This window comes from Sinohyriopsis cumingii, chromosome 2 (assembly GCF_028554795.1).
Source record: "Sinohyriopsis cumingii isolate HCF-2022 chromosome 2, ASM2855479v2, whole genome shotgun sequence".
NCBI classification, from domain to species: Eukaryota; Metazoa; Mollusca; class Bivalvia; order Unionida; family Unionidae; genus Sinohyriopsis; species Sinohyriopsis cumingii.
In genome coordinates this window covers 112,103,263-112,247,441 of record NC_142962.1, presented here as the reverse complement: position 1 = coordinate 112,247,441, position 144,179 = coordinate 112,103,263, and the positions used below count along the sequence as shown (strand labels likewise).

The following is a 144,179-nucleotide window of genomic DNA, read 5'->3' as shown; positions in this document are numbered from 1 at the left end:
TTGATTTGTTCTACTTGGTATGACCCAGTTGGTATTGTAACCTCCTTCCAGTCTGGGGTCCCATCGGGTTTATTTGTCCATGCAAAAACCAGCGAGTTATTAGGTTGTTGTCCGTTAAATGCTTCCGCTCGGATATTAGGCCAACTGTGATATACTCGCAATTTTGCCAGCGCTATTTCCTTCACTGGAATCGGAGAAGGGAAGTTTACACTGAATTCTGGCTTCGTTGATGTTATCGATATCATACTTGTTTGTACCGGAGTGGTGTTCTCCGCGATCCGTTGAAGTAATTGAAACCCTTCGGGGTTCAGCGACATTATTATTATTCGCTGTTTCTAGTGTTTAATTTCAACACCGAATATTAACAACCTGCTTGTTTTCAGGAGAATGTTTTGAGCCCATTGAAGTGGTTTCAGCACGTGGTTTCCAGCTTCCAGTTGAAAATCCTCGATTTTTGATATCGCGGAGTCATACAACTGGACCATCGTGGAGAATTCAACATCGGATATAAACGAATTATCTATCGCCAACGAGATCAACCCGGATAATTTCGAGTACGCGTCGGATACTATTTGATGTTTTACTGTATACTCGTTGAGTTTTTTCTGAGAACACGATGATATCTTTCTAGTGATTGCGTTGGCGACTCCAGCAATTGTTGTCGCCGCGGAGATAGCGATTGGAACAGCGATCGGGGCCATCATGGTCACCATGGATAAAATAACAACGGTACCGGCTACTATACCTGACACCGAGTACACGACCGCGTCGATGGCGGTTATTTTTCGACGGTATTTTTTTATTTTTACACGGTATTGTTCGGAAAGCGTTTTCAAATTCGCGGAGAATTCTTTTACGGTATTGAATCGATATTGATGTGACGTCGTTGATACCTCTGATTCAATTACCTTGGTGGTCATTTTTATTTTAAAAGAGCTAGTGTTTTTAATTACTTAGATCCGCTACAAATTCCACATGCCATGTAATGTTTGCCCTGGTTAAAATTCTATCAACGGCTCTAATTGTAAACGGTTCAGTTGCGTCCTTGTCTATAATTGTTGATATTGTATTGTTAAACCCGAATGAACTCGACGATGATATATTAAACTGCATCATTGAAACCAGTGTCAATCGATAAATGCCCTTAACAGTTGCGGTAATATTTACTATATTCTGTGTAGGAGTCCAGATAAATGATCCATGCCGAATCGTGTATACTGTGTTGATGGTGTTCTCATGAGGGATTTTTATTTTTGTCATTTCCGGTAGTCTGTCTTTGATATATGTAACATCAGCTCTGATTTTTCCTATTTCCTGTGTATGCGCGTCTATATTCCCCTTAATCGCTGCAACATTAGTTTTGATTGTTTCTATTTCCCGTGTATTCTCGGTCATACTTTTTTTGTTCGCTGCAACATCAAGTTTGATTGTTCCTATTTCATATGTATGCACGTCTATACCTTTTTTGTTCGCTGCAACATCAGTTTTGATTATTCCTATTCCCCGCCAATACGCGTCTACATTTTTTTTGTTCGCTTCAATATCAGTTTTGATTGTTCCTATTTCCTGTGTATGCGCGTCTACACTCCTTTTGTTTGCTGCAATATCAGTTTTGATTATTTCTATTTCCTGTGTATGCGCGTCTACATTATTTGTGATCGTTGCAACATTAGCGCCGATTATTTCTATTTCCCGTTCATGCACGTCTACACTCCTTTTGTTCGTTGCAACATCAGTTTTGATTGTTTCTGTTTCCTGTCCATACGCAGTGATATCATTTATAGTTATTGTAATTTCATCCGGTTTGACATTTTTTCTACCAAAGAATTTATCAACGGCGTCATCAACCCTGTTAACATTTTTTCGTAACGAGGTAAATTGGCCCGACAGCGTTGTAAACTCCAAAATACTATTTTTTATCCCTACAAGATTCGGTTCGGTCACCGTCGGGGTCCCAAAAAAACTAGCAGTAGTGAGTTGTATACCGGTGACAGACTTTTGTATCCCCTCGAACTGATTTGCTTGCGCGTTAAATTTATCATAGAAATTTTTTTAACGAATTCGACATGGATATATAATTGTCGCCCAGTGTATTTATTTTTCCATTTATCGTCAAGATGGATTCACCTGATTTAAGTCGTCCGTCGCTGGTATACAGCGCGATAGTGTTCTCGGCGGCATTACGCTGTCGTGTTAAAACGTCATCCAGCGACACATTACTGGATTTCAATTTACCCTGGCGGTCTTGAAATACAACTATTTCGCCCGCTCAACACTGGTTAGATTTAACGTATCAGCGATTTCATCCTCGATTAGTTTTTTTATGTAATCGGTGGCGAGCGTTTCCGTGGATTTTTTCAGCGCCGAAACCGGTCGTCCCCAGATATCAATCATTATTATTGTAAAAAAACACAGTGTTTTTAATTAACCCGCCGGGCCTCTACGACCCCACTAGTGTATTCGTTTACAACCACATGAGGTGGTTTCCGCGATGATGAAATCGCCGCGAGTACGTTCAATACCTCACGGCCGCATATCGGTGGGTCACTTAATTGTTGTGTTGGCAGCGTGGAATAAAAAACCGGGTCTGAACACGCCCGGATATACCGCATGAACTCGTTTGGCGGGGCTAACCCGTATGAATCAAAATAGACGATCGCACGCGGATCAATCGCGTATGCAACCCAATGAGTTCCCGCTCCGGAGGATTTATCGAGGTTAATTATACCGGTTTCAATATTCCTTGGTTTTGTCGGTAATTGATCCCTCATAAAAACACCTCTGAAGTTTTTTATCGCTAACGCGTTTGCGGCATCTATTAAATCAAAATTAGACATATGAGTCATTGACTTTTGCGTTAATAAACGGTTCCCGGTAGTCTTAGACCCTTCCCCGAGTACCATGAATACGGGGTTCCCGGTAGTCTTAGACCCTTTCCGGCTACGGGTCGTCCTCGTTTCTTTTTTTATAGCCTTTCCCGGTTGCCTTCTTCAATGCCATTCCCGCCGCGGTACCAACGGCTCCTAACGCCGCCGCCTTCGCCACTGCTGGGGCCGCCGCGACAATCAACGCTGGAATCGCAGCTAACAGCGGAAATATCCCACCGGTCTTTTCCATGTTTTTAATCGCTGCGGAAGAAAAATCTATTTGAACACCCTTTTTATTCCTCATCGCATCATTGAAATGTTTTATTTGACGCGCCGTTAACGATATCTTATGATTACCACCTGCCATCTGTGACGGCTTCAGCGTTATTGTGGTTCGACATTGTTTAGCCGACTTTGATCGTAATTTCTTGACTTGACCATCGGTCAACTCTACACCGACAACACTATACGACATTTTTATTGTAAACGCGTTTATGTTTTCAATTACATGTTTTCCACTGGTGCATCAACGATTCTCATTCGTCCACCAACACCTTCCAACAGCATTGATTTATCGCTGAGAATGACAGCAACCGCTCTATAATCAACACCACCCGGGGCTATACGAGCTCGGAAGTGTATATCAACGACGGACTGTCTCGTTAAAGCAAGATGTTCCAGCGAAAAGTAATAAATCGGATACAGGTTTTTAAAATCAAGTTGTGATATTTGCAAACCGGTGTCGACGTTTTGATCACGACCCATATATGACAGCAATCGATGGTACACACGTGCGACATGGTTGTTGTCGTAATTAAGCTGTATATCCTCGGATGGTTCCTGTTGTCCGTTTATTCTCAGCGAAACCTCCCTGACTCCTAATCGATCAAATATCATATGGCTGCGTTCTTGATTACCCAATCGATCCCTATTCTGTAGCGCTATAAATATATGACGCGGGGCTGAAACGCCTTGTTTTGATGCCAGGTGCCATGTAAATGTATCAGCGACATTATCCTCTTTAGCATCAGTTGTTACCGCTAGCCAACTCAACAACGATTTCCCTCCCTGTTCCATAAATGATAACAATCGTGCTTCCGTGGTAACTGATGGAGTCAACACCGGCATCCACAATGCTATTTTAGTTAAAACGACTTTACCGTTAGTGACGCCAGCAGCACGCCATATTGCATTGTTATCATCGCCCCTTCGCGATAGCGCAATTGTATGCTTAGCCCCATAGATAACTTTTCTGACATTTCTACAAAATCCGAATATGTGATGGAGTGGAATCGCGCATGAAAACTGTCGGCGTTGTCCTTGTAATGTTGCTACTCGTGTTGCAAACCCTAGATTAAAATTATCGTTAGTACTTTTTATAACAGTGAAATCAGCGCCTGGTTTTGCTCTGCGGTCTGGATTGGCTGCTTCAGCCTGTGGGTCAACTGCGGTATTTTCTTTCATCAGCACGTTAATGTACTGAATATGATCAGCGTTATTAGTGGTATCCTTTGCGAACATCATAGATGGGCCCGCCGATCTTGTATAATCATCCGAGTATCTCGCTAACCCAATTATCGTTGTTGCAACATCAACCTCGCTTTCTATTGATTCAATTTCTCGCCCGTCAATAAGATATCTGGCACTCTCAAATAACGCCATGATACCGTTGTTGACGAAGCCAACTCGAACACGAGGGTCATCTGCGTATGGTGTATTAGCGGCAACATTTGTTACGAATTCTCCCTCAATTTCGATAAACGCTTCACACGGCAAAAAGTATTTACTGGTATCTTGGACTTGAAGTTCAATTCGCGATCGTAGGTCGGCTTGTGGTGGTTGATAGGAATAAAATTGATAATCACGGACAGAATCATCCCTGCGCACTGGGGCGTCCATATCAAACGCGGGATCAGCGGTTCGCGCAAACATTTTATTATTTATCATGTTGATGTTTTCAATTGCAATTCATCAACGTCGTTTTCGTCGTAAATTCTTTGAATCCTGTTTAAGACCACTTCACGCTATCGCGTTCATGAGCGCGTTGGTTGTTGCATCAGTGGACGGCGAAGCCAATGGCGAAGCCATCGACGACGGCGGGGTCGTTGCCGAAGCCATCGACGCTAGTTTTTTTTTTCCACCGCGTTATTTATTACCCTGCTGACATTTGCAGGCATCACTGTTGTAGAACGCAGCGGCGTTTGTTTTTTTCTTCTCACCAACGACATTAGTTTGTCCTTTGCCGCAGAAAACGCCTTTCCGGCAACATCGATTCCCTTATCACGAATAACATCAATGGCCTTCATAGATAATTGTTTAGCTAAGGGCGCCACTTTTGGAGCCATTCTTGTAAATAACCCCGCAATGGTGCATCAGAAACCGTCTCCGTACCACGCGCGGTATACAGGCAATCGTGAGTTTACCACGTAGACGCTGACTGGTTTATCATGGTTGTAGTGTATAATCATCTTTATTATAAAAACACCAGTGTTTTCGAATTAGTGATTGGTCAATCGCTGTAATGACCGTGGTCATCAAAACCGTCCACGAGTTCGTCTATGAGCGTTCGATATACATTAATGTCCATGATACCACCGGCAAATAACCGCCTGCAAATATCAGCGGCCTCATTGATTATTTCCGGAGAGCTATTTCCGGCTCGTTTTCCTCCGATTAATACCTCCAGCCGTGATATATCACTGAGAACATTACCAGGAAATGAAACGCTAGCGTTGAAACCAGAAGAGTTTCCAACGGAGTATCCTTTTCCGTGCTTTGGTCTTTTACTTTTTACTTTCTCGTGGAATATTATATAATTATTATCACGCGGTGGTAATACATTTTTATATTTACTTGCCAAATACACTATTCTTGTCCAATCCTTTAACGACTTTATATTTTTCTCGTAATCGCTATTGATATACATCTCTCGTGAATCCTTATCAAAATTTATGGCAGTGAAATTAACTAATTCTTCATCGTCAAGATTTCTGATTGTGTTTATTGTGCTCTTTTTAAGTACACTACGGGGTATATTCCCCTCTTTCTCTATTTCTTCCGGTATTTCTTCCGGTATTTCTTCTTCTGGTTCTCTTGCGGTGGCGCCTAGTTCTTCTTCATCGGCCATTGTAACATAAGGTTCTTGTGGGTCCGTTATAGCGAGTGGTGGCGGCCTCTCCCTCCGTTGGTGTGTTGTAGCAACCGCTATTTTCGCAAGAAGTGTTTCCAGAGACTCTTTTGTTTGCTCGGTCTGAGCCGCTATCTTTTCAAGCGCACCGAGGACGGGCACAGTTGCACTCGTTATCGGAGCAAAGAGTTGTTCACTTCCAACAGCAAAATCAGTTTGTAGTTGTTGCCGCGTTTGAAGTTGTTTTCGGACCCTGTCTCGTAACGGTATGAACTTTTTAAGCGCTGCTAGCCGCTCTCTGGCTAGCCGAGTAGTAAGTGATTCGCCTACCATTATTGCAAATTGCTCCGTAATTTCTAATTTCCCTGTGGCAGCGTCAGACGCACGTTACCACGACCTATCAGGGGAAAAAAAAATGTATACAACGTAAAAATTCACGTAAAAACTTCCGTACGCTACATGCCATTAAATTGGGGGCTCCTCGGAGTTTTCGTCTATAATCCTTCTAATGTTTTTGATCTTACTAGAAATCTCCCGCCGTCGTTCATAAACACGTCCGAGTTTTTGTCGTATTTTTTCAACGGTAGTAAACAATCCAATAAATGCATTTACGTCATTGCCATACAGGTTTTCATTGATAGTATATTGTAATCGCTTTATAAAAGAATACTCACGTGGCAAGGTATATCGACCTTTCTTTGATTGCTCGTTAATAATTTCATAATCAGACAATATTTTTTGGTTATCAAGCTTATCAGATAATACAATTCCTTGATTTTTTAATTTTGAAATTTCAGTTGATGTTATTGATGTCTTCGATATTCATATTCTTATAAACATCTTTATTTCTAATATAAAAAAATGAACGGCACATCCGTTTGGCACCCCGCTGGCGCCCTATGACGTCAGAGAGGCCCATCGGTTACATTCACATCTTGGAACCCCTTGGGTGCCTTCGCATCCATCTGAGCCCAAGGGAACCCCGAAACATACATCTCCGGGAGGGAGGCCTAGGGTGACAAACGTCATCGTAGACCGCCCAGAAGATATGCTTGGGGGGGACGTACGGATATATATGATGGGACAGCACAAACATAAAACGGCGGGGCGGAACTCTACGGCCGATTCGACCAATCAAAAGCAACCCAATTAAATTAACCCGGTTGCATGATTGTGAACAAAAGACAACCACACGCCCGGGTCAAGTGCGTGGGTTAGTTTTGATTGATCGAATCGGCTTTCGAAAGCCCCAGGCTTATAACGAGTCGTCTTATATATAAGGTGACTAATACAACCGCGTCAGTCACAAGGTGTGTGTTAATAATCCTTGAATACTTATTAATGGTGTTTCACAGCATTAAAATGAAACCAAATATTTGAATAAAACATTAAAAAAAAGAATACAGCTGTTAGATAACAGCGTGTATTTCATTAGTTTTCATCGTAAAATGATTAATTAATCGTAACATTAATTGGACTTCAAGGGACGTAACTCTTGGCATGCGACGCTATCACAAAACGAGTTATCTTCCTTTGATGTTATATATGAAAATCGAATTCTGTGACCCGTCTTTTTTGAGATCGCTGTTTGATATACTCGTTCTGCTAGTTTTCGTACTGAGGCTCTACAAATATCGAAATATTTTCCTGCCTCATTCATCGACTGAAATATTTTTTCCTCGTGCGTTGATGTATCAAACGATTTGACCCCCCTTGCTTGCTTTGAAAACTTACCAGTTTGGCCTTTTTTATTATTTTCACTCTGAGAGATGGCTTGCAGATTACACAGTCTGTTATTTTGAGGACATCCATCAATGTGATCAATAACAAGACCGTCGTTGATCAATCCGTTAAACGCTTCATGGATTATTCTATGAACGTAATAGCTTTTTTTCCCAGCACCAAACATCAAATACCCCTGATTATTTACGGTACCAACCGGCTTCTTCAGTCTGCGGTTTCGACCAACGCCGTCGCGAGATGCCTCGTAATTAACGAGCACAGGATGCGGCTGAAATTCTTGGTTCATTTGTATAATAATACTACTTGTCTAATTCATTATTTGGTTTAATTATAAACCTTGCAATGTAGTCTTGAGGAGTTTTGATGATTTTGTCCTTGACGGAGTCAAGGACGGAGTCAATGACGGAGTTTTTAATTCGTTTATCATAATAACGTTTTAGTTCCCTATATCGTTTGCCGCCACAATTGATACACAACTGTGATTTTCCTCTTACACCAACGTGGCAAACCAAGCACGGTAGGGGGCCAAGAGAACCATTACGAACGCTTTGTAAATGATACCCGCAGAATTCACCTCTACATGATTTATTGCACGGGGTTGTCGACCCAATCATCAACCATTTGCAGTGATTCATTATACTATATTCTTTTATTTAAATACTTGTTTTAATTATATGGAGGAGTTCGAGAGATTAGCAGCAATTAAGCCCTGGAAAAATATTAGGTTTAATCTCGATAGAGTCCTCAAGGACGCACCAAAAGCGTTAATAAACGATAGAACCCTGTTGAATAAAATACGCGATTGTATCAATGAATTCAAGCGTGATGGTGCATCTCATAGTTGGTCAACATTTCGAATTGATGGTGTTGTTGATGCTACCATGAACGACAACCGCGCAGCAACGATAATATCACAACTTGACGGTAAAAAGTATTTCTTCAGAGTAAAATTCATTGTCCGGGTGGAATCAGGTAATTGGATCATACGTGATAAATTTGAACCGGTTCTCAGCGACAAGAAATCAGTCATTGTTAGCCGCTACTCCAAGCCAGGGCTGCTAACCGGAATTGACAGACCATACTATGAACGAGCGTATCCTGAAACAGCAGTTGTCTATGGAATATACCCGTTAAATAAGAAACCTGATATCGGAAAACTAGCGCCGATGAAACAGTCAACGGGGATAAATTGTGTAGCAGAACGAGTAATAGAGCATTTTACAAATGCGTGTCGAGGAAATAAACTGACCGATTTACGACGTAGCAAAATAAACCAATGGGAGGAGACAGTACGCGAGCGAGGAGCAACCATCAGCGACATAGCAAGATTAGAAACGTCGTTGAGATTTCCAATAACCGTTACAACAATAACCGGTGAAGTATTATACGAATCAAAGTATAAATCAAAGGGAGCCCCAATCAAAATTATTGATCATAACGAACACGCGTGGACGCCCGCGGTCACAATATTTCCACGGGATAGAACAGTAAAGTATATCCCGGGGAAATTCCTGGGAGAGGATGGTTTTCTCGCGGAGAGGAAACTATTTGATGCTATTGCCTGCTTGTGTAAAAACGACCCTGTATCAGTGTGGTTACTTCGCAGCGCTGAAAACGATGTGGATACCTTTGATCAGTTTGTAAGACCAAACGGTGAATTATATCGCACTGAAGCGTTTCACAACAAGATGAAAAAACCGCCATGGAATTTGAAGAGCATGATGAACAACTGCTAACAAATTGTTTTACGATTCCATCGGTTGCGGCTCATGTTGCAGACCAACGCGCAAGGAATTTCTACCGGATGTACAATCCAGTTGTTTGGAATACTATCACGGTGGACTATGGAACACTGAATACAACCGCGACGCTATGATTTCCGTTGATATGGTTGCCTGTTATCCAGCGAGTTTTCTCGGGTATGGATCCGCCGCTGAGTACTTTAAACGATTTGGACACCCCAGACATGAAATGACTCGTGTTGCTATTAATGGACCACTGCCTGATTTTGATTTAACCGGATTCGCTCGCATAGTATCATTTGAATTCGCAGCAGGACTTCATCGCTGTTGTTATATTTGGATCGGTAGACACATGGCTGAAAAGAGATGGCTTCCAATAGCGCTGCTACGGTTTATGATTGATTGTAGCATGCTTGTATCGTTGATTGTCAGCGACGCAATAATATCATATCGGGCGCAGACTGAAGTCTGGTTACCAGAACCAGAGCGTCTAGATAGCATAATTGACGAATCCAGAAAACACATTGATGCCGACGAGGAATATATCATCGAATGGTCCAAAAAGATATTCAACCAACGAAACCGCGAGGCAAAAGATCTCGGTAGAAGAATAATTGGTAAGTTCACACAAGGTGGAAAAAACTGCGACTACAAACGATATTGCTCACGGCTGATTATAGATGACGCAGAATATGATTTCGCAATCAAGGACGCAGTGGCAAAAAATAGATACGTGAACTGCAAAACAGCTTTCTTGTCCAATGGAACAAGGTTGGGTACAGTTGTTACCTACAGCGATGGAGACAGCCCGGCATATCCACATTTGAGGGCGTCTATGCTGGGTTACGCCGCTATCAATTTATTCTCGATGATAAATAGATTTCCCGACACCGCGGTTAGAGTTGCGATTGATTCATTTTACATAGACGTAAAGTATAAGGGAAACATAGCCGAGTTTACTAGTCCGGACGAGAGTTGGGGTATATGGAGAATTAAAAATGAAATACGACGCGATTATTCCCAATCAGCAGATGTCACCGTTGAAAATAATTACTTACGCGGTGATAATCTATCAGAATGGTCTAATGCACCACCGTGTTCTGATCCAATTTGTAGATATAAAACAGTTTATTTAAGCGGCTGTGGCGGGTCAGGAAAGACGACTCGGGCAATTGAATTATTTCGAACGCCGGCAAGTATAATCGTGCTTACACCGACCCATAGACTAGCGCGAGAGATAAAACAACGAAATGTTGACGCCGTTACTTATCACAGCTTTTTTCGATACAGCGGCGGTGAGTGGACTCCTGATCGAATGGGGGAAAAATTTATTCCTGAGGTTATCATCTGGGATGAGATATGTACTGTTTCGTTAGATGTTTTACAAATGTTTCTTGAGTTGTTGCTGCGCGCGAATACAGCGGTGATAATGTGCGGAGATCATGGCCAACCACCACCATTTGTCGGCGAGGGTCCACATGATTGGTTAAAGGGTTTTGTGGACTATTATGAAGAAACCGATACTGATTACCGAGCACTTGATGAACAACTGCGCGAGGTTAAAAAATGAATCAGATTACAGCCGGATAGAGTTCAATGTGAAATAATCCGCGAGGTGATTCCGGAAACGCCGCTAAATGAATTCTGGGAAACATGGAGACCAAACGATTTGATTGTAGCGAGTAGAAAGATAGTCAGAGACACACTTCAGCGGAAGTTGTTTGCGTTGCATAAGGAAAAGTTTCCAACGCGCCCAGTGCCGTTATGTTATAGACCCGCGGACACACGGCGGCAGAACATTGAAGTTGAAATCCCGGGCCCGACAGCGTCAGGGACAAAAAAAACAAATTCTTGTGCTGAATGATATTGTGCTCGTTGATATCAGCGTCGTCGAGGACGCGCTACGTGCTGATAAATCCCCGTGGACGCTAGGATACGCAACGACAATACGTTCCTCGCAGAGATTGACTATCACGGATACAATTGTTTGGATGGTTGATAATCGCATCGAATGGTCAAATCTAGTCTATCTTGCAGTGTCCCGAGTACGGAGGATAAATCAGCTTCGAAGAATTGTTATTGACGAAGCCAGTGACAACGATGACATCATCGATGTAAGCGTCATTGACAGAAAACTCTCGGCTTACCGCCAACAGGATAAAAAAAACAGCGGCGTTTTGATATTGATGCCGAATTAATAATTGCGTTACGACAACAACAGAATAATCAATGCGCGAGTTGCAATTGTGTAATGCGCTGGCGTTATTCGGATAAAGACGCTCGCCAATTTACCGTGGACAGGATCGATAACAGTCTCGGTCATGTCAAAAACAATGTAAGGTTGACCTGTCTTGAGTGCAATAGACGCAACGGTGCTAGTTAAGACCACGCGGGGGCAATTGAGTATCATCAGGTATCACTTGTAGTTGCTCGCGTGTAAACCCCCGCTGTGGGGCAGTTGAATCCAGTCTATAGATCGGTGGTCTACCAGTTGATCGTGTTATCGTTGATATGTTATGTGTGGTAACACTCCAAATAGGATCAGTAGCTCTTTTTTTACCGCCTTCAAGCTCTCCTGGTTCATACAGATATCTAACAGTGACATCGCCGAGAATCGGCTTGGAAACGCTATCTATTTTTGATCTTCCGGGTATATACTTTTTTTTAATCGCGTCGCTGGGCTTCATGTTGATTGCTCGGGTAATCTCGTTATTTAACGCTGCAATTACGCCTGGCAACCTTTTGACCCATTCACGAGATCGTTTTTCTTCGATGAATTCCTTCGCGTATTGATACCCAAATAACTGTTCAGCAAGAGTCCGATTGAATCGTTCAACAATTGCCTGATCACGATGTAGCGCAGTATGACCTCGTCGTATCGCGACGCTATGATGTTTCAGCGTTGATAAAACAGCGCCGCGAAATTCACTACCAGGATCAACTTGTAATAGATTTGGCCAGCGCAGAGGACCCCTTCGGTAAATCCGCTCAAACGCACCGGCTACTTCAGTTGCTGACTTTGTTTTTAACGGCTCCGCTTGTTTGTATCGACTCGCAACATCAACTACGGTTAGCGCGTATTTGTAACCGTTGTCATGCGGCAGAAATAATATGTCAGCTTGATGAACTTCATTGGGTACGGTAACATCAAAGTGCGAGAAGTTGATTTGTTTAGGTGGTGGTAGATAAATTTGCCATATAGCCTGTTTGGATAACCAATTAGCCGCAGTGGCCTTTGTTACTTTTGCAGCGCTTGCGAGTTTATCAATTGCGGCCTTCCCCTTCCAGTATCCTCTCGGAGAACAATAGATGGATTCCATGTTGTTATTATAAACGCTAGCGTTTTCAATTACCAGCGCGAGAAGCTCCGCTTCCAATCATTAATTTACCTTTCATAGCCGATTTTACCAACCATGAAGCCAATTTTTCTTTGAATGATTTATCAGGAATAGCATTTGACGCGTAAATTAATTTTACATCCGCGATATGACGCTGTTGCAGATTGCTACTTTTGTAGTAAGCAACATCATGAGCATGACACGCCTTATCGATAGCGTTTATTGGATACTCACCGGGTTTGGGCTGATTTTGATCATCGAGTCTGATATCTAATCGTGTTCCGGGGCCACAGTAGCTATATCCTGGGAGGTGCTTTTCTCCTGGATACTTTGCCCACGGTGTTCCGGGGAGTTTTGATAACTTGGCTGCAATATCACCTCCTCGCTTTTTTTTTAAAACATCCCCGGGTCTAATAGAAATAAATCTAAATTTCTTTGTACCGCATCGTGCACACTTACCAGTAAGTGCCGATCTGTTATTTCTTGTTGTAACGGTTGTCATATCATTTGTGCAAGTACGCACTCTACACTTCACACAATATAAATCCATAATTTATGTATAGAGATATGAATATAATTGATTTTTCGGCGACTAAAACAAGCGAACCAGTTAAGCATGTTGCAGCGTTACCAAACTCGATCCGGATGATTATCATCGGACCATCTGGATCCGGCAAGACGCAATTGTTACTCAATTTAATAATGAGATGGATGAAGTGGGATAAGTTGTATTTAATCGCCCCTAGCGTGGATGATCAACGATGCTACGAGGTGTTGAAAGATTTTAACGAGAATGCATCAGCGATCGCTGAAAAAAATGTTATTGAGTTTATTACAGATATCAATGATGCACCAGGTATTGATGATATTGATGGCGACGTTAACAATCTAGTCGTGTACGATGATGTTATGTTAGACAATCAAAAAAACCCAGCTAGGATATTTTCCAGAGGCAGGCATAAAAACACCGACGTGATATATGTCACTCAACGATACACTCAGATTCCAAAAGTAATCAGAGACAACTGTAATATTCTTGCTGTATTCAACGGCGTTGATACACACACGCTACGAAATATTTGGCAGACATGGTGCGGCGGCGACATGGACTTTAATGGTTTTCGAAACTTTTTTAGTCATGCTCAGTCGACCCCACATGGATTTGTAACGATAAATTTACATGATCCTCGGACACGATATCGTATCGGACTTGACCAAATATTCGGTTAGTTGTAAATAATTTTCATTGTAAATAGCCCCTTAGCAGCGGGGGGGGGGGGCAATGACATCGACGCGGTGGTCGCGCTTTTTTACCGGACGCTGACGACGCTGGGATCGGCGCGCAGAAAGTATTAATTAAACCAAATGACGATTGGACGACCCCCCGACGACGACGTCGTTTTTGTTTTACCGGGCGCTGACGACACCGGATCCGCTGAGTGCAGAAAGTATTAATTAAGCCAAATGACGATTGGACAAAATGTCCGATTCGCCCCCCCCCCCCCTGCTGCTGCCTTTGGGTTTATGTTAATATTAATATTAATATAGATGGCATCTGTCACATCTTCTTCTTCTTCTTAAACCCCTTCTAACTGCAGGTCCATACACAAGTACCCTCTTGAGACATCCTTGTCTTTCTATGTAAACTCTTCTCATCAATAGACTAGTATCTGTCCTATCAACAATAGTCCACTTGGACCGGACATACATGAGCATGTCCGTCCTAAACATCATTGAAGACACAAGGGTGGATGATTCAACTGTGGTCCACATCGTGAGGCGACGAGAACAGGTGAATCAATGCAGTGAACTGCGCTTATTTATAGGTAGAGGAAGGATTGAAACGGATTGAGTTCATTCACCAATCCGAACACGCGTTACAAAATTCAGTCAGCCCGCATCCAATCCGAAGAGAGCAGTCTGTGACGTCAGTTGGTCTATATAGATTCGCTAGCGCTTGTGTGCAGTCAATCTATGCGACAGTGATTCAACATGACGGAAACTCAGAAAACGATCCATTTGGGTGCACCAGCAGTGGAGACCGCCCAAGGGAACCCGGACTTACTTTCAGAAGAGGTAAATTGGGATTTTGTGGATTTTCTTACCTCGCAAGAATTTGTTCCGGAACCTTTGTTACCTTCTTCATTACCGTAAGTGGAGAATTTTAGACAGAGACAGAAAGAAGAATTGGAGAAATTTATACAACAACAAAAGGAAGCGGAACAAGATTTCTCCTACAGCAACAGCAGCAAGAAGAAGAGGTAAGAAAAAAACAAGTAGAAGAAGTAGCAGCAAAGAAACAAGAGGGTGAAAATCAAACGGTCAAGGTACTGTTGGACATTTTAGCGGAGTTAAGGAGTCTGAAACAAATGTATCAGACTTCTTTATTACGACCGAAGAGAATACGACATTACGGAGCTAAACACGTCAACCCTGTGACTAAGCCTACCGTACCACCCTTAGTGATTTCAACCCAATTATCATCATCATCAACATTACGCAGTCCAGAAGTAGGCCTTGGCCGTGGCAAAGGCTTAAGGCAGTTAAAGTTGATTGCTTAAACTCACCCCTACACCAAAAAAGGCCCTTTTGAGGGCCACCCACTTCTCTCGAAAAGAGATAGCCTTTCAATTTGCCAATAACTAAAAAAAAACCAAAAACAAAACAACCCATTTTACCCCTATAGTACGTGTCTTTGTATGAGTGCGTGAGTGTACGTTCTTATTTTAAAATCAAAACTCAAAGACACTTACCTTATATAATTAATTTATTCTTTTATCCATAGTTACAATCCAATTCACAATTCACAACAGATCACTTTAAAAAGTTCATTGACTTCTTCTGTCTCCTTGTTTAGTCTCTCTGTTTTTTTAAATTTCTTCACCCTCACTGTCTTTTTCTCTTCTTCCTCCTCACTTTCTTCCCTTCTTCTTTTCTTCTCCTCTTTCTTTTTCTTCACCTGTCTGCTTTCTTCCCCTGAAGAATCCCTCTCTTCTTCTGAAGAATCCCTCTCTTCTTCTGAAGAATCCCTTTTTTCATCTGACTCCTCTTGTTTCTTTTTTGGGCAATCTGGAGACCAATGTCCTTTTTCTTGACAATGACAACAGGTATCTTGACTTTTGTCTTTTCTAGCCCCTTTTCTTCTTTTTTGACGGTCTGGACACTCTGAAGACCAATGCCCTTTCTTATGACAGATATAGCAAGTATCTTTACTTTTATCTCGAAAGGAAGGAGAGTAGTAGTAGAATTTTCTAATGACCCATCGCAAAGCTCTGATGAAACATTCGATTTGGCTAGTCTCTTCCATCGTTGTGCTCGGTTTGAGGGTGTAATGAATAGTGAAAGGACAAGACACGCACCCTTTTATATACGCTACTCTGCCATGACTATTAATTAGTCTATGGTGTTTAAACTTGAGTCATTTGACGTTTTGCACTCAAGATGAAACGATCCTATTCATTCGAGAAGAAAGAAGAAGAAGAAAGTAAGAGGCAGAAACGTGATCTATCGCCTAGTACCAGAGCTGAAGTCTTGGCACAAATTCATGCCAGTGATTTTGAAGAGGACATTATTGAACCAGAATTTGAACCCTCTAAACCAAGTTCGCCACCCTTAGTCAACCCTGAAAAATACTATTCCATTCGAGAGACGGAAAAGCGTTCCTCTAGAAAATTTAGAACCACGGCTTACAAATACACGGTGAAGTTTAAAGATTTCAAGGCTGAAGTACCGTTAGAGAAAGCAGAAGTGTTCATCACTGGGGTGTGGGATTCTTTGCTCACCGCACTCAAGCGACAATGTCAACCCAAAGAAGACGATCGCTTGAGACTTTCCATACAACACGACGGTTTGAAATCCCCTGTTTGGATCGAGTTTAGCACCCCTGAAGAATTGACCGCTTCCAAAGTCATGGACAAGATTCAACACGTGCAACAATCTAATGACCAGTTTGACATCACCGATGGAAAAGCCACACTGGACATGACCCATGTCTCTCCTCCTCAAGGGACTGGACGCAAAAAGATGTTATTGGTGGACGACCTTCGCAACACCAAAACAAGTCTCGTCCGAATTAACAACCCTCAAGACCAGATGTGTTTAGCCCGTGCCATCGTGGTGGGACGAACCTATGCCAACAAGAACGACACGGTAGAATGGAAAAGAACCTGGAAAACTATTCAACGATCCGATCGAGCCAAACAACGAAATGAAGCAGAACTCCTGTTACAACAAGCCGTACTATCCAAAGACACACATTGTGGCATTCCTGAGATGCAAAAATTGCAAGATTCCCTAGCTCCACGATACACCTTGAAAGTGTACCCTCAAGAAATGCGTGGGCCTCTGTTGTTTCGAGGCCAAGATTTTAAGGACGGAAAATACATTCATGTCTATTATCACGATGACCATTTCGATACCATTACCAGTATCACTGCATTCCTGGGATACGGTTACTACTGTGAGAAATGTGAGTATGGTTATAATAATCGAGAGCAACACAAGCATTGTGGATTGAAATGTTCAGGATGTTTGGCCTCTCCACCCTGTCTGAGCGAAGAACCAGTGCCTTGTTCAACTTGTCTGCGCACGTTTGTCAGCCCTACCTGTTACCAACAACATCTGAAGACGCAAGGTTCACAGCAGAAATGTGCTTGTCAACTCCTGAGATTGTGCCCTACGTGTGGACAAGGCATATGTACCAATACTGCCAAAGCACACGTATGTCGAGGAAAGAAAAAATGTCACATTTGTCACCACATCGTGGACTTGGAACACCAATGCTACGTGCAAAAATACCAACCTCCACCAGAGAAAGAGGACGGTCACAAGAAGAAAGGCAATTTCTTCTTTTTCGATTTTGAATGCATGCAAGAGACCGGTATTCACATTCCTAATTTCTGCGTGGCTCATCGAGCGTGCGGGAAGTGCATTCAAGAACCTATCTTCAATCATTGCCCTCACTGTAGCAAGATTCCCGGAGGGCGTGAAAAAATCTTTCGGGGACCGAACACGTTAGCCGATTTTGCCCAATGGGTTTTAGACCCCATCGACAAGACGTGGAGTCAAGAGGACATCGAACGTTACGGAGATTGTCATCGTCATGCCACGGTGATGGCTCACAATTTCTCCGGATACGATGGACAGTTTCTTTTGAGGTACTATACGGAACAAGGCACCGAGCGTCCTAAAGTCACTTTGAACGGAGCCAAAATCATTTTCATGCAAGTGGGACAAGTACAGTTTAAAGATTCGATGAGTTACTTGGCCATGCCTTTGAGCCGAATGCCTAAAACGTTTGGAATGACAGAAATGGCTAAAGGGTACTTTCCACACTTTTTCAATACGGAAGCCAATCAACACGCCGTTCTATCCCAGTTACCTGAGGTTCACTATTACGACCCCGACAACATGCGTACCGAACAACGAGAAGCTTTCTACGCTTGGTACCAGGCTCACGCCTCGGACCCTTTCGACTTTCAGGAAGAAATGCTAAAGTATTGTCGTTCCGACGTGGACATTTTACGACGTTGCTGTGGAAAATTTCGAGAACTGTTCATGGAACACGGAGGGGTCGATCCTTTGAAAGAAGCTTGCACCATTGCCAAAGCGTGTTCCTTAGTGTACAGACAACGATTCATGCCTGAAAACACCGTGGCTGTCATCAGCCCTCAAACGACCAACTATGTCAAACGTCAATACTCGGTCAAAGCCCTACGCTGGTTACATTACTTGTGCGACAAGGAAGACAAATGGATTCAGCATGCCCGCAACGGAGGGGGCGAAAAGACCATCGGAACGTATTCGGTCGATGGCTGGGACTTAGAAAACCCCAAGATCATGTACAAGTTTAACGGTTGCTTATTTCGCGGATGTCCCGTCTGTTACCCTGATCGTAGCACTAAAAATCGGTTTTTGCAACGAACCATGGAAGACTTGTACCAGGACACTTGTCAGCGACGCCTAAAGTTAGAACAGGAAGGATACCAATTGGTGGAAATGTGGGAACACAAGTACGATCACCGTTTGAAAACCGATCCCGAGTTTAAACGCCTCGTAGAAAGTTACAAGCTGATGGACCCCCTGAACCCGAGGGATAGTTTGTACGGAGGAAGGACCAATACCACCTGTTTGCTGTACCAAGCCGACGAAGAGAAAGGAGAAGAAATCAAATACTTGGACGTGTGTTCGCTGTATCCTTACGTGTGCAAATATTGTCGCTTTCCTCTAGGGCATCCACAATTGCTGTCGGAAAAACATTCGACAATACGAAGGTCTGATCAAGTGTAAAGTTTTGCCGCCCACGGACTTGTACCATCCCGTGTTACCTCACCATTGCCAAGGCAAACTAATGTTTCCTTTGTGCCGTACTTGTGCCGAAACGTGCAACCAAGACCAGCCTTGCCATCACACCTAGGAAGAACGGGCCTTGACGGGGACGTGGGTCAGCGTGGAATTGTTCAAAGCTCTGGACATGGGATACCAACTGTTAGAAGTGTACGAAATTTGTCACTTTCCCAAGACACAACAATACCACAAGGGTGACCCCAAGCAGAAAGACATTTTCGCTGAAATACGTGGATGCCCTTTTGAAACTGAAGCAAGAAGCCAGCGGCTATCCTTCCTGGTGTCACACTCCCGAAGACCAAATAAAATTCAAAGAGAAATACTAGGAACAAGAAGGCATCACTTTAGACCACATCGAGAAAAACGAAGGCAGGCGATCGTTTGCCAAAGTGATGTTAAATTGCTTGTGGGCTAAAATGGCACAACGACCGTGTTTACCCAAGACGGAATATTTGACAGAACCTTCCCGCTACTTCCAGATGATTCACGATAAAACCAAATACATGAAACACGTGGACGTCGTTCGCGAGGATTTGATCTTGGTCAATTACGAAGAAGATCTGGACTTTGTACAAGACGACCCCTTTGGAAATGTCATCATTGCAGCTAACGTGACAGCCTCATGCTCGCTTAAAATTGTACGAAGCTTTAGAACTGTTAGGGGATCGCGTCCTGTACTTTGACACGGACATTTGCATCTACATCGATCACCCGAGTCAACAGCACCCTGACATCGAAGGAGACCGTTTAGGAGCCTGGACAGACGAGCATCCCAACGACAAGATTCTAAGTTTCGTCAGTGGCGGTCCAAAAAATTACGGCTACGAATACCGGGACAAACAAGGAGAAGTGCACACGGCGTGCAAAGTGAAAGAATTGGCTCTGAATTATCGTACCAGTCTAGTGGTCATCTTTGGGGTGCTGAAAGAAGCCTTGCAATCGGGAGAGGATGAACATTTTAAAGTGACCACCTATCAACCGAACAAGATTGTACGTTTACCCACTCACCACATCGTCAGTCGACCCTTGGAAAAAGTCCATCAAATCGTGTACCAGAAGCGAGTGCGACTACCCAACCACTTTACTTTGCCGTATGGACACGTTGGTATAAAACATTGGTTGTAAGAGGATAGTCACCCACCAGAAAGATGACTTCGCCACAGCAAGAATCGAGTGAGAAACCCGATGAGAACTCCAAGTTCAAACCCTACCATTTTCCAGTCTTCTTACCTGACTATTGTGATTGTGCCCGTCGATTGGACACGTTTCAGAAATGGCCTACGGATAGGGAAGGATTACCTTCTTCGCATGTTTTAGCTAGAACAGGATTTGTCTACTTGGGACCTAAGTCAGGATTGGGATATGAAGTACAGTGTTTCGCTTGTGGCCTGAAGTTACGAATGGATATATGTATCTATAAAGATTCAGCTATTCTGGAACATACTCGCTGGTCTCCGCACTGCCGTTAACTTTCTATGGCCTTTCCACCCATGACATTACGGTACAATGATGACGGTACCTTATAGACGGTACCTTCCAAAACAAGACATAAAAGACATAAAAAGGGAAAGATGTACAAGCTGGAGACTGCATTGCGACTAGTATAAAAAGGGGCTATGGTCAAGATCGATAGTTCATTGGGACTACCAAGACCGAGCGAACAAGATGAATACTTTCAGAGAAACACAAAACAAGTTTAGAAAGGCACAATTCAAGTGTGGGGCTTCTGAAGTGGAATGTTATTGTGAGCCTTGCGATGGGTACGATGCTGTACGTTGTGACCTTAGCGATGCCGTAAAGCATCATGGGGACTTTAGTGTCACTACCCCTATCATGGAAAGTGATGCTGTGCGTGTCAAACCTGAGGGATGCGAAAGTGATGCCACTCGTCCTCTCGGACATTTTACTGGGTTTCGTTTTAAAGGGGAATGTTCCCCTTCACGTCTACCCCCTACGGATGTCATCCAGCCCTGAGCAAACTCCTGTTCATGTAACCCAACCCTCATCGAAACGAACCTGTGAAAGACGAATATTCGTTTCCTGTGCGTTTGTCGGAATACTGCGACTTTGAAAATCGTCTTCAATCGTTCAAAGGAAAATGGCCTAAGTATCTGGGAGGACCGACCCCCGAAGAATTAGCCAGAGCCGGATTTTTCTACTTGGGCGAAGGAGATAAAGTCAAGTGCTTCAGTTGCGGTGTGTCACTTCACCACTGGGAACCGCAAGATTCGGCCTACGTAGAACATGCTCGATGGTCACCGAATTGTCATTACTTAGCCTTAGTGGGACCGAGACATTAAAGTAACTTACCATGTCGTTGACGAAGAAAAAAACCAGTTTGGCTAGGAGTCAAATGTTGGACATCACTGAGACCAGTATTTAAACTTCATTTCAAAAACGATATTGAATCATTACCTAAAGAACTGCAAGAGAAGATTTACAAGACTTGCCAGAGTGAAATCTCAATGGGTGACTGTAGAACTTTTGTGCCGAGAAATTCACAAGAGGAAAGTGAAAAAGTCAACCAGTTTGTTAGATTTCTTTGGGTCAAGTGTGCATTCGTCCTATTGTATTACTCTAGACCGTTTACATCAAAAGAGTTCAGTGACATTCTTGGACGTTACCCTGAATGGCAGTGGTCAGAAATTACTCACTATGTGGATTACTTTTGCTCTAGGAGAAGATTGTGAATTGTACGGACTGACCTATTCATGGACACTTTACAAGAGAACATTCGTGCTTTGCCTGTGGAATTGAGAGAACGCATTTACCGAGAGCTGGTCAAAATACAAGTCAAACATGAAAAACAATTGCATCCGTTACGTCACCAGATCTTTAACCACTGGTACCTGAATGGTATAAGAGAACTGATTCGTCAGAAATTGTTTCACTGGTCAGACCTTGTTCAATACTTCCAGGCCCCCGATGATCCACGTGTTGACCATTTTGATTACTTCGAGATTCACCTAGTGCAACACATTGAGAAAGACAAGGTAAAGGATTACCAACATATTTTACGTCGAATCTACTTAGCGGAAGAGGAAATTTCTAAACGAAGTCTGACGTTTCGGTTACAGTATGCAACATTTAGATTCCCCACTGGAGAACGAAGATGTCTGACTAGAAAGTACGTGTATTGTTTCCGAAACAAAGAGACTATAAAAACAGGCTGCCATGCCACGACTTATGTCGTATGTAATCCAACAGATTCCGTGGAAGGAACTCAATGACCATATTCAAACCGTGGATCATTACCATCGATTATTACAATAACTGTATCTATTCAATTTGGGTCGACAAGTGGTGTGTGTCTTAGTGACTTGTTTTCTGGGATTTCGTTTACCAGCCGATTCCTTGTGGACTCTTTACGAACAGTACTTACCACCTCAATGGCCTTAAATGGTCACGAAAAACTCCTTTTGCTCAAAGCCTTGCGTTTTCATCTGGATACTTCTCGACCTCAACAGGAAGAAAAGATTCGTCAACTTTTAGCTACCCAAGACGTGTATGACGATGTGTGTGTAGCTTGTGACTTACATCCCCATTGGACAGATGTCCGTGCCTGGAAAGAATGGGATTTTGAGGCTTGGACCCAAGAAGTGGCCCAGTATGCACGAGAGTTGTTCAAGGAAAAAAGTTACTTTTCAACCTGTGTTAGTGACGGTGCCAGAAGAACCCGTCACCCAGGACGGGACTGTCGTGGACAGGCCTGAAAGACCCTTTCGGGAGGACATTTGTGTGACCTTACCCCCTACTATAGAACTGGTCAGAACATTACCCAAAACATGTTGTACAGACACTTGTTTTTATTCCACGTTAATGGTTATCATGTGCCTTTTATCCTTGTACTTAAGCCTTTGGCTTTTATGTATTTTTGTCTTTCGTATTCATGTTTCAAACATTCAATAAACGTGTTCTGAAAAAAGTATATGAACTCTTGTCTTGTTTGTTTTTTCGTGTCACAAGTGACATTTCTCACACTATGGCTACCTCTGCTGTCTCTGCTTCCTCTACTGTCAAAGTCATCGACGAACACTTAGATCGTGCCAGTTGGGATGCTTTGTATCTTCGCCATCCCTTTAACATTCTCATTGCTGGACCTAGCGGTTCAGGCAAAACCGAATTCGTCAAACGTTTGATCGAACATGAACATCATTTGATCGATCGGCCACCTCAATCGTGTGGTGTTACAAAGAGTGGCAATCGGCGTACAGCCTCTTGCGAGAAAGTCAAGGCGATTCCATCGTGTTTGTGGAAGGCATTCCTAAAGAAGACGACGGCATCGTTTCTGACTCCCGTCAAACCCATCTGGTCATTTTTGACGACATGTTAGGAGAAGACGAAGAAGAAATTAAACTGTGGTTCACGCGCAAAGAGCATCACCGTAATGCCAGTGTCGTTTACATCACCCAAAATTTGTTTCAACAAAGTAAAGCCCATCGCACCATCAGTCTCAATGCGCATTACGTGGTCTTGTTTAAAAGCCCTCGAGATAAATCGCAAGTGCAAGTCTTAGCCAAACAATTAGGAACGCCTTGGCTGACTCAGGCGTACGACGATGCCACTCAAACGCCACACGCCTATTTACTCGTCGATTTGAAACCTACGACCCCCGAGGATTTATTATTTCGTACCCACTTATTTCACCACTGGTGCCAAGACGGAGGGCCTGTCCTGTACACGTCTCCGTCCTCAACTTAATTTCACTCCACAAAAAAATCTATAAAAACCTCAGACCCTTTTCGTCTGTCTCACACAACGTCAACATGACGTCCCTTCAGTCGCATCTTCCGGTCAAATTGATTCGTGCCTTGTATGGCATCAGTCGAGAAAAAAAATCTACAAATACGAGCTCGTGTCTTTGAAGCCAGTCTCAAAGAAGTCTTACGATGGTTCACGGTGACGGCACGTCAATTACTCCAAGGAATCATTCAGATTCCTCATCAAACCAAACGCTTTTCGATCGAAACAAAGTCGCTTTGGTCCAAGTGGCCGATCCCCGCATCAACACTCAAACCAAAAATACAAATCATTTTGAAAGCTGGAGGGAGCGGTACTCTAGGAGGGGTCATCATTCGTTCTCTCTTAAGATGGGATCCTAATGCCCCCAAACTTCTCCCCAAGAAAAAAGTCAAACGAAGCTCCAAAAAGAAGAAAAAGACCAGGTCCCCAAGAAGAACTTCTCCAGTGGCGGGACCCTCCTCTTACCAGACACCACCCCGGAAAAAGAAAAGAAGTCCACAGAAAAAGAAACAGAGAAAAAGTCCCCAGAAAAAGAAAAGCCCACAGAAGAAAACTAGTCGCAAGAGAGGCACTTCTTCGGCCAGGACGCAATTTTACACTCGCAAACCACGACCTGCCACGGCGGTGACCGCGTCTCCGGCAGCCTCACGTTCATCCACTTCTCCGTTGATGACACCAAGAACTGAAGAGTACTTGGAGACGTTGATCACACCAAGAACTTCTCCGTTGATGACCCCCAAAAGAACTTCCCCAGTGGCAGGACCCTCCAATTTAGTGGCAGTGGCTGCTGCTCACAAAGTACCTTCTCCTGAAATCAAAGTCCAAGAAAGATCGGGCATGTTACAAAGTTTACTGGATTTGTCCAAGCAAGAACTGGCTCGATTTAGTCCGTTGCGTACCCCTGCACGACGTGCCATGCCTGTCCTCAGACTGATACGACGTAAAGACAATCAGTGGCGACGCGTTCCAGTATAAAAAAACCTGTGACCAAGTCGGGGGTATCAGTGTTTTTTTTGGTGTTCCTGAAGACTCAAAGATGTCACCCTCCAGAAAACCCCAAGGAAAGAAAAGGAAAGGACCACCACCTCGTTTAGTCAAACATGGGGACATGTTATCTGTCCTGTCCAAAGCTTCTCCACCTCTACGAAAAAAACTCGTTCAATCGGCCTCCAAAGAGGTCATCGATACCGTGTGCGAATGTTGTTTGAACGTCTTGAAAGGCACGATCCCTTTGTCCAAACACCAGAAACACTGCTTAGGCAAACATCGTCACGTTCTTCGCCAAATGGTTCAAAAGAAAATTCTCATTCGTCAAAAGAAGAAGATGTTGGTCCAACTTGGAGGCATTTTACCTCTCTTGTTAGGCCCCTTACTGAAAGGAGTCTTGGGAACCATGTTGGGAGGACTGGTGGGAGCAAGATAAAAAGGCCCTCGGAAGTCCTAAGATCTCAGAAACGACCCCCTGACAACCCAATGGAAGGACGAAAACTAGCTTTAGTGCCTTACAAACGATGGATGGAATACCATCGGTGGCAAGAAAGAACAACGCACCCGGCATTTACCTCCCAATCCCAATTTGAGCGAGATGTCCCAGTTACAACACGAATTGCAGTCCTTGATGGATCGCCAAGATTTGTCCGAAACGGAAAAATCGCAAAAGTACGGTCAACTTTTGCAACGACTGCAACTCTTTCACCAGAAAGCTTTAGACGAAACAGCTCTACCCACTCTGAAAGATTTTAAGACCTTGATGAAAAGTCCAGCACCATCACCAGTACCAGTACCAACACTACCAGCGACCAAGACAGAAAAAGGAAAAGAAGAAGAAGAAGGGTTTCAAACTCCACCAGAAAAAGTACGCAAGTTAACAACACCACCTACCTCCAGAATTGGATGGATTAAAAAGATGATGGCCATCCCTTCTTCATCACAAGAGAAAAAGAAAGTGAAGACAGAAGTGAAGACATAAGTGAAACAAGAACCGATATCCCCCGCTCAGACATCCTCCTCTTCAACACCTATTGCCGGTCGCACACGCAAAGCATTGCAATCCAAGAAAATACCCCAAGAGAAAAAGAGTAGCATCTTCCAAGAGTGGGTGCCTTATTAACACACAAACAAACACAAAAAAATGGAAAAAGTCTTAGCCAGCATTTAGTACGATCCCTCGCATCCTGCAGGTTACTCAGGAGTTCAAAAATTGTATCGTGCTGCCAAAACTCGACTGAAAAGTCTCCGTTTACCTCAAGTGCAACGATGGTTACAAGAACAAGCTACCTACACTTTACACAAACCCATTCGACGCAAGTTTTTCAGAAGTCGCACACGAGTGGAAGGCATCGATCATCAATGGCAAGCCGATTTAGCCGATGTCTCTCATTTGTCCAGCTACAATCGTGGCTACAAATATTTGTTTTGTGTCATCGACGTCTTTTCCAAATTTGCCTGGGTCGTGCCCTTGACTTCCAAATCGAGCAGCGAGTTAGTGCGAGCCCTGCAACGGGTGTTGAAAGAAAGCGGTCGTCACCCTCTTCGATGGCAAACGGACAAAGGCACCGAATTTCTGAACCAAGCTTTCCAAAAAGAATTAAAGAAACGTGACATTCATTTTTTTACCACCGAGAATCCCGAAACCAAAGCCAGCATCGTGGAACGTTTTCAACGCACTTTGAAAGAACGCATGTGGAAATTTTTTACGCATTACCACACTCTGAAGTACATCGACATCTTATCGCACCTGGTGCAAGCGTACAACCAATCTTACAATCGAAGCATCGGACGTGCCCCGCAAGACGTGACTCCCGACAACGAAGTGCTAGTGTTTGAGCGTCTGTTTGGTACGTCCCCGACGAGGGCTGTCCCCAAGAAAAGTGGAGAGTTGGCCGTAGGAGATTGGGTGCGCATTGGCAAAACCAAACGCACTTTCGACAAAGGTTACTTACCTAACTGGACGACCGAATTGTTTCGCGTCACTGGACGAGTGCATGGCCGTCATCCTACCGTCCATAAATTGGAAGACATGAACGGAAAAGTGCTCAAAGGAACGTTTTATTTGCCCGAGTTACAACGTGTGACCAAAAAAGAAGACGACGTGTACGACATCGAAAGCATTCTCGAACGCAGAACCCGTAAAGTGGGCAAACGACGTGTCAAAGAAGTCAAAGTTCGTTGGAAAGGATATCCGCCCAGTTTTGATTCTTGGATCGACGCTTCGCAAGTCATCGACTATAAAAAGAAGTGACCATCATGCCCTTTCACACAGACGCAGCTACGTCGACCACTCCTTCACCTAGTTCTTCTGTGCAAGATTTACAAAAACAACCTTTGTGGGTGTGGTGCGGAGAACGTGTGCCTAAAACGCAAATCGTCTTTGTCTGCCAAATCTTCGTGGTGTATTGTGTCATCGGGGCAGCCATCGCCAATTTGAGTTTTCAACAAGGAGACAAACAATTGTGGACCATTTTATTGAGCAGATGCATCGGTTACCTTCTTCCCAATCCCTCCCTGAAATTCTCCTCGAACGGTAACAACGGGAACCTTGTGTCCAGTGCCAGTGCCAGTCACCACTCTAATAACAACAACAACCAGAACCCCATTTTGAGCGGAGACACTCCTCTGACGTCCAGTATCGCCTTGGAGAGCCACAGAACTCTGGAATTATGAGTCACCAAAACCAATTTTACTTAACCTTACCCAGTGACAGTTCCATGGAGGTGTTTCCCAACAACACGTTGTGCTGTTACACGGCCAAATTACCTCAGGCCATCCCATTAGATCACGAAGCCCATTGGGAAGTGGCTTTCGTAGAAATCATTCACCCAACCCAAGTCCTCAATGTCCTTCCCAATCAAAATGTTTTTGATGTAGAAGTTCATGACGAGCAATTGCAATAGTACTTGGATACCTATGGCAAATATGACAAGAAAACCCCTGGCACAAAAAGTCAAAAGTACACCACCTATCACTTGTTCATTCCTCCAGGCTATTATTTTAGTGGTCAACATTTGGTCAACACCATAGCCTCCAGGTTTAATGTCGTGTTTCTTAAAGCTTTGGAAAGTGTCAAAAAAGTGTCACCATGGAATACCACAAAGCAGCTCGTCGCTTCTTGATGAAATGTGACGGGAGTAAAATCCTGTCCATTTTATTTTGTCCTGAATTGTTTGACATGTTGGGCGGAGACATGGACATGAGAATGACCATGATCAAGAAAAAGGAATTACCAATCGTTTACGACAACGAGTCTTTTAGCAAATTATTTCGTGCCCTGGTAGAACTGAACCAAGGACTGAATTTGATGTTCGTGTATTCCGATGTGGTGGAGTACAACGTGGTGGGACACACCTCTGTGCCGTTACTGCGTGTCATTCCTTTCAAAGTGGATTCTACAACGTCCGCTGACGAGGAAGGTGGAAACACTTATCACGTCCACCTAGAATTTGTACATTCTCACTATTTACCTGTCAGCAAGTCGTATTTGGACACGGTCAACATTGCTATAAAAGGAGATCTTGGACAAAATATTCCATTCACCAAAGGAAAAGTCACGGTGAAACTCCGTTTTCGAAAACGGTTCTCTCACGACTCGTAAGTCATGTATCCAGTGTACCGAGGGGTTGCTCGACAGCGAGGACACGGTTTAGGAGATATGTTAAAATCGGCCTTTCTTTCGGTGGCCCCGGTGTTGAAACCAATGGTGACACGCGGATTGCACGCCTTGAAAGATGCGGCACTGACGCAAGGCAAAGAATTTCTCCAAAATGTCATCATCGACAAACAAAACCCTAAAGAAGCCTTCATGAGGGCAGGCGAAAATGTCTTGCTGCAAACGGGCAAAGACCTTTTGGGCCGCCGAGAAACACCTATAAATGCCCTGCACGCTACCGAGTCAGGCATTCGGCAAGGACAAGGCAGAAAGAGACGACGAAAAAAACACCCTTTCACCAGACTTCACACTTCTAAAGCGAGAAAGGCCAAGAAAAGAAGAACCCTTCGAGATTTAGACGTTTTCGATTATTGAGACACAGAACAAAATGATGCACCGAGAATCTTGCGCTTATTCCAAGTCGGAACTGGATCTGTTTGCCATGCCCCCCACCATGATGACAATGCAAGAATCCCAGTGGGTGGAATTTCATCCCGTCTCCTCTTTGACCGATTCCGCTCCCATCGAGTTTGAAATCAAAGGACAGCCCGAAGATTACATCGATCTGAATAGCAGTTACTTGTACTTGAAAGTCAAAGTAACCGAAGTGGACGGTGACGCTCTCATTGATACGCCCAGAGTAGCTCCCGTCAACAATTTCATGCATTCCTTGTTCAGTGGAGTGGACTTGTATTTGAATAACAAACTGGTCAGCAGCAGCATGGATACTTACCCTTACCGAGCGTACCTGGAAAATCTCTTGACGTACGGAAAAGAAGCCAAAAACACTCATCTGGATGCTTGCGTGGTATGGAAGCCTGACGCATTATGTGCAAAGTTCGACAGCACTACAATTGCTGGGGATGATCAAAATACAACGGGATTTATAGAACGAAGAAAGAAAATTGCACTAAGTCGTAGTTTAGAACTGATGGATCGTTTACATTTGGACATGTGGTTGCAAGAAAAGTATTTGCTGAACGGAGTGGATGTCCGCTTGAGACTCAATCGCAGCAGTGCCGCTTTCCATCTGTTGTCTAATGCTAACGATTACAAAACTGTCATCCAAGAAGCCAGACTCTACGTGCGACGTGTGGAAGTGTTACCTACAGTAGGTAACTACATCAGTCAGACGTTGAGCAGAACGACCGCAAAGTATCCGATCCGACGAGTGGAAGTGAAAACCTTCACCATTCCTAGGGGACAGCGATCTATGATCGAAGATCATCTGTTCCAAGGACAGCTACCCAAACGTTTGATCGTTGGTATCGTCGAGAATACAGCCTTCAATGGAGCTATCGATAAAAATCCTTTCAACTTTCGACACTTTGGCGTGTCCAAGATTGAAGTCAGTCGCGATGGCAAGACCTTGTGTACCCGACCTTTCGAGCCGAACTTTGTTGACAGGAATTATTTGAGATCGTACTTGTCCTTGTACGAAGCCACCGGGCAGTTAGAAACCAACACCAGTCACGGAATTACGTACGAGGATTATGCAGGAGGCTATGCTTTGTGGGCTTTCGATTTCACTCCAGACCAAGGCAGCGACGAGGGACATTTCCACCCTATAAAATCCGGCCAAATTCGAGTGGAAATTCAGTTTGCAAACCGAGACCCTGATGTAACGGTGAACGTCATCCTGTATGCCGAATTCGATAATACCATAGAAATCAACAGTTTGAAAGAAGTCATTCTAGATTATTAGAAGCTATGGAAGACTGTTATCCCTCTTTACCTAGTGAAGAAACTTTGGACATGGAATGGGAAGAGACTGTGAAAGAAAAAGAAGTGATCATGATGAAGTCAAGATGGCCAGAACAAGAAGCCCATTTAGTCTCCTGTTTTGCCAAATACTTGGTCGAAAAAATGACGGAATTGATCAAGAAAAATTGCTTTGGATGTCAAAACGATCATCCCAGTCAAATTCAACACGACAAATGCCTGATGTTGACTCAAGAAGAAAAATTGGACGAGTATCTGGACGAAGCTTGGAGTCTCATCTCGGACGAAGTTGTGTGGCGTCAGTGGTGTAAAGACTTGCGTGAACATTCTTGTCCACCATTAGCCACTCAAGAGATCGATCGTATCGAAGTTCTCCTGAATCAAAGTGAGGAGTCGATTCGAAGAAACAGTTATTTGTCAGACATTTTCAAGCAAAATGTCAGGATCGAATTGATGACTTATTATTACCTGTGAAGAAGAAGAAGAAGAAAACACACAAAACAATGGATACCTGGGAACTTTATTACCTTTTGAACCACAGTTCGTATACGGCTTCTTGGAATCCTGTCGTCTGTGCTAAAGATGAACTCCCTCATCGCAAACCTCAAGACCATCTAGCTTACGTGATCAACACGGACGACAGTCATCTCCCAGGAACCCACTGGGTAGCCGTTTACTTTCCTCAAGAGGGGCCCCGAGTGGCCGAGTGGTCTAAAGCGCTCTTCGTTACGGATCACTGCCATCTCACCTCTGTCTGCGGCGGTTCGAGTCTAAGATTCAGCCAATGTGGGCATGTGAGAAAGCCTGCCAGTAGCTTCTCGTGGGTCGGTGGTTCTTTCCGGGGTTTTCCGGGTTCTTCCTCCACCATTAATACTGGCCGCCATGTATAGCCTATCGTGCTGAAAAATGGCGTTAAACCCCACAACAACAACAACAACAACTTTCCTCAAGAAGGATGTGTGGAATATTTTGATTCGTACAGATTGCCCCCTTTGGAAGACAATATCATTGACTTTATGAGAAGAAATGCTCAAACCACCCGATTCAATAATGTGAAATTACAAGGTACAGATTCCTTGGTGTGTGGACAGTACTGTGTGTATTTTCTGCATCATCGCAGCCTGGGTTATTCCTTAGAACATTTAGTGACTCATTTTGATCCTCGTTCTTCTTCAAGAAACGATGTGAAAGTAGATCGATGGTTTTGTGACCATTATGCTTATCTTTTATCTCAAGCTAGGAAACGTAGTGTCCATCAATGGCCTAATGACTTCCAACAGTGGAAATCACAATTTCATTCACAACGTTGTCAGCCCTGTTTAAAGTAGAGCATGGATTGAAAAAAATGTTTGTGATTTGAAAAAAATGTTTGATGTTATAGTGTTGGATTATTGTTAAAAAAATGTTAGAGTTGTTGGTTAGTTTTAAGTAATTTTGAATAAAAAATGTTGTGTTTTGAAAAAATGCCTTTGTCGTTTGTTTGGCTATAAGAATGTTTGATTGATGCTCTTTAACTTCTTACTATCCCTCTCATGACACTCATTGAATATTGCGGCTCGAAAACCGTGGAGGGCTGTTTTCCTTCACGTCCGCGCTTTGACTTTAAGAACCGGGGGGAGTTTCCAGTCTAACCATCCATTGTCGACTCATCCTCCTACGAAGATGTGCTCCAAACTAGCTAAGCTAAACGAAGCCTACGTGAATTTGCATAGGGTCAGACACAGTCTGATACTGAAAGCTGAAGAGATAGAGAATGTGAGAATGTTAAAAGTCACTGAAGACCTGATAGAAGAGCTCTTCAGAGAAGAAGTGAACAGGAAGAAAGAAGAATGGACAGAGAAGTACAGACTTCAGAGACAGCAGCAACAGCAACAACAACAGCAGCAGAAGCAGCAGGAACCTGAACCTGACAGAGGCTTTGTCAAATGTCGTATCGACACCAAAGAGTTCTTCTTCTCTTTCCGAGGAAGCAGACCTATCGTCAGAAAGTCTATCCTCAGAGGACGACGCATTCTTAGAAACTAAAAGATTGCCATAGCAAAAAAAAAAAAAAAAACAGCCCTTTTCAGGGCTACCCAATACTCTAGAAAAAAAATAACCATCGATTTGCCAATGTGTGTAGGTAGAGTAGTGTGAATATAAACACTGACTCTTTTTTCATAATATGAGGGTATGTGTTTGTGTATAAGATTGTGTGTTTGTAAGTGCTCACGTACATTGGTGTGAATAGTAGATTAAGATCATGTTTTTTTTTTCGGTGTTTGAGGTGTGGGGAGAGTAGATTAGGGGTTTGATTGCTTTGCGTATGTGAATAGTATATTGAAGTGATTAATGAAAAAAGAATTTTTAGAATAGGAATGGGTAGTATAAAAAAGAAGAGGAGGAGGAGAGAAGAAACAAAGAAGAGGAGGAAAAGGAGAGAAGAAATTTCAGAATCCCAGAGACAGAAAATTGGGATTCTGAAGCTATTTATCCTCCCTCTGCTCTCTCCCCAAAAAAAGTAAAAAGCAATTGGGAAACAAGATGTGTATGTGGCGCCAGGCCTGGAAGGTGCCATCATTAACCAGGTGTCCATGAAGTTCCAAAAAAAACAGCCCTTTTCAGGGCTACCCAATACTCTAGAAAAGAAATAACAATCAATTTGCCAGTGTGTGTAGGTAGAGTAGTGTGAATATAAACACTGACACTTTTTTTCATAATGTGAGTGTATGTGTTTGTGGGTTTGTGTTTGTAACTGCTCATGTAAGTTAGTGTGAATAGTAGATTATGGGTTTGTTTATTGTTTCTTAGCATATGTGGAGAGTATAGTTTGGGTTTTGTTATATGAAATGATAAAGTAGGGGGATGTTTTCCTTCACGTCCGTGCATTGTTCGGTCATGATCTAGGTAATATCAATTTTATGTCTTAGGGGGATGTTTTCCTTCACGTCCGCGCTTTTCGTATAAGAAACCAAAACGTTCGTCATTCGCACCATTCTACGGAATAACAGATACAAGATGGAAGTGTCGGCGTTGTTTAATGATTTAAGAAATGTTTACTTTTGGATGATGGATGGAGAATATACTATTGAAAGGATAGAAAGAGAATGGAGGTTGAGAAAAAGTCTTGACTATGTCAATGAACTAAAATTAGCGAGGAAGATGATAGAGGAGATGATAGAGGAAGAAGTTAAGAGATTGAGAGGATTGATTCAACCAGAGTATGTAAGAGTGGGGACTATAAAAGAGTCTATGGACAAGGTGAAAGCAGTGAGATGCTATTTAGAAGAGCTAGAGAAATGGTCAGAGTGGAAGTTTGTGAAAGGGGCAGTGAACAACTAAAGAAAGCGGAAGAAAAGATGAAAAAGATAATAGAGGAAGAAGTGCAGAAAATTAAGGATAGGTGGGCAAAAGTTAGAAAAGAACAAGAGAATAGAAAGAAAAAAGAAGAATATGAGAGACTGAACAATAACTGGATAAAAATCCAACAGAAGTTCCGAGCCATGGGTCACCCGGACTGGATGCCGGAAAATGAAAAGAAGAAGAAGAAAGGAATGATGGAAAAAATAAGGGAATGGATAAAGAAGTGGAGGAGTTAGAAGCAGAAGAAACCCAAAGGCCCTTTTCAGGGCCACCCACATTTCTTGAAAAGAGATAGACTTTCAATTGCCTACCCCTTTTTAAAAAAATTTAAAAAAAAAAAAAAAAAAAAAATCCCATGTTAATTTCCCTTGTCGCTCAACAGTCCCACGATTTTTCTCTATGTTAATTTCCCTTGTCGCCAGATTGTCCCATGATTTTTCTCCATGTTAATTTTCCATTGTCGCTAGATTGTCCCAGGAAGGGTCTGTAATGCTAATTCCCATTGTCGCTAGGGTATCCCTGTTCACTACTTATTACGCTGCACAATGGATTAGTCAATTTCTAGGAGTATCCGTCATAATGTTTGGTGTTGGGATATATTCCTCTGCATATGTGATTAGTCAGTTTCTAGGAGTATTCGTCATAATGTTTGGTGTTGGAAATATATTCCTCTGCATAAGTGATTAGTGTTTCAAGGAGCATCCATCATAATGTACAACAGTCACTAAACTTAGCTTTTTAAAATTGGGCCTCCCTAATTTCTTAACATCGGTAATTCTCTGTTTCATTTAGGCATATTTGTTTAGTAATTTGAGATAGGAATAATTGATTGTATTAGGTAATTTGGTCTTGTTTTGTATAGCGTTACGTACAATTATTATTCGACTCAAAAAGGATTTCTTGTGAATCATACTGATGTGAAGCAAGGAAAACCATGTGCGTGTAAAATGAGTCTCTTGGTTTGTGGTCGCTAGGTGACTGCAACAAATTATTTGTAGTATTTGCGCACTGAATAACTTTCAGCTGAAAACACCGTTTACTTGAAGACCTTGGAGATAAAGGGAAAATCTGGACTATCAAGCCATTTTCACACAACTGTTTGATTCTCTCAGTGTGATTTCCTTTACATGTAACCATCTACCCGCGAGGAAAAAATATAAATAAAAAACCATAATTTTCAGTCAAGACTCTACATTATTGCTTATCTCAATCAGTAGTAAGAACTCACAATATTAACTTACTTTTAGGACTACAGTTGTAAATAGAAGAGAAAATGTTTTATATTCTTTCAAATCTGGGGACTAATTTTGTCCTTATTTTTAACTCAGTTTAAAATCTACTTTATAAGCTTACTGAATCTACTTTATAAGCTTACTGCTTTAACAATACTAATCTATAACATACTCAAAAAGCTAACATGAAAACACACACACACACACACACACACACACACACACACACACACATATATATATATATATATATATATATATATATATATATATATATATATGCATTGAGAGAGAGAGAGAGACAATAGAGTAGTAGTAGTTGTAGAAAGCGTTGTATATTAATGTATTTGTATGCTGATTTAAAAAAATATCTTTTCCTGTCATAAATGCAGTTCGTTTCAGATAATGCCTAGAATGGTTAAAACAAAAGCTTTTTAAACAAAGGCTTACTATTTAAATACTGGCACAATGGATGCAATTAAATTTTCACATGACATTTTACCTATTCATTTAAAATAGAAGTAAACAACACCATATAGATACTTATTATAATAAATAAGTAAATAGTAATGCACATACACATACATTTATAGGAAACTCAGTCATAGGTTTGCCTGACTGGAATAAGAAAACGAAAGATTGGATCAGTGTGGAATATAAAGATGGTGGTTCTTTCTTTGATGATCTACCATTATCATACATGAGATTATCAAATATAATTTAGATTCATTAAAATGTTATTTATCAGTTGCTAAAAGTTATCATTTTGAAGCAAGTATTTACCTAACAGTGGATTTTTGCTTCTGTAACACTTTCACTGCATAACAATATTGTCAGGCAATAACTTATGGTATATCATATTACAGTGATATGACCAAAACTGAATGATTAGCTTTATATCTTTAATCACAGACCAATGCCAAAGCTTAATAACTTGTTTAATAGTTTAATTTATTGAACTATTAGAGCGGTGATTAATGTTTTATGTTAAACTGTGCTGATAAGGCATTTTGGTTCAAGTGAAATTTGTATGCGGACATGAACTGTGCCAGTTCAGTTTCAGGACTTCATAATGTAAGTCTGATTTCAATTCTTTTATTATATTGTAACTGGACATGAACTGTGCCTGTACAGTTTAAGGACTTCATACTGTAAGTATGATTTCTACCTTTTATTATATTGTATGTGGACATGAACTGTGCCTGTACAGTTTAAGGACTTCATACTGTATGATTTCTACCTTTTATTATATTGTATGTGGACATGAACTGTGCCTGTACAGTTTAAGGACTTCATAATGTAAGTCTGCTTTCAATCTTTTATTATATTGTAAGTGGACATGGACTGTGCCAGTACAGTTTAAGGACTTCATAATTTAAGAATGATTTCTACCTTTTATTATATTGTATGTGGACATGAACTGTGCCTGTACAGTTTAAGGACTTCATAATGTAAGTCTGCTTTCAATCTTTTATTATATTGTATGTGGACATGGACTGTGCCAGTACAGTTTAAGGACTTCATATTGTAAGAATGATTTCTACCTTTTATTATATAGCATGTGGACATGAACTGTGCCTGTACAGTTTCAGGACTTCATAATATAAGTCTAATTTCAACCTTTTAATACATTGTAAGTGGACATGAACTGTGCCAGTACAGTTTAAGGACTTCATATTGTAAGAATGATTTCTACCTTTTATTATATTGTATGTGGACATGAACTGTGCCTGTACAGTTTCAGGACTTCATAATATAAGTCTAATTTCAATCTTTTATTATATTGTAAGTGGACATGAACAGTGCCAGTACAGTTTAAGGACATAATGTAAAAGTAATTTCAACCTTTTATTATATTGCAAGTGGACACAAACTGTGCCTGAACAGTTTCAGGACTTCATAATGTAAGATTGATTTCAACCTTTTATTATATTGTAAGTGGACATGAACTGTGCCTGTACAGTTTAAAGACTTCATAATGTAAGATTGATTTCAATCTTTTATTATATTGCAAGTGGACATAAACTGTGCCTGTATAGTTTAAAGACTTCATAATGTAAGATTGATTTCAATCTTTTATTATATTGTAAGTGGACATAAACTGTGCCTTTACAGTTTAAAGACTTCATAATGTAATATTGATTTCAATCTTTTATTATATTGTAAGCTGACACGAACTGTGCCTGTACAGTTTCAGGACTTGATAATGTAAGATTGATTTCAATCTTTTATTATCTTGTAAGTGGACATGAACTGTCCCTGTACAGTTTCAGGACTTCATAATGTAAGTCTAATTTCAACCTTTTAATATATTGTAAGTGGACATGAACTGTGCCAGTACAGTTTAAGGACTTCATAATGTAAGATTGATTTCAACCTTTTATTATATTGTAAGTGGACACAAACTCTGCCTGTACAATTTTAGCACTTCATAATGTAGGTCTAATTTCAATCTTTTATTACATTGTATGTGGACATAAACTGTGCCTGTGCAGTTTAAGGACTTCATAATGTAAGATTGATTGGCATAGCAATGCTTTTTCCATGCTTTGACATAGCTTTAACCTTTTGCATGTATATCACAGACATAACATTTATACCTGACAATACTATAACTTCTCCACCTGGGTGTGTGTGGGGGTGTGTGTGTGTGCGATTTTGATTTTTAATGTAGCTTTAAAAAAATTTCCATCATATCACTATGATGTTTGCAGTGTGGCAGTTTATAGTGATGTCCAGGACTGGCACAAGATTCCACAGATATGTAGGATGACGTTCCACCCAGTCATGTTATCCTGACACAAGGATGACCAGTCCTAATACTAACCTATTAATGCTTTGCGCCAAGTGAGGCAGCTGTTAGTACCATTTTTAGAAGTCTTTGGCATGATATGGCTGGGGTTCTAACTCACTTCTCCACTTGTAATAAAACTATAATTATTCCACCTGTCACATAGATAAAACATTTCCACCTGACAAAATTGTAACTTTTCCACTTGCTACATAGCTATTACTTTTCACCTGTGACACACCTGTAACATTTCTACATGTGACACAGCCAGTACCTTTGCATCTGTGAAATAACTAAAACTTTACCACATGTGATGCATCTAGAATGTTACCAAATGTAACATAGCAATAAACTTTCCATGCTGTGACACAGCTATAACATTTGCATCCTGTGACACAGCAATAACTTTTCATGCTGTGACACAGCTATAACTTTTTAACCTGTGACAGTGGCAGTATTGCTATCATCATCAAGAACATTGCAATTCATATACCTGTTCTTACAACAACTTCTGTGATAATGTATGGATGAAACAAGGTGAGAGATCAAATGTAATGATACAAGTGAGACATCAATTTATAATGTAACAAAATAATGTATGAACGAGGGTGAGATATCTAATGTATGTGAGACATCAAATTATTGATTAAGTGAGATATAAACATCTTGATGAAGGTGAGACAAGAATGTACAGATGCATGTGAGAAATCAATAAATGGATGCTAGTGAGAAATAAACATATGGATGCAATGAGACATCAATGTTTGCTTGCAGATGAGACAAAAGAACAAGGATACTGGTGCGACATCAGCATATTGACACATACGATACATCAACACATACTGGTGGGACATCAGCATATTGACACATACGATACATCAACACATGATTGCAGGCATGACAAAAAACATGGATGCTTGTGAGGCATCAGCACATGGATACAATAAATACATCAAGATCTGTTCAAGTGAGACATCACTGCATACATGTAGGCAAGACATGGGGTTCTGCAGGACACTTGTGATTAGAAACTCTATCAGGGACCACAAACTTAGAACTACCTACATTACATTTTCCCTAAACCTACCATTTACCTTTAAAAACCTATACAAATGATTAATCTCTATGGGATGTCTACAGAACAATAAAGGTCATCAGAGAAATGTGAATGTTTATCACTGACAATGGACTACTTTAAAGCTTATGTTGATAAAGCATGGAAATATATACTCACATTAAATCCAGCAACCCAAATCATTAATAAGGTCAGAAAGAAGGCAATGCATATCCATATCAGGTCCTGTGACCCCAAAAAAATAATAAGGTCAGGGATAAGGAAATGCATATCTGCATCAATTCCAGTGATCTTAAACAATTAAAAAGGTCAGATATAAGGAAAAGCTTACTCATATCAAGTCAAGTGACCCAAAATGATTAATAAGGAAGGAAATGCTTACCGACATCAGGTCAGGTGACCCCAAACAATTAATAAAGTTAGATAGAAGGAAATGCTTACCCACATCAAGTCAAGTGACCCCAAACAATTAATAAGGTCAGACAGAAGGAAATGCTTACCCATATCAAGTTCAGTGACCCCAAACAATTAATAAGGTCAGACAGAATGAAATGCTTACCCACATCAAATCAAGTGACCCCAAACAACTAATAAGGTCAGACAGAAGGAAATGCTTACCAATATCAAGTCCAGTGACCCCAAATCATTAAAAAGGTCAGAGAGAAGGCAATGAATATCTGCATCAAGTCAAGTGACCCCAAACAACTAATAAGGTCAGATAGAAGGAAATGCTTACCGATATCAAGTCCAGTGACCCCAAAACATTAAAAAAGGTCAGAGAGAAGGCAATGAATATCTGCATCAAGTTCAGTGATGCAAATCATTAATATAGTTAGACAGGTGGAAATGCATACCCACATTAAGTCCAGTGACCCATAACATTCACAATGTTGCCAGATGTAAATGCATATCAATTGTCCAGTGACCCCAAACAGTGACATGGTCAGATAGAGGAAAATGAATACCCACAATAAATCCAGTGATCCAAACCATTAACATGGTCAGACAGATGTAAATACATATCCATTGTCCAGTGACCCAAACCATTAACAAGTTCAGACACATATGTATATCCGGTTTAGTTTATATTTATTTTAATTTTATTGTTTGCTTGTCAGCTTTAATTTTTTTTAATTGTATTACATGCTATTATAATTTTGTTTACATGATTTTAATTTTTTTCTTCAGAAAATGGTTTGACCTTGACAGTTTATTTGGTAAACACTTAAAACTGGCCTAGTTCCCAACCTTACTTCAAAATTAATAACAGCCATGTGAACAAGTTCTTTTTTTATTTATTTTTATTGTGGGAATAATAAATAGTTTTAGTAAAGTATATAAAAAAATTCTCTGAGTAAAATGACTGGTTCTTTTCAAGGACATATAGGGGCTACATGATTTTAAAAAAAAATGTAAACACAATCACGTGATCCTCTATTTTGCAATTAGGCATTTCTAAAATTGCAAAATACTTAGTATTAATATTGATGTTTAAAGAGAGAGCTCACAGTTTGGGCTTAAAAATGCTTCATGTTAAGTCATTTCCTTCTGTTGTAGCCAGTTTTCGAGTTATATGTTAATTTTTATTCAGATTATTTGGATTCTAAAAGATTAATTAATTTCTCTGGAAATATTTTTGTGCTCATACAGAATTCTTGAACAAAGACATTTCTTGAAAGCTTTATTTGGATTTCCAAAACTGGAGCACTATTTCTTATGTTTTTACAAGGAACTGTAGACAACAACATTAAACAGGATACAGCATACGTCATCGCCTTCCATCTTGGATTCTTTGTCGGGACTCAAACTTGATTTCATTAGAACATTTCAATATTAAGACTTCTAAAAAAAATTCTTGGATTATTTTTGGATTAGATTTTTAAAAACGCAAGTTATTATTTCATTTTTACAGTATTTATCCAGGGAAATAAATTATTTGTAAAATTTTCAAAGCTTGTTGTTTTCACTCTTTCTTGTGTTACTGTTTATTCGAGCCTAAACATGTAACACAGGACTAACCATTACCAAGGTCAGACGCATGTAAATACATATCCACATCAAGTCCAGTGAACCAAGCCATTAACAAAGTCAGACAGATGTAAATGCATACCCACATCAAGTCCAGTGAACCAAGCCATTAACAAGGTCAGACAGATGTAAATGCATACCCACATCAAGTCCAGTGAACCAAGCCATTAACAAGGTCAGACAGATGTAAATGCATACCCACATCAAGTCCAGTGAACCAAGCCATTAACAAGGTCAGACAGATGTAAATGCATACCCACATCAAGTCCAGTGAACCAAGCCATTAACAAGGTCAGACAGATGTAAATGCATACTCACATCAAGTCCAGTGAACCAAGCCATTAACAAGGTCAGACAGATGTAAATGCATACCCACATCAAGTCCAGTGAACCAAGCCATTAACAAGGTCAGACAGATGTAAATGCATACTCACATCAAGTCCAGTGAACCAAGCCATTAACAAGGTCAGACAGATGTAAATAAATACTCATATCAAGTCCAGTGAACCAAGCCATTAACAAGGTCAGACAGATGTAAATGCATACCCACATCAAGTCCAGTGAACCAAGCCATCAACAAGGTCAGACAGATGTAAATGCATACCCACATCAAGTCCAGTGAACCAAGCCATTAACAAGGTCAGACAGATGTAAATGCATACTCACATCAAGTCCAGTGAACCAAGCCATTAACAAGGTCAGACAGATGGAACAAGAATACCCACATCAAGTCCAGTGACCCAAACCATTAGCAAGGTCAGATAGATGTAAATAAATACCCATATCAAGTCCAGTGAACCAAGCCATTATCAAGGTCAGACAGATGAAAATGCATACCTACATCAAGTCCAGTGAACCAAGCCATTATCAAGGTCAGACAGATGAAAATGCATACCTACATCAAGTCCAGTGAACCAAGCCATTATCAAGGTCAGACAGATGAAAATGCATACCACATCAAGTCCAGTGACTCTAATCAATCATTTCCCTACAAATTATTCCTAGTTTAAATGTACAAGAGACTGGTCCAATTGAAAGTTTCTTGCACATAAATAACCATGTTCAGTAGAACAGAATAATATGTACTTTGACTATATTTGCTGTATTTCTATTGTATAATTCAAAATAGTTCAAATTAAAACACAGTTCACTGATAATAGTTAAGCTACTTTGACTATATTTGCTGTATTTCTATTGTATAATTCAAAATAGTTGGAATTAAAACTCAATTCACTGATAATAGTTAAGCTACTTTGACTATATTTGCTGTATTTCTATTGTATAATTCAAAATAGTTGGAATTAAAACACAATTCACTGATAATAGTTAAGCTACTTTGACTATATTTGCTGTATTTCTATTGTATAATTCAAAATAGTTGGAATTAAAACACAATTCACTGATAATAGTTAAGCTACTTTGACTATATTTGCTGTATTTCTATTGTATAATTCAAAATAGTTGGAATTAAAACACAATTCACTGATAATAGTTAAGCTACTTTGACTATATTTGCTGTATTTCTATTGTATAATTCAAAATAGTTGGAATTAAAACACAATTCACTGATAATAGTTAAGCTACTTTGACTATATTTGCTGTATTTCTATTGTATAATTCAAAATAGTTGGAATTAAAACACAATTCACTGATAATAGTTAAGCTACTTTGACTATATTTGCTGTATTTCTATTGTATAATTCAAAATAGTTGGAATTAAAACACAATTCACTGATAATAGTTAAGCTACTTTGACTATATTTGCTGTATTTCTATTGTATAATTCAAAATAGTTGGAATTAAAACACAATTCACTGATAATAGTTAAGCTACTTTGACTATATTTGCTGTATTTCTATTGTATAATTCAAAATAGTTGGAATTAAAACACAATTCACTGATAATAGTCCAGGGATCGTCCTGGGCTTCGCCAATGTCGCAAATTGCGATTTTTTTTCCTTATTGGCGACAAAAATATCCCATCTGGCGATTTTTTTGGCGACATACTTTTTGGTTATTTAATTTGTACATACAATCATGGATTTGGACTGGATAAATTAAAAGGCAGAACGAAAGGAAGCCACAAACTTGACTAAGCAATGCATTGGTATCAATCTGTTACACAAACGATCCTTTGTTCTTATTGACAACCCCATCTTTACAGTGCATTGTTACATCATAATCTGCTTATGCTGACATCTGGGCTAAGTAATGTATGCTGTGATACAGTCAGTCATGCTACCGAACTATACCTACAACTGACCGACTTCTGAAGACGCGAATAGAACAGATACAATTAATTGTATGGCTAATCCTTCTGTTTTTTTTATACATATACCAATACAATAGTTTTGCTGAACCTTCATAGAAAACTGATAAGCTTTGAAGTACCGACAACTGTGTATAAATACAAAGCAAATGGAAACAATCTAAATCACAATTACATCTGTCGCCAGTGCAGCATTTTACTCATTGATCTTTTCCTTTTGCCATCAGTCCTGTGTTACGGCTGCAGAGACTTAAACTCCGCAACAAGAAATAGCAAAAAAAAAAAAAAAAAAAAAAAGTTTTGCATAATTAATAATAATTATTTATTTCTCAAAATACAGGAGTGAAAGAATCCCTAAGTTGGGTGTGAATTTATGCTTATATATACGGTCCAATATTGCCAGGTGTTGACTCGTGTAAGTTTCATTCGTGGGAATGGAGATCCTATTTTTCTTGTCGAGAAAATTTATACAGCATTCAGTGATCATTCTTGGGATTTAGGAAGCCATTCGCTACAAGCTTTGTGAAGCTAGCCATAAGGGGGGGGGGGGCTGCTGAGAGACTACTGGTGTCACCTGTCAGCATTGTAGACTGTGAATGTGGATTCAGTAAGATGAACCTCATAAAAACTGACATCAGAAATAAGCTCTGCATCTCATCTCTCGAGAATTTAATGAGAATCAGCATGTACAGATGTGAAAACATAGACTTTGAAACTGCATTCAACAAGTGGGCAGCCCTAAAATCGCGACGGATCTTCATGTAACACTTTGTAACATTTTGTTAATGTAACACTTTGTAACATTTTGTTAATGCTTCTTGTAATTAAAGTATTAACTAATCCATCTTTTGTAATTTTCATTGCCTGTTACATTAATAGACTAAATTAACACTTGGAAAAATGTACACTACTTTTTTTGGCGACACTTTTTGAAAATTGGCGACAAAATATTGAGGTTGGCGATTTTTTTGGCGACAGCTTTTTAAAAGCCAGGACCATCCCTGATAGTTAAGCTACTTTGACTATATTTGCTGTATTTCTATTGTATAATTCAAAATAGTTGGAATTAAAACACAATTCACTGATAATAGTTAAGCTACTTTGACTATAATTTGCTGTATTTCTATTGTATAATTCAAAATAGTTGGAATTAAAACACAATTCACTGATAATAGTTAAGCTACTTTGACTATATTTGCTGTATTTCTATTGTATAATTCAAAATAGTTGGAATTAAAACACAGTTCACTGATAATAGTTAAGCTACTTTGACTATATTTGCTGTATTTCTATTGTATAATTCAAAATAGTTGGAATTAAAACACAATTCACTGATAATAGTTAAGCTACTTTGACCATATTTGCTGTATTTCTATTGTATAATTCAAAATAGTTGGAATTAAAACACAATTCACTGATTATAGTTAAGCTACTTTGACTATATTTGCTGTATTTCTATTGTATAATTCAAAATAGTTGGAATTAAAACCCAATTCACTGATTATAGTTAAGCTACTTTGACTGTATTTGCTGTATTTCTATTGTATAATTCAAATTAGTTCAAATTAAAACACAATTCACTGATAATAGTTAAGCTACTTTGACTATATTTGCTGTATTTCTATTGTATAATTCAAAATAGTTCAAATTAAAACACAATTCACTGATAATAGTAAAGCTTTATTTCACCTTTAATGCTCGTTCTTTTAATATTTATGTCATGCATACGTAATTTGTATACCTCTAGTTTTAATAAAAAGATAGCATTCCAAGAATGACATATTTATTAAATACAGTAAAACCATCCTAAACTGAACAGTCAGCAAGTGTCTCACTGTCCTCAAACAGGTCTCATCCCAAATGCTTAAATTGTCAATTTTGACACATCATAATTTTGAAGGTGTTCTGGGTATATCAGAGTTTCGATGGTGTTTTGGGGGAATCACTTTCCGTATTATCTTCACCAACATCTGTACTCCATTTATAAGCTGGCGTTTTGTTGTGATCTGAAAAACGAAGAAGAAAAAATCATTGGATGTTATTACCATTTTATCGAAACTTAATTTGCAATAACATGAAAAATAAGATTCACTCAGGAAGCAAGATTTATAATTAGAGTGGATTTGCTGTTTTATTGTAATAATAAAAACCCATGTACACAAGAGTGGCACATTCTATAGTCCAACATCCTAGATTATTCATTTTTGAGGTTGAGAAAGTAAAATTTTCCAGGAGCAAATAAACTGAGAGGGTCAAAATCAAGCATTCAGTATGCCTGGAGAGCATGAATGGCCACATAAAAGTAGATAAAATGATTATGGCATGGATGGCCATATAAAGGTGGCATTAATGGCCACATAAAGGTTGTTGTTGTTGTTGTTGTATGGTTTAATGCCATTTTTCAGCACAAGATAGGCTATACATGGTGGCCAGTATAACTGGTGGAGGAAGGATCCTGGAAAACCCAGGGAATAACTACCGACATGAGATAAAGGTAGATAAAGTAATTATGGCATGAATGGCAAGGTAAAGGTAGATAAAGAGATTATGGCATGAATGGCCAGATAAAAGTAGATAAAGAGATTATAGCATGAATGGCCAGATAAAAGTAGATATAAAGAGATTATAGCATGAATGGCCAGATAAAAGTAAATAAAATGATTATGGTATGAATGGCCAGATAAAAGTAGATTTAGTGATTATGGCATCAATGGCCAGATAAAGGTAGATAAAGTAATTATGGCATGAATGGCCAGCTAAAATTAGATAAAATGATTATGGCATGAATGGCCAGATAAAATTAGATTTAGTGATTATGGCATCAATGACCAGATAAAGGTAGATAAAGTAATTATGGCATGAATGGCCAGATAAAAGTAGATAAAATGATTATGGTATGAATGGCCAGATAAAGGTAGATAAAGTAAGTATGGTATGAATGGCCAGATAAAGGTAGATAAAGACATTATGGAATGAAAATAAGCACTTGTCCATTTTTTTTTTTAAATTAAGAAAAAAGCACAAGTCTTATGATATATACCATGTGGATAGAATTAATTTGTCAAAATTATTTTCACAAGGAAGTTAACAAGGAGCAGAAAACATCATATGACAGTGGAGGGGTAAAACACAAGACTGCCCCTGAGTGTGAGGCAACTGTTTTCCCCAAAAGACTTAAATCAAACTATGTAGTAGCAAAAAGTATCCAACATGAAACTATTAAAAACCTTAGAATCTCAGTCACATTGGTAATTATCCCTGGCTTGATAATTATCCCTGGCTTGAATTCATTGACTCCAATGGAAAAGTGTCCTGTAATTGTTGACAAATTTGGGATTGAACCAGTTAAATAACATGACAGTTCTGGATCTCTTTAGGTCTGTACAGCACAGTATATGCATGACACTAGCCAGCATGAACAACACAGTATATGCACGACACTAGCCAGCATGAACAACACAGTATATACATGACACTAGCCAGTACAAACAACACAGTATATGCACGACACTAGCCAGCATGAACAACACAGTATATGCACAACACTAGCCAGCATGAACGACACGGTATATGCACAACACTAGCTAGGATGAACAACACAGTATATGCATAACACTAGACAGCACAAACAACACAGTATATGCACGACACTAGCCAGCACGAACAACACAGTATATGCACGACACTAGCCAGCATGTGCAGATAATCTCTGATGTAGCAGAGTTGCAGATAATCCCTGATGTAGCAGAGTTGCAGATAATCCCTGATGTAGCAGAGTTGCAGATAATCCCTGATGTCAGAGTTGCAGATAATCCCTGATGTTAGAGTTGCAGATAATCCCTGATGTTAGAGTTGCTGATAATCCCTGATGTTAGAGTTGCAGATAATCCATGATATTAGAGTTGCAGATAATCCATGATGTTAGAGTTGCAAATGATCCTTGATGTTAGAGTTGCTGAAACTAGGCTAGGAAAAGACTAAACTCAAAACTAAATAAGACTGAAATGAAATAAATGAGAACTCTCTTTAACACAGGGTATAGCCTAGCCCATTAAAGAAAAAAAATGTTGGTTGTGCTCCAGGAGAAGAACAGTGAAATTTGGTGCTAATTATAAGAACAGATTTGTGGCAAGAGACTCTAGTCTATTAAGTCTTGAGAGAAGAGGCTGAATCAGAATTCCAGGAAATTCCTTTCAATTTTTGTCATCATTGCTACTGTATCAGGGCAAGAAATAAGACACCAGGACAATGGAAAACTGAAAACCTTTGATGGAAAAATGTATAATGTGTTTATGAAAAGAAAAACAAAGAAATAAATAGGGTACATTTTGTTTGTTCTTTGAATGGCTTAAAGTGTATATATCTCATCAAACCTTGGCAAGTGCTTTAAATAATTAAATATTGGGACAAGAGAAAAGGTGGGTGGGTCACTTGAATTTTCTGAAACCCCTTGTCCTGGACAAGTGGATGAACAACATATTTGCTTAGCCCTGCTTTGGCTCCAATTGGTAGTCTCACTTTAAGGTGATATACTCTATATTGGAAAACAGTTGAGCACTATATTCCACCAGACAACAATATTAGAAAACAGTTGAGCACTATATTCCATCAGACAACAATATTGGAAAACAGTTGCAAAGTGAGAAAGCAATACTTGATTAGTACATCACGTCATCTCACCAAACAATATCAATTGACATGCTCAGTCTTTAAAGGTGTTTGTTCCTCTTTAGGTTTTCCATTGTCTACATCTGAAGCTGTGAGATTATTATCCAAACAAAAAGTGCATCTACAAAAAGGGGCATAACTCTAAAGTGTCAATTCATGGCAAGTGTGGTGACTTTTGTTAGTACTTTATAACTGGGTCAAGTGAAAATATGTACTGTACTAAAATAAATCTCTGTAGTTAGTTGGTCAGAACTCAAGAATTAATTATATAATTTAATAAAGACCATTATAATTACCTGGTATTATCCATCGTGTGGAGTACAGACTGGCCCCAGCATCTACCCTCAGCGTCTCCCCTGAGATGAAAGCTGCAGCAGGAGACAACAGAAAACAAACAGCGGCTGATACCTGGGACAGTAAAATAACACCAGAATGACTTCACATTCACAGGGTTTTACAAGTCTTGTTCCCAGAATTATGGGTACTGGCTACTATATACTGAAGACAGGTAATCAAGAGACATGCTGACCTTGTACCTTATAACCAAAGGTTATGATAATGCTAGGTCTTTAGTCAGGTGACCCGGAGCCACACTGGTCTCATACCCAGTGATCTGAGGCTATCATAATGCTAGGTCTTTAGTCGGGTGACCTGGAGCCACACTGGTCTTGTACCAGTAATTTGAGGCTATCATAATGCTAGGTCTTTACTCAGGTGACCCGGAGCCACACTGGTCTTTTACCCAGTAATCTGAGGCTATCATTATGCTAGGTCTTTAGTCGGGTGACCCAGAGACACACTGACCTCATACCTAATGACCAAAGGCTATAAAAAAGCTGAATATATGCTAATATATACTGAAATCAGCTAGCCTGTTGGGCTACTATAAAATAAAAATTCAAAACATATGTTACATAAACTTTACTTGAAAATGTGTAACAACTGTTACCAACTGATAAGAATCCATATACATAATACATATTGCATGTAATGGCATGTCACCAAAAACCTGGAAATATAGTGCTGAGGTAATATTTAATCATACAAATATAAAGTGTCCAATTTTGAAGCACTTTATGAACTTCCTGAAATACAAATATGTACAGTCCTGACATACAAATATGTACACAAAAATGTACAGTTCTGAAATACAAAAGGCAAAGATCTTAAAGACGTTCTAAAAATACACAGGTTGAAAAGGGTTAAAATCTTCAGTAATATAATTTTTTATAATAAATGAAATTAGTTTATCTTCAAAGGTAAAATATAAAAGGTACAAGATGTCAGAGTTTTTGAAAGTATACAAAGTAAATGAAGCTATGTTTTTGATACCAACAGGTTCATATTTGTCTGTCTACTTCACATTTCAATTCATGAACCTTCAGATAGTTAATAAGCAGGCACCACAGACATGAAACTTGAGATAGTAATAAATAGGCAGTTCAAATCATAAACTTTGAGAGTAATAAACAGGCAGTTTAAAATCATGACAATATAAGAAGCAACTTCATTTCAACTCCTTGGAAAAGATGGAACTACAAGGTTTAGTAAAATACAATACAAAACGTAATGTTTACAGATATGAAAAACAAACAATCACTTTTTCCAATATGACAAAACTTTTTAATGCACTTTGTATATTTAGAACTGAAATCTGTATTAAGATCTTATATTGGTTCTTGAATACTGAATAAATGAAGAAAATGAATCATACCTCCTCTACAGTTCCAAGTCCCTAAATGAAGAAGATTTTTGATCATACCTTCTCTACAGTCCCAAGTCTCTAAATGAAAAGATTAATCATACCTCCTCTACAGTCCCAAACCTTTAAATGAAGAAGATTAATCATACCTCCTCTACAGTCCCAAGTCCCTAAATGAAGAAGATTAATCATATCTCCTCTACAGTCCCAAGCCTCTAAATGAAAATATTAATCATACCTCCTCTAATGTCTCAAGCCTCTATATGAAGTAGATTAATTCTACCGACTCTGGTGGCACTCTACAGTTTTGTATTTTGCAAAGGGTTAGGATTTTAAAGAAAAATAATTTCCCCGGCTTTCCTCACTGGTTATACTGGCTTTAAAAAAAAGAAATTGTATATCTTAGATACAATTCAAAGAAAATTTAATTCCCTTTATTTTGGTGTATGACTGATGGGTGTAATATGGGTTATAGAGTATACAGCTTGGCCTAAGTGCTTGCTCTACTTGGTCATTTTCACTTCCTGAACTTCAGAGGTAAATTGTATAAAAAAGAGCCGATAACTTTTTTTATATTTTATATATTTGGTAATTCATTCATCGCACTTTCAGAAACTGGTAATGTCTAGTCTGGCAAAACTAATTTTCCCTATTTTAATAGCTGCTATAGATATTGTACTTTAGACTAATTTTGGCTGATTTTTTAGCACAAGTGAGCAGTCATTTTAGTTAGCAGTGTGTTTAAATCATGTACAATTTCCAAAAGTACAATATCCAAAGAAATATCATCCAAATTACATTAATGTAGCATAGAGGTATGCCAACATTATCTCCATTGTGCATGTTTTAAATGCAAATAACTTCACCTTACATACATCACTCTTTCAAAAGTACATAATAACTGGTGAGCGCCCCATAAAGAGAATATGGGTAGTATTATTGTATGATTTAGTTATGATTTTATGGCTGAAACATTTAAGTCGCAAGCATCAAAACAGTCCTTCTGAATAATTCTCCTGCATTTCCCCCCACAGAACAGTATTTATGAGTGCCAGAGTCTAACAAGTCCAGCCCCCCACATGATAAAAAGTGAGCTAATTTAAGAATGCACATTACATTTTGTAAACATAGCAACCAATGTTATGCTGAATGACAGGAACATGAAACTAGCCAGAATTATTTCTGAGATATCAACAATGAATTTTACAGTTTGAAAAGGGATGGAGCACATCAGGTTCATAAAGGTCAAAGGTCAAAGTGTAAAATATTTGCCTATTGTTTAATATGGCAGAAGCGATTTCACGTTCTCATCATTTATTATTTTATTTCATTGCAAATAAATGAAAAGAAACATTTTCACTATATATTTCTTTTACTTATTACAAGTTTTAAATTTAAGTTGACTGTATTCCTATATTAAAAGACTTCTAATTTCCCTATAATTAAAGTCACTACTCACACAAACACGCCTCATGGCAAATTATGTAAGCATAATAATAATAACAATAATAATAATAATAATAATAATGACCTTATATAAAGAGGGTAACACAATTAGCTAAAAACTAATCTACCTTGAGGCCCTCATACAAAGGAATTTACTTATTTAAGCTGCATCTCTGAAGCCACTGGATATATTGGATTTGGAAGAAGGAAATAGAGTGGGCATTTCTAATCTCAACTGGAATACTATTCCAGAGCAGAGTTCCAGAGTATTGGAATTTTTTTTTAAATAACTTCTTATTTGGTTTGGGAATTTTATACTGTATGGTAGACATGGATCGCAGGTGGGGAGTATTATCAGGTAGCCTATACTGGAATAGTGATTGTAAATATTCAGGAGCACTATTATGAGATATCCTGTACATTAATTTGGCTTTTCTCAAACAGATTCGGTCTTTAAAAGGTAATATTTTTAACCTACCAGCTAAATTTTCCTTGCTTTCTTTCTGGATTGATATTAGCTCAAATGCTCTTTTCTGAAGATGTGCCAGCTTTGCTGTTTTTATCATTTGAATTACCCCATACTGTATTACAGTAGTCCAAAAAGGGTTGTATGTAACTATTATAAAATAGTTTTCTGTGCCTTTCAGGGAGAAAATGTCTTATCCTACTGAGAAGCCATAAACTTGAATTGACTTTTTTACTGATATGTTTGATGTGTTCAGTCCATGATAGGTTATTATCTACCAGAACACCAAGTAGTCTATCATGACAGACCATTTGCAGATTTGTATCCTTCCATGTCAGACATAGTTCATCACTATCAAGATTTGTCCTTCTTTGCCGTGTTGAGATAAGTAATATTTTAGTTTTACCAGTATTTACCACCATGCCATTACATGTGCACCAGTTTTCCAGTTTGTTTAGGGCATTCTGTAAAGAAATTTCGAGTTCATGCTTTGTGTTTTGGATGTCTGACAATGTTGTGTCATCTGCATAGAGATCTGTAGATGATATTGAGTTTTTTAGTAAAAGTGGTAGGTCATTAATAAATAAAATGAATAGTAATGGACCTAGAATTGAGCCTTGTGGTACTCCATATCTAGTTGTTTCAGGTTCAGACAGAACATTATTTATGTAAACATGTTGTGTTCTCTCATTTAAGTAAGAAGTAAACCATCTAATTGTTCTTTCATCAAACTGGTAGATTTTCAGTTTTTTAAAAGGATTTCATGATCCACCATGTCAAAAGCTTTCCTGAAATCTACAAATACAGTTCCTATTATTCTACCTTGGTCAAGTGCTTGAAGCCATTTATCAGTTAGGGAGATCAAGGCAGTCTCACAGGAATGGTTCTGTCTAAAGCCTGATTGATTAGGGTGTAACAGCAAGTGTTTGTTTAAATATGACATGAATGAGTCATGGACATGTTTTTCAATCAATTTTGACAAGTTTGGTAGTATTGAGATTGGTTGGTAGTTATCAGCATCGTCCTTAGAACCAGATTTGTGAATAGGAGTTACTTTTGCAGTTTTCCATATTTTGGGGACAGATGAGGTTGCAATACTTAAATTAATTAAGAATGTTATGCTATCTACAATAGCAAAGGCAGAAGATTTAATGAGTCGTGGACCAATCTGATCAAGTCCTGTAGCTTTCTTGGTATCATGTTCACTGAGACATTTTTTAACAAAGTTTTTGCTGCTGCAGAACTTTTTCAGTTCATTAAAGTTGTTTTCTATCACTGGTTCTTTTAACTTTGTGGTAATGTTGGTGAAAAAATCATTAAAAACATTTGCGATGTCAGTTTCATCAGTGACCATGGTGTCATTTACCAGAAGTGAGTGAATTTTATTTGTCTGTTTTTGTGCGTTCCTCCAGTGAGTTCATTGAAGACTTTCCAAATGGAGTTTGTGTTGCTCTTTTTGTTTTCAAGCAATGATTGATAATAAGTATATTTAGCTTTTTTAATCATACTTGTTATTTTATTTCTCCATACTTTATATTGTGCATGGTTTTCCATGGCCTTGAATTTGTCTCATGTTTTCATTGCAAGAGCAAAATGAACATAATTAGCTTATTTTCATGCTTAACATCAATATGAATGTATCATTTTATTCAGAACATCATACATACTTATATGAAAATAAAAGAAATAATTGGATACATTTTTGCATTTGCTTTAAGGTGGCACTCTACAGTTTCGTATTTTGCATAGGGATTTCCACGGCTTTAGTCACTGGTTATACTGGCTATTTAAAAAAGACCTTGTATATCTTAGGTATAATTCAAAGAACCTTTAATTCCCTTTATTTTGGTGTATGATTGATGGGTGTAATATGGGTTATAGAGTATACAGCTTGGCCTTACTTCAGATGTGCACCTTTCAAAAAAGTGCTACCTCCACTTGGTCATTTTTACTTCCTGAACTTCAGAGGTAAATTGAATACAAAAGAGCTGATAACTTTTTTTATATTTTATATATCTGGTAATTCATTCATTGCACTTTCAGAAGCTGGTATTGTCTAGTCTGGCAAAATTAATTTTCCCTATTTTAATAGCTGCTATGTATAGTGTAATTTAGACTAATTCAGGCTTATTTGTTAGCACAAGGGAGCAGTCATCTTAGTTAGCAGTGTGTTTAAATCATGTACAATTTCCAAAAGTACAATATCCATAGAAATATCATCCACATTACACTAATGTAGCATAGAGGTATGCCAACATTCTCTTCATTGTGCATGTTTTAAATGCAAACACCTTCACTTTACATACGTCACGCTCTCAAAAGTACATAATAACTGGTGAGCGCCTCCTCTACAGTTGCAAGTCACTAAATTAAGAAGATTAATCATACGTCCTTTACATTTGCAAGTCATTAAATGTAAAGATTAATCACACCTCCTCTACAGTCCCAAGTCTCTGGTTGCAGAAGATTAATCTTACCTCCTCTGCAGGCCCAAGCCTCTAAATGAAGAAGATTAATTCTACCTCTTCAACAGTTGCAAGTCTCTAAATGAAAAGATTATTCATACCTCATCTACAGTCCCAAGCCTCTAATGAGAAGTTTGATCATGCCTCCTCCACAGTCCCAAGCCTCTAAATGAAGAAGATTAATCATACCTCCTCTACAGTCCCAAGTCTCTAGATGAAGAAGATTAATCATACCTCCTCTACAGTCCCAAGTCTCTAGATGAAGAAGATTAATCTTACCTCCTCTACAGGCCCAAGCCTCTAAATGAAAAGATTAATCATACCTCTTCTACAGTCCCAAGCATCTAATGAGAAGTTTGATCATGCCTCCTCTACAGTCCCAGGCCTATAAATGAAAATATCAATCATACCTCCTCTACAGTCCCAAGTCTCTTTGCAGGAATTAGTGGAATTGTTGCTTCAAATATACTTGGATCACCATAATTGGCTGCTGCAGTCTCTGAGTAAATTGAACTTCCCTGCAAGGTTGAAACACAACTTAAGAATGAATGCTTGTGAAATATTTGACTATTTAACTAATTTACAATGGATAATTTTACATTGCTAAGGTTGCAAGTAATCCATAATCCTTCCCATAACAAAAAAAATTATTTCCAGGATGGTGTGCCTCTTGTTGAGTTATTTATTCATGAAGGTGCTGGACCTCTGTTACTGGATGTCCCCACACATTGTTTGCCCAAATTTTTCGCAAAGAAAGTCCTTAATTCTATCACTGGACTTCCAGTTTTGTACTTATATGCTTTTTTTCTTGGTCTAGCTGTGGGTTTAATGCCATTTTTCTGCACATAATAGGTTGTAAATGGCAGCCAGTATATTTGGTGGAAGAACAATCACCCAGCCATGGGAAATCACTGGCAAGCTTTCTCTCATAAAAATATCAGCTGAAGTCAAGACTTGAACCCACACAACCAGAGGTGGGAAGTCAGTGAACATATTAGACCACTCTGTGGTCTGCCACCCAGGGCCTCATACTTACATGCTCTGCAAAACTTTTTCCCATGTGTAGCTTACCTCTAACACTACAGTCAGTTAATTATACCCTTTCAAAGATTTTCAATATCCAATTAAGAAAATAATGCCGATTTATGATCCTACCTAGTCACACTTTGTACTTCAACCTTCTGCGAAAACTTGTATTGGAAAAACTGCATGTAAGGTGTAAGATGTTGATTTACACATATCATAGCAAACTTATCAATACAAAATTTAATGATATTTTATTCCCAGCCAGACTTTCTACGACCACACACAACCAAAAGGAATGTCCTACCAGCAACATTTTCTGGAGGTACACACACTGAACCTCAAAATTCAATATAACAGTATGTTGACCACTGAGCATAAGGAACTAAATACACTGCTCATTTATGGTAGTATGCTTAGATAACTCATTCAGTGTAGCAAACATGGATGGCTCACTAACTGTAGCATGTCTGGATAACTCACTCACTGTAGCATGTCTGGATAACTCACTCACTGTAGCATGTCTGGATAACTCACTCTCTGTAGCAAACTTGGATTACTCATTAAATGTAGCATGCCTGGAAAACTCATTCACCGTAGACTGCCTGGATAACTCATTCACTGTGATATGCCTGGATTACTCATTCACTGTAGCATATTTGGAGACTTGTTCACAGTGGCATGCCTGGAAAACTCATTCCTTGTGGTATGCATAGATTGCTCATTCACTGTAGCATGCCTGGATAACTCATTCACTGTTGCAGGCCTGGACTACTCATTCACAGTAGCATGCCTGGAAAACTCATTCACTGTCGACTGCCTGGATAACTCATTCACTGTGATATGCCTGGATTACTCATTCACTGTAGCATATTTGGAGACTTGTTCGCAGTGGCATGCCTGGAAAACTCATTCCTTGTGGTATGCATAGATTGCTCATTCACTGTAGCATGCCTGGATAACTCATTCACTGTTGCAGGCCTGGACTACTCATTCACAGTAGCATGCCTGGATAACTAATTCACTGTAGCATGCCTGGCTAATTCATTCAATGTAGCATGCCTAGACAATGCAACCACTGTTGCAGGCCTGGATAACTCATTCACTGTAGCATGCCTGGCTAATTCATTCAATGTAGCATGCCTGGACTACTCATTCACTGTAGCATATTTGGAGACTTGTTCACAGTGGCATGCCTGGAAAACTCATTTCTTGTAGTATGCATGGATTGCTCATTCACTGTAGCATGCCTGGATAACTCGGTCACTGTCACAGGCCTGGTTTACTCATTCACTGTAACAGGCCTGGATAACTAATTCACAGCAGCATGCCTGGATAACTATTTCACTGTAGCATGCCTGGCTAATTCATGCCTGGACAATGTAACCACTGTAGCATGCCTGGATTACTCATTCACTGTAGCATGCCTGAATAACTCATTCACTGTGATATGCCTGGATTACTCATTCACTGTAGCATGCCTGGATTACTCATTCACTGTATCATGCTTGGATTATTCATTCACTGTATCATGCTTGGATTATTCATTCACTGTGGCATGTTTTGATTATTCATTCACTGTAGCATGCCTGGATTACTCATTCACTGTAGCATACTTGGAGTATTCATTCAATGTAGCATGCCTGTGTTACTCATTCATGTAGCATGCTTGGATTATTCATTCACTGTAGCATGCCTCAATTACTCATTCACTTTAGCAGACCTGGATAATTAATTCACTGCAGCATGCCTGGATAACAAATTCACTGTAGCATGCCTGGCTAATTCATTCAATGCAGCATGCCTGGACAATGCAACCACTGTAGCATGCTTGGATTACTCATTCACTGTAGCATGCCTGGATTACTCATTCACTGTATCATGTTTGGATTACTCATTCACTATAGCATGCTTGGATTACTCATTCACTGTAGAATGCCTGGATTATTCATTCACTGTAGCATGCTTGGATTACTCATTCACTGTATCATGCTTGGATTACTCATTCACTGTAGCATGCTTGGAGTATTCATTCAATGTAGCATGCCTGGGTTACTCATTCATGTAGCATGCTTGGATTATTCATTCACTGTAGCATGCCTCAATTACTCATTCACTTTAGCAGACCTGGATAATTAATTCACTGCAGCATGCCTGGATAACAAATTCACTGTAGCATGCCTGGCTAATTCATTCAATGTAGCATGCCTGGACAATGCAACCACTGTAGCATGCTTGGATTACTCATTCACTGTAGCATGCCTGGATTACTCATTCACTGTATCATGTTTGGATTACTCATTCACTATAGCATGCTTGGATTACTCATTCACTGTAGAATGCCTCGATTATTCATTCACTGTAGCATGCTTGGATTACTCATTCACTGTATCATGCTTGGATTACTCATTCAATGTAGCATGCCTAGATTATTGGATCACTGTATCATGCTTGGATTACTCATTCATTGTAGCATGCCTAGATTATTCATTCACTGCAGCTTGCTTGGATTACTCATTCACTGTAGCATGCCTGGATTACTCATTCACTGTAGCATGCCTGGATTACTCATTCACTGTAGCATGCCTAGAGTGTTCATTCATTGTATCATGCTTGGATTACTCATTCACTGTAGCATGCCTAGATTATTCATTCACTGCAGCTTGCTTGGATAACTCATTCACTGTAGCATGCCTGGATTACTCATTCACTGTAGCATGCCTGGATTACTCAATCACTGTATCATGCTTGGATTACTCATTCACTGTAGCATGCCTAGATTATTCATTCACTGTATCATGCTTGGATTACTCATTCACTGTAGCATGCCTAGATTATTCATTCACTGCAGCTTGCTTGGATTACTCATTCACTGTAGCATGCCTGGATTACTCATTCACTGTAGGATGCCTGGATTACTCATTCGCTGTAGGATGCCTGGATTACTCATTCGCTGTAGCATGCCTGGATTACTCATTCACTGTATCATGCTTGGGTTATTCATTCACTGTATAATGCCTGGATTACTCATTCACTGTAGCATGCCTGGATTACTCATTCACTGTAGCATGCCTGGATTACTAATTCACTGTAGCATGCCTGGATTACTAATTCACTGTATCATGCTTGGGTTATTCATTCACTGTATAATGCCTGGATTACTCATTCACTGTAGCATGCCTGGATTACTCATTCACTGTAGCATGCCTGGATTACTAATTCACTGTATAATGCTTGGGTTATTCATTCACTATAGCATGCTTGGATTACTCATTCACTGTATCATGCCTGGATTACTCATTCACTGTAGGATGCCTGGATTACTCATTCGCTGTAGCATGCCTGGATTACTCATTCACTGTATCATGCTTGGGTTATTCATTCACTGTATAATGCCTGGATTACTCATTCACTGTAGCATGCCTGGATTACTCATTCACTGTAGCATGCCTGGATTACTAATTCACTGTAGCAGGCCTGGATTACTCATTCACTGTATCATGCTTGGGTTATTCATTCACTGTATAATGCCTGGATTACTCATTCACTGTAGCATGCCTGGATTACTCATTCACTGTAGCATGCCTGGATTACTAATTCACTGTATAATGCTTGAGTTATTCATTCACTATAGCATGCTTGGATTACTCATTCACTGTAGAATGCCTGGATTATTCATTCACTGTAGCATGCTTGGATTACTCATTCACTGTATCATGCTTGGATTACTCATTCACTGTAGCATGCCTAGATTATTGGATCACTGTATCATGCTTGGATTACTCATTCATTGTAGCATGCCTAGATTATTCATTCACTGCAGCTTGCTTGGATTACTCATTCACTGTAGCATGCCTGGATTACTCATTCACTGTAGCATGCCTGGATTACTCATTCACTGTAGCATGCCTAGAGTGTTCATTCATTGTATCATGCTTGGATTACTCATTCACTGTAGCATGCCTAGATTATTCATTCACTGCAGCTTGCTTGGATAACTCATTCACTGTAGCATGCCTGGATTACTCATTCACTGTAGCATGCCTGGATTACTCAATCACTGTATCATGCTTGGATTACTCATTCACTGTAGCATGCCTAGATTATTCATTCACTGTATCATGCTTGGATTACTCATTCAATGTAGCATGCCTAGATTATTCATTCACTGCAGCTTGCTTGGATTACTCATTCACTGTAGCATGCCTGGATTACTCATTCACTGTAGCATGCCTGGATTACTCATTCGCTGTAGCATGCCTGGATTACTCATTCACTGTATCATGCTTGGGTTATTCATTCACTGTATAATGCCTGGATTACTCATTCACTGTAGCATGCCTGGATTACTCATTCACTGTAGCATGCCTGGATTACTAATTCGCTGTAGCATGCCTGGATTACTAATTCACTGTATCATGCTTGGGTTATTCATTCACTGTATAATGCCTGGATTACTCATTCACTGTAGCATGCCTGGATTACTCATTCACTGTAGCATGCCTGGATTACTAATTCACTGTATAATGCTTGGGTTATTCATTCACTATAGCATGCTTGGATTACTCATTCACTGTAGCATGCCTGGATTACTCATTCACTGTAGGATGCCTGGATTACTCATTCGCTGTAGCATGCCTGGATTACTCATTCACTGTATCATGCTTGGGTTATTCATTCACTGTATAATGCCTGGATTACTCATTCACTGTAGCATGCCTGGATTACTCATTCACTGTAGCATGCCTGGATTACTAATTCACTGTAGCATGCCTGGATTACTTATTCACTGTATCATGCTTGGGTTATTCATTCACTGTATAATGCCTGGATTACTCATTCACTGTAGCATGCCTGGATTACTCATTCACTGTAGCATGCCTGGATTACTAATTCACTGTATAATGCTTGAGTTATTCATTCACTATAGCATGCTTGGATTACTCATTCACTGTAGAATGCCTGGATTATTCATTCACTGTAGCATGCTTGGATTACTCATTCACTGTATCATGCTTGGATTACTCATTCACTGTAGCATGCCTAGATTATTGGATCACTGTATCATGCTTGGATTACTCATTCATTGTAGCATGCCTAGATTATTCATTCACTGCAGCTTGCTTGGATTACTCATTCACTGTAGCATGCCTGGATTACTCATTCACTGTAGCATGCCTGGATTACTCATTCACTGTAGCATGCCTAGAGTATTCATTCATTGTATCATGCTTGGATTACTCATTCACTGTAGCATGCCTAGATTATTCATTCACTGCAGCTTGCTTGGATAACTCATTCACTGTAGCATGCCTGGATTACTCATTCACTGTAGCATGCCTGGTTTACTCAATCACTGTATCATGCTTGGATTACTCATTCACTGTAGCATGCCTAGATTATTCATTCACTGTATCATGCTTGGATTACTCATTCACTGTAGCATGCCTAGATTATTCATTCACTGCAGCTTGCTTGTATTACTCATTCACTGTAGCATGCCTGGATTACTCATTCACTGTAGGATGCCTGGATTACTCATTCACTGTAGCATGCCTGGATTACTCATTCACTGTATCATGCTTGGGTTAATCATTCACTGTATAATGCCTGGATTACTCATTCACTGTAGCATGCCTGGATTACTCATTCACTGTAGCATGCCTGGATTACTCATTCACTGTAGCATGCCTGGATTACTAATTCACTGTAGCTTGCTTGGATTATTCATTCACTGTAGCATGTCTGGATAATTCAAAAGCCTGCTCATAACATAACACTCATTTTGTCTTTAAAAATGGAGGTCATTATGCAGAAATTAGGAATCATTGTCATGAATTTTTACTGCCAACTCAAAAGTAAAATAGCTTGTATATCTGAATCAGGAATAAAACATTTTTAAAGGTTTCCAGAATAACGGTAAAAAACACAATATTTGTGAAAAAGGCAACCAATGAAAATATTAGTAAACAGCCCCTGGTGGCAACACAGTATGAAATAAATTACAATAAAAGAAGTATTGTCACACACAGTAGACAACTGAGGAAAATTAACACTACCCCTGATTAAAATCACACACAGCAGGCAATTGGGGAAAATTAACACTACTCCTGATTAAAATCACACTTTATCAACACAAATCAACTGTGCAAACATGAGTGTGTCCTTGTTATTGTCTTTGAATCAATCCATGTCATGGCTAAATTCATCCTAAAAAGAATTGGTCAATCAAAAGTTAGTATTATACCAGGATTAAGATAGTGAATAATACTAAAGGGAACTAACCAGAATGTTCAATTCAGCAGGTAGAATATGCTACACATTGATGGTGCTCTATGAACATTGCATACTTCAGAATGACAAATGTAGATATGTTTGCTGTATGTACAACTAATTAAATGCTCCATCAATGAGGAGTTTTGAAAATAGCTTTTGCTGGCCTTTCCTTGCCTTGCTGGTAGCGTATCACGTCCTGAATTGCACTTTTCAAAAATGAATCCCACTTGAACAATATTCCAACAACTGAAACAATCATGTTTTGCATTTTATATATGGAGCAAAAATCCAACTTCAAGAAAACATTACCAACAATCACAAACTTTATTAAAGTTAGCTTCAGTGTTCTCATTCAGTACAGTGATGTGTAATAACATTGGCTCTTCAGGAGACCTCATTGATGTAATTAACTTCAGATGACTTGGTTTGTTTAACTTTGTGTAACTTATCAATGCAAAACTAGTGCAACTTATTCTCCCTCAGCACAATTTGACTCAAGACATCACTGTGGCTATTGGCAGATTGTAAAGCATTTAAGTAATCTCTTGAAGGTAGTTGTTTATCTCAGACCACCTTACCTTTCAATTATCAGATGCATGCCCTGAGGACTGGTTTAGCTGAGCTTTCAGGAGGACTATATGTCCTGAGGACTGGTTTAGCTGAGCTTTGAGCAGGACTGTATGACCTGACCATAGGTTTAGCTGATCTTTGAGCAGGACTGTATGCCCTGAGGACTGGTTTAGCTGATCTTTGAGCAGGACTGTATGCCCTGAGGCCTGGTTTAGCTGAGCTTTGACCAGGACTGTATAACCTGACCATAGGTTTAGCTGAGCTTTGAGCAGGACTGTATGACCTGACCATAGGTCTAGCTGAGCTTTGAGCAGGACTGTATGACCTGAGGACTGGTTTAGCTGAACTCTGAGCATGACTGTATGACCTGACCTTGAGCATAATTGTATGCCCTGAGGACTGGTTTAGCTGAGCCTTGAGCAGGACTGTATGACCTGACCATAGGTCTAGCTGAGCTTTGAGCAGGACTGTATGCCTTGATGACTGGTTTAGCTGAGCTTTGAGCATGACTGTATGACCCAAGGACAGGTTTAACTGAGCTTTTATCAGGACTGTATGTCCCAAGGACAGGTTTAACTGAGCTTTGAGTAGGACTGTTTACTGGTCATACATACTGATTACAGGCATATCATGGTGGTCAAAAATGTTTTAAAAATGTTTTTGAAAAAAAAACTTTGCAGCTATCATTCCTGAAAATAATGTTTTTTTAAACACGACCATGTTGGGTGGGGGTGGGGGTGGGGTGGGATTGGGTGGCCAAAATTGTATTTTCATGTGACAAGATATGTTATGGCTTGCGTGCTACTATATGAGTCATTTTGTTTTCTGTATCTATGAAAGCTGGAGGACACACAGTACTAATTCAACTCCAATAGTAAACATATGGAAACACCATCATATTCAAAATTTAATAACTTAAAATTTCTGGGTGCTGATGATGAGACCTATAATTCTCCATGCACAACTAACCTTGGTGCAAGCTTATGTGTGGAGAACACCATATGACCCGCGGCATTTTGTTTACATACTTGTGCATGAAACACATGTTATTGATTCTGCACCAAATGAATTAGGTGTTACTTTCAGTACTGAGTACTCCTGAGTCAAGCCTGTAAAAATGCTAAAATTGCATCAGTAGAAATTTGTCTCTATTTTTTTAAAATTACATATAGGATAAGCTCTCAAAAGATATTTTTACTAAAATTTTAATTTTCATTATTAACCAATTATGGACCACCAAACCCGTAAATGCTGTATTATTTCTTCACCCATTTCTAGACTGGTTCACAGTTCTTCTGTATCATTAGTACCATGTATCCTGGAGGCACTGTCCACACCCAATCACCCATACTATCAATGTAAGCTGAAGGCACTGTCCACACCCAATCACATATATTATCACTGAAAGTTGGAAGCACTGTCCACACCAAAACACCCATACTATCAAAGGAAATTTCCTTCCCATACTGATTCCCACCATTACTTATGCTGCAGTCACTATTTATTTATGGACCATGTAGCTCACAAGCTATCAAGCAAGTATATGCATGGATATTACAAACACATCACAAATACGTGGCCATCAGAAAGTATATGCATGCATTTTACATACACATCACAAATACGTGGCCATCAGCAAGTATATGCATGGATATTACAAACACATCACAAAGACGTGGCCATCAGCAAGTATATGCATGGATATTAAAAACACATGACAAAGATGTGGCCATCAGCAAGTATATGCATGGATATTACAAACACATCACAAATACGTGGCCATCAGCAGGTATATGCATGGATATTAAAAACACATCACAAAGATGTGGCCATCAGCAAGTATATGCATGGATATTAAAAACACATCACAAAGATGTGGCCATCAGCAAGTATATGCATGGATATTAAAAACACATGACAAAGATGTGGCCATCAGCAAGTATATGCATGGATATTATAAACACATCACAAATACGTGGCCATCAGCAGGTATATGCATGGATATTAAAAACACATCACAAAGATGTGGCCATCAGCAAGTATATGCATGGATATTAAAAACACATGACAAAGATGTGGCCATCAGCAAGTATATGCATGGATATTACAAACACATCACAAATACGTGGCCATCAGCAAGTATATGCATGGATATTAAAAACACATCACAAAGACGTGGCCATCAGCAAGTATATGCATGGATATTAAAAACACATGACAAAGATGTGGCCATCAGCAAGTATATGCATGGATATTACAAACACATCACAAATACGTGGCCATCAGCAGGTATATGCATGGATATTACAAACACATCACAAAGACATGGCCATCAGCAAGTATATGCATGTATTTTACAAACACATCACAAATACGTGGCCATCAGCAAGTATATGCATGGATATTACAAACACATCACAAAGACGTGGCCATCAGCAAGTATATGCATGGATATTACAAACACATCACAAAGACATGGCCATCAGCAAGTATATGCATGTATATTAAAAACACATCACAAATACGTGGCCATCAGCAAGTATATGCATGGATATTACAAACACATTACAAAGACGTGGCCATCAGCAAGTATATGCATGGATATTACACACACATCACAAATACATGGCCATCAGCAAGTATATGCATGTATATTACACACACATCACAAATACATGGCCTTTAAGCAAGTAAGTGATAAAATACAGTCCTGCGGAGATATGCTTTTGTTACCTGTGTGGATGCAGATGTCTTTCCTCTGTGGGCAGACATAACATAGTCCTGTGTTGACACATATTTATTTACCTGTGTGGATATTCTGTGTGAGCAGATGTAACCTAGTCCTGTGTGGACACATATTTATTTACCTGTGTGGATGCAGATGTCTATCCTGTGTGGGCAGACATATTCCAGTCCTGTGTGGACATGTTATTGTTTCTGGTGTGGGTGCACATATTTAGCTTTTTGTTGGATTGCATAATTTCATCCTGTGTGGACCATTATTGTTCTGTGTGAGAACATGCATCTGCTTTGTGTAGATAATTATTATGAGACCATCCGCTGTAGACATTTATACTCCCTTTTTGTATACAGACTAGAATTTGAGATCTTTGTATAAATATGGGACTCTTGACATGTTTCCATTACAATTTAGCTTGAATATAGTGGTAATACTCTTTTACTTAATGAAGTGTTAATAATGTGAATCTGTACATGATTTGATATAAATAAAATGCTATTGTTAAGAACATGATATTGTGTGTAGTTGTTGCTTAATCCCTTCATACACAGACACATATATATATACTAGCCTATCATACATTTTAATATTTAAGTTGAGAAAAAGTTAATCATTGGTAATAACAAAATCATAAAGAGATTGTCTATTATTATGAATATGCTAAAAACAGCTTGGAAAAATATCCTGAGATAAATATATATTATTCAAGAAAATGATCCATGTGACAACATTACTGAAGGCTTGATTAATAAGGAACTTTATTAGATATTTTGCTTCGGGTTTTAAATTTGCAGGTTTATACATTATACAACTATGTAGGTCTTTGTAAAGTTAATAATCTTCATTTATATTCAGTGTTTACTGATAAAGTGCTATTCTATGTTTACATTAATCATAGGAAAAAGGTGCAAGTTGTAATGCTATGCAAGTAAATTTGGGATATGGTGTTCTGTCAACATAAAATTTAATTGATTTAATCAGTTTTTTTAAATAAGTGATATAAAGTTTTACATCTTGATTGATTTTACATTGTCAAACAAACATCATTTTTTAATCAACAATTTTTTCTTGATGGGCATTTCCTGCAGTTTTAAATATCTCTGATATATATATATATATATATATATATATATATATATATATATATATATATATATATATATATATATTGACTCAACATTGTTAAAGCAGTAAACTTTCACCTCAAAATAGAGTAATGTAAAATTAAAATATTTGCCATATAAAAGTCTGCTCTTTTAACAACCACATTAATTTATCTCAAATAACATACAAAGAAAATATTAGAATTTTAAAATTTTAAATGTTCAGATTTTACAAAATATTCTTGTCATGATTATTGAAAAAGAAATGATTTGCAGGATGGGAGATAACTCTATCCAATATTTAATACCTATGCTAACAAACTGATTTCCCTTTACATCTGATTTTTAGCTGTTAATAGCAAGGGTGTCATACACATGGCCCGCAAGACTCATCAGTTTAGCCTGCAGACTGGGTCTTGTGTCAGTGTCAAATTTGTAAGCTTATCATATTTCATGATATGTATGGCCTAAGTGAAGTACATATTTTATCAAATCTGGCACCTGCCATAGCAAATGAGGTTGATGCCCCTGGTTTACAGACCAGTTAATGAAATATGATATTTACCGGAGCGACAGAGTTGATTCTGACACCATGATGTGCCCATTCTATGGCCAAAGATTTGGTCAGATTGTCCACTCCTGCCCGTGCTGCACCTGTGTGACTGAAGAATGAAAATAAAAGAAAACATGTTTATCATTTGCAACAGTGTTTTTCAAATGTCAGTGCTGTCTGATATAAAAATTATTAAAAGAAATGGTCTATTGGAAATTTACTCAAAATGTTAAATAAAATTATATTTTTGTAAATAATGCCATAAATGGAAAAACCACAAAAAAACAAAACAATAAAAACCAAACCACAGTCAAACCTGGCCTAATGGCTATCTTTACTCAGTGGTCACCTGTTCACAACAGCCATTTTTGCTCTAAACAGATATCCTGGATGTAATAACCACATGTATTCTGCAGTCAGGTGTTTCCTAACCAGACATTGGCTTCTCCCTGCCGTAAGTGGTCCTTGTATCTTATCTACTGTCACCACTCAGTCTATGGAAACTGAATTTTCGTTCATGAGGAAAACATTGCTTAGATAAGCTATTTCGTGTGAATCGATGTGAAAACATTTCTTATCTTGCATATACTTATAACTCCAGTCATGTTGTCATTCTAACTCAATATGTAAAAATGAGGAAGATTTAATCATTACTGTAAAGGGTTGAATCAATATGTTTGCTAGAAGGTGGGAAAAGTAGTCATGTTATCACAGTAGAAATGGAATCTATTTACAAAGATGTTCATGACAGAAGTTAATTGTACTCAGTACTGTTAATAAATTTCAAAGTTTCTTCATACGAGTCTGATCATATGAGTTACAAAATTAGCATTTCTGGTCAGGCCTTGGGTAGATATGAAATATTTATGTACCAGTGGAATAAACATTAAGAACTAAATCAGAGAGAAACAAACTAAGTTTATTCTGCAACAAAAGTCAACCATTCATTTCTCTAATGACATAAAAAGATTAACACAATGTGCAAAGGATGTAACTGATGTGCTATGGTGAACTGAGGATGAGTTACATGACCTTGGCACAAACTAAATAAAGAAAGGATGCAACGAACATGCTACGAGAACTAAGGACAATATATATTACCTAGTAGGTACAAATTTCATGGAAAAAGGATGCAATCAACAAACTGTGGTGAACTTAGGAACAAATACAGGATCTTGGCACTAACTTGGTGGAAAATCATGTAACCAACATGTTAATGTAAACTGAGGCCAGTCCTTGGCATTAACTCAGTGGAGAAAGGGTGCAATGAACACATTGTGGTGAACTGAGGACAATAAAAATGACTTTGACACTGATGCAGTGGAGAAAGGGTGCAATAAACACACTGTGGCAAACTGAGGCCAAGATAAATTACCTTAGCACTAACACAGTGGAGAAAGGGTGCAATGAACATACTGTGGTGAACTGAAGACAATATAAATGACCTTGACACTAGCTCAGTATAAAATGATGAAATCAATGTGTTGTGCTTAACTGAGGGCAATATAAATGACCTTCACACTAACTCAGTGGAGAAAGGGTGCAATGAACACACCATGGCAAAAGGAAGACAAGATTTATGACCTTTACACTAACTCAGTGGAGAAAGGGTGCAATGAACACACCATGGCAAAATGAAGACAAGATATATGACCTATGCACTAACTCAGTAGAAAAAGGATTTAATCAAAACATCGTAGTGAACTGTTGGTAATATACATGACCTTGACACTAATTTGGTGGAAGAAAGATGACAACAACACAATGTTGTGAACTAAGGACAATATACATGGCCTAGGCACTATCTCTAGGCTTAGTGTGTGTTTAATGACTGTAATAAAAATAAAGCATGAAACAACATGATCCATAACAATAAGTATACAGTTCAGTTATCCAAATGTGAATGCTAACAAGGATTCAAAGACACAGACATTTCACATTAACTCCATAAACGATGCACTTAACACACTACATTGAAAAGCTGGATGAGAAAATCCCTCAATGCGACATTATCAGCTTTGTGAGGTGTTCACAACAGATCAAGAATCAAGGCATAACTTTGAACTGATGATATACATGGAAGTTCATGATGGCTTCAGTAAAAAGGAATGGTTATTGAATGGTGATTTACATGAGTTCAGCACTACACTGGTCATCAGTAACATGTACTTTAGTCTGGTTTACAATTTGTAACATACAACACTAAAGGCAGTTTATAGAAATCTGTCCTTCTTTATTTCATCTGGGTTCAGAACAATCCCCACTTTGCCTCCAGATCCTTCTCAGCATTCACGGTGACAATCAAATAAATACAGGACAGTTATTGTTCATATCTGGTGTTACAATATGGTTATTTAAAATAAATACAGGACAGGAAGTGTTCTTATCTGGTATTGCAATATGGTTATTCAAAATAAATACAGGACAGGAAGTGTTCTTATCTGGTATCGCAATATGGTTATTCAAAATAAATACAGGACAGGTAGTGTTCTTAGCTGGTATTGCAATATGGTTATTTAAAATAAATACAGGACAGGAAGTGTTCTTATCTGGTATTGCAATATGGTTATTCAAAATAAATACAGGACAGGTAGTGTTCTTAGCTGGTATTACAATATGGTTATTCAAAATAAATATAGGACAGGTAGTGTTCACCCCTGGTGTTGCAATATGGTTATTCAAAACTGTTTTGTATTCTTTATTTCCCTGATTTCTGACAAGACTTAATGTCAAGCTCATTTGAGTCTTAATTTAAGTCTTTTAAGGATTGACCTTCAGTACTAATTGTCATTTGGTAATTCAGCACTAATTGTCATCAGGTAATTCAGTACTAATTGTCATCAGGTAATTCAGTACATATTGTCATCAGGTAATTCAGTACATATTGTCATCAGGTAATTCAGTACCTATTGTCATCAGGTAATTCAGTACTAATTTTCATCTGGTAATTTAGTACTAACTGGCATCAGGTAATTCAGTACTAATTGTCATCTGATAATTCAGTACTAATTGTCATCTGATAATTCAGTACTAATTGTTATCTAGCTATTCAGTACTAATTGTCATCTGGTAATTCAGTACTAATTGTCATCTGGTAATTCAGTACTAATTGTCATCTGATAATTCAGTACTAATTGTCATCTAGTAATTCAGTACTAATTGTCATCTGGTAATTCGGTACTACTTGTCATCTGGTAATCAGTACTAATTCTCATCTAGTAATTCAGTACCAACTGTCTTCAGGTAATTCAGTACTAATTGTCATCTGGTAATTCAGTACTGTCATCAGATAATTCAGTACTAATTTTCATCAAGTAATTCAGTACTAATTGTCATCTAGTAATTCAGTATTAATTTTCATTAGGTAATTCAGTACTAACTGTCACCAGGAAATTCAGTACTAACTGTCATCAGGTAATTTAGTACTAACTGTCCACAGGTAATTCAGTACTAATTTTCATCAGGTAATTCAATACTAATTGTCATCTGGTAATTCAGTACTAATAGTCATCATGTAATTCAATACCAATTGTCATCTGGTAATTCAGCACTAATTTTCATCAGGTAATTCAATACTAATTGTCATCTGGTAATTCAATAATAATTGCCATCAGGTAATTCAGTACTAATAATCATCTGGTAATTCAGTAATAATTGTCATCTGGTAATTCAGTAATAATTGTCATCAAGTAATTCAGTACTAAATATCCACAGGTAATTCAGTACTAACTGTCATTAGGTAATTCAGTACTAACTGACATCAGGTAATTCAGTACTAACTGTCATCAGGTAATTCAGTACTAACTGTTATCAGGTAATTCAGTACTAATTGTCCACAGGTAATTCAGTACTAGTTGTCTTCTAGTAATTCAGTACTAATTTTCATCAGGTAATTCAGTACTAATTGTCATTAGGCAATTCAGTACTAACTGTCATCAGGCAATTCAGTACTGTTATCAGGTAATTTTAGTACTAATTGTCAACAGGTAATTCAGTACAAATTTCATCTGGTAATTCAGTACTAATTTTCATCAGGTAATTCAATACTAATTGTCATCTGGTAATTCAGTACTAGTTTTCATCAGGTAATTCAGTAATAACTGTCATCTGGTAATTCAGTACTAATTATCATCTGGTAATTCAGTACTAACTGTCATCAGGTAATTCAGTAATAATTATTATCTGGTAATTCTGTACTAATTGTCATCTGGTAATTCAGTACTAATGTTCATCAGGTAATTCAGTACTAACTGTCATCAGGTAATTCAGTGCCCTATGTAAGCCTCTTCCTTACAAAACAATATTGCTTCTGTTCACTAACGGAAATGACCTTTTACAATATGAGAAATTGTAATTGCATCAAAAACTAATTGTTTACTGTTGGATAAATATTTTAAATACTAATAAACAAATAGTTATTATTTGTTTCTTTTCAAAATGAGGTAAAACTGGAAGATAAAAATGGTTTTGTTTATTACCTGGATACGCAGAGTAGAGAACTGAGAAATTAACAGGGGAGCAATCACTCAAGGTTTACTGATCAAAATATATCTCTCTTGCTTAAAGTAAAGAATGTAAATATGAAAGCAACTCGTGAATAAAATTCAACTTTCATCTCTCATCACAATTTAATAAAAATGACAACAATCACATCTACAACTATCATTACAATAAAAAAATATGAAACCCTCCATCCGTTCTCAACTGTTGGTGACTAACTAGTTCTAAACCAAAATTTAGCCAATAGAAAATTTTACATTTGATCCAGCAATTTCCACTCAAGGGCGTAAAGTCTTCCATTCAGTGTTAAACCCCATTCTTTACTTCTTAATCTCTATCTTTGGGGAAACCATGATGATGCTACTGAAACAGGAATCACCGACGCTAATGCTGACATGAAACTTTGATCTACGTAACTAGGCCAACACGGAACTATCCAGGCACTGGATAATTACAGTCAAACCCACTTATCTCGACCTCGGTTATCTCGACAACCCGCTTATGTCAAGCGTTTTGGTCCGGTCCCGAAAAAATTCTTCTTTGTTATGCTATTTTTTACCCGCTTATCTCGACCTCTGTTAAGTCGATAACCCGGTTATGTCGGGCATAAGTTTCGGTCCGAAGTAACACGTGGACCCGCTTAATTCGACGAAATGCAACTTTTTAACGTCAATCTCCTGCCGGAAAGTTCAAAGAATTAGTTTACTGCTCGCTACCGGATGTGTTTATTCACCACCCGCGCATCTATTTATTTGCCATCTGGAATCATAATTGATACAAACTCGCATTGATGCCTGCGGGGTAAGTAGTCTACTCAACATTAACTTGCTTTAATAAATACTCTTTGTAACCCATGCTAGCGAAAGGAGTGTCATTTGCACTCACAGTCAATGTACATGTACATGTACATGTATTTTCAAAAACATTTATTGATCTTTATCTGTGAGATACTGTCATATATTAACCTGGATATAATACAATCTTGGTTATTTTGCACCTAACACCGCGTTATGCGTGAATGGCGGGTGCCTGAAAGCAATCGGTGGATGTTTCTCTCTCACTCTCTCGTTTGTGATTTTCTTTGATCGATTTTTCAATCTGATAACATATTCAAACCTCTGAGTACAACCAAACATGATTTGTTTTTCAATATTCACATCAATTATAAAAATGCGTCGTGTGTTATCTGACATAAGTGATGCACACTACAGTAATGGATGCATACGCTACATGTGATATAAGGAGTTCATAGATATATTTTTTCTTTAATAAATTACTTATGATGATAAAAAAGGAATAAATGATAACAACACCAGGTTAGTTCATTTCATTTTATTATCAATTAAGCGTTTTGTTTATTTTATTGTAACATGCAGTGGGAGGGGATTCCAGTAAACACCAGCAAGAGACAGGAGTAATGCTCAAGGACATTTTTAAAATTACCGGTTTTTATGAACCCGGATATCTTGGGACCCGGTTATGTCGACGATTTTTTTACACCCCCGACGTAATCAAGATAACCTGGTTTGACTGTACACTTGATTTTGAAGGTGGTGTGATAGTGGTGCAATAATGTTTCACAGGAATTTGTAATCTTTCAATATAATATGCATAAGCATTTTGGCCAATAGTGGAAATGATCAAAATATATAAACAGACCACTTGTGGCCTCCATCATTATTAGCCAATCAGGTGACTAAAGCAATGCAGATGAAACCACCATTGTAGGTTGCATACCCAGATTCTAGAGAGACAGGTACAAAAGATAATGGTTATGTGAATGAGTAATAATCCTGGATTATCCGGATTATCAGATACACAAAAAGATGCAAGAATGACATTTGAGGGTTTTGAAGTAGTTGACGGGATATTTATTAACCAGATTAATTTTATAAGGATGTGGGAAATATTAAATTGTAGTGGTGCAAGTGCATAATGTAGTGATGGGTTATAAAGCATCATGGGTTGAAATGATAAAAGGCCCTGGGGAGAACAGTGCTTATAGCAGATATTACTCAAATTCAGATTTCCTTGTATCCTTGTTACCTACAATGCAGGTAAATCTCAGTGTCTGACAATATTCAAAAGTTATTAAATACAATATATTATTGATTTCAAGTTTTAATGGTAGTCCCCCAAACATTTTCTGATCATGTTTAAAAAATCAGTAATTGTATTATGTTTACCTCATTCCTGGAAATCCCTTCCACATATCTGCTATGATGTTAACAATCACACCTCCATGATCTGCCATATATTGACTGAATGCTGAATAAAAAATGATGAATAATTAAGTTTCTCTGTTAGGTGTTTAATATTTTTGGTATAAAATGTGTCACAATATGTAATAAAAAAATAAAAAAAGAACATCATGAAAACTATAATAGCTACCATGTACTTTAATTGCAATTGATTGCCATTTTTTAAAATGATGGGACACATAATACAATGTCATTCTATCATAATATGAATGTATATTTATGTTAATAAACAAATATAATAATTTACATACATGTAATACATGTACTTATTCATTCTGTAAAATAATTTTCATACATGTAACACAGTTACTAATGCATTCTGTGTAATAATTGTCATACATGTAACACATGTACTATTGCATTATGTGTAATAATTTTCATGCATGTAACACATGTACTAATGCATTCTGTATAATAATTTTTATACATGAAACACATGTACTAATGCATTCTGTGTAATAATTTTCATGCATGTAACACATGTACTAATGCATTCTGTTTAATAATTGTCATACATGTAACACATGTACTAATGCATTCTGACATCACCAATGACATTGGTATGCCATGAAAAGAACAGGTACAATGACTGAGTCATCCAAATGTATTTGAAAATAATTTTACTACACTGTTTTTATATCTTTTAACACAATGTTATGTGTATTATTTACTGCAATATTCTCTAAATCGTTTTACCATACCATTGTGTAAATCATTTTACCATACCATTCTGTAAATACTTTTACCACACCATTATGTATACCAGTTTACCATACTATTCTGTATATCATTTTACTACACTAATCTGTATATGATTTTGCTGCTTTATTCTGTATATCTTTTTACCACACTATTTTTGTATATTATTTTACCACACTATTATGTAAAGCATATCATTTTACTGCACTATTCTGTTTATTATTTTACTGCTCTGTTCTGTAAATTATTTTACCATACTATTCTGTATATTATTTTACCACTCTATTCTGTATATCATTTTACCATACTAATCTGTAAATTTTGCCACACTATTTTGTGTATCATTTTACAACACTGTTCTGTATATCATTCTACCATACACTTTTGTATATCAGTTTACCACACTATTCTGTATATCATTCTACCATACTATTCTGCATATCATTATACCACTCTATTCTGTATATCATTCTACCACACTCTTTTGTAGTCTGGTGAAATAAAGTATTTATATTTCATCATGCAATAAATTCAATCTTCCATTTGTGCTCATTTCAAATAAAATTTATAAAACTAGTGGAATAACTTCAATATTGCTCACCAAGGTTTGCAAGTATATAAATTTTTCAACACATTTCATAAATGTTGTTTGAAATGTGAACACATCTAATACCCAGTATAAATGTATTTTCATGATATTTTTCCATATGACATGTAATTTAATAGAATTTAGTTTTTAGTGTACTACACCCACCCATGTCATACACCTCGACTCCTAACATATCTTACCTGTGATATTATTCTATACATCAATAACTTTAGTGTCTTTCCCCTATTACTGAAAAATCAACTTTTTGTTATGAAAATTCTAAATGGATTGTTCATCTGATGATTTTTTTTGCTCTGTATGAAAAAATGTACAGTACGTACAGGGTGTACTCATAATTTTCAACTAATGTACATGTAGAACATTAGTAAAGTGTATTGATAATTTTCAATGAATTTAGATGAAGCACATGTAGTACAGTATATTGGTCATTTTCAGTTATATATATTTAGAACATACAGTACAGTATATTGGTCATTTTCAATTATATATATTTAGAACATACAGTACAGTATATTGGTCATTTTCAATTATATATATTTAGAACATACAGTACAGTATATTGATCATTTTCAACTAATGCATATGTAGCACATGTATTACAGTGTATTGGTCATTTTCAACTAATGTATATTTAGCACATACAGTACAGTGTATTGATCATTTTCAACTAATGCATATTTAGCACATATAGTACAGCGCATTGGTCATTTTCAACTAATGTATATTTAGCACATACAGTACAGTGTATTGATCATTTTCAACTAATGTATATTTAGCACATATAGTACAGTGTATTGGTCATTTTCAACTAATGTATATTTAGCACATGTAGTACAGTGTATTGATCATTTTCAATGAATTTAAATGTAGCAGAGGTAGTGTCCACCTAAGTAAACCCAGCTCACACTGAAACCTCCAAGGTTTAGAAGTGGGGTTTAGCCTGGGCTACACTTTGCTGTTGAGTACGAGACATAATTTATGACCAAATATCATGAACTTTAGTGACATTTCACAGGCATTTTTCACTTAACTACACCCATACAAAAGCATACAAATCACAATGTCATACTTCCCTCACACCTTATGTAATGTTTAAGTGACATAATATTATCAAGTTGGGTGATATTCATTTAAACATAAATAGGTAGATGGTACACATTAAAAAAAAAATGCATGAATAACATTTACATAACAGAAGTGTGGAGATGTCAGCATTGTGAATGGTCAAACAAGATTTAAACAAGGGTAGGCAAGTAGTTGTGATGCAAAAGTAGTTGGAAATACTTGGCTGCAGCAAAGAAAATTATAGATTAGTTTTTTTCTCTGTATACACTTTTTAAAAGATCTTTCTGTAATGTACCTTCGCGACAGCAGAGAAAGGTACCGGTAAGATTAGTTTCTATGACAGCATGCCATCCTTTAAGGCTTATTCCAGAAGCGGGACTTGGGAACTGACCTCCTCCATTGTTTACCAGGAAGTCTAATTTCCCAAACCTAGATAATGTGCTGGAGATCAGATCTTTTACCTGAAATATGCATGATTTGATATGAATATGACATTATGCGTTAACAATGACAACTGGTAGGTATAATGTATGTTTAAGGATTGCATTGATGATATAATTAAGTGAATGGTTCTTACATGCTAGTCTGCTTTACCAGGTGTTCTTTGTATGGAGGTTCCAGATTACAGAGAGGTGTTAACTATATCTTTACCATTTGACCCATGTATGGAGATGTCCACAATTACTTCTATTATGAAATGTATTTTGTAATGAGGTGTCAACTGTAAGTTCTATTATGGGATATTTATTACCATATTTCCCTTGTATGTCAGTGTCCAATACAACTTGTATGACAGGGTCCACTACAACTTGCATGTCAATGTCCACTACAACTTGTATGTCAGTGTCCACTACAACTTGTATGTCAGTGTCCACTACAACTTGTATTACTAGATATTTATTACCATATTTCCCTTGTATGTCAGTGTCCACTACAACCTGTATGTCAGTGTCCACTACAACTTGTATTACTAGATATTTATTACCATATTTCCCTTGTATGTCAGTGTCCACTACAACTTGTATGTCAGTGTCCACTACAACTTGTATTACTAGATATTTATTACCATATTTCCCTTGTATGTCAGTGTCCACTACAACTTGTATGTCAGTGTCCACTACAACCTGTATGTCAGTGTCCACTAAAACTTGTATTACTAGATATTTATTACCATATTTCCCTTGTATGTCAGTGTCCACTACAACTTGTATGTCAGTGTCCACTACAACTTGTATTACTAGACATGTATTACCATATTTCCCTTGTATGTCAGTGTCCACTACAACTTGTATGTCAGTGTCCACTACAACTTGTATTACTAGATATTTATTACCATATTTCCCTTGTATGTCAGTGCCCACTACAACTTGTATTACTAGATATTTATTACCATATTTCCCTTGTATGTCAGTGCCCACTACAACTTGTATGTCAGTGTCCACTACAACCTGTATGTCATTGTCCACTAAAACTTGTATTACTAGATATTTATTACCATATTTCCCTTGTATGTCAGTATCCACTACAACTTGTATGTCAGTGTCCACTACAAATTGTATGTCAGTGTCCACTACAACTTGTATGTCAGTGTCCACTACAACTTGTATTACTAGATATTCTTTATATCTCGGTATCTAAGGTGGCTATCTTTACCAGATATCTTTTGTTTGGATATATCAGCTATCACATTGCCAGTATCATTTGTATAGGAGTGTCCACTATAGCATTAAGAACTGTCCTTATTGTGGAGTTGTCCACTGTGACAGGTTTTTCTGTATTATGATGACGGATATGTGATACAATATAGAGTAGATGGCAACATGGAGTCTCATTTACCAAAAATGCTGGATTGAGTGTTACATCTTAGGTGTTTGACATTTCTTATTGACAATTACTTTTAATACTGAATTACATTTGTCCTCTTCAAGAACAAATAATAAATGGTTATGGCATGTATTTTAATATGACAATTTTTCTACAAGCAATTATTATTTGCACTCCCTACCTGCTCCTCTTTTCTAATATTGCATTGCATATGTGCTAATTCTGCTGAGGTGTTGCATGCAAGTTGATCCTGCATCAGTTTGGCTGCAGCCTTCAGTCTCTCTTCATTTCTGGATGCTATCATCACTTTGCATCCTGAAATCAAAACACAGGTACAAACATTCAGTGAGAATATATTAGCAATCTTCATAATGTGTGAAGATTTTTGTATTACATACACCCCTTTTTCCAAAAATTACCCCCATGCCCATTTATTGTATGTACTGTACTGTGCTTTGTACAGTACCAAACATTTCATGCACTGTATGTACTGTAATGTTCTATGTACTGTACCAGACACTGTGTGTTTTGCATGTACTGTGCTATATTATGTACTGTACCAAACATTATACAGTACAGTCAATGCAATTTTTCAATTCCAGACACTTTACTATGGGGGACTTAATCCTCACCACTTTGCTTTGTGGTGGAGGGATAAATATCTATAAATCGCTGACATTCCATGGAGGCACACTGATGGGAAGTTCATCATCGATGGGTTGGTCAACTTATCTGATGGACATTTGAATGGACACTGAATAAAGACTGCCATGGAAAGAAATTTCAAGAGTGATTTACAGACTGATACTATTGTACCAATATGTTATCTTCATTTGGATCATATATTTAAAATAATACAAAAATCAGTTTCAAAAGTGCAAATTTAGAAATGGGTTATCAATTTCTTTTGCTGTACTTCATTTAAAGAAATCTCAACAAACTTATGCAATAACTTGATAGAAGGCATGCCATCCTGAGCTGCTCTTACGCAGCATAAATTTAACAATAGTTACAAAGAAAAGTTATCCTCTGAGGTATGGACAATTAAATTTCAAGTGACAACTGCTTCTATTTAAAGGAAATAAACACAAAAAACACAACACAAAACAGTGAATTTACACTGAAATTTAGACCATGTGCTTAGTCCCTAATGGCAGTCAAAACGCTGAATATACACATGTTTGAACTAGTTCAATTCTGACTATATGCATACTGTAAGGCTGTAAGGGTCTGACAATTTCATTTTTGAGACTAGAATGTTCTCTCCGACTGGGATATTTTTCAATTTAATCACAAGATACATTTTGTTTCAAGCAAAATGATGGATGGAATAATATCCTTTCATAAAAGACAAATCAGAACAAGATAATTGTTTTCAAGCTTTAACTCCAAACCACCTCATTCAATTAAATGGTCTCTCCCTAATTAAATGGTCTTTCTTTAATAAAGACTTGACTTCAGTGGAATGTTGCACAAAAGTCAAGGCAGGCACAATTGTCAATAGCTTTTCTAAGATATGGCTAAGGGTTAGCATAAAAGATGATGTTAATTTCAACTTGGGAGAGGAGTGTTTATTTTTACATGAAGTCAACTCACTTGGCATGTTGACTTGGGTGAGGATTGTACATGAAGCTATCTGACTTGGCATGTTGAGTTGGGTGAGGAGTGTACATGAAGTCATCTGACTTGGCATGTTGACTCTGGTTAGGACTGTACATTAAGCCATCTGACTTGGCATGCTGTACTCATAACAGCCCTAATTATGGTCCTGCCATTAACAATGGAAGTTTTATAATTGTTTGTAATTAATCAAGAAGAATGGTGACAAAAACTATTCCAGATACTGTTTCCTTCATTTATGTTAGAGTGCCACCTGCTTCACCACTGTCAAAACACTGGGTAGATGTCAAAACACTAGGGTAGATGTCAAAACACTAGTGTAGATGTGAAAACTCTAGGGTATATATCATACACTAGGAAAGATGTCAAAACGCTAGGGCAGATGTCAAAACACTAGGGTAGATGTCAAAACACTGGGTAGATGTCAAAACACTAGGGTATATATCATACACTAGGAAAGATGTCAAAACACTAGTGTAGATGTGAAAACACTAGGGTATATATGATACACTAGGAAAGATGTCAAAACACTAGGGTAGATGTCAAAACACTAGGGTAGATGTCAAAACACTAGGGTATATATCATACACTAGGAAAGATGTCAAAACACTAGGGCAGATGTCAAAACGCTAGGGTAGATGTCAAAACACTAGGGTAGATGTCAAAACACTGGGTAGATGTCAGAACACTAAAGTAGCTGTCAAAACACTTAGGTAGATGTCAGGACATGAAACTTGCCATGAAAACAAAATTAATACAAATCTGAATCTAAGGTGTTTTAATGCTTAATTAACACTGCTACACATGTATTAATGGTTAATTAACACTGTGTAATATGTGTTAATGGTTAATTAACACTGTGCTACACATGTTTAAATTGTTAATTAACACTGTTCTATACAAGTTTTAATGGTTAATTAACACTGTGCAATACATGTATTAATGGTTAATTAACACTGTGAAACACATGTATTAATGGTTAATTAAGTGACTTCTCCTTTTGGAAAGAACAGGAGAGTGGAAGCAAAACAGGGAGAAGTAGAAACGAAACACGGAGGTGGAGCAAAGCAAGAAATGCAATACAGTAAATGTATATAGTTGTGTTTTCTTATTTGAATATTGTCCTCCTTTTCTCAGTATGCATTTAACATAGTTTTAAAAAAAAACTTTTTTTTAAGTTGAAAAATATGTGTTGTATGTTTATTATCAACACATTTTGTACGTGTATAAAAAATATTATATTCATTCCCATTGTATTCATACTTTCAATATTATATGTGTATTTGGATTGCAGTAAATGCAGTGTATTTTGGCCATGTGAATTAAAAAGGCACAGCAGAAACTATATATTGTAATTAATTTTAAATGATAGCAGTAATAAGACTGGAGTCTTGTAATTGCAAGTCGATAAAATGTTTAATAAACTACCACTTAATTATTTTATTTTATTTTTAAAGTTTTGTGTAAAATTGCAGTTATGAGGATTTTGAACATACTTTTGAAACAACCCCTACAGCATGTACTTTGGAGCAAATGCACAAGTGACTTCAGACCATACTCTTCATCCTGATTTCATTGCTCCTGATAAAACATTACTTTAACTGTTCATATACTACATCATAAGAACATTAATATAACTATTCATATACAACACATTAAAACATTACTTTAACTGTTCATATACTACATCATAAGAACATTAATATAACTGGTTCATAGAAAACACATTAAAACATTACTTTAACTATTCATAGACAACACATTAAAACATTACTTTAACTATTCATATACAACACATTAAAACATTACTTAAACTATTCATAGACAACACATTAAAACATTACTTTAACTATTCATAGACAACACATTAAAACATTACATTAACTATTGATATACAACACATTAAAACATTACTTTAACTATTCATAGACAACACATTAAAACATTACTTTAACTATTCATGGACAAGACATTAAAACATTACTTTAACTATTCATAGACAACACATTAAAACATTAAAGTCAGTATATGACTGAACTGGACCCTTTTTTCCCCCCAACCGAACACATCCAAAGACACGCACTAGTCAGTGTTTCTATTTTTAGATTTTCTTAACATAACTACTAGCTTCATTATAGGACTGCATATTTATGGTTTTATTATTTGCCTACATAATGTTAATAATTACATGTACATTCATTGGTTAATTCGTGCTTGCTTCACTAATATATATATTTTATGTATTTTCACGAAAATGAATTTTCAGAAAACAACGTTGACATAACATCATTTTCTTAAAATTCCACAACATTGTACTGTCCCATGTTTCTGACCAACCTGATTAAATATTTAGGTTAAATCTTCTATCACATATTATTTAAACTTTGTTTTCATTAAATTATATATTTTCCTTAACCTATTTACTCAATTAATAATGAATACGATCTAATGAAGTGGTATATCAAAGATAGAGTGATATCTGCCATTTCAGGTTCACTTATGGTTTCAATATGATTTTGCAAAGAAAATAATGCAGAAGCAGCCATTAAACTCTCCATTTTTAAAAGAGAAATAAATCAGAAATTGCTCTTCACCAATTATATTTTTTAAGAAAAAATGACTATTTACATATTGATATTTAAATTTTGAAACAGAATTTGGTATATTTTCATCAAAGTTCATTAGGCCTTCTTCAGGAAATCGAGAAGTGATATATTGTTTTGGTTGATGGTCAGTTAGCTATTAAAACATGCATGTGAAATGCAAGAGTTTCTTTGTCACCATAAGCTAATCAGAATCAACACTGCTTACATTTCACCTTGGGTTACAACACTGCCAGCACTTCCTGGCTACAGCGAGAGTGAACATCTCAAAAGTCATAAGCTACAGCCACTCATTTTTATGTTTAAAAAAAAAAGAGTGAAGTCGTTTACACTTTCTTAAGAAAAGAAGGCAAAGTTTACATTTTTCAGGTGACTTTGTTGTCCACCTTGACTTGTAGCATGACCCATGTATATTGTAATATATGATTTCAAAACTATATAGTGATATATGGCAGCAATGACTGACCTAAGAGACACGAAAAAAAAACATATGATAAAACCAACATACACACAGCTCCTTCCACTAGACCCAGATCCCAGACTCTAAGACTCCACTCTGCATTTACACTCTCAAATTGTAACTTTATAGAACCACAGTTAAAGAGAAAGTAAGTTATCATTAAGGAAAACATCTCAATAGTTTCTTTTACTCCAACATTATATTGTATCTACTGTCTTTGTGTCTTGTATCACTGTATCATATCTACTCTAGCTCTGTGCGTTTTGTATCACTGTATCATATCTACTCTAGCTCTATGTGTTTTGTATCACTGTATCATATCTACTCTAGCTCTGTGTGTTTTGTATCACTGTATCATATCTACTCTAGCTCTGTGTTTTGTATCACTGTATCATATCTACTCTAGCTCTGTGTTTTGTATCACTGTATCATATCTACTCTAGCTCTGTGTGTTTTGTATCACTGTATCATATCTACTCTAGCTCTGTGTGTTTTGTATCACTGTATCATATCTACTCTAGCTCTCTAGGTGTTTTATCACTGCACCAGTTCTTCTCCTGCTGTTTTTTTTTATCAGTGTATCATATCTACTATAGCTCTGTGTGTTTTTTGTTACTGTATTGTATCTACTCTAGCTGTGTGTTTTGTATCACACTATCATATCTACTAAAGCTGCGAGTTTTGTATCACTGTATCATATCTACTCTAGTTCTGTGTGTTTTGGATCACAGTACTCTAGCTCTGTTTGTGTATTGTGTCAATGTATTATATCTACTCAAGCTGTTTTGTATCACTGTATCATATCTACTCTAGCTCAGTGTGTTTTGTATCATATCTACTCAATCTGTGTTTTGTATCACTGTATCATATCTACTATAGCTCGGTGTTTTGTGTCAATATATTATATCTACTCCAGCTGTATTTATGGTATCACTGTATCATAACTCTAGTCTAGCTCTTTGTGTTTTGTATCACTGTATTATATCTGATTTAGCTCTGTGTTTTTTATCGCTTCCATTTTAATTAGGCTCTATTTTATAGTGTACAGTTTAGTAAATTAAAAGTGAAACATTCTAGCTATTCATTTAACAGACCATATGCAACTGAAATACATACAAACATGTATCATATGAAATCAGAAGCAATGCAGAGCTGAAATCCAGTGTCAGAGCTAAAGCATGAACTTCACACAAACATTTTTAAATAGATAAATTGCCCCCACCCTTGTAGTGCAACCTATTTTTCACTACAACTGCAAAGCCAGCCTCATACAAAGGGTGATCTCTCCTGAAGGGAAACATCAAACTATGGTTAAAAAAAAAAGAAGAAATATTAGTTTAGTCTCAAACATGATGGCCCGTGATTGGGAGGTGACCTTTCTGCAATGGGGCTAACAACATGGGGTAACTGTTTTACATTATTATTTTTCTTTCTCAAACAGAAGACCTAAATGCAGAAGCTCTTGTGTAATCGCTTTGCCGATGCCTGTCCCTCCTCCAGTCACAATAGCAACCCTTCCTTTAAACAAGGCAGGCCGAAAAACACTGGCAACTTTAGGGGACATGGGCGCAGCCATTTTGACCAAAATGGATCATGTGATATATTTGAGGGAGCATTACTAGTATCGTTTAAACCACATTTTACATTGGGATGAATATACATTCTTACACAATAAATTATCATATCTTTTATAAAATTATTTATCATTTTTAATGCTAAACAAGTTTGAACCAAGGACACATTTTTGACCTGAATAAAGCTTTATTTTAAGAAATTCTAGTTCTCCCAAATCACATGAGTTTCTTGTTTCCGGAGATTTCAAGACAAGATGGCGGCCTCCGCAGCACAAAAAGTGTCAAGCATTTTCAGGCCGGGTTTGTTCAAAAACAAAGTGGCAGTTGTAACAGGAGGCGGAACAGGAATTGGGAAGGCAATTTCCCAAGAACTGTTGCATTTAGGTAGAAAAAAAAACTGTTTAAAACTTGCAGACTAGATCAACACATCCAATTTGTTTGCCTTTGCCAGCGCGAATGGTACTATAGTCTTACTATGTAAGACATCGATCTTATTATACATGATAGGGCCATGCATGTAAGACATCGACCCTAATATACATGATAGGGCCATGCATGTAAGACATTGACCCTAATACACATGATAGGGCCATGCCCGTACGAAATTTTCCACATGGAATGGATATGGAATCCATACGTACTTTTACAGAAATATCCATATGGACATTTATATTCTATAGTTAAAGCACTCTTATGGATTTCAGTGTATCCATATGGAAATGTTATGGACTCCGTATGGAACATCTCATGGAATATGCTAATTAGTCCATGAGATCTGTAGGTTGTCCATATGGAATAAAATTAAAATTCCATATGGAATTTGGCAATAATCCATATGGAATGTGTGAATAATCCATATGGAATTTGGTAACATTCCATATGGATTTTGTGAATAGTCCATATGGAGTTGGCAAATATACCATATGGAATTTGTAAATGTGCCATATGGAATTTGTAAAGAGTTCATATGGAATTTGGTAATAGTTCATCCCGTACAAAAATTTCCAGGCATACTTAAGGCGGATTTCAGACGGGTTTTTTAAGTACTTTCTGTCTAAACCATAAAAAAGTCTGCTTCATATTTCTATTAAACTGCCTAATGATTCTTAGACATTATTGGGAATCAATGATGAATATTTAACCATAATTTTTAAAATGGATATAAATTTTATTTTGACAGACATTATCAAATAAGATTAGGTTTTTCTTGTCCTCATTTTCTTTCTTGCATACAAAGCCCAATCCATGATGGCATCACTTAAGTCTTTTTCATTTCACTGAAAAGTCTGGTGAGATTTCACAAATATTTTACTAAAACGTTTGTGAGATTTCACTACAATTTTGATCATTGTATAGCATTTTACTGAAGTTTCAGAAGTTTTTCATGCATTTCAGAAGGTTTCAGATTAATAATGAATATGACTTGAACAGGACTTTATTAACCAAGGTGATATTAAGTTTGCATGATTTTTTTTACAGATGTTGTAATTATATGACATCCAAGGCAAGAGATATGGGAATTAATAATAATAATAAAATTAATAATAATAATGACTTTATTTAGAGAAGGTAACCTAATTGCAGAACTAATCTACCTTGAGGCCTATCTGTTATGTACAATATTTATAGTATATACAACATGATGTGAAGAATCTGGCTTGACACTAAATAATTAAGTGATTTTAAAAATCAAAGTATCAAGCCTAGAATATATGCACTGGCATCTGTGAACACATAAACATAGATAAAATATTAATCTGCATTGAAAAATTCAACTGTGAAAATAAAGCAAAATTACAGAAAAGCATCCATTTGAGACATGAAAAGAAATGCTAAAAGCCTGCCATGTCACTTGTACTGCAACTTGATTTTTGATTAATGTACAATCTATGATGCTGTTGTGGTCTCTTGAATTAGTCCTTGTTCAATAAGCAGCGTGACAAATGTTTATCATGATAGAAGTACTCTTATTTTACACTGAATTCCAACACACCTAGAATATTTAGATAATATACACAATAATGCCTCACGATATTGAACGATGATTCTACGTGTGGGCCAAGAAAATTCCGCAAAGATATGACCATCTTTGATAGACATGGGTATTTCGCAAGAATTCCCACCAGTGATCTATACTTTGTCCTCCTTAAATTCATCCTGGAAGTTAATCAGTTTTGAGTTATATAACTTAGAAATCATCCTGGTTCAATTCCTTGTCCTATTTAGCATGTTAGCTGCTACTGTAGAGCTGTTATGGCACAAAAAGCGAAATGCTAATCCTGGCGTTCAGTTTTCATACACACTGACCAATTGCGCTCCCATCAACTTTGATTCAAGCTATTCTCTTTGCCGCACATTTTTCAGATGGTTATTCCAACTCGTATCTTGCTTGAATCACCATTTTTAGCATTCCTGTCAGTTTCCGTTACGCAACGACTCATTGGACAAGTACAAAATTTTGACCAATCAGAAAGCTCTTTACAATGATCATCCTTTAAAAAATAAATGGAACAAATACTTATTAGAAAGCCCATTGCGGAATGGGACCGGATAGAGCATTATTTAAAAAAAGTTTCAGAGACGATATTAAAAAAAGGGTCCATAACGAGGAAAATCAGATTCAGGTCAGGAGAAAAGCGAAATTCTGATTCAAAACAGAAAACAAGAAAACTTGTTTGAGGGCAGTTAAATCCAGTTTAAGTTTAAAAAAATATAACAACAACAATAACAAAATTTGATAAAGAAATATAATACAGAAAGATGTGGAAAGAAGTTATTGTTCCCAAAATAAACAATACAATTACAGCTATCAGAAACAGGGAATATAAATGCTGCTGAAAATCAATCAAATTGTACAAGAAACAAAAATAAATTTTATTATATCATATTTATATTTTTTTAAACTAAAATTTCAGTGATATTGCAATCACAAAATATCACTATATTTTTAGAATTTTTGACAAACTCTCAGTGAAATTTCAATAAAAAATTCCCACTAATATTTTCAGAAATTTTGGCAGAATCAGTGAAATTTCAATCACAAAATTTCACTGATATTTTCTTAAATTTTGGTAAAATCTCCTAAAATACCATGATTTTAGTGAAAATGGACATTTGAGTGAATGTCAAGAAATGTTCATTGATTTTGCTGAAATTTAAGTCACATTTTCACTAGGGCATGATTTTTGTAGAGCATATTTTAATAGGAAGCCAAAAAAATTACTTTTCAGAATAAACATTAGATCAAGCCCAAAATTCACCTTGCACCAAAGATTCATCTATGCTTGTATTTTAATATTAAATTTCTGATCATGTTTACATTTTCCCTACATTTTTGGTCATGTCTTTGTTTTTAAACATCTGTGGAAATAAATTAAAGAAAACTGAGATACATGTGTTTTTTAAAATTTATGAGTATATATTCATCCTTCCACATCAGCTACACTGACATATACAGGTACACAAACAACCACCAATATTTATATTTTAATCAGATAGTTTAGGTTATTAATTCTTCAAAGAGTATTTTCCATGATGCTATAATACATGAGCCTGCTTTCCATATGGAAAAAAGTGCTTATGGATTAAAGTTGCAACTTTATTCCATATGGAATTTTCACTTGCTGTGAAGTTCTTATGGAATTGATATGGAATGAATTGTCTGATTCCATAAGTTTTTCAGTCCATATCTATTCCATACGGATTCCATAAGTATTCCATACGGAATCCATAAGAAATTTCTGTACGGGTGCATGTAAGACATTGACCCAAATACACATGATAGGGTTATGCATGTAAGACATCGACCCCAATATACATGATAGGGACATCGACCCTGATATACATGATAGGGCCAAGCATGTAAGACGTCGACCCTAATATACATAATAGGGCCATACATGTAAGACGTCAACCCTAATATACATGATAGGGCCATGCATATAAGACATTGACCCTAATATACATGATAGGGTTATGCATGTAAGACATCGACCCCAATATACATGATAGGGACATCGACCCTGATATCCATGATAGGGCCAAGCATGTAAGACGTCGACCCTAATATATATAATTGGGCCATACATGTAAGACGTCAACCCTAATATACATGATAGGGCCATGCATGTAAGACATCGACCCTAATATGCATGATAGGGTTATGCATGTAAGACATCGACCCCAATATACATGATAGGGACATCGACCCTGATATACATGATAGGGCCATGTGTGTAAAACGTCGACCCTAATATACATGATAGGGCCATGCATGTAAGACATCAACCCTAATATACATGATATGGTCATGCATGTAAGACATCAACCCTAATATACATGATATGGTCATGCATGTTAGACATGGACCCTAATATACATGATATGGTCATGCATGTAAGACATCGACCCTAATATACATGATAGGGCCATGCATGTAAGACGTCGACCCTAATATACATCATATGGTCATGCATGTAAGATGTCAACCCTAATATACATGATAGGGCCATGCATGTAAGACGTCGACCCTAATATACATGATAGGGCCACGCATGTAAGACATCGACCCTAATATACATGATAGGGCCATGCATGTAAGACGTCGACCCTAATATACATGATAGGGCCATGCGTGTAAGACGTCGACCCTAATATACATGATAGGGCCACGCATGTAAGACATCTACCCTAATATACATGATAGGGCCATGCGTGTAAGACATTGACCCTAATATACATGATAGGGCCATGCATGTAAGACATCGACCCTAATATACATGATAAGGCCACGCATGTCAGACATCGACCCTAATATACATGATATGGTCATGCATGTAAGACGTCAACCCTGATATACATGATAGGGCCATGCGTGTAAGACATCGACCCTAATATACATGATATGGTCATGCATGTGAGACGTCAACCCTAATATACATGATAGGGCCATGCATGTAAGACGTTGACCCTAATATACATGATAGAACCATGCATGTAAGACATGGACCCTAATATACATGATAGGGTCATGCATGTAAGACGTCGACCCTAATATACATGATATGGTCATGCATGTAAGACATCGACCCTAATATACATGATAGGGCCATGCATGTAAGACGTCGACCCTAATATACATCATATGGTCATGCATGTAAGATGTCAACCCTAATATACATGATAGGGCCATGCGTGTAAGACATCAACCCTAATATACATGATATGGTCATGCATGTGAGACGTCAACCCTAATATACATGATAGGGCCATGCATGTAAGACATCGACCCTAATATACATGATAGAACCATGCATGTAAGACATGGACCCTAATATACATGATAGGGTCATGCATGTAAGACATCGACCCTAATATACATGATAGGGCCATGCATGTAAGACATCGAATCCAATATACATGATAGGGACATCGAACCTGATATACATGATAGGGCCACGCATGTAAGACGTCGACCTAATATACATTATAGGGCCATGCATGTAAGACGTCGACCCTAATATACATGATAGGGCCATGCATGTAAGACATCGACCCTAATATACATGATAGGGCCACGCATGTAAGACATCGACCCTAATATACATTATAGGGCCATGCATGTAAGACATAGACCCTAATATACATGATAGGGCCATGCATGTAAGACGTCAACCCTAATATATATGATAGGGCCATGCATGTAAGACATGGACCCTAATATACATGATAGGGCCATGCATGTAAGACGTCGACCCTAATATACATGATAGGGCCACGCATGTAAGACATCTACCCTAATATACATGATAGGGCCATGCGTGTAAGACATTGACCCTAATATACATGATAGGGCCACGCATGTAAGACATCTACCCTAATATACATGATAGGGCCATGCGTGTAAGACATTGACCCTAATATACATGATAGGGCCATGCATGTAAGACATCGACCCTAATATACATGATAAGGCCACGCATGTCAGACATCGACCCTAATATACATGATATGGTCATGCATGTAAGATGTCAACCCTGATATACATGATAGGGCCATGCGTGTAAGATGTCAACCCTAATATACATGATAGGGCTATGCGTGTAAGACATCGACCCTAATATACATGATATGGTCATGCATGTGAGACATCAACCCTAATATACATGATAGGGCCATGCATGTAAGACGTTGACCCTAATATACATGATAGAACCATGCATGTAAGACATGGACCCTAATATACATGATAGGGTCATGCATGTAAGACGTCGACCCTAATATACATGATATGGTCATGCATGTAAGACATCGACCCTAATATACATGATAGGGCCATGCATGTAAGACGTCGACCCTAATATACATCATATGGTCATGCATGTAAGATGTCAACCCTAATATACATGATAGGGCCATGCGTGTAAGACATCAACCCTAATATACATGATATGGTCATGCATGTGAGACGTCAACCCTAATATACATGATAGGGCCATGCATGTAAGACATCGACCCTAATATGCATGATAGAACCATGCATGTAAGACATGGACCCTAATATACATGATAGGGTCATGCATGTAAGACATCGACCCTAATATACATGATAGGGCCATGCATGTAAGACATCGAATCCAATATACATGATAGGGACATCGAACCTGATATACATGATAGGGCCACGCATGTAAGACGTCGACCTAATATACATTATAGGGCCATGCATGTAAGACATGGACCCTAATATACATGATAGGGCCATGCATGTAAGACGTCGACCCTAATATACATGATAGGGCCATGCATGTAAGACGTCGACCCTAATATACATGATAGGGCCACGCATGTAAGACATCGACCCTAATATACATTATAGGGCCATGCATGTAAGACATCGACCCTAATATACATGATAGGGCCATGCATGTAAGACGTCGACCCTAATATATATGATAGGGCCATGCATGTAAGACATGGACCCTAATATACATGATAGGGCCATGCATGTAAGACGTCGACCCTAATATACATGATAGGGCCATGCATGTAAGACGTCGACCCTAATATACATGATGGGGCCATGCATGTAAGACATTGACCCTAATATACATGATAGGGTCATGCATGTAAGACATCAACCCTAATATACATGATAGGGCCATGCGTGTAAGACATTGACCCTAATATACATGATAGGGCCATGCATGTAAGACGTCAACTCTAATATACATGATAGGACCATGCACGTAAGACATGGACCCAAATATACATGATATGGCCATGCATGTTAAACGTCAACCCTAATATGCATGATAGGGTTATGCATGTTTTCACGTGCATTACTTGACTATTCAAAGTTATTTTCTTGATAATGTTTTAATTTGCCATTGAAATGCAAAGGTTCATTTATTAACCCTTTACCTCATAGAGCATAGTGACAAAGTGCAGCACGCTATCAATAGAACACCTGTTACCTAGTCGACTGCATACGCATAGGTCTGCCTGTGAACTGTTAAGCAGTGTAGTGTATGTTACATTTAACAGCAGTTTTAACCATTTTACATTTTTGGTATCCATCTATTATATGTGGATAAATTTAAGGGTAAAGTCCGATTGTTATAGCTGTGTAATTATTTTTCACGGAAGAATTTTTTTATGTGCTTTAAAATTGAGACAGAACTCGTTCACCGTCATGTCAGTGAGGCCGCGTGACCAACCGTAGCTGCCATTTCCCATACTCGAAATTTACATGTTTTTCATCTGCGTCTACATCACTAAGTCATCTGAATTTGATAATTTATAAAAACTAATTGCTGCCTTTGTAACATCAATATCAGAGCCTTTACCTAAGTTATTGAATTTTTCATAGTTGTTATTCTAATGTTTAAAACTTCGTACGTACTGAATGAAATCTGTGACTGCCATTTTGGAGAGTGGAGATTACGACCCAGTTACTTTAAAAAGCAGATATCGACCAGTGCATACATAGCGACCATGTGATCTGACGTAATTGTCATTTGCAGAAATGGATGTAGTATCTAATAGGGGTGTTTTCCCCGAAGGTGGTGCTATGAAAACCAGCTCAAAATGGCTGATGTTTACAGCAAGTGTTTACAGCAGGTGTCAAAAGGCACTTCCATGTGAATGGAGTAAAGGCATCAAAAGGCGCCTCCATGCAAATTGAGTAAAGGCGTCCAAAGACGCTTGCATGAGGTAAAGGGTTAATACCCTTCCACCTTCACCCAGAAAGAGGTGGTGGTGGGGTGCTAAACTGGGGTTATTTATCATTGGAACATCCAGGTGTGATTCACTCCCAACACTTTTTCAACGTATTAAAGACGAATTTTTGTACGTTTCCTTAAACAAATTTAATACAAGAATTACTGAATTTTATGGTAGATGCTTATGTGAAATAGAGTTTTACATCAAACTGAGGCCATTCTGATCACAACACAAAAACTTTCTCATTCACATCCTTTACCTCAAACAATAAATATCAGCAACACCAACATTAAATTCACACAATCAATACGAAACCTAGGTGTTACTCTGGACAGTACTCTCACATTGCACCAACATGTCATGAACATATGCAAGGTTGTATATCTTGAGGTGAGATGAATCAGCTCAATTCACAAATATCTTTCAGTTGATGCCACTAAATCACTTGTGTGTTCATTAGTACTTTCAAGACTGGACTATTGTAACTCAATTCTGTCTGGTTCATCTCAATATCTGCTCAAGAAACTTCAAAAAGTTCAAAACACAGCTGCTCGGATCATACTTAGAGTATTGCGATCAGAGCACACCTCCCCCCTGCTCTGTATCCTACACTGGCTATCCATTCGATCCAGAATCAAACACAAAACTTGTTCTCTGTGCTATGTTTCACTGTCGGACTCCAGTCCAACACACCTATCCAACCTCACCCATGTGTACACACCAGCAAGATACTTACGCTCCTTTTCTGACAATCATATACTCATTATTCCCACTATGAAAACAAAGTCATATGGACAGTGTTCTTTTGCATACCAGGGCCCAGCAGCTTCGAGATCTTATTAAAGGCAGCCAATCGCAAGCGTGTAAACCGCAAGGTCATATTCAAATATCTCGAGTCACGCCCTGTGAGGTGATTCCGAATGAAATGGCTGACATCTCATTGACAGGTGGTCCAGATTTTGGTCTCGTTTGTGAGAAATTGCAAAGCACATTGGTAAGTATTGTTTTTCTTGCTTTTCCAAACATTCATGAATATTTTTATGCATTTCTTTTATTTTAATTTTAATGGATTAAATAAGATACTCTTCTATAAAATGCGTGTATACTGCGACAGGAAGTTCACAATTACCATATGTTAACCTATATTGCATTCCGAGACTGCGAGAGTGATTTAATTTTAATAAATAGTAACTACCTATATTGATTCGATGAATTAGTAAAATGAGTGAATAATTAATCATTCTGTTCATAAATATTTTGTTTTTTTTTGCTCATTTCCTCACAGTTATTGGACGTTTATAAACCGGAAGTAGGTTTCTGTTACGATGTATTTCTTCGTTCTGTTGTTTTCATCCAAATATTTTTCTTGGTCGAAGTTTCGTTGTTATTTTTAGTTGGTCTCTCTGGGAAATCAACACTTTTATACTGTTATCATACACAACTAGTAATTAATCTCTGTATGTCTGTCTGTTTCTTTGCTAGAAAAATAAATAAAAAACACATTTCCATCCTCCCAATCTAGCAATCAATCATTTAATGTCATGATTTGGTATTATGTATAAATATATCAAAACGTTTTTTGGTAAAGTAAAATAAAATAAAATATGCTCACAAAGTTAAACATTTAAAATTCTACCACCTGAAGATCTCAATCTAGAATATACACAAAAAAAATATTAAAAGTTTGATAATTTTTGTTTGCAATGTTTAAGTTTCAAACTGTGGAAGAAAAAAAATCAGTTTCCCAAATCTTGCACTGATACAGGTCTTATAAATTATTAACTGTGCTGTTTTGCACTTTTACAGAGAATGAAGACTTCCACCGTATGTCTACATGGTTGATAAAAAAGGGCAAAGGAGAAAAATAGCCTTTGAGCATCAAGAGCAAGATGTCATCACCTTCAAGTTTTGTGATCCAGCTCCATCAGCTTAAAAGTAAATTTCCGGTCACTTCTGATCAAATTAAAGAACTTTTTGAAAAGATTTGCTCAGCCTCATGTCAAGATGATTTTAGGCATACAGATTTGCAGAAGGAGATGCATCATGCGCTGACAGCTGCTGCAGAAGCAAATTTAGAATCAATTTCTGAATCAGATGTTTTGTTGTTTCTTAAAGTTTTCCTGCAGTATTTGTTTTATTGAGATTTTGATATTATGCAAAGCTGACTGGGAATTTTCCAAACAGACATGACATTTTGATATTGAATTTGTTATATAACATGAATTTTTATATTTCAATAAAATTTTGTTATTGGTTGTGCAGATTTTACTTTTTTGTGTGGTTGTATGTTGACGTCATGTAAGTTCTGCCCAGGGGGTAGGGAGATGTTTTTTTTAAAATTCTTTTAAATCCACAGAATATAGAATCATTAGATAGATTACAGCAATCTGAACACAATACACCTTAAATTTTAAAAATTGATAAATAAATGGCCAAGATATTGAATTTGTAATATTTGCGGCTGTATTTGCCGCTGTCCAGTTTAGTGAAGATCGTTAATATGGGGGGTCTGCTACATTGTTATTTCCGATAATTGAGTTCCTAAAAAAATTGAGCAATGTCTCTGTATAGAATGTAAGAGATCTGGAAAGTTCCAGGCTTAAACTGCAATTAGTTTCGATAATATCAACTACTTAATTTGGCCATTTATGCAATTTGACAAATTTGAAGAAAATCTCTGCATTTTATGAAGAATATTTTTACCCATAACTTTTGAACCAGACGAGGTAGACATGTAATCTTTGTTTTGTTCTTTTAGTTTTATAAAGATCTATCTATTGGTTATAAAATCCACACAGAATTTCTAAGTTGAAATTTTGGCTGCCAGTACATAAATGAATTGCCCACTGAACTTAGACACAAAGACACAGTAATCACATTCAAGAGGGCTCTCAAAACTCACTTATTTTGACTGCAAGAACAAACTTAAAGACCTAATAATGTTTCCTACCTTAAATATTCTCAGCATATTTTTTTTTGTTTTTTTAATGTTTTCTAATTTCATGGTGTTTGTTTTTGTAATCATATCGTTATATGTTTTTTATCTTATAGGTGTTGTCTAATGTTGTAAAGCGTTTAGAGCTTCTAAAGATTAGGCGCTATACAAAGTCCTCATTATTATTATTATTATACTGATGTTGCTTTTGGATGATCTGCCATATTAGTTCATCTTATAACTACTATCATTTTCTGCCTTACTAATTTGGTATGCAATTTAAAGACATCACATTGTTTTGAAACCATTACCAGGTTGTAGTAAATATGGCATCCTTTGAATAGCATCATACAGTAGCCAGGTATGGTATACCGAATCTTATTGGAAAGCAAATTACCATGGGAATCACATTTTATCTGTTGTGAGGGAAAAAGTATGGTTAGTGTATTTTTTTAAAATACATAATAATAAAATTTTTAGTATGCAAAACTTCCATAAATAATAACTCAATTCACAGTAGATTTTACACACCTTTTTGTCCTGGTCAAAAGTTTTATTTGCTCCAGTGAAAAGTATAGGGTCACTTTGTAGCTTCAACCATGTTGTAGCCAATTATATAAGTTCAGAATAAATGAATCAGCATATTTCATGTGTCCCACTTTAGCATCCATTGCTGTGCAATGAAGAGCCAAACCAGAAAAAAAGCAACAAAATTAAAATCTCTTATCTTTGTGGAACAAAGGTTTATATTAGTATATGAACAAGACACTGACCATTGAAGGTCTTGTTATCATGGATTAAAACTTGGAATAGAAGGGTTGGGTTCACCTAAGTTCTCAGGATGAGGCCTGCACTCTTCTCTCATGGAATTCACGAATCAACAGCCTGTTTCTGAAAATCTCAGCTGGCATGAACTTGGAAGTCCCTGACTTTTGAAAGGATAGAAAGGAAAATAGCACATGCTCATTAATTTGATGCATATCAGAATTACATTCTTAGCTGCTTATAATATCACAATAAAAAGAAAATAATTTTCAAGCTTGAGAATCTTGTTTTTACAGACTATGACAAACTTTACTGTGCTGATGTGTCAGCCTGTGAGAGTTGGACTGCTTAAGAACTGCTTGACAGTAGTGATACATATAAAACCTAGTATGTACGGATGATGTTAATGATGAGATATTGGCTGAGATTGAGTAAGCCAGCAACAGCACTTTAACGATGTGAATGTCCAGGTCCCTAATCCTGTGTTGCGTCCAGCAGATGAACACTGTACTGAGATGTTGGTTGAAACCAAAGACCATTTAAAAGTTCACTTTGTTAACAGCAAGGTCACATTGGTAGCTATGAAATGCAATGGCTGGAAGCCCATCCCAGTCTGCATTATCAACAAGTGTTCAAACTTCATGCATCATGCAAGGACATGGCAATGTAGGGAACATACAAGAGAGTTGCCATATCAATGATATTGTCAGCATTGACAGGAAGGCCAGCCACTCTTCCAGGTCTATGGTAAGTGTACACCCTGTTTTGAACATTTTGGATGCCCTGAATGCTCAGAAGCTATCATTGATCCCCTGGCTGAGCAAGACCTATTGGCTTAGTAAGCACTTTTAGTATCTGACACATTAAGGTAGCAGTAAGCACTTTTAATAGCCAGTGTCTGACACATTAAGGTAGCAGTAAGCACTTTTGGTATCCAATGTCTGACACATTAAGGTAGCAAGTGATCATTTCAGCTCATTTGCTGAATGTGTGCTTCAAGTACGGCTATTTTAGTTTCTCTGTAGTTCCACAATTTATGATGTTGAATCTTACCAAATCAAGTTAGCACTCATTTGTTGATTGTGTGCATCAAATACAGTCGTTTTGGGATAGCTCTTTCAGTAGTCCTACAATGCAAGACATTAATAGATCAGATGGGGAAACCAACCCACCTTTACCTACATCAGGATTGTCATGGTCAACATCTTAACAGGATCGGGATAAATTATCTGGTTTTGGTCTGAAAAGCCTATTTATACCATTGTTCCAGGACACTTTCTTCTAAACATATGCAGTGGATCTATTTTCTTAGAAAATGTTTTTAAAAAATTTCTAATCATTAATTATCATTGGACAATGTTCTCTTTCAGGATGTAAGGTCATGATAGCATCAAGGAACAAAGAGGTCCTGGCAAGAACCGCACAACAACTGCAGGAGCAAATACAGCCTGGAAACACTGCAGAGATTGCTCATATTCAGTGCAATATACGAAAAGAAGATGAGGTGAAAAGATTACACAATTACTTCAACCAGCTATAGTAACAACAAATACATAGCTACCAGCTCTAGTGAAAACCAATATATAAAAATCGGTAATAGTGACAACCAGTGTATAACAACCACCTATAGTGGCAACCAATATATAAAAATCAGTTTTAGTGACAAACAGTATATAACAACCACTACTGACAGATCAAGTGCAATAAACAGATTTTTTTTTTTTACAAAGCCAACACATATCAGTTATCGAATATCAAAGCCAACACATATAAAATATCAAGGCCAAATGTACACAAGGTGATATTTATGAGCAGGCTTAAGTGTTTCTTGGTGATGTGCTGGAACATGATTTAATAGGCTTTCATTTAGGAGCAAGTCTGGTATACAATAAAACGTTTTCTTTTCCTACATAAATACTGGATATATATGTTGTCTTGTTGTATTGTACAGAAATGATATGTTTTAGCTGTAAAATATTTGTAGTTTGTACCACAAGATGAAATATATGCAGTGTAGTAGAAGAAATTCTATATGTGCAGGCAGCATTGATTAAAGACTGTTTCCTTCATTTCTATCTCAGTACCCATTTACCCAATTCATATCATACATACTTAATTTCACTCCATATTGATCCTTTCCCTGCATTATTCCCCAGGGTGGGGCCATAGTGTCAAGACTAACGTATTTTCACAAACTCCCTTTGTCTCAGTCTCACTCCCCCATTTCTGGTTCTGTGTCAGGGTAGGGTCAAGAGATTAGCAATTACATTGGGACACATTTCACTTAAATATTTTCTGACTCGTACATTTCTGTAACCCTTTACTGATGGCTCAAAATTATGATTTTTTTTCCAATTGCAAACATAATCACCAAACTAAAGATTTTACTGATCCGGCCTAAATTTCACTGATCTTTCTAAAATCAAATAGAAGCTAATCTCAAACAGTTATCTCCTATATTCAGTGCAGAATGTGCAACCATCAGTGTCTTGCCTGGGTCATGTGACATTTCTAGTAATTTCTTGATCATATTTGTTTTCTTGGTTTCTTTTGTCATCATCCAATTTCTGCCATTTCGGTGGCAGCTGCACACCTTGCAAATACTCCCACATGCTTACAATTGTCACCATACATTGTATCTACAAAGATATAATATTAAAACTACTGTTCTATAAAATTCCCCTCTCCGGTGGCCTAGTGGTTAGAGTGTCCACCTCAGATGCGGGAGATCGTGGGTTCGATCCCGACCGGGTCATACCAAAGACTCACAAAAATGGTACTAACAGCTGCGTCACTTGGCATTCAGCATTAAGAGGTTAGTGTTAGGACTGGTTGGCCTGGTATGAGGATAATGTGACTGGGTGGGACATCATGCTACATGTCTGCGGCATGATGCCCCAATGCTAGACATCACTATAAACTGCCACATTGCAGACATCGTAGCGATATGACTGAAACATTGTTAAAGCTACGCTAAAAATCAAAATCGAAATCACATCTGTAAAATTCTGGATTATTTGACCTACATTTCAATGCAAATTATGATAGAATTTTGTAAATGCAACTACCCTTGCTGTTGTCCATGGATTGCTATGAAACTTAGTATATATTATGGTAATTCTTCAGAAAATATTCACGATTCTTGCTTACTTTTCTTGAGAGTTATTCCCTTTATTTGGCGATATTTTCATCACTGTGATGGAATGGGAGAGGCAGGGGTATATTTATTGCAGACCATTTATCTAGTTCATTTTATAGCAATAATTCTGGCTTCATAGTTTTGAAAAAGTTAATAGACACATAGCCACATGCAGATGTTTATTCCAACTGTAAAATACACCTCTTCCTTGATAACTCGCGCACATCAGGGTCCAAAAACGCAGCCCACACTATAAGCAAGGGCGTTAGTTACATAGGGACCTCCAAAAGTCTTGCTAAACATCCAGAAAACTGTGGTTGGGTGGAAACTGGGCTGTTTAATGGCTGAATCCACTTTTTTTAATCGAGTCGAGAAAAATTGTCAATAAAAAGCCTTTTCTGATGAAGTTGTTCATTATTCTCTTTTAATTACATTTATTTTCAAAATGTCCAACATCTGAAAGATCGATATCATGATTCCACCTGGTTTTAACAACCAAAGAGGCTACATGAAACATTTGTGTATTATGTAACGGGTTTTTGTTTTGTTGATTAGTCTGATTTTTGGAGTGATGTAATATAGTAGTTTGTGAAACTATGAATCTCCAAAGCAGGGAACCAGACTAACTGTTGATACACTACCAAACAAGATTCGTTTTTATCAAAAACACGCAATATTTCTTTTGTGAGACAATTGCCTACATCAAAACTTGATTTTTGAATTTTCAATTAGTAAAATATTGATGCTTTGATTTCATTGCGAGTAATAGTGAAAGTTCTTATCATCCTTGAGGAAACATGTAACTCTAAGAGCGAATTCAGGAATTCTGAAACTCATTTTTTCCACAATGGTCTGTATCTGTCAAACAAAGCTTTTTTTGTATGAAGTGCTCATATTGCTCTGTTGCCTTGCTATCTTTAATTACAGTTAGGACTGAGTAGGCTAATTTAAGGTAGTTTAATTAGATTACGCACACATTAAAATTACAACAGTGTTGGATTTATCAACTGAAATGAGTTACCCTACCTATGACCAGGGCCACTGGTTCTTAAGCATGTAAGAATTGCATGCCTTTTAACTTTTTTTTTTATTCCACCTCCTTTATTTGATTCCAGAGATGTAATTAATGTGATAATAGAAAAAGATTCCCACTTTTTATTTAGTGCAACACTACAACAAATGCTTCCGCTAGTCCAATATCAAAACATGGTGGGCACTTGATTAGGTTCTCAGAGAAATGATCGCAGACATAGCTGTTACAGTAGATTTACACATTTTACGTTTAATTACAAGAGAACACATTGCATTTATGATGATTACACTTAAAAAGAACTAAAGATAGAACTTGAGCACAAATTTCAATAGATAACAAAAATATTGGTATTTATTAAAATACTGTCTCCACTAGGCATAAGTGACATTTTCATTGATCAAAATTCCCTTGAATATCATTAAATGTGGTGTGCTAAGAATTTTATTTGAAAAGAAAATGTAACACATTATATGACTTCTTATTAGAAGTTGATGTTTCATAATGTTGATTACAATTTCCAGGTCCTATCTACTTTTCTGCAATAAAACGAGCAATATATCAAAGGTTCCATTTGCAATTTTGATCACAATTTTCCTATTGTTCAACAAATAGGGATCAATTTTTTAGTATTTTCTAGTTTAAAAAATGGGATCCATGCTTGACCCCACTTTATAAGTGGGTTTGTGAGTTATCATGGCGCAAGTTTACGATGGAGTGGTGTACACAAATCCATGTCCACCATCACATGATGCACATGCAGATCTGGGACTATGCAATTTTTCATGATTACTCTGTTGAACAAGAAACAGATCCTAATCTGCTGGCACATTATGTTTCAGTGGTTTATAAGTGAGTGTATATGTTAAGGTAAAATTTTTCACATTTTCTTAGCAATAGAACTTTGGGACAGTGAATTATACGATGGTATAATTTTAGATGTTTTGATCGGTATGTTATCGTTAAATTTTACTGCACATGTATTAGGCACAAGATGGCTAAGAGAGAAAAGTTAGTGCTAACACTTAGATTGTAAAGATTTTCGTGGGAGTATATTTTTTTCACCCTGTAGTTTATCCACATTCATTTAAACTTTGCTGACAATTACTTTTTGCACAAATTGCAAATTTATCACTGATTGCTGAAATATGGGGTTGATAGTAGTAATAGTTCACGTTATTCTTGCTATCTGTTACTATAACTACTTAACATAGTGACTCCAAATTTTTAAATCATTTACTAGGTGAAGAACCTTATCTCCGGCACACTTGCTAAGTTTGGTAGTATTGACTTCCTGATCAACAATGCTGGAGGTCAGTACCAGAGTCCTGCTAGTCAGATTAACACCAAAGGCTGGAATGCTGTCATTGAGACCAACTTGACGGGAACCTTTATCTGCTGTAGGGAGGGTAAGTGAGGTTGCATAACAAACATTAAGCAATATCACATTGATGAGGGTATTATTGTAAATTTTGATGGTAACTTTAGAGGCTATAGTGTAATTATTATTGGTATGTACACCCTTTTATCTGTTTGTCCATCTATCTGGAGAAATTTGGTGTTTAGTTCAGATTTTAGATTTTACATGATTTTATCTAATTTTTATAAGATTTATTGATGGCTGTAAATTATACAGAATATCTTTAATTAAATTTTGCATACATGACCAGAGTATCTTAAGAACATAGAAATTACATAGGATCTATAAATAGATGCTTACATATGTGTTGACAATATTAACTCATTTGGCCTTGGAGGTTTTTGACATTTTCACCTGAGATGCAAGTAGGAAAGACATTTTGGGGGCTATTTCTGAATACATTTCTCTCTCGATAACTCGCGCACACTGAGTTCCAAAAACATTGACCACACTATAAGTAAGGTACGAGTTATCAAGGGATCTATAAATAAGCCAAAACCAATAAAGGGATCGACGTAAAGGCAAAGGGGGGTTGGGGGGTAGGCAGATTATAGTGTTGAATACTCAGTTTATAATCATGCTGAGATTAACTGTGAATAAATATCTCTTCAGTATGGTGTACGTTGTTTATTTTTTCCTCATAGAGCAACATTAATTTCAGGAAAAATTACAGTATATTGAGGAGATCATCGAAAACATTCCACATGGTTTCCATTCGCTTAACACGTGTACCACTTCACACATTGTGTACTACGTCACTAATTTGTGTGTTCAGTTGGATACATTCTAGTTTTATTGTTTGATCCAAATGAGAGAGTTTTTTTTTAATACAAAAGATCAACACTCTTTTCGAGAAACATTGTCGATCAAACAAAGGAATGATAGATATATAGATTTGATTGTGGTAGAAGTACAATGAAAAAAGATCACAAAGGTTAATCATAACCAACATGATATTAAAGGGTCTACAAATTTAAAACAATGTATATTTGAACACGATAATACTTGCTGTTTGTGACACGCTTGACAAATATACAATGCTGTTTGTCATTTCTGCGCACTTAAGGTTTCTGTCTCAAATATTGAAGCAAAACGCATACCAAATTCAACCGATTGACGGAAATAAAATACAGCAATGCTTACCATTTGAAAAGAGGCAATTGTCACCAGAATATTCTGTTCAAAATAATATTAATTTTGGACACAGGGGATCCCCCCCATGTGTTTCCCTGACTCGCGATATGACAGCCTATTCTGCTCACAGCATTGAAAAGATGTAATGTTTATTCTTCGGGCTATAGATATGAAATACATTACTTTGGACTGTTTCTGTCAGCAGTTCAGTCGAGTAATTAGGTCAGGTTTATAGCTAGTTTTATAAAATTCAAGGTAAAAATGCCAATAAATGGCAAGCTAAACTGATCTTGTAAAAAAGTTAGTAAAGTTTATTTTTTTTATAAAAAATAATCTATTATGTGGAAGAGAAATAACAATGAATAGTATGTAATGTGTTTACAACGTCTTGTTGATGGTGAAAACATTACTAAAGAAGTTGGTTGACACGTTGGGTAGCAGATGATTTTGTACATGTGGGACGACTTCTTGCAAAATTGGAAACTTGGATTAAAATGTAGTATTGTTTTAAGGTATACATTTACCTCTTTTATATGATGTATTTATTTATATGATTTTAAAAGATACATAGTAAATCGGATTTTTGGGGTTACCGGTTCAAGAAGGTCATGGAGTGGGTCTTCATGTTGACATTTAGTAATCACATTTTTGTATGCATTTAGAGTAGAAATGTGGGATATTTTTGTACACTTTATGAATATCACTTACCTTAATTAAATTATGATTGCTCTTTTTTGATACAAAATGGATTTTTGAACAAAAATAACATGTGATTCAGTGTTTACAGAAATGATGTATCATTGTGCAGAATTACCTGATGCACAGAATTAGACTACATGGTGGTAACTTCCCATTTTGAAAGAAAAATCCCGCAGATTTCTCAGCTGTATGATCCTTACATAGTCGATATTTTGTGTCTCCAGCCACTGTATAAAAATGTGAAACCATTTTCGATTGGTCAAATAAAATGAATTTTGATAACGGTAGTGACCACGAGAACTTCTGCTCAGATTTGCATGCCTTTGACTTTTTTCTTTGTATCTCCATTGCTTGATTTGATACAAAAGACATATTCAAAATGATAAAACGACACAGGTCTTTTTTAATTGATATTTTAATGCAACAAACACTTCCCCAAGTTGTTGATGAAACCAAAGCCGGCATTTAATTAAGTTCTCATAGAAGTACTCACGGGTTTCGATGTGGTGGTCGATTGACTCTTTTCATGTTTTCATAGAACAGAATATGTTGTAATTATAATGTTTACACTGAAACGGAATTAAAGATTAATACGTGACTTTCACATAGCAAGACATTTAATTTGTGTTTATTTCATTCTCTGTTGTCACCTGTTAGCATTTACCAGAAGTTTTCATTGATCGCTATTTCACCAAGCTGTTTATTTACAGTGTATTGACAACTATTTACTTAAAAAACTTACATAGTATATGATATCTTATTTAGAAATTGCAGATTTCACAATATGGATGCTATCTTTATGGGCATTAATCACCATTTTGGATGATAAAACGAGCGATGTATCAAGGTTTAATTTACCAATTCTTATCCTAATTTTTCAGGATATTTTAAAGATACAGTGCAACCCTGCTATAATATGCCCCACTATAACGTGAATTCGCATATAACGCAGTCATGGCATGGCTCCTGAAATTTCGTATATTCATTTGCACATGAAAAAATATTTTTTGTTCAAAGTACATGAAATAGTGAATAAAAAATTTAGTATCATTATGGGGAAAAAATCGCATATGAATTCGAATTTAATATGATCATGGCATGGTTCCTGAAATTTTAAATACATGTATCTGTATATTTTTTGCACCAGGAAAAAATATATTTTTTAAGTACGAGAAATATTTAAGTACGAGAAATAGTGTGTAAAACGTTTATTATCATTTTGGGGAAGAGTTTGCGTATGAATTTTAATATAATATCATCATGGAGTAGCTTCTAAAATTGAACAATATCACCAGGTTCTTGAAGTGTTATGCCAAAATAAACATTATCGGACATGTTACCAGGAAATAATGTCCGGTTTGTTAGCTGGAAATTGAAATGGTATGAAATTGTACATGCGTTCAGCTTTAAAAAAAAATTGTTATAAAAGTGACTCGTGACCATTGCAGGCCTACTGCACTTAGTTCTCGGGTTTTACTTATGAACTTGGTATTGATTTCCTATTTTTTGATACAAATATTTTACCGTTATGGTAACACAAGTTCACAAACGCAATTTGTTCTCTGCACTTTGTGCAAAAAAAATATCATCATTTTGGGTAAGAGATCATGTATGAATTCGAGTATAATACGATATATAATATGATTGTGGCATGGTTCCTGAAATTTTAAATACATGTACGTGTATTTTTCTCGTTCCTGGAAAAATTCTTTTTAAAAGTACGAGAAGTAGTGTGTAAATGTTTATTATCATTTTGGGGAAGAGTTCGAGTATGAATTAGAATATAATACGATTGTGGCTTGGCTTCTGAAATTTAACAATTTCACCAGGTTCTTGAAGTGTTATGCCAAAATAAACATTATTGGAAATGTTACTTGTTACTGCTCCATGAGTAAAGTAAGTAAGTCATCTTAGTGATTGTCTTTAATTAATTCTGTATACCGTCATTGCTCAAACAATAGCTGACATGTGTTTCTTTAACTGCATACACAAACAAGCAGCAGACAATGCTGTGGTTGATAAAAGAGTCTGACAATTTATTAAAAATAAAAAAACGAAAGCCGCCAACATGTTTGCTGGGCTTGGCGGTGTTATTAGACGCAATCAGTTGACCAGTAAATAATGTCTGCTTTATTAGCTGGAAAGGGTATGAAATTGTACATGCGTTCATCTTTACATTTTTTTAAGAAAGTGACTCATGACCATTGTACACCTACTGCACTTAGTTCTCGGGTTTTACATGGGTGTGGTGTTTGTTTATGAACCTGTTATTAATATCCTATTTTTTTTAAAAAATATTTTATCGTTATGGAAAAGCAAGTTCACAAATGCAAATCGTTCTTTGCACTTTGCGCCATGATTAGAATAGTAGTTTTCACACGTTTCTTTCAATATTCACAAAATCTGAAGTAAAAGTTATATGCACGCTGAAAGCATGTGTTGATTGGTAATTATTCTTGTTGTAGTCGTTCAACCAGATAGGAGTACAAGCGTTAATTATTGGAAATTTGCAATGGATAAGTGTACACAGAAACGCACATGAGAAAATTTTAGCAGTATGAAATTTGTACATACACTGTTCATAGCCCTGGAACGTAATGAACCATACACGTGCTTCATCTTTCTTAACCTAATTTTGCTGCTAATTTTTCTCATTGAATTCAGACACATAATGATGTGTGACAAAATTATTGAATAGTTTAAATATGTATGCAATGTTTGCAATGGAATTACATATTTTATTGATTAATTTCAAGCCCTGAAGGTACGATATCAGTCGGCAAGTAAACGGTGTTGATACTCTGTTCATGCTACATATTAGACGTTGAATTCAGATAATATGATCAGGGGAAAAAATATTGAATATTGTAAATCTGCGTGCAGTTTTTCAATGGAATTACATGCATTATAGATGAACTGAATGCCACGACGGCATGATAGTAAACGGTGTTGATACCCAGTTCATCATATACATTAGACATGAATACACGTATATGTGGCAATGGGTTGTTCTCTCAGAAAAGCGAAATACTGTAAAACCTCGCATTAGCGTGACCCCGATATTAACGTGACCCAATTTTGTGGACCCCAATTATCGCATTATAGTGGGGTTCCACTGTATTTAAAATATATTTTCTTTGGAAAAAATCAGGAGCCACACCATACACCGCGTTATAAGTGGGATCGCGAGTTATCGAGGGAGTGGTGTACATTCTAATAAATCGACATTCAACAGATTTTCCATTAGCCTAATGTCTAGTTGTATTTTCCGTTGGTTATTTTGCTTGCACATGAGCAGAAGTGTAAGAGTTGGTGTTCTTTTTTATTTCTTTTTTGTATTTTATTTTATTTAATTTTTTTGTTTGCTTAATGGACCCATCATTTTAGAATGGAGACCACTCTTTTTTCAAAATGCTGACTTTATCCTAATTTTTATAAACGTTCACCTGTCTGTGTGCAGTTCTGACTGGTCTGCCTTAGATCTGAGGCCAAAAAGGTCTAAAATCCGGACACAAAATCGGATTCTGACCACAAGTGAATTTTTGGGTGGAAAAAAACCAGGTCCAAAAAGTTAGGTTTTTCCCTCTGTATTTTGTAGTGCAGCTAGAACATCCAGATTATTTGGTATCATTGTAGAGCTATATCTGTCTGGCGTTCTGTAATACAACCCACTTTGGTGTATCTTAAATGACCTTGATGCTGCAGAGCTCGGAAGTATGGCACAGCCTCATCACACCTACAGCAAAATTGGGGCTGAACGAGTTAATAATAAATCTTAATAATAAGACTTACTGGTGTCTAGGGCTTAATTTCTCATTAGCTATGGAATTTTAATGTATCTAGAGCAATTCTATAACTTCCCATTGGTTGGGCTAGGTCACATGAATAGACCAAATCATTGCAAAATGAGCAGTGTTATTTGTGATGTTGAGTCTGTTGCACAATACATTCACAACTGATGGGGTTTATAAAGAGAGGACTGAGCTATCAGTTTATTTCCAATTTTTGAGTCATTCACAATTTCTGTGCTCCTGTTATAAGTCTGCAGACATGTTTTATATTGTAATTAGAGGAAATTTTTTTTTGTTTGGACTGTTCAGTGGAAATAGAAAGTGCTCATTATTTGGACTATACTATTATTCTGGAACTGTTATAAAATATTAAGTGGAATTCTGTACAACACCTATCTTGACAGTGTTCTGGTTCTTGAATCAGTACATTTCCAGTTTGAAATTTATAAGGAACTTTTCATTCATGTCCTATTGTCATCAGCCTTTACATGGACTATTTTGTATTTGCATCATCTTACTGTTAATTCCTATCACATTTTTATTTTTCATCTTACTGTAAATTCCTATCACATTTTTATTTTCATCATACTGTAAATTCCTATCACATTTTTCTTTTTCATCTTACTGTAAATTCCTATTACAATTTTATTTTTCATCATACTGTAAATTCCTATCACATTTTTATTTTTCATCATACTGTAAATTTCCTATCACATTTTTATTTTTCATCATACTATAAATTCCTATCACATTTTTATTTTCATCATACTGTAAATTCCTATCACATTTTTATTTTTCATCATACTGTAAATTCCTATCACATTTTTGTTTTTCATTATACTGTAAATTCCTATCACATTTTTTTTTTCATCATACTGTAAATTCCTATCACATTTTTATTTTTTATCATACTGTAAATTCCTATTACATTTTTATTTTCATCATACTGTAAATTCCTATCACATTTTTATTTTTTGTCATACTGTAAATTCCTATCACATTTTTATTTTTTATCATACTGTAAATTCCTATCACATTTTTATTTTTTATCATACTGTAAATTCCTATCACATTTTTCATTTATAACTTTGATAATTAAATTGTTTGTTAAGTTTTACAAAACATGTTGCTTTCATTTTTCGTCTATTATGAGCCATAACAACAGAGTTGTATGCTTTTAAGCTGTTTGTATCTCTTCTTGCAGCTTTCAATCAATGGATGAAAGATCATGGGGGTGCCATTGTGAATATAATTCTTGTTACATTCAGGGGGATTCCAAGTATGAGGTAGGTCAGGAGGCATTGTTATGATAATCCATTTTGCACCCAGGGGGATTAAAATAGTCAGATAGGTGAAGGGCCATTGTGAATATAAGTCATGTTACATTCAGGGGGAATAAAACAATGAGGCAGGTGAGGAGGCAGTTCAGATGAATTAGTGTTACATTCAGGGGGATTCAAACTGTGATGTAGGTGAGGAGGCAATCCGGATGAATTATTGTTATATTCAGGGGGATTCAAACTGTGAGGTATGTGAGGAGGCAATCCAGATATAATTATAGTTACAATCAGAGGGATTCCAACAATGAGTCAAGTGAGGAGGCATTGTGAATATAATTCCTGTAACACTCACAGGGATTAAAAGTGAGATAGCTGTACCAAGACTAATGTATTTAGGAAATTAATTTTTTGCCAGTAAATAGTAAACCATATGTATAAATGGTAAAGAAGTCTCAACTTCAACATTAAGGTTATGTCATATTATGTCATATTTTATATATCATTTGATGCATTATGTTAGAAAGTCATATATTTTCTATATCATTTGATGCATTATGTTAGAAAGTCATATATTTTCTATATCATTTGATGCATTATGTTAGAAAGTCATATATTTTCTATATCATTTGAAGCATTCAGCTAAAAGTTTATTGTATTATAATATAAGCCATTATTTAGTTCATATGAGATATGCTAGGGACTCCTGTCATTCCTGACATGGATTTGTCATCAAAGTAAACTTTAAAAATTATGTTCATCCTATAATATCTTCAAGATGAGTTGTTAATGTTACCTGAAATACATTACTTTATCACACAGCATAATGATTACTTTCTTTGCTACCTGATTCCAGCCCTACCAAAAAGACAAAATAAAACATTGTTTGGTCTAGATGTTATGATGATAAAGGGAAGCAACTCTAAAAGGTTAACTTCCCTTTCTACTCACTACATGGGTACCATTATGTTGAGATTAAACCAGTTTTTACTTTTACTTCCATAATGTAAAGATGTTCTCCTGACAGACCAGTTAAAGTTTTTAAGTTTTATTAGTTAAATGTAGTCATCCACAATTTCTTTTCAGTGGTACAAGAAGTTAATATTTATGGTGCATGCATATGACAGAATAAGGACTTCAAGCAGAAGATTTACAAATTTTGCTCTGTAGATTGGCTTTAGATCCAGTAGATTTGTTATTGGCATACATTTTCTGTATAATAGAGATTGAAAACAAAACAGTTGCATTTTTTGGCTGTATTCTCTTCATGCTATAATAAAACAGTTGCATTTTTTGGCTGTATTTTCTTCATGCTATAATAAAACAGTTGCATTTTTTGGCTGTATTTTCTTCATGCTATAATAAAACAGTTGCATTTTTTGGCTGTATTTTCTTCATGCTATAATAAAACAGTTGCTTTTTTTGGCTGTATTTTCTTCATGCTATAATGAAACAGCAAGTTTTGTATATGAATCAGATTCAGATGCTGATGGAAAATGTTAACAAAATTATTTAATATGAAACATATAATGTCAATAAATAAAAAGAAGTTGTTTATTTTTTGTAGCTCATTGCAAAGATGTTTTTTTCTATGGAAATTTCAATAGCATTTTAGTTCTCTTCAGAAGATCTCTGTCTTCTGAGAACTAGTGACATTGATTGTAAGTGTAACACATATCAGGCTTTCAATAGAACTCTGGTCCAGATTTCCCATTGAATCACTTTTTATTTTGGGAAGAATGGAGAATGTCCTCTTGGGATCTGCATTAGAATGTCATAATGTCTGGACAAGTATGCTACAAAGAAGTTCTGACTTTACATTTCTTGTTGCTGGGTTAGTAAGGTTGTTTTGTTGACTGATTTCCAGTTCTCATCAAAGTTATGCTCACCACAAGGAGGAAGTTCCTAGCTGGACAAGATATGTTTTCATGAGCCTCATTTTGATGGGTTTCGTTCTCTTCATGGCTGAGATTAAAGAAATCAGTTGGCAAGTTCACCAGTATAAATATAAACAAAGAAATAATGATTGATTTGGAATCAAAATATGCAATGAAAATATACCAAAAGTGTTTATGCTTTTAGGAATAATTTTATTTTTATGCCACAATCACAATTATTATCTTGTAATATAAGTTTAACTATCCTATGCATGAACTTAATTTATGTGCCTGAAAACGTCCATAGTTTATGAGATACCAAAGATGCATACATTTCATACACAATGCAAACTCAGGATCTTTGCTGCTGATGAACTCTGATATCCAAGCATTGTTGACTTTGCAGTATTTCTTAGCTGGTTGTCACCTAACATTGGGAGACAGCACATATATCAGCATTTTGACATTAATTGCAAAAAAAATTGTTGGAACTGTTCTTAAATATTCTTCTTGAAACATCATCATTATAATAAAATTTAACAAGGAAAACAATATAAAAATTGTTATTCCAGTATGTCTACCAAAATAGTTTCATTGTTATGCAATACAGTTTGTATTGTTAGACTGGTTCCTGGTGGTTTCACTAACATGTTGATCAAACATACTTTTTTCCATTACATTTTTTACATTAATTCTTTTAAATTTCAATGGATTTCAACTATAAAATTGTGTCTGATAATATTTATGGCCTATCATCAGTAAAATCACTTGTATGATAGTGCATACATTTTTGTAGAAATCAGGTGAATTTATTTATATTTTTTAAATTATCATACTAATGGCAACATAGATTTTCATCAGTGGAATCTCCTGGGCACTGTTTTTAGACATTTACTCTGATTATTGCTTTTTGGGATGATGCAGTTGGCATTTATAGAATATATATATATATATATATATATATATATATATATATATATATTGTTTTATGCACTTGTCATGCATTTCATTTCCCTTTTTATTACAGAGATGACAACACAGTGCATTAAATGCAAGCAGTTGAAAATCGTGGATAATGTCCATGAAATATGCCTTCTCTGTGCCAAATGATCTTCATTACTCAGATGTGAAGTGTGCTTATTGAATGGACAGAGAATGGATGGGCTAATGTCCTTAAGAGAGAGCTCATGGGCTGACCATTACTGACCACATCAGACTGGCTTTATAGAGCTGTCGAGCCAAGCCAAACCAGATGCCTGGTACTGGCATTAAAGTATATTGCACCTTTTAATGGTATATCTTACGGGGAAAATGATGCATGCAGAACAATAACATCATTACCATATGAAATTCTCTAATCATTGACCCAAGGTGTACAAGAGGAGGATAATCCCAGGTGAAGGGAATGAATGAGATGCCAGAATCATCCATTTTGACAATGTAATGGAAAGAATTAGCTTTAATACAGCAGTAGAAGAAATCTATCATATCCTACCTCCATTTGAATGTCCTCCTGTACCTACAGTTATCCCTATCTACAAGGATGAAGCCACCTTAGAAGTAGACAATGACGATGATAATCCATCATTTAGAACATTGCCTTAGTCATTATTAAGTTGCAGAAATCAAAATGCATGTCTTGGAAATAATTTGTGATCCCAGTAATAGAAATCCTTCTTTTCCCTCATTGGTTTGCCATCTAGCCTTTGGTCTCACTGGTATAAGTCACACTCTAGTGCATACTATTTGGAAAAACCTAATGTTGATGAGGATGTTTCCACTTTTAGCGTGACTGCCCCACTTTGTCATAAGGTGGTTCAGCAAGTCATCAATGCCACTTTTTTGCACCTTACTGAGAAGGACAGAAGCAATCATGTCAGAGATTCGGTCAGCTTGAATTGTTGAGAGAGGTAAAGTGCCAAGATCTCATATAGGCTCTCAGATAATATCTAAAACATATGTAGAATATTGGCAGTGGCCAGACCAGGCATTTTCTTCCTCAAATCCGGAAAGCATGACCAGGACTTTTCTTGGAAAGCAAAACATAACACTACAAGGGCTAGCCTCTTGGTTAAAGGGAGTTATAAAATCTGCATACACTGATTGTTCTGAGGAACAGGTAGACCTGGAAATCAAAAGTAATGTCTCCATTTGAGACAAAGTGGGGTCACTTGGATGGCATATCCATACCACTATCCCAAGCCTCTGCCTGTAGGACATGGCCACCCAGATGAGAGAATTTAACATATGACCAATGGTAGCCATTAACCACTCCCCATTTATGACAGCTTAACCTTGGAATCATGTGTTGTTTGCCACTTTTGCTGGATTTGCATGGAGAAACCTTGAGGGTGAGACCATATTAGTATGCAGAATCCCACAGTGATATCCCTCTCACATATATATAAATGTAATATTTCCCATGGTGCTAAACTAACATTTTAATAGAATTTCATCTGCTAGTAGAGCAGTCAAGTTCCACAAGAGTGAAACAGGTTGAGGCTCCAATCGAATGAGACAGGTTGAGGCTCCACAAAAGTGAGGCAAGATGCTAAGCATTTCTGCCTCTTATCTGTTGTCATGATGCAATGTCATCATGTATTGTATTTTATGGAAGAAGCACTCTCTTTAGTAAATTATGTTTCTTGGTGAAAGCACTCTTTTTAGTAAATTATATTTCTTGGTGAAAGCACTCTTGTTAGCAAATTATGTTTCTTGGAGAAAGCACTCTTTTTAGTAAATTATGTTTCTTGGTGAAAGCACTCTTTTTATAAATTATGTTTCTTGGAGAAAGCACTCTTTTTAGTAAATTATGTTTCTTGGTGAAAGCACTCTTTTTATAAATTATGTTTCTTGGAGAAAGCACTCTTTTTAGTAAATTATGTTTCTTGGTGAAAGCACTCTTTTTAGTAAATTATGTTTCTTGGAGAAAGCACTCTTTTTAGTAAATTTTATTTCTTGGAGAAAGCACTCTTTTTAGTAAGTTATGTTTCTTGGTGAAAGCACTCTTTTTATAAATTATGTTTCTTGGAGAAAGCACTCTTTTTAGTAAATTATGTTTCTTGGTGAAAGCACTCTTTTTAGTAAATTATGTTTCTTGGAGAAAGCACTCTTTTTAGTAAATTTTGTTTCTTGGAGACAGCACTCTTTTTAGTAAATTATGTTTCTTGGTGAAAGCACTCTTGTTAGCAAATTATGTTTCTTGGAGAAAGCACTCTTTTTAGTAAATTATGTTTCTTGGTGAAAGCACTCTTTTTAGTAAATTATGTTTCTTGGAGAAAGCACTCTTTTTAGTAAATTTTATTTCTTGGAGAAAGCACTCTTTTTAGTAAATTATGTTTCTTGGTGAAAGCACTCTTTTTATAAATTATGTTTCTTGGAGAAAGCACTCTTTTTAGTAAATTATGTTTCTTGGTGAAAGCACTCTTTTTAGTAAATTATGTTTCTTGGAGAAAGCACTCTTTTTAGTAAATTTTATTTCTTGGAGACAGCACTCTTTTTAGTAAATTATGTTTCTTGGTGAAAGCACTCTTTTTAGTAAATTATGTTTCTTGGTGAAAGTGGTCTCTTTAGTAAATTATGTTTCTTGGAGAAGCACTCTCTTTAGTAAATTATGTTTCTTGGAGAAAGCACTCTCTTTAGTAGATTATGTTTCTTGGAGAAAGCACTCTTTTTAGTAAGTTATGTTTCTTGGTGAAAGCACTCTTTTTATAAATTATGTTTCTTGGAGAAAGCACTCTTTTTAGTAAATTATGTTTCTTGGTGAAAGCACTCTTTTTAGTAAATTATGTTTCTTGGAGAAAGCACTCTTTTTAGTAAATTTTATTTCTTGGAGACAGCACTCTTTTTAGTAAATTATGTTTCTTGGTGAAAGCACTCTTGTTAGCAAATTATGTTTCTTGGAGAAAGCACTCTTTTTAGTAAATTATGTTTCTTGGTGAAAGCACTCTTTTTAGTAAATTATGTTTCTTGGAGAAAGCACTCTTTTTAGTAAATTTTATTTCTTGGAGAAAGCACTCTTTTTAGTAAATTATGTTTCTTGGTGAAAGCACTCTTTTTATAAATTATGTTTCTTGGAGAAAGCACTCTTTTTAGTAAATTATGTTTCTTGGTGAAAGCACTCTTTTTAGTAAATTATGTTTCTTGGAGAAAGCACTCTTTTTAGTAAATTTTATTTCTTGGAGACAGCACTCTTTTTAGTAAATTATGTTTCTTGGTGAAAGCACTCTTTTTAGTAAATTATGTTTCTTGGTGAAAGTGGTCTCTTTAGTAAATTATGTTTCTTGGAGAAAGCACTCTCTTTAGTAAATTATGTTTCTTGGAGAAAGCACTCTTTTTAGTAAGTTATGTTTCTTGGTGAAAGCACTCTTTTTATAAATTATGTTTCTTGGAGAAAGCACTCTTTTTAGTAAATTATGTTTCTTGGTGAAAGCACTCTTTTTAGTAAATTATGTTTCTTGGAGAAAGCACTCTTTTTAGTAAATTTTATTTCTTGGAGACAGCACTCTTTTTAGTAAATTATGTTTCTTGGTGAAAGCACTCTTGTTAGCAAATTATGTTTCTTGGAGAAAGCACTCTTTTTAGTAAATTATGTTTCCTGGTGAAAGCACTCTTTTTAGTAAATTATGTTTCTTGGAGAAAGCACTCTCTTTAGTAGATTATGTTTCTTGGAGAAAGCACTCTTTTTAGTATACTATGTTTCTTGGTGAAAGCACTCTTTTTAGCAAATTATGTTTCTTGGTGAAAGCACTCTTTTTAGTAAATTATGTTTCTGGGAGAAAGCAAACTTTTTAGCAAATTATGTTTCTGGGAGAAAGAAATCTTTTTAGCAAATTATGTTTCTGGGAGAAAGCAATCTTTTTAGTAAATTTTGTTTCTTGGAGAAAGCATTCTTTTTAGTAAATTATGTTTCTGGGAGAAAGCAATCTTTTTAGCAAATTATGTTTCTGGGAGAAAGCAATCTTTTTAGTAAATTATGTTTCTTGGAGAAAGCACTCTTTTTAGTAAATTATTTTTCTTGGTGAAAGCACTCTTTTTAGTAAATTATGTTTCTTGGTGAAAGCACTCTTTTTATTAAATTATGTTTCTGGAACAAAGCAATCTTTTTAGTAAATTATGTTTCTTGGTGAAAGCACTCTTTAATAAATTATGTTTCTTGGAGAAAGCACTCTTTTTAGTAAATTATGTTTCTTGGTGAAAGCACTCTTTTTAGCAAATTATGTTTCTTGGTGAAAGCACTCTTTTTAGCAAATTATGTTTCTTGGAGAAGGCACTCTTTTTAGCAAATTATGTTTCTTGGAGAAAGCACTCTTTTTAGTAAATTTTGTCTCTTGGTGAAAGCATTCGTTTTTAATAAATTATATTTCTTGGTGAAATCACTCTTTTTAGCAAATTATGTTTCTTGGAGAAACCACTCTTTTTAGCAAATTTTGTTTCTTGGAGAAAGCAATCTTTTTAGCAAATTATGTTTCTTGGTGAAAGCACTCTTTTTAGTAAATTATGTTTCTGGGAGAAAGCAATCTTTTTAGCAAATTATGTTTCTGGGAAAAAGCAATCTTTTTAGTAAATTATATTTCTTAGAGAAAGCACTCTTTTTAGTAAATTATTTTTCTTGGTGAAAGCACTCTTTTTAGTATATTATGTTTCTTAGAGAAAGCAATCTTTTTAGTAAATTATGTTTCTTGGTAAAAGCACTCTTTTTAATAAATTATGTTTCTTGGAGAAAGCACTCTTTTTAGCAAATTATGTTTCTTGGTGAAAGCACTCTTCTTTAGTAAATTATGTTTCTTGGTGAAAGTACTCTTTTTAGTAAATTATTTTTCTGGGAGAAAGCAATCTTTTTAGTAAATTATGTTTCTTGGTGAAAGCAATCTTTTTAGTAAATTATGTTTCTTGGTGAAAGCAATCTTTTTTAGCAAATTATGTTTCTTGGTGAAAGCACTCTTTTTTAGTCAATTATGTTTCTTGGTGAAAGCACTCTTTTTAGTAAATTATTTTTCTGGGAGAAAGCAATCTTTTTAGTAAATTATGTTTCTTGGTGAAAGCAATCTTTTTAGCAAATTATGTTTCTTGGTGAAAGCAATCTTTTTAGTAAATTATGTTTCTGGGAGAAAGCAATCTTTTTTAGCAAATTATGTTTCTTGGTGAAAGCACTCTTTTTTTAGTAAATTATGTTTCTTGGTGAAAGCACTCTTTTTAGTAAATTATTTTTCTGGGAGAAAGCAATCTTTTTAGTAAATTATGTTTCTTGGTGAAAGCAATCTTTTTAGCAAATTATGTTTCTTGGTGAAAGCAATCTTTTTAGTAAATTATGTTTCTTGGTGAAAGCAATCTTTTTTAGCAAATTATGTTTCTTGGTGAAAGCACTCTTTTTTTAGTAAATTATGTTTCTTGGTGAAAGCACTCTTTTTAGTAAATTATTTTTCTGGGAGAAAGCAATCTTTTTAGTAAATCATGTTTCTTGGTGACAGCAATCTTTTTAGTAAATTATGTTTCTTAGTGAAAGCAATCTTTTTTAGCAAATTATGTTTCTTGGTGAAAGCACTCTTTTTTAGTAAATTATGTTTCTTGGTGAAAGCACTCTTTTTAGTAAATTATTTTTCTGGGAGAAAGCAATCTTTTTAGTAAATTATGTTTCTTGGTGAAAGCACTCTTTTTAGTAAATTATTTTTCTGGGAGAAAGCAATCTTTTTAGTAAATTATGTTTCTTGGTGAAAGCAATCTTTTTAGCAAATTATGTTTCTTGGTGAAAGCACTCTTTTTTAGTAAATTATGTTTCTTGGTGAAAGCACTCTTTTTAGTAAATTATTTTTCTGGGAGAAAGCAATCTTTTTAGTAAATTATGTTTCTTGGTGAAAGCACTCGTTTTTAGTAAATTATGTTTCTTGGTGAAAGCACTCTTTTTAGTAAATTATTTTTCTGGGAGAAAGCAATCTTTTTAGTAAATCATGTTTCTTGGTGACAGCAATCTTTTTAGTAAATTATGTTTCTTAGTGAAAGCAATCTTTTTTAGCAAATTATGTTTCTTGGTGAAAGCACTCTTTTTTAGTAAATTATGTTTCTTGGTGAAAGCACTCGTTTTAGTAAATTATTTTTCTGGGAGAAAGCAATCTTTTTAGTAAATTATGTTTCTTGGTGAAAGCAATCTTTTTAGTAAATTATGTTTATCCTTTAATACTTATCTAATCCCATTACATAATAATCCCCAACTCTTCCCTGCTCGGCGATCATCCTTTTAGGTGTTGCTCAAACAATAATTGGTTTAAACCAGATATAATGGTGGCTACTTAGTATGTAAAAGAGTTGCTTCCCTTTGTCTTTGTAAATGTGTATAGAGACCAAAATATGTTTTTCTGTCTTTCCAAGATTGCTGGACTTCAAGGTATCAAAGAAAGCTACCTTAATATAATGTGGTCAGGTATGTATTTTAGAAGAAGCACAATTTACTGAAAAGAAATGTTTTTAAAGTGAAAATTTTGGTTGAAGTGGTACTATTCCCCAAGTTTGTGTTGAGAATTTCGGTCTTGCCCAGGTGTCAGCTTTGGTATAAACATTACACTATGTCCAGAGTTTGTATCCAGATATTTTAAGAGTTCTTACCTCACCTGCCCAAGAAGAAAGCTTTGTGAATACAAGGTCATTCACAGGTGACAAACTCCACTGTGCACAACATTTATTTATTTGGTAATTAGTGTTACAAGTGACTTTCTTTATGGGACTTTTTAAAATCATTTTATTTAAGGATGCAGTTCAAATATATTAGAAGTATGCATTTATTTTTTCTCAAAAACTTTACAAATTAGACAAGATTCCAGTACATAATTACTTACATCTTTTTGATGTATGTACAATCATTTTGGTATGTAATTAAGACGGTCAGGTGTAAATTTGACTGTTTAAGCTACCTCCTGTGATCTTTAATGACTTTCTTACAAATTGTTCTCTTTTTTCTATTTCAGTCTTCTAATATGTTATGAGTTGTCTATGGTGCTTGTTGTTAATTTTATGAAGGCAATCTTTATTTAGAATTTAATTTTATGAAGGCAATTTTTAGTTTAGAATTTAACTTTATGAAGGCAATCTTTATTTAGAATTTAATTTTATTCTGAAATAAATCATCATGTAGTCAGACTACATGAACACCCCTTCTGAGATACAGTAAAACCATTGTGAAAATAAAGGCAGCTATGAGTTGCTGCCAGTCTTCAGGCACTTGAAAGATTGATATTTTCGGACAAAAGGGTGTTGTTTACTTTAAAGATACATTATGAAGTTCTTGTATTCTGTGTTCTTCCTTTCTTTGCAGTGTGCATATTTTCCTGTATAAATTTTTGTGCAATAAAAAATATGTTTTACCTATAAACTGGTGTATGAGTTCCCTATTTGCTGCTGCATTGTACTGGCACAGACCTGGGATTTAACTCTACCTATAGACTAGTATATACTGTTCATTAAAACTATTGACTTATCATACTTTTTAAGTATTCATATAGAATACTACTCTTAGATTGAAGCTAATATCACTTACCACATGCTGTCTTCTCCAGTATGTTATGTTGTTTTTTGTAGCTCCCTATGAAAAACCAGAATTTAAAATCAAGTCTCACAGAACTGACTTTTATGGATTTGTGTGATCATAACCATTTTTTTATCTAAAAATATAATTCTGTTTGTATGCACATACATAATGGATATATTTCATTTTATATTCCAGCCATTCCGGTGCTGCTAGAGCTGGTGTAGACAACCTTACAAAGTCATTGGCAATAGAGTGGGCACAGAATGGAGTCAGAGTGAATTCAGTAGCTCCTGTAAGTACTTCCTTTTTGAAACCATCCTACATCTTGTGATTCTTCGCTGTGACTGTATTTGATATGTGAGATAATGTTCTACAACAGTTATGCAGTCATGTTTGATCATCATGTCAACATTTAGTAGTTGGTTGATTGGTTGGTTTTAATGGCAATTTGAACACATTATTGGCTATATCATGTGAATGAAATGAGATCTAAGTATTATTTTAAATTGTAAACTTTGTTCTTAAAGAAACAGACATGGAAATGAATGTGTCCAACGTCTTTTTATTTACCATGAGATATGTTCATTTTTAGTGCAGAATATAAAAATGTCATGAGAAACAAATACAGGTATGAGTCAATTCACCCAATAATGACTGAGTCACATTTTATCTAGTTTCTTGCTCTATTTGAATTTAGACTGACCTGAAATATTTTTAAAGCTTTCTTTTGGGCATGATGTGGTATAAATTATTTTGCTATCCAGACTTTTTTTTTAGAAAGTGACAAGGAATGTATAATCTAGGCAAATGTTAGATTTACATTGGCCAGAAAGCTCGTGAATAATATGTACTAGTTTATATAAAAATCAGCATATATGATGAAATAAATATATACTATACATTATATACTATATATTAACTACAACTATACATTAACTATATACTGTATATTAACTATATACTATACATTAACTCTTTTGCTGGTATTACTGATGTGTAATTTACTACAGAAAAAAAAAACAACATTAGATATGCATGCAGTAAAACAAAACAAAAGTCCTTTAAGAATTTTATGTACATTAATATGATTATTTAATATTGTTGGCATTATAGCTTAACTCAAAAAGCCCAATAAGTACATATATAATATCTTTTTCACATCATGACACAGTTGGTAATTATGAGATTGATTTACATAATAGGTAGGAAAGAAGCCTGTTGATTGTTAGGTCTAAATGTTTAATCAAAAGAAGAAAAATATTTGTGTATAATAACTTGAATTCAAGACCACATACCTTGACCTTGACCTTGTGAACGGCTTGCATTTTTTGTATGGAAGAGGCCTTCTGGATCAAAGGGTCAAATGTCAAAATTCTTGTAACTTGTAAAACGGAGCTTTGAAGAGCAGCTTCCTCCCCAAAGTAAAGTCTTTGACAAAATTTTGTGAATGGCTTGTTCTTAGTGTACAAAAGAATTTTATGGATTCCGATATGTGAAGGGGAGATGATCGTGCTATGTCCAGTAAGTATCTAATGTTTTCTTTGCCTGTTGATTCTGCTGTTTGAAGGGGAGATAATCGTTGTATGTCCAATAAGAATAGGTATGTTTATAAATTGATTCTGGTGTTTGAAGGGAAGATAATCATTGTGTGTCTAATAAGAATCTAATGTTTTCTTTACCTGTTGATTCTGTTTGAAGGGGAGATAATCAATGTGTGTCTAATAAGAATAGAGTGATCTCAAGCTATTAAGTTTAGTTCAGATTCAAATACCTTGACAAATACAGAGTTCACTAAAATGTATCCAGATTCAGCAACACCCTACAATTGCCAACGGAGGGCTTTTAAACATGGAGTTGGCATATAATGTGCCATTCATAGCATCATTTTATAAATGTAATTTTACAATTATATGTCAAAAATTAAATTATTACTATTTGCTAAATGTTAATGAGAAAACATTAAAGTGTATTGTAAACTATAGGCTCTGAAAATTGACAGACAATACTATTTTGTGCCTCAGGTATAGTTCCATTGTAGATCCAGCGTTATATCTTATATTTATTAATGATTTACCCATACATGTAAGACGTACCCATTCAAATTATTTTATACCTTAGGTGTACCACAAAGTTCCATTATAGGGCCAGTGTTAATTGTCATATTTATAAATGATTTACCCATACAAGTAACCTATATTCAGTCAAATTATGTTGTACCTTAGGTGTACCACAAAATTCCGTTATAGGGCCAGTGTTAATTGTCATATTTATAAATGATTTACCCATACAAGTAACCCATACTCAGTCAATTTATGTTGTACCTTAGGTGTACCACAAAGTTCCATTATAGGGCCAGTGTTAATTGTCATATTTATAAATGATTTACCCATACAAGTAACCCATACTCAGTCAATTTATGTTGTACCTTAGGTGTACCACAAAGTTCCAGTATAGGGCCAGTGTTAATTGTCATATTTATAAATGATTTACCCATACATGCAACCCATACTCAGTCAGATTACTCTGCATATAATACTTCCTTACACAGCCCTAATCATAATCTTAATCAAATCCAGATAAAATTAACCAATGACCATAACAGAGATTGGTGCCATTTGAATAAAATGATAACTAATGAAAGTTAAACTAGATGTATGTTGATGGGTATCAGACAGTGATCAGACACACTGATTAGACAGTGATCAGAGTGATTAGACAGTGATCAGACACTGATTAGACAGTGATTAGATGACCAGGTGCATAAGTTTCATTTCAACAATACTTAAAGTGAAAATGCAATTTCATAAAAAGAACAATTGGGTGTTTGTAATATCATGAAATGAATGACACTTGTTGATTATTTATGCAAAAGTCCATAGTTGCAAAATAATTACTGCTAAGGTGCATTACAAATACTCAACCCATGACACCAGTGTGTTCTACTTCAACCAGAGTACTTCATTTCAATTAGAGCACTGCATTCCAACCAGATTACTGTATTTTAGACGGAGTACTTCATTTCAACCAGGGTATTATGTGTTACCCAGGGTACTTCGTTTCAGCCAGAGTACTTCATTTCAATTAGAGCACTGCATTCCAAACAGAGTACTGTATTTCAGACGGAGTACTTCATTTCAACCAGAGTACTATATGTTACCCAGGTACTTTGTTTCAGCCAGAGTACTTCATTTTAACCAGGGTGCTATGTGTTACCCAGGGTACTTCATTCCAACCAGAGTACTTCATTTCATTTAGAGTACTGCATTTCAACCAGGGTACTATATTTAAGCAGAGTAATTCTTTTCAGTCAGAGTTCTGTTTAACCAGAGTACTGTATTTCAAATTAGACTACTTCATTTTAACCTTAGTACTTGTTTTATCTCTGAAATCTTTTAAAATTGTTTCAAAATAAATAATATCAGTTTCAGTCCAAGGTTCAACCTGTATTCTGATTCCAAAACCATGCACATAAATATTCAGAACAAGTTTTCAGTACTCTGGTGCCATGGTCTGGACCTCAATACCATTACGTATCTTTTAAGACTGTACACAGTGGGCAAGAATTTAAAGATAAATACAGACATGCCATAATGGATATTTATTGTTTGATTTTGTTTTCTATTTTTTCTGTTTTTTATATTTGTACTTGTATATTTTATATAGATATTTATTTCATGAGAGTTGTTTAAATAATTTGTTATTTTCTGTGCTTATATCTTTTTGTTAGTTTATTAGTGGGCCTCAAGAGACACTAGTGTTTTCCATATTATTATTATTATTATTATTATTATTAAATGTGTCTTCCTCAGGGACGTTCAATTTACACAGAATCTGCAGCTGCCATACCTGGCTATGACAAAGTATTTGCTGAAGCCATCCCAGCAAATCCAGCAAAGAGACTGGGCACTGTGGAAGAGGTTTGAATCATTAATCTTATATATTGGTATGGGATCAACATATGCTTTACCATATGTGTGGACATGATAGGAAGCTTTACCATGTGTGTGGGCATGATAGTATGCTTTACCATGTGTGTGGGCATGATAGTATGCTTTACCATATGTGTGGGCATGATAGGATGCTTTACCATGTGTGTGGGCATGATAGGATGCTTTACCATGTGTGTGGGCATGATAGTATGCTTTACCATGTGTGTGGGCATGATAAGATGCTTTACCATGTGTGTGGGCTTGATAGGATGCTTTACCATGTGTGTGGGCTTGATATGATGCTTTACCATGTGTGTGGGCATGATAGGATGATTTACCATGTGTGTGGGCATGATAGGATGCTTTACCATGTGTGTGGGCATGATATGATACTTTACCATGTGTGTGGGCATGATAGGATGCTTTACCATGTGTGTGGGCATGATAGGATGCTTTACCATGTGTGTGGGCATGATAGGATGCTTTACCATGTGTGTGGGCTTGATAGGATGATTTACCATGTGTGTGGGCATGATAGTATGCTTTACCATGTGTGTGGGCATGATAGGATGCTTTACCATGTGTGTGGGCTCGATAGGATGATTTACCATGTGTGTGGGCTTGATAGGATGCTTTGCCATGTGTGTGGACATGATAGGATGCTTTACCATGTGTGTGGGCTTGATAGTATGCTTTACCATGTGTGTGGGCATGATAGGATGCTTTACCATGTGTGTGGGCATGATAGGATGCTTTACCATGTGTGTGGGCATGATAGTATGCTTTACCATGTGTGTGGGCATGATAAGATGCTTTACCATGTGTGTGGGCTTGATATGATGCTTTACCATGTGTGTGGGCTTGATATGATGCTTTACCATGTGTGTGGGCATGATAGGATGATTTACCATGTGTGTGGGCATGATAGGATGCTTTACCATGTGTGTGGGCATGATATGATACTTTACCATGTGTGTGGGCATGATAGGATGCTTTACCATGTGTGTGGGCATGATAGGATGCTTTACCATGTGTGTGGGCTCGATAGGATGCTTTACCATGTGTGTGGGCTTGATAGGATGATTTACCATGTGTGTGGGCATGATAGTATGCTTTACCATGTGTGTGGGCATGATAGGATGCTTTACCATGTGTGTGGGCTCGATAGGATGATTTACCATGTGTGTGGGCTTGATAGGATGCTTTGCCATGTGTGTGGACATGATAGGATGCTTTACCATGTGTGTGGGCTTGATAGTATGCTTTACCATGTGTGTGGGCATGATAGGATGCTTTACCATTTGTGTGGACATGATAGGATGCTTTACCATGTGTGTGGGCTTGATAGGATGCTTTACCATGTGTGTGGGCATGATAGTATGCTTTACCATGTGTGTGGGCATGATAGGATGCTTTACCATGTGTGTGGGCTCCATAGGATGCTTTACCATGTGTGTGGGCAGGATAGCATGCTTTACCATGTGTGTGGGCTCGATAGGATGCTTTACCATGTGTGTGGACTTGATAGGATGCTTTACCATGTGTGTGGGCATGATAAGATGCTTTACCATGTGTGTGGGCATGATAGCATGCTATACCATGTGTGTGGGCATGATAGTATGCTTTACCATGTGTGTGGGCATGATAGGATGCTTTATCATGTGTGTGGGCATGATAGGATGCTTTACCATGTGTGTGGGCATGATAGCATGCTTTACCATGTGTGTGGGCTCGATAGGATGCTTTACCATGTGTCTGGGCTTGATATTATGCTTTACCATGTGTGTGGGCATGATAGGATGCTTTACCATGTGTATGGGCATGATAGGATGATTTACCATGTGTGTGGGCATGATAGTATGCTTTACCATGTGTGTGGGCATGATAGTATGCTTTACCATGTGTGTGGGCATGATAGGATGCTTTATCATGTGTGTGGGCATGATAGGATGCTTTACCATGTGTGTGGGCATGATAGGATGCTTTACCATGTGTGTGGGCATGATAGGAAAATCCAACATGAAGTGTTATCATTTGTGCTTAGGGATGAGGCTTGACCAAATTTCTGTGTCCGACCTTAGTCTCCAAAGTTCTGCTCAGAAAACATGGTGAAGATTTTTCGTTTCATCTATCTCATATTCTCACATATCAAGATAAATGAATATCTCTGACTCACACTGTAATCAACATCATTTAATATACAGCTGTTATCTCACTAAAGGAGTTTGAGAGTTAGAGACTGCAATGGACAACAGTTTGCTTGTGAGCTTATTGACCCTATCGTAAGATCGAGTTTGAGATATTTCTGCCTGGTGGGCCAGAAAAGGAAATCCCACCTGAGGGTCAGAATTCATCTGTCTGGTTGGCCAGAAAGGAAAAATCCCACCTTAGGGTCAGAATTTATCTTTTCCAGGAAGGTGAGAAAGGGAATCACACCTGAGGGTCTAAAGTCAGTTTTTTCTGGAGGGCAGGAAAGGGAACTCCAACCTGATAGTCTGAATTTGTTTCTTTTTGGTGGGCCAGAAAGTAAATTCCAACTGAGGGTCAGAATTTATCTTAGCCGTGAGGGCCAACAAGGGAAGTCCCACATGAGGGTCAGAATTTATCTTAGCCTTGAGGGCCAACAAGGGAAGTCCCACATGAGGGTCAGAATTTATCTTAGCCTTGAGGGCCAACAAGGGAAGTCCCACATGAGGGTCAGAATTTATCTTAGCCTTGAGGGCCAACAAGGGAAGTCCCACATGAGGGTCAGAATGTATCTCTGCCTTGAGGGTCAAACTGGAAAATACGACCTGAGGGTCAGAATTCTGATGCCGGGAAGAGGCTTTGTGAGTGTCAGATGCAAAGTTTTGATCCTTATTTTAGAGTTTTCCAATGCCCTATCATCATGAAGGATTATTTTTCTCCCGTTCCTGAAGACAAGATGAGGGTCAGAGTCAAAATAGCCTATTGTGAATGCTGGTTTAACATTTCAGCAATAAAACAACCATATATTGAAAACAATTTTGCTGCAAGATTGAGAATCAAAGATTTAGGTTACACCAATTCATTAAGTGTAAAGTTTAAATGACATTTGAATACATGTTTTTGTGTTCAGAGAATAGCGGTTGTGACAGCTTCAGTAATGTCAATACACAGCATCCAAACTATGATACAGTAATATCAATACACAGTATCCAAACTGTGATACAGGAATATCAATACACAGCATCCAAACTGTGATACAATAATATCAATACACAGTATCCAAACTGTGATACAATAATATCAATACACAGTATCCAAACTGTGATACAGGAATATCAATACACAGCATCCAAACTGTGATACAATAATATCAATACACAGTATCCAAACTGTGATACAGTAATATCAATACACAGTATCCAAACTGTGATACAGGAATATCAATACACAGCATCCAAACTGTGATACAGTAATATCAATACACAGCATCCAAACTGTGATACAGTAATATCAATACACAGCATACAAACTATGATACAGTAATATCAATACACAGCATCCAAACTGTGATACAGTAATGTCAATACACAGCATCTAAACTATGATACAGTAATATCAATACACAGCATCCAAACTATGATACAGTAATATCAATACACAGCATACAAACTATGATACAGTAATATCAATAAACAACATCCAAAACTGTGATACAGTAATATCAATACACAGCATCCAAACTATGATACAGTAATATCAATACACAGCATCCAAACTGTGATACAGTAATATCAATACACAGCATCCAAACTGTGATACAGTAATATCAATACACAGCATCCAAACTGTTATATAGTAATATCAATACACAGCATCCAAACTGTGATACAGTAATATCAATACACAGCATCCAAACTGTGATACAGATTATTTGTGAAATGATACCAACGTGAATAGGTCCACACATATCCATACGTTTAACAGACATGTACACACACAAAATAATGATATAGTCCTCAATTCATCTTTAATCTAGAATTGATATATGTTTAATAATTATGATATTTAGAAATAGCAACAATTTTAAAAAATCACTGTCAGCTCAAACTCAGTATACACATTTAGCCAGGTCCATCAGAGATCTTATATTAAAATGATGCTCATACAACTTTAAAAATGGCTGAGTTTACAGCAGTTTTAAATGATATGTGGCTCCATCTCCTGAATGAGTGGTCCTATTGACACATGGTTTTGACCTACACTCCTTGGCACTATGTTGTTAGTTCCACAAGAAAAAAATGGACATCCGATTCCAAATATGTCACCAGAGTGTCCATCCAAGAATGTCTTGTTTATTCTAGCCCTCTTGCATAATTGATCAAACTGAGACAGGGTTTTCAGTAGAACATTTCTTGCAATATTTAATTGGTTATAAAAGAAGATGGTGCAGATATGTGGCATATCTGTACTTTTATGAAAGAGCTTGAAAACGAGAACTACCTGACCTTGGAGTAAAACCATGGTCATAGCTTGCATTTTGGTGCTTTATAAAACTTATGCATAGGGTGACTTGTACATACATAAGTGAATTTTGACCAGACTTTGCATTTAGTTGCAGTCCGGTGAACAAGTTGATAGAAAGAACTCTGACATTGGTTTTGCGGTCAAAAACCATGACTCGTGTGGTTAGTTGTACTTGCTTGTGATGATAATAACACATGTGAATGGACTTCTATCAGAACCAGTTTTGGGATTTGTTTAAAATATAACTTTAATAGTTCAGTAACTTGATTTTCTTTCCAAAACATTGATAGAGGCTTAACCATAATATCCGTTTCAAGTTCAGAGGCAAACAGTTGTTTATTTGCATGTACATATATTATTTTTAAAACTTGTTAACTTGTTTATGTAAAAATATATATTTGTAACCAAATTTGGTGTGTTGAATTTTTCAAGAATATCAGAGCTGTTTTAGTACTATCTGTGGACCTTACTGTTTATTCCCCTTCTGCGTTGACCCTGATATGGTCATAATTGAACTGTCTACATACTATAAAGATATGTTACCTTATGGGAGTTCTCTCACTTCAAGTTGTGTTGGTTGTTTTTAACAGCACTAGTACAGCCTAGTTGTTTGGTTATATCATGTCAAGGAAGTTGGACTTAAGAGCCTTTCCTAAGGACACATAGAGGTTGTGGATAATTTTTTGTACCCTTGAATTGTGAGTGCAGCAATCTACCAAATGAGTTTTGGAATAGATAACATACTTCAGATTCTCATCCCATATTAAAAAAGGCAGAAAGCTAGATTCATTTCATATTTACCTGTGATAGTTTGTGCTTTGGAAGATCTTATAAAAATGTAAATTTCAAAATGTGGAGCAACATGATTCTGGTTGGACAAATTATATAATGTTGTATGTCAGATCATGTGTTACTGTGTAACAGAAAAGGTCTAAAATAAGATGAAGACAAATATTCTTCAAGATAAGTTCGTATTAATTTGAAAATAAAATAATATTGCTAATATTTCCTTTTACTTTTTCCAGGTATCAGCAGCAACTTGCTTTCTTCTCTCACCTGCGGCGTCATTCATCTCTGGTGTCACACTGAAGGTAGATGCAGCGGGTGGCCTGTATTCCACATCATGGGACATTCCAGGTAAGTGTTATGTACTACATGAATGTACTTACCTGCCACTGGGTAATTACTTACAAAATTTAGAGAACCAAAGGAGTTTATAGTACAAGTGGAATCAAATGAAGGAATGTTTTGAGAGACTACTGACTTTGACGGCCACCTGTTTTGAAAGACTAGGCTTATACTGTGTACAAATCAGTGCTTCTTATAATGTGGTGACCACTAATGAGAGACCACCACCCTTGAGAGACAATATATAGTTTTAGAATGCATGATATCTTAAGGTAGGTTTCACTGTATTGCCTGATATGATATGTTGCAAAGACTGACATGTAGAGAATCTCAAATTCATTTTCATTTTGTATGTATATGAAACTTGTTATTATTTTAGTTCGTCAAAGAAATAGTTTAGTAACAGAATGGTAAATTTCAAAAGTTTTTGATAAATTTGAAAGAAGCAGATGGAAGTATAGTTTTATCACATAACTGTACTGAGTTGGTATTAAAGATGCTTCTAAATAAAATTGTAAAAGATTATTTTTTTGATAGAAAAAGAAGATAAAATCTAAAAATCTAAAATTATTATACCAATAAATAGAAATGTGGCATTGTAAATTTATATCTATTGGAGGAAAGACAGCATATTAAAAAGGAAATAAAATTCCATGCCGAGTTGTTATTTTGGATCCCATCCCAGACAATAACCACAAACGGAAGGAGATATGTGTTGGTTTTGTGCCGTTTACATGTGATATTCACCACACCATATAATGAAATGTTCTGTATTTCTCAGAAATAAATCACTTGAAACTGCATTTCATAAATGAGATTAGAACCCTCACAGGGTCAGTTTGTTTGCAGTGGTGGCAGGTGCTAAATAGTAGAAATGTGTCTGAAGTAGGGTCAATTTGTTTGTAGTGGTGGCAGGTGCTACATAGTAGAAATGTGCCTGAAGTAGGGTCACTGTGTTTGTAGTGGTGACAGGTGCTAAATAGTAGAAATGTGCCTGAAGTAGGGTCAATTTGTTTGTAGTGGTGGCAGGTGCTACATAGTAGAAATGTGCCTGAAGTAGGGTCAGTTTGTTTGTAGTGGTGGCAGGTGCTACATAGTAGAAATGTGCCTGAAGTAGGGTCAATTTGTTTGTAGTGGTAGCAGGTGCTACATAGTATAAATGTACTTGAAGTAGGGTCAGTTTGTTTGTAGTGGTGGCAGGTGCTAAATAGTAGAAATGTGCCTGAAGTAGGGTCAGTTTGTTTGTAGTGGTGGCAGGTGCTACATAGTAGAAATGTGCCTGAAGTAGGGTCAGTTTGTTTGTAGTGGTGGCAGGTGCTACATAGTAAAAATGTGTCTGAAGTAGGGTCAGTTTGTTTGTAGTGGTGGCAGGTGCTGCATAGTAGAAATGTGCCTGAAGTAGGGTCAGTTTGTTTGTAGTGGTGGCAGGTGCTACATAGTAGAAATGTGTCTGAAGTAGGGTCAGTTTGTTTGTAGTGGTGGCAGATGCTAATAATAGAAATGTGCCTGAAGTACTTACTTACCAAATATGACAAGGCTTACTAGACAGGCATCCCTGATGCGGCAACTCAATTAGGAACTGAAGATATGTTAGCCTCGATAAGGAAGTTTTAGATTTATCTGTTTTCAGTTATACTTCCAGCAGTCTTATCATCCTTTTGCTGTCATGTGGGATGAATATCATCACAAAAATTAGTCTTTATCAACCAAAACTGGTAGATATGAAATAAAAGTAAAACATAACTCATGGTTGAGTGTGGTTAAATTTTCCAACAACCATCATAATAGAGAACATATTATGCTGTGATGTTGTGTATCCACCATCTATACATACCAAATGTTCTGGATGGTTTGAACAGGTGGTGAGGAAGAACCATATAAATTTCAAGTTTTGTGTGGTTTTTGTGGGTTTATTGCCATTTTCCAACAATGATAGGCTATATACATGGTGGTCAGTATAACTGCTGGATGAAGAGCCTGGGAAGAACCACTGAAAGCAGGAAACTGTTCGCATACTTTCTCACATACCTTCATTGGTCAAACTTGAGACTTGAGCCCATGTGGACCTAGGGGAGTTGGCAGTGATCAGTAAGGAATACTGCCTAAGAACACTCAAACAGGGCCAATCACTTTCTAGTCAGAAGTCAGAGGTGACTGAAGCTGAAAGAACAATGGTTTTCAGACATTGTGTTATACATAACATTCCTAGAACAAAGCTTGTGGATAGTTTGTCACATGTGGTAAAGGAGAAAACAATATAATATGGAGTCAGAATTTGAAAGGTCAGTGTCACTGAGATTAAAAGAAAAAAAAATGATTTCTGCAAATAATATTATTATAAATCACAGACTTGAACCAGAATTGATTTATAGCTTGCATTTGGGGTAAGGAAGTAGTCTATGAGTTTGGGGGAGACAACGTCTGCATAAACATTTCAGTTCATGACAACATACCATCACCAAAGATATTGATGACTTGCACACTGGAAAAGAAGGAAGCCTGTTAATTTTGGGGTCAAAGGATCAAAGCTCAAAATCAGTGACTGCAAGAAAAAACATGTATTTTTATAATTATATCTAGACTCCTTGCCTTGACCAACATTTGTAGTGGGCTTGCACTTTAGGTATGCAAGAGGCCTACTGAATTTGTGGTGAGAGGTAACTTCCTTGATGTAACATATGGTAATAAATAATGGTATAGTTCCTGGGGTCAGAAGAAATGGACTTGGTAATTTTAAGAAAATAATTTGTTTGAAACTTAAGTTCAACACTGCATACATTGACCAATGGTCCAGATCATTGAGATCCATTGGTCAGTTGGGTCAGCCATACCGTACTAATGGCTACATGGCAGATGATTATATGGTGTATTACAAGTGTATAATGTGCATCCATGGTAGTGTTGTTGGTGTTATTAAAACATTTTACTTGAACAACATTTTTAGCTGTGGTTAACAGGGTCTGTATAGGACCTTGAAAAGCTTGAAAAGTCTTGAAAAATGAGTTGTTCCCTCAAGGCCTTGAAAACACCTTAAAAATTGAAAATATTGTCTGGATACCTTGAAAAGTCTTGACTTTCATGAAATCAAAAGGAATTAATAAATAGTTTCATTTTACAGAATTAAATAAAAAGAAAAGAGGAAAATACAACAAAAAAAAATATCTTGCTTAGTTTATGCCAGAATGGAAATTTTTCCACAACTGGCCACTGTGTAGTTGTACATTTTGAACTTCCGATTGTACGAAGCCTGGATAGAGCAGTGGTTTAAATTTGAATCATGTGATTCGACATGGCTGGCATCCGATTCTAACTTCTTTAGCTAGATGAAGAAAAATATAAAGTTTAGAGCATGAGATCTTTCTCAGAAGAGCTTTGCAAAATGCAAATTATGCCAGAAGATATTAATATGCATGCAGCTGAAAAAGAACAAGCTCTTGTAATGGCACTTAATACAGGCAAAACAAGAAGTCTTCAGCATGAAATCATTTTTGACCAATCAGGTATGTCTGCAAATGCAGAGATTAAGTTTTAAAAAAGGAAATGTTCATTGTATGGAGTAATAATATGCATTAATTTGTGTTTACCTACAGTTTCATTATGTATCCTTTAAAATTAATATAATAATGCACCTTGAAAAACATGATTTTGAACCTTGAAAATCCTTGAAGAAACCATGAAAATTAAATTTGGGTTAATATAGCAATGCATTGTATATATGTGTGTGTGTGTGTTGTTGTTGTTGTTGTTTTCAGCACACAATAGGCTATACATCATGGCCAGTATTAATGGTGGAGGAAGAACCCAGGAAAACCCTGGAAAGAACCACCGACCCACAAGAAGCTACTGGCAGGCTTTCTCACATACCCACATTGGCTGAATCCGAGGCTCGAACCCATGCAGACAGAGGTGAGATGGCAGTGATCCGTAATGGAGAGCGCTTTAGAACACTCGGCCAGTTGGGGCCCCTGTGTATGTGTGTATATCTGTATATAGCAGGATTAAAATAAATGCTTCTTTTCTTCAATTTTCAGATCACAACAAAATCCCTGCATACAAATGGAGTGAGGAATCAGATACTGAGGAGAACACAAAATCAAAGTTATGAAGAATATTGCCAGTACACCTTCTTAATCTGGAGTTTAACTCCATAGTTAAAAGTTGAACTCCATAGTTAAGAGTTGAACTAAGCTTCGAACTTGAATATAGAATGAAATCACCCAATGGGACCCCATTCGTCAAATTCAGGTACTGACAGAAATGTCATTTTTTATATAACCATGAGTGAACTGACAATATGAATAAATTCACAATTGATTCAAGACAATAACATAATTACCTTTGCAAGCACCTTGGGTTGCAGAAAAACTTAAAACATACAAATTTTATTTGCTGCACATCAGTTGTGACAAACTTCTGACTAATTAGTGACAACCTTCAGACTAATTAGTGACAACCTTCAGATTAATTAGTGACAACCTTCAGATTAATTAGTGACAACCTTGTCATCAATTAGTAGTAACCTTTTAATTAATTTTAACAACCTTTTGAGTAATACTATTGCATTTACCTTTTACATAATGGTTTAAAATCTATGGCTTCAATACTGAGGGTCAACACCCAAAATTTGGATAATTTGTAAAATACCACCTGGATATGGAATGTTGTGAAGCATTATCAGTCTTACGCCTGATGCAGAGAATTCCGTGTTTATTTATAAGCTAGCCAAAGGTATCAGTGCAGATATCACATAAATGAAATGTTAATGATAATAATAATAATAATAATAATATTAATAATAATAATAATAATAATAGTAATAATAAATGTGTATCAAATAGGAGAAATGATGCTATCAAATAATATAAAATCATTATGTGCCTGATTCATGTAATACAGATCACAATATTTCTTAATTAGTTTCCAGTATGAATGTTTTATATAAAGACATTATGATATATGTGCCTGAAGTAGGGTCAGTTTGTTTGTAGTGGTGGCAGGTGCTACATAGTAAAAATGTGTCTGAAGTAGGGTCAGTTTGTTTGTAGTGGTGGCAGGTGCTGCATAGTAGAAATGTGCCTGAAGTAGGGTCAGTGTGTTTGTAGTGGTGGCAGGTGCTACATAGTAGAAATGTGTCTGAAGTAGGGTCAGTTTGTTTGTAGTGGTGGCAGATGCTAATAATAGAAATGTGCCTGAAGTACTTACTTACCAAATATGACAAGGCTTACTAGACAGGCATCCCTGATGCGGCAACTCAATTAGGAACTGAAGATATGTTAGCCTCGATAAGGAAGTTTTAGATTTATCTGTTTTCAGTTATACTTCCAGCAGTCTTATCATCCTTTTGCTGTCATGTGGGATGAATATCATCACAAAAATTAGTCTTTATCAACCAAAACTGGTAGATATGAAATAAAAGTAAAACATAACTCATGGTTGAGTGTGGTTAAATTTTCCAACAACCATCATAATAGAGAACATATTATGCTGTGATGTTGTGTATCCACCATCTATACATACCAAATGTTCTGGATGGTTTGAACAGGTGGTGAGGAAGAACCATATAAATTTCAAGTTTTGTGTGGTTTTTGTGGGTTTATTGCCATTTTCCAACAATGATAGGCTATATACATGGTGGTCAGTATAACTGCTGGATGAAGAGCCTGGGAAGAACCACTGAAAGCAGGAAACTGTTCGCATACTTTCTCACATACCTTCATTGGTCAAACTTGAGACTTGAGCCCATGTGGACCTAGGGGAGTTGGCAGTGATCAGTAAGGAATACTGCCTAAGAACACTCAAACAGGGCCAATCACTTTCTAGTCAGAAGTCAGAGGTGACTGAAGCTGAAAGAACAATGGTTTTCAGACATTGTGTTATACATAACATTCCTAGAACAAAGCTTGTGGATAGTTTGTCACATGTGGTAAAGGAGAAAACAATATAATATGGAGTCAGAATTTGAAAGGTCAGTGTCACTGAGATTAAAAGAAAAAAAAATGATTTCTGCAAATAATATTATTATAAATCACAGACTTGAACCAGAATTGATTTATAGCTTGCATTTGGGGTAAGGAAGTAGTCTATGAGTTTGGGGGAGACAACGTCTGCATAAACATTTCAGTTCATGACAACATACCATCACCAAAGATATTGATGACTTGCACACTGGAAAAGAAGGAAGCCTGTTAATTTTGGGGTCAAAGGATCAAAGCTCAAAATCAGTGACTGCAAGAAAAAACATGTATTTTTATAATTATATCTAGACTCCTTGCCTTGACCAACATTTGTAGTGGGCTTGCACTTTAGGTATGCAAGAGGCCTACTGAATTTGTGGTGAGAGGTAACTTCCTTGATGTAACATATGGTAATAAATAATGGTATAGTTCCTGGGGTCAGAAGAAATGGACTTGGTAATTTTAAGAAAATAATTTGTTTGAAACTTAAGTTCAACACTGCATACATTGACCAATGGTCCAGATCATTGAGATCCATTGGTCAGTTGGGTCAGCCATACCGTACTAATGGCTACATGGCAGATGATTATATGGTGTATTACAAGTGTATAATGTGCATCCATGGTAGTGTTGTTGGTGTTATTAAAACATTTTACTTGAACAACATTTTTAGCTGTGGTTAACAGGGTCTGTATAGGACCTTGAAAAGCTTGAAAAGTCTTGAAAAATGAGTTGTTCCCTCAAGGCCTTGAAAACACCTTAAAAATTGAAAATATTGTCTGGATACCTTGAAAAGTCTTGACTTTCATGAAATCAAAAGGAATTAATAAATAGTTTCATTTTACAGAATTAAATAAAAAGAAAAGAGGAAAATACAACAAAAAAAAATATCTTGCTTAGTTTATGCCAGAATGGAAATTTTTCCACAACTGGCCACTGTGTAGTTGTACATTTTGAACTTCCGATTGTACGAAGCCTGGATAGAGCAGTGGTTTAAATTTGAATCATGTGATTCGACATGGCTGGCATCCGATTCTAACTTCTTTAGCTAGATGAAGAAAAATATAAAGTTTAGAGCATGAGATCTTTCTCAGAAGAGCTTTGCAAAATGCAAATTATGCCAGAAGATATTAATATGCATGCAGCTGAAAAAGAACAAGCTCTTGTAATGGCACTTAATACAGGCAAAACAAGAAGTCTTCAGCATGAAATCATTTTTGACCAATCAGGTATGTCTGCAAATGCAGAGATTAAGTTTTAAAAAAGGAAATGTTCATTGTATGGAGTAATAATATGCATTAATTTGTGTTTACCTACAGTTTCATTATGTATCCTTTAAAATTAATATAATAATGCACCTTGAAAAACATGATTTTGAACCTTGAAAATCCTTGAAGAAACCATGAAAATTAAATTTGGGTTAATATAGCAATGCATTGTATATATGTGTGTGTGTGTGTTGTTGTTGTTGTTGTTTTCAGCACACAATAGGCTATACATCATGGCCAGTATTAATGGTGGAGGAAGAACCCAGGAAAACCCTGGAAAGAACCACCGACCCACAAGAAGCTACTGGCAGGCTTTCTCACATACCCACATTGGCTGAATCCGAGGCTCGAACCCATGCAGACAGAGGTGAGATGGCAGTGATCCGTAATGGAGAGCGCTTTAGAACACTCGGCCAGTTGGGGCCCCTGTGTATGTGTGTATATCTGTATATAGCAGGATTAAAATAAATGCTTCTTTTCTTCAATTTTCAGATCACAACAAAATCCCTGCATACAAATGGAGTGAGGAATCAGATACTGAGGAGAACACAAAATCAAAGTTATGAAGAATATTGCCAGTACACCTTCTTAATCTGGAGTTTAACTCCATAGTTAAAAGTTGAACTCCATAGTTAAGAGTTGAACTAAGCTTCGAACTTGAATATAGAATGAAATCACCCAATGGGACCCCATTCGTCAAATTCAGGTACTGACAGAAATGTCATTTTTTATATAACCATGAGTGAACTGACAATATGAATAAATTCACAATTGATTCAAGACAATAACATAATTACCTTTGCAAGCACCTTGGGTTGCAGAAAAACTTAAAACATACAAATTTTATTTGCTGCACATCAGTTGTGACAAACTTCTGACTAATTAGTGACAACCTTCAGACTAATTAGTGACAACCTTCAGATTAATTAGTGACAACCTTCAGATTAATTAGTGACAACCTTGTCATCAATTAGTAGTAACCTTTTAATTAATTTTAACAACCTTTTGAGTAATACTATTGCATTTACCTTTTACATAATGGTTTAAAATCTATGGCTTCAATACTGAGGGTCAACACCCAAAATTTGGATAATTTGTAAAATACCACCTGGATATGGAATGTTGTGAAGCATTATCAGTCTTACGCCTGATGCAGAGAATTCCGTGTTTATTTATAAGCTAGCCAAAGGTATCAGTGCAGATATCACATAAATGAAATGTTAATGATAATAATAATAATAATAATAATATTAATAATAATAATAATAATAATAGTAATAATAAATGTGTATCAAATAGGAGAAATGATGCTATCAAATAATATAAAATCATTATGTGCCTGATTCATGTAATACAGATCACAATATTTCTTAATTAGTTTCCAGTATGAATGTTTTATATAAAGACATTATGATATATGTGCCTGAAGTAGGGTCAGTTTGTTTGTAGTGGTGGCAGGTGCTACATAGTAAAAATGTGTCTGAAGTAGGGTCAGTTTGTTTGTAGTGGTGGCAGGTGCTGCATAGTAGAAATGTGCCTGAAGTAGGGTCAGTGTGTTTGTAGTGGTGGCAGGTGCTACATAGTAGAAATGTGTCTGAAGTAGGGTCAGTTTGTTTGTAGTGGTGGCAGATGCTAATAATAGAAATGTGCCTGAAGTACTTACTTACCAAATATGACAAGGCTTACTAGACAGGCATCCCTGATGCGGCAACTCAATTAGGAACTGAAGATATGTTAGCCTCGATAAGGAAGTTTTAGATTTATCTGTTTTCAGTTATACTTCCAGCAGTCTTATCATCCTTTTGCTGTCATGTGGGATGAATATCATCACAAAAATTAGTCTTTATCAACCAAAACTGGTAGATATGAAATAAAAGTAAAACATAACTCATGGTTGAGTGTGGTTAAATTTTCCAACAACCATCATAATAGAGAACATATTATGCTGTGATGTTGTGTATCCACCATCTATACATACCAAATGTTCTGGATGGTTTGAACAGGTGGTGAGGAAGAACCATATAAATTTCAAGTTTTGTGTGGTTTTTGTGGGTTTATTGCCATTTTCCAACAATGATAGGCTATATACATGGTGGTCAGTATAACTGCTGGATGAAGAGCCTGGGAAGAACCACTGAAAGCAGGAAACTGTTCGCATACTTTCTCACATACCTTCATTGGTCAAACTTGAGACTTGAGCCCATGTGGACCTAGGGGAGTTGGCAGTGATCAGTAAGGAATACTGCCTAAGAACACTCAAACAGGGCCAATCACTTTCTAGTCAGAAGTCAGAGGTGACTGAAGCTGAAAGAACAATGGTTTTCAGACATTGTGTTATACATAACATTCCTAGAACAAAGCTTGTGGATAGTTTGTCACATGTGGTAAAGGAGAAAACAATATAATATGGAGTCAGAATTTGAAAGGTCAGTGTCACTGAGATTAAAAGAAAAAAAAATGATTTCTGCAAATAATATTATTATAAATCACAGACTTGAACCAGAATTGATTTATAGCTTGCATTTGGGGTAAGGAAGTAGTCTATGAGTTTGGGGGAGACAACGTCTGCATAAACATTTCAGTTCATGACAACATACCATCACCAAAGATATTGATGACTTGCACACTGGAAAAGAAGGAAGCCTGTTAATTTTGGGGTCAAAGGATCAAAGCTCAAAATCAGTGACTGCAAGAAAAAACATGTATTTTTATAATTATATCTAGACTCCTTGCCTTGACCAACATTTGTAGTGGGCTTGCACTTTAGGTATGCAAGAGGCCTACTGAATTTGTGGTGAGAGGTAACTTCCTTGATGTAACATATGGTAATAAATAATGGTATAGTTCCTGGGGTCAGAAGAAATGGACTTGGTAATTTTAAGAAAATAATTTGTTTGAAACTTAAGTTCAACACTGCATACATTGACCAATGGTCCAGATCATTGAGATCCATTGGTCAGTTGGGTCAGCCATACCGTACTAATGGCTACATGGCAGATGATTATATGGTGTATTACAAGTGTATAATGTGCATCCATGGTAGTGTTGTTGGTGTTATTAAAACATTTTACTTGAACAACATTTTTAGCTGTGGTTAACAGGGTCTGTATAGGACCTTGAAAAGCTTGAAAAGTCTTGAAAAATGAGTTGTTCCCTCAAGGCCTTGAAAACACCTTAAAAATTGAAAATATTGTCTGGATACCTTGAAAAGTCTTGACTTTCATGAAATCAAAAGGAATTAATAAATAGTTTCATTTTACAGAATTAAATAAAAAGAAAAGAGGAAAATACAACAAAAAAAAATATCTTGCTTAGTTTATGCCAGAATGGAAATTTTTCCACAACTGGCCACTGTGTAGTTGTACATTTTGAACTTCCGATTGTACGAAGCCTGGATAGAGCAGTGGTTTAAATTTGAATCATGTGATTCGACATGGCTGGCATCCGATTCTAACTTCTTTAGCTAGATGAAGAAAAATATAAAGTTTAGAGCATGAGATCTTTCTCAGAAGAGCTTTGCAAAATGCAAATTATGCCAGAAGATATTAATATGCATGCAGCTGAAAAAGAACAAGCTCTTGTAATGGCACTTAATACAGGCAAAACAAGAAGTCTTCAGCATGAAATCATTTTTGACCAATCAGGTATGTCTGCAAATGCAGAGATTAAGTTTTAAAAAAGGAAATGTTCATTGTATGGAGTAATAATATGCATTAATTTGTGTTTACCTACAGTTTCATTATGTATCCTTTAAAATTAATATAATAATGCACCTTGAAAAACATGATTTTGAACCTTGAAAATCCTTGAAGAAACCATGAAAATTAAATTTGGGTTAATATAGCAATGCATTGTATATATGTGTGTGTGTGTGTTGTTGTTGTTGTTGTTTTCAGCACACAATAGGCTATACATCATGGCCAGTATTAATGGTGGAGGAAGAACCCAGGAAAACCCTGGAAAGAACCACCGACCCACAAGAAGCTACTGGCAGGCTTTCTCACATACCCACATTGGCTGAATCCGAGGCTCGAACCCATGCAGACAGAGGTGAGATGGCAGTGATCCGTAATGGAGAGCGCTTTAGAACACTCGGCCAGTTGGGGCCCCTGTGTATGTGTGTATATCTGTATATAGCAGGATTAAAATAAATGCTTCTTTTCTTCAATTTTCAGATCACAACAAAATCCCTGCATACAAATGGAGTGAGGAATCAGATACTGAGGAGAACACAAAATCAAAGTTATGAAGAATATTGCCAGTACACCTTCTTAATCTGGAGTTTAACTCCATAGTTAAAAGTTGAACTCCATAGTTAAGAGTTGAACTAAGCTTCGAACTTGAATATAGAATGAAATCACCCAATGGGACCCCATTCGTCAAATTCAGGTACTGACAGAAATGTCATTTTTTATATAACCATGAGTGAACTGACAATATGAATAAATTCACAATTGATTCAAGACAATAACATAATTACCTTTGCAAGCACCTTGGGTTGCAGAAAAACTTAAAACATACAAATTTTATTTGCTGCACATCAGTTGTGACAAACTTCTGACTAATTAGTGACAACCTTCAGACTAATTAGTGACAACCTTCAGATTAATTAGTGACAACCTTCAGATTAATTAGTGACAACCTTGTCATCAATTAGTAGTAACCTTTTAATTAATTTTAACAACCTTTTGAGTAATACTATTGCATTTACCTTTTACATAATGGTTTAAAATCTATGGCTTCAATACTGAGGGTCAACACCCAAAATTTGGATAATTTGTAAAATACCACCTGGATATGGAATGTTGTGAAGCATTATCAGTCTTACGCCTGATGCAGAGAATTCCGTGTTTATTTATAAGCTAGCCAAAGGTATCAGTGCAGATATCACATAAATGAAATGTTAATGATAATAATAATAATAATAATAATATTAATAATAATAATAATAATAATAGTAATAATAAATGTGTATCAAATAGGAGAAATGATGCTATCAAATAATATAAAATCATTATGTGCCTGATTCATGTAATACAGATCACAATATTTCTTAATTAGTTTCCAGTATGAATGTTTTATATAAAGACATTATGATATATGCGTTTTGTTTTTGTTTTTAGTAAGAGCTAATATAATACTTCACCTGCCACAATTACTTTACTTTATCTTTACCTGGTGCTAGTCCCCCGTCTATGGCAAAAAGTGTTAAAGCAGTATAACATGATTATGATGCCCTGTACCTTATGTCATTCAGTATATTGCCCATCTTGTATTTGATGCCATGTACCTTATGTCATTCATTATATTGCCCATCTTGTTTTTATGCCCTGTACCTTATGCCATTCAGTATATTGCCCATCTTGTTTTTTATGCCCTGTACCTTATGTCATTCAGTATATTGCCCATCTTGTATTTGATGCCATGTACCTTATGTCATTCATTATATTGCCCATCTTGTTTTTATGCCCTGTACCTTATGCCATTCAGTATATTGCCCATCTTGTTTGTTATGCCTTGTACCTTATGCCATTCAGTATATTGTCCATCTTGTTTTTATGCCCTGTACCTTATGTCATTCATTATATTCCCCATCTTGTATTTGATGCCCTGTACCTTATGTCATTCAGTATATTGCCCATCTTGTTTTTATGCCCTGTACCTTATGTCATTCATTATATTCCCCATCTTGTATTTGATGCCCTGTACCTTATGTCATTCAGTATATTGCCCATCTTGTTTTTATGCCTTGTACCTTATGTCATTCATTATATTGCCCATCTTGTATTTGATGCCCTGTACCTTATGTCATTCAGTATATTGCCCATCTTGTTTTTATGCCCTGTACCTTATGTCATTCATTATATTGCCCATCTTGTATTTGATGCCCTGTACCTTATGTCGTTCAGTATATTGCCCATCTTGTTTTTTATTTCATGTTGCTACTTAACTGTCCACAGGCACTAAGTGTTTTCATCATGATAGTAATGTTTTGCCATTATCTGCAGCTGTTTGTATATTTCTTTGTGTTGTTACTGATATCTTCATCCCTGTTCTGCTTAATGTTCTTGTTTTGTTAAATATGAGGGCTTGAAATACTTGCCTTCAATAGAATACTCCTCATTCCTTGGAGGGGTGGGGAGTAATTTCTGTTGCAGGGACCTTACGAACTCCATTTAAGGGAGATTCATGGATTTTTCAATTGTATGAAAGCACCTGCTGTAGCAAGTGATTGAAAATGGGCATGTCATGGTAGAAGGAGGTTTTCTGCTCCCATTTGGGATGGGCATTCAGTTCTTCTCAGTATAAAGAAGTTGCCAACATCAGGTAAGAAATCCTGCCTTTCTAGCACATGGAAACAATTGGTTTGTTAACACAAGATAATCTGTTTGCAGATTGCGGGGATATCATTTATCCAGTCTCTTGGTCCCAGAACAGAGACTCATTCAACATGTTTTCATCACCTGTCAGGTCTTTCGGCAGTGAGAGACTGGCACAGGGTGCTAGGAACCAGGTTCTGGAGCATAGAGCACTAGTATTAGGCACTAGTATTAGGCACTAGTCATCAGGTAATCTATTAAGTACTTGTCACTGGACCATTGTCTCTGGTCAGCAGATGCAGAGCATCAGTCACCAAGTGAGGTGATTTTCACGAGTGACTTGTTATTTGTCACTGATCACTGGTTGCTGGGCACATCAGTATAGGGAATGCTGTGCTAGGTACTGGTTACCAGCCACAGGGAACCAGTCTAGGGAAAATGATAAGGTCAAACCAGTCTTTACTTCATGCATCCAACTCCTGGTTGTATCTGGTCCAGTTCTTGTTCTGGGATCGACATCTTTCTCCAATCCATGGGTTAGGCAAAGGGAAAAGAGGAAAATTGGACCTTTGATAAGGCCTTCTTTCTTAAGTACTGTGTCCAATGCCCTCAGGGTCTTCAGGTGCTAATTCATTTCCAGTTCTTCAAGGATTTTCAGGATGAATCTGTAATGTACCCTGCATTTGAAAATGTCAAAAGATCCCTCTCTTTATTGTTTTAAACAGGGGCACCAGCAGAAACATCAGACTTAGTTTGTGATTCCCTTCTATACATCTTTTGCACAAGAAGGTGGTTTGAGGGCAAAGGAGGATCACTACTAACACCTCTCCCACTTTAAGGATGGAGGCAGTTGTACCTATGAAGTAACACCCATTCCGGCCAATTTAGCCTCTTCCTGATATCCCAGTGAGTGGCAACCATGACTGGACCTCATCATTGATGTGTAGGTTCTTTCTGCAATAAAGCAAGTGACTAACTTCACTTCTAGTACCTTCCACCTTGTTTTAGAATCTCTGTTTGGTTCCAGTGATCATCACTGTATACTTTCTAAGGAAGGTACATTAGTGAATGTGTCAAGCATTCACAGACTGGAATATTCCAATTTGAAATGAATGGGTCAACTTCAGATAATTGGCGATATTTAACCTTTAAATAAGGTTTCATTGGAAGAGCATTTCTAGAGGGAGATATCCAACTTGGTGTGTAAATTGACACATACTTATCAATTAAATGCTTGCAATAAAATGCCATTATTATATTTGAACCCATTGCTATTACTATTGTTTTGGTCCTTATCATAAAATTGTAGTAATTTTAAAATGACTGTTTTTGTTAAAAGTTAATTCCTATATTACCCTGCTTTGTGAGAAAATTAAATAGGTAATATATATTTTATATCATTGTAATGCCCTTTTTGGACACTTTATGATTATAGGGTAGGTATCTCAACATGTTTCCAATTAGTACATGTAGATATGACCCCCTCCCTCTATCGCCGAGCAAGAAAGTAATGACAAGCACGAAGGTCAGATTATGTGTGGGGGAGCATCGTTGGGGGGGACAACTGGGTGTGAGAGGTTGTCGGGTGCCAAAACCACGGGCACAAAAGGTCTTGGAGTGCCAAAACCCTCGGTCGCCATTTACACTTATTATGCCACTGGTTTCCATTTGACTTCTGCTTCTTTGGATACTACAAGTTTCCTTGCATTTTAAACTGCATCTAAAAAATGAACATTAATGCATTGTTAGGTTTACTAGAAACCATTAAAGTAGTTCTCATTTGATGATCTTGTTGTTTCTATGATCACAGTGGTTTAGCATGCTACACTTGCTAATCATGCAATTGACTAGAATTCCTACTGTTGCATATTCTTCACAATGGTGAGACACCTTGATACACATTTTGTATGCTGACTACGATTACCTGGTATTATGCTTTCATCAAATAACCTTTCATTTGTTCTTATTTCTCAGAGTTGGTGCTTTTACCAGGATCCATTAACGATATGTTCTCTGGTTTCCATTAGAAATGACCCATTGAATGCCCCATCTCTGTGTCATTGTTATTTATTCATTTGCTGGCAACTATTATTCACTTCGCTATCTCTGCTTTCGAAGGTCCTCATGTGGGCTAGGCTAGGAATTCATTGTTTCCTGAGACATATTTTCCTATGCTCCTTATTTATCCCACTATACAGCCAACGATGCGTTTCAGTTCCCTTACCCCGATCTTAATATATGATTTATATGAGGGGATAGGGCTATCGGTGGGAACAGAGTAGGGATTCATTAATTTGTGGATGAGAATGCTCATCCTTTTAGAACAATTAACTGCACTACTGTATCGACAAATTGTCAAAAATCGGTCGTTGCATTGTGGCGATTAACATCTTCCTGACACACGTTGTTGATAGGCTTAACCAGGCTGGAATTGAGGTATTGCATCGAATCAGTGAACTTCAACTGACCTTTTCAAAACGTCGTATATATATCCAGATTGTCATGAATGGCACCTATTGATGCATTTGATCCCATTGTTAATCCTTATATTATTAAGTGGCCGTTGTACCCATGCAGGTTGGAAGCTCAATATGAATTTTTTTTGATGTGGTAAATTTGCAGCTGTAAGCTGGATGCACTTCACGCAGTTCCTCTGTAGACCCCAGTGATATGGAAATGGTCAGGAGCTCTGGAACTACCTTTTCCATCAGAGATATCAATGCCGCTGGTCACAAAGGAACCATCACACTATAACAAGATAACCAGGTTGGATTTCGGATTTACAACAGAACACTTTTGATGGTGATACAAATACAATGTTTAATGATGAATGACTTGAATGGGAAAAAAAATATGATTAATATGTGCATGTATAAGATCCAAATATTGGACAAATATAATCCTTATGAACATAATAATGCAACAAATGAAAATACAAATAAACGAATTTACACAGTACAAGAACAATGATGAATGATTCACTGTGATTTCACACGAGGAAAAGAATGACGTGCTTTACTCAAATAGTAAAAAATGTGGTACGA

At 36.7% G+C, this 144,179-nt stretch overlaps 2 protein-coding genes across 3 annotated transcripts; one reads left to right on the top strand and one right to left on the bottom strand.

Moving 5' to 3' along the window:
* Positions 1-44,676: 44,676 nt before the first annotated feature.
* Positions 44,677-83,245, bottom strand: LOC149805621 (peroxisomal trans-2-enoyl-CoA reductase-like). 2 transcript variants are annotated; one of them, XM_089950258.1, is made up of 8 exons: positions 83,110-83,245; positions 77,162-77,295; positions 75,452-75,617; positions 72,708-72,789; positions 66,034-66,130; positions 54,167-54,274; positions 47,974-48,085; positions 44,677-45,015 (listed from the first exon to the last, which is right to left on the bottom strand). In XM_089950258.1, the coding sequence occupies exons 1-8, from the start codon at positions 83,237-83,239 to the stop codon at positions 44,924-44,926; spliced, it is 921 nt and encodes a 306-aa protein (XP_089806384.1). In that variant the 5' UTR covers positions 83,240-83,245; the 3' UTR covers positions 44,677-44,923. The 2 variants fall into 2 exon arrangements, with proteins under 2 accessions (XP_089806384.1, XP_089806385.1); XM_089950259.1 differs by lacking the exon at positions 83,110-83,245 and adding an exon at positions 82,886-83,020.
* A 233-nt stretch (positions 83,246-83,478) lies between these two features.
* On the top strand, positions 83,479-139,914 carry LOC149805620 (peroxisomal trans-2-enoyl-CoA reductase-like). The gene is made up of 8 exons (XM_089950257.1): positions 83,479-83,621; positions 96,531-96,664; positions 100,573-100,738; positions 107,578-107,659; positions 118,241-118,337; positions 121,855-121,962; positions 127,491-127,602; positions 131,625-139,914. Exons 1-8 carry the CDS (start codon positions 83,492-83,494, stop codon positions 131,696-131,698), a joined length of 903 nt encoding a protein of 300 aa, XP_089806383.1. The 5' UTR covers positions 83,479-83,491; the 3' UTR covers positions 131,699-139,914.
* The last annotated feature ends 4,265 nt before the right edge of the window (positions 139,915-144,179 follow it).

Coding starts and splice junctions, on each gene's coding strand:
- LOC149805620 (XM_089950257.1), top strand. CDS start 83,492: ATGGCGGCCTCCGCAGCACAAAAAGTGTCAAGCATTTTCAGGCCGGGT. Junction 83,622..96,530: donor CCAAGAACTGTTGCATTTAG/GTAGAAAAAAAA, acceptor GTTCTCTTTCAG/GATGTAAGGTCATGATAGCA. Junction 127,603..131,624: donor CACATCATGGGACATTCCAG/GTAAGTGTTATG, acceptor TTCAATTTTCAG/ATCACAACAAAATCCCTGCA.
- LOC149805621 (XM_089950258.1), bottom strand. CDS start 83,239: ATGGCTGCGCCCATGTCCCCTAAAGTTGCCAGTGTTTTTCGGCCTGCC. Junction 75,618..77,161: donor ATATTAGAAAAGAGGAGCAG/GTAGGGAGTGCA, acceptor TGCATATTTCAG/GTAAAAGATCTGATCTCCAG. Junction 48,086..54,166: donor GACTTGGGACTGTAGAGGAG/GTATGATTGATA, acceptor TTACTGTCCCAG/GTATCAGCCGCTGTTTGTTT.